The 140,740-nt window shown below is 51.1% G+C and overlaps 1 protein-coding gene and 6 long non-coding RNA genes across 38 annotated transcripts; 2 read left to right on the forward strand and 5 right to left on the reverse strand.

The window, feature by feature from the left end:
• Positions 1–12,792: 12,792 nt before the first annotated feature.
• Positions 12,793–24,916, reverse strand: Tbx3 (T-box transcription factor 3). 2 transcript variants are annotated; one of them, XM_005329639.5, is made up of 8 exons: positions 24,528–24,916; positions 22,668–22,935; positions 21,687–21,746; positions 21,299–21,445; positions 19,342–19,418; positions 18,068–18,225; positions 15,968–16,641; positions 12,793–14,259 (listed from the first exon to the last, which is right to left on the reverse strand). In XM_005329639.5, exons 1-8 carry the CDS (start codon positions 24,914–24,916, stop codon positions 13,798–13,800), a joined length of 2,235 nt encoding a protein of 744 aa, XP_005329696.2. In that variant the 3' UTR covers positions 12,793–13,797. The 2 variants fall into 2 exon arrangements, with proteins under 2 accessions (XP_005329696.2, XP_005329697.2); XM_005329640.5 differs by lacking the exon at positions 21,687–21,746.
• Positions 24,917–25,561: 645 nt separating this feature from the next.
• Positions 25,562–120,950, forward strand: LOC120891715 (uncharacterized). 30 transcript variants are annotated; one of them, XR_013434728.1, is made up of 8 exons: positions 25,582–25,699; positions 33,521–33,631; positions 33,729–33,971; positions 38,219–38,625; positions 45,900–45,965; positions 58,033–58,163; positions 109,849–118,273; positions 118,487–120,950. It is a non-coding gene; the product is annotated as an uncharacterized LOC120891715 (long non-coding RNA). The 30 variants fall into 30 exon arrangements; XR_013434721.1 differs by lacking the exon at positions 25,582–25,699 and adding an exon at positions 26,231–26,633; XR_013434719.1 differs by lacking the exons at positions 25,582–25,699; positions 33,521–33,631; positions 33,729–33,971 and adding exons at positions 26,231–26,633; positions 82,391–82,515; positions 85,460–85,770 and having other exon boundaries at positions 58,033–58,222.
• Positions 31,689–34,201, reverse strand: LOC144375210 (uncharacterized). Its single transcript, XR_013434738.1, has 2 exons — positions 33,718–34,201; positions 31,689–32,122 (listed from the first exon to the last, which is right to left on the reverse strand). It is a non-coding gene; the product is annotated as an uncharacterized LOC144375210 (long non-coding RNA).
• LOC144375212 (uncharacterized) lies at positions 45,975–50,659 on the forward strand. The gene is made up of 2 exons (XR_013434740.1): positions 45,975–46,817; positions 47,450–50,659. It is a non-coding gene; the product is annotated as an uncharacterized LOC144375212 (long non-coding RNA).
• LOC120891592 (uncharacterized) lies at positions 52,388–54,193 on the reverse strand. Its single transcript, XR_013434741.1, has 2 exons — positions 53,730–54,193; positions 52,388–53,234 (listed from the first exon to the last, which is right to left on the reverse strand). It is a non-coding gene; the product is annotated as an uncharacterized LOC120891592 (long non-coding RNA).
• Positions 73,217–78,525, reverse strand: LOC144375211 (uncharacterized). Its single transcript, XR_013434739.1, has 2 exons — positions 75,865–78,525; positions 73,217–74,832 (listed from the first exon to the last, which is right to left on the reverse strand). It is a non-coding gene; the product is annotated as an uncharacterized LOC144375211 (long non-coding RNA).
• On the reverse strand, positions 90,940–94,299 carry LOC144375209 (uncharacterized). 2 transcript variants are annotated; one of them, XR_013434737.1, is made up of 3 exons: positions 93,997–94,299; positions 92,297–92,476; positions 90,940–91,125 (listed from the first exon to the last, which is right to left on the reverse strand). It is a non-coding gene; the product is annotated as an uncharacterized LOC144375209 (long non-coding RNA). The 2 variants fall into 2 exon arrangements; XR_013434736.1 differs by having other exon boundaries at positions 90,940–92,476.
• Positions 120,951–140,740: the final 19,790 nt, after the last annotated feature.

Here is a 140,740-nt window from a genome sequence, read left to right on the forward strand (position 1 = left end):
TGGCACGAAGGCGGGATTCTGCAGATACTCACTGGATGGATGGATGTCAGTCAATAATGGAAGAATGCAGAAGGGCAGCATTCAGCTTGGAAATTCAGCTTGGAAAGGAAAGACAGATTCAAGCTGATTGGGCAGCCCTCTGTGTCTGTGGGCTCCCGGGCGGGGATTCGACCAAGCTCGAATCGAAAACCTTTGAAAAAGAAATCACATCTATACTGAACACATAAGGATATTTTTAGAGAATAACAACTAGACAACACAGTGTAACAAATGTTTGCTTAGGGTTGGCAGTGTCGTCGGTACTCTAAGCAACCTAGAGATGATTTAAGTATGCAGAAGGGTGTGTAGGTTGTATGCAAATACTATGCCATTTTTGGTGGGGAGATACCAGGGATTGAACTCAAGGGTGCTTAACCACTGAGCCACATCCTCAGCCCTTTTTTTCTATTTATTTAGAGACAGGGTCTCACTGAGTTGCTTAGGGCCTCTACAAGTTGCTGAGGCTGTCTTCAAACTTGCAATCCTCCTGCCTCGGCCTCCCAAGCCTCTGGGATTATAGGCGTGTGCCACCACACCTAGCCCTATGCCATTTTATATAAGAGACTTCAGTGTCTGCAGATTTAGGTTTCTGAGGGGGGGGGTCCCTGAACCGGTCCATGATGGCTATCATGGACTAAACTGGCGTTGAGGGTATTGAAAGGACACAGGTGTAGAGATACCTACATGGTTCTGGAGGTCAAGAGAAAGATCTGCCCAGATATGGACCTTTAGAAATGACCGGCATGGTGATGTTTCTTTCAGGAGCCCTGGGAACAAGGAGAGCATGAATACTGAAAAGACAGGGGGACGAGTCTCGGCTAACCCTCTGCCCCTCCACGCCTTATCTCTGCTCACGAGTAGGGAGTAGGCCGCCAGCTCCGGCTGCCCCGACTCGTGGGTGCAGTCATAAATAAACAAGAACAGAGACAAGAAGTTGATGCCCTTTGGGGCTCCTGGTTCTACTTGATGTCATTGGACACCAGTTTGCTTTTCTTTAGAGCCTGTTTCTTTTGAACTGGCCGCTGCAGTCTATAAAATTTTAATGCATGGATTTCCCATTGTTGGAGTGTCCGTGGGGCACCAGGCTTCCTGTTTCCCCGTGGCATGCCTGCGCCAGCCAGGAAAGGAGCTGGCTGGGAGGTCTGGGGGTGGCTGCTCTGTTTTTGGATATGCAGATGGAATCTCAATCCCCATAAATAATAGCAATGACAGGCGTGCGTCAAACTTACTGTGTACCCGGGGCTGTGCGCCTGATCTGTATTATCTTCCAACAACCCTATAAAGCAAGGATCATTATCGGTCCTATCTGAGGGAGGGACAGGGTGCTGGGGATAGAACCCAGGACCTTGTATGTGCTACCATTGAGCTATAACCCAGCCCCCTGGTACTGTTTTAAAAGGAAGGTAAAAAGTTCTGGAAGGGTCCTACAGCTGGTAAGCAAACTGCAGGTGGGGATGGGGGACACAAATATTGGACTCCAAAATTCCCTCTCTTTTTTTAAGAGATGATAGAAGACTTTTTTTTTTTCAGTTTCTAAAAATTCTGCATCTGTGCTGGGCATGGCGATGCATACCTGTAATCCAGGAGGCTGAGGCAGGAGGACAGCAAGTTCAAGGTCAGCCTGGGCAACTTAAACCGAGTTGCTGGATATGTCTCATTGTTACTTTGAGATTTGGGAGTGTTTTCATGATGCAGAAAGGCTAGGGGCTGGGGGTGCCTCCTGAGTAGGGTTTTGTGGAGTTACAAAGGTTATTGACCTCCAACTGCAAATTGGCTTGGCCCTCTGGGGTCCGGCCCCTCCCTCCCTGGGGTTTTGTTCTTGTCCTTTCTCCTTAGCTACCCGGGGGCCTTGTTCCACAGGGACAAAACAAACAGGGGCTGTCAGGGCAGAATTGGCCTCTTCAACTGCACAATGATAAGTAGGGGTGGAAACAATGACCCCAATAATTCAGACGTGGATGTTAAAACACTCAGGACACAACCCTGAGGTTTACCTAAATTATCTGGGTAATTGCCTCCATTTTCAGCTTGGATTTGGGTTCTGAAAATCCTAGGCATTCAAAATGAAAAAAAAAAAAAAAAAGAAAAAGAAAAAGAAAGAAGAAATAATGAGATTCTCATTTAGGCCAAAGTCATTAGAGAAGGACAGGCCCCTGGGCTTTGTGATGAAGCCCCAGGGATCCATGGGTAACTCTCCAAGCCTCAGTTTCCCCTGCCTGACCCTCCAGGCTGTAATCTGGAACAGGGAGGGAGGGAATCTGGGAAGGAAAGAAGGAAGGAAAGGAGGGAGGGAGAGAGGAAAGAGAGAGAGAAAGAGGAGAGAAGAAAATTATTGCAGCCTCTTTTGTGCTCAGTGAATTGCTGGGAGAATTAGTGACCTTATGTCTCCTCTATTCAGCCTAAAGAAAAGCAAGCCACAGAAAAAGCCATTCAAAAGGGCACGTTGGCCTTTGTCACCCAGCTTTAGGCCTCCTGGGTTTTGCTGGGGGGAGGGGTGGAGTGGAGTCTAAAACAAACAAATCTCGCTTCACCTGGAGTCTCTGCCCTCCCCTTCCTTCCACTCTGCCACCCTGAATGTGGGCTGAGCTGCTGTAAACCGAGGCCACCTCCACCCTGTGCCCAGCAGAGCCTTTCCTCAGGACCCTGTCTCCCTGCCAGGCACAGTGACACATGCCCATCATCCCAGCGGTTTGGGAGGCTGAGGCAGGAGGATTGCAAGTTGAAAGCCAGCCTCAGCAACAGGGAGGCGCTAAGCAACTCAGTGAGACCCTGTCTCTAAATAAAATACAAAACAGGGCTGGGGATGGGGCTCAGTATCAGAGATAAATGCTGCTAAGAGACTTAGACCAACAGTGGGCAAACATTTTCTGCAAGAGGATGAAAACTAAATATTTCCTGTTTGGGGTATAAACGGCCTCTTGTTTGAACAAGACAATATGTAAATGAGTGGGCGTGGCCGGATTCCAAATAAAATTTTGTTTATGAATCCTGAAATTTGCAAAGCAGGCCGTTTTCGATGTCATTAGGTATTGTTCTTCTTTTGATTGTTTTTCCCATCATAGCCTTTTAAAATAACGGAAACTGCTGGGGTTGAGGCTCTGTGGTACACAGCACTTGCCTAGTGTATGTACAGTCCTGGATTTGATCCCCCACCCTCAGATAAAAATAAAATAAAGTGAAATAGTAAAAACCTTTTCTTATCTCATAGGCTGCATGAAAACCGGTGGGCGGGATAGGTCTGCAGGCTGCTGATTGATGCCACCTATGTCTGTTTGTGCCCCTTGAGTCCTTTGAGAACTGCAGAATGGGCTGCAAACAGGCAGCCTTGGAGGTTAGGGAAACCTTCATGGAGTGACATGGACATCCAAGTTGGAGTTAACCAACGAGGACGAGGGTAAAGGGAAGCTGGGGATGGAGCTCAGTGGTAGAGGACTTGCTTAGCGAGGGTGAAGTCCTAGGTTCCATCCCCAGCACTGAAAATATATGAAAATTAAAAAGGTAGAGCTGGGGACATAGCTCAGTTGGTAGAGTGCTTGCCTCACATGCACAGGCCCTGGGCTCAATCCCCAGCACCACAAAATAAATAGATAGATAGATAGACAGACAGACAGATAATTTAAAAGATGGTTTGGGGATTCGGGCTAAGGCAGTGGTTCTCAACCAGGGCTGATTTATTTTAACTCTCCTCCTCTTCCCCCAGCTGGACTCCTGACAATGTCTAGAGGCATTTTTTTTTTAATTGTTTGCCATTGAAAAAGAGGATGGCACTGACATCTGACAGGTCGGAATCAGGGATAAATGCTACTAAGCGACTTGCAATCCCAAGTCAGCACTCTGCACAGAGAATTATCCAGTTCAGAATGTCAACAGTAGCCAGGAGTGGTGGCATGCACTTGTCATCCCAGTGGCTCTGGAGGCTGAGACAGGAGGATCACAGGTTGAAGCCAGCCTCAGCAATTTAGGGAAGCTGTGAGCAACCTAGTGAGACCCTGTCTCAAAATGTAAAATAAATAAATAGATAGATAGATGATAGATAGATAGATAGATAGATAGATACAATAAAATAAAAATGGGGTGGGGATGTGGCTCCAAGGTTAAGCACCCCCTGAGTTCAATCCTTGGTGTAAATAAACAATTTAAAAAATAAATAATTAATTTAAAAAAATGTCAACAGAGTCCCAATCAAAAAACCCCAGTCTAAAGGAACAGTATGAAGAAAGATCTTGAGTTGGGGAGGAGGAAAATGTTGACTTGGAGTTGATGGTGTGAACCCAAATAATTGGGCAAAATGTGATTGGACAGAATGAAGCAGAGGCCAGATCAGACAAGCCTTAGGACCAGGGAGAGCGAGTCACTGAAACTGGAGGCTAAAGAGGCCCTGAGATCAGTCTTGCTGTGGGGTGACCAGCAGATCTCAGGGGAGGACAGCAGAAGGCCCATCAGACCAGAATGGCCAGTGGTGAGCAGAAGCTGGAGCCGGCCAGATCACTTGAGACCCCCTCAGGAAGTGTGTGACCAGGAGAAGGGCTCCTAGGAGGACAGGCAGCTGGAATGCCAACTTCCTCTTGTGCATCTGGGAGTGTTAATCCATATCCTAAATCCCTGTCCAGTTGGTTGAATTAAATTGCTGGGGCCGGCTTAGGCAGGAGGATCATGAGTTCAAAGCCAGAGCCTCAGCAACTTAGCAAGGGGCTAAGCAACTCAGCCAGACCCTCTTTCTAATAAAATATAAAAAAGGAATGGGGATGTGGCTCATGGTTAAGTGCCTCTGGGGTCAATCCCTAGTACAAAAAAAAATTAAAAATTAAAAATAAAATTGCCAGGGATTGGTGAATGAGAAAGCAACTCTCCAGGACCCTCAGGAGGAAGCTACCTAAGCAAACTCTGCCCTTATTGGAATTTAGTCTCAAAAGTCCAAAAGGGGAAGGAACAGGAACTATTGTTGCCCTTCACAGCGTATCTGCTTTCAGGTTTGTAGATTTCATTGTTTCTATTTTTATTTTATGAGGAATTGAGACCCAAAGCAAGCCAAGTGCTGCACCACGGCTATGTCCTCAGCCCCTGTATCTTACCTTTATTATAATTATCAACATCATCTTCATCACCACTATTATTATTATTATTATAATTATTATTATTATTATTATTATGAGGTGCTAAGGATTAAATCCAGGGGCTAAGGCATGCTAGGCAAATGCTCTTCCGTCTTACACCCCCAGATAGCTTGCTTTCAGAGAATGGCCTTAATTTTTGCTTTACTGGAATGCAAAATCCATGAGAAGAAAAATCATTTCTCAATAACTGTTGAAGGAAGAAAGGATCATAAATCAATGCGACAGATTCCCTGGGTTGGAAAAGTCCCATGCACTTCCCCCAAACCACCAGCAGGTGACACCAGAGGAAAGGCCTAGCCGAGGTGCGCCAGGCTGGCTGGCAGTCCTTGCCATTTCTATACCGCTCCTGCCCTGAGCCCTGCAGAACAGGTAGCTGATACACTGCAGTCCCCCCTTCCTGTTTGACTTCTCTACCCCAACTCGCAGAGAAGAAGGTTTCAAGAAACCAGGGAAATAACACCAGGAGGACTTTAGTGTCAACCCAAACCATCACAGAAGTGGCATGTGACAATTAGAGGAAAGGCACCAGGTCCCCTACTCCCAGCAGGGCAGACAGTCACATTTTCTTTGTGATCTCCTTTCAAGACATGGGGGGGGGGGGCAAGTTAAGAGTAAAATAGAGTCTGGTGGTAAATTTGTTTTGGGGGGCTAGGATCAGGATCGGTGGGAGGTTGATTTAGAGATAAGTAGGTAGCTTAGCTTACATCAGCTGTTCCCAATCAACCTGGCCTTGACCCCAGGGAAAAACAATGCATCCCTAAGTGGCCAAGCAGGACCCAGAGGGGTGTATTAAGACAGGCTTTAGGGTTCCTATTTTTATCAGAGGGGAGAAAAGAGGAATGAGCCCTACTTCTGGAACATTCTACAATGTGTGAGATGTTTCTTTTCGTGTTGTGAATGTTCGTGTGCTGTTCATATGTTTTGCTGAATAAAAAGTGAAGGAGTCATAAGTCAAGAGAACGATAGAAAATTCACCCACTGTCTGTCACCTCTGCTTTCCAATTAAAGGGGCCACCTTCCAATCAGAGTGGTGGCTAGGCATGTTAGGTGTGATAGGCTTTGTTGGGTGATAGAAATACAAGGAATTATCTGCATTGAAAAAGGTACCATTCTTCACCGTGTTATTTTTTTTTTTTTTTTTGCCCTGGGGAAAAAGAAAGACTCAAGTGACCCTCAGACCCCAAATTCTCCCCTTCACACACACACACACACACACACACACACACACACACACCTACCTTCCAAAATTCAAACCCCCAGTTACACCAGGGGGCTTCTTTAGTCAAAGAACTAAGATCCAAAAATGATCCCAAAGAGGAAAAGTGCCCACATTAAAACCACACTGTTATGATGTATGTAGAGGCCAAGGAAGCCCCAACCTTGGCCCCTGTCATCCTCTCCCCACGAGGGGGGCCTCCCCCCACAGCTCCTTTTACCCTTGATCTTGAAGTAGGAGGCATCTAGTAAAAAGTAATTTTGTTTTATGAAAAGTGGTTCCCTTTTATTACCTGTGATATGGAGGGAGGGTGACCCCAGTAACAGGAAATTAACACAGAACGCAGTGGGGGCGATAATGACTGTGCATAATCATCTGGTTGATAAGTTAATATCATTAGTTAATCAAGCAATTATATAGTGCCTGAGGGCCCTGGGGTCTGTGAACTTAGCTTCCAAATGTGTATTGGGGGGGGGGGGGAAGGGGCTAAAGTTAAATTCTACCTAGAGAGGACCATCCCAAATGTTCCCCCTCCATCATTTCTTATTGTCCCCTGAGAGTAGAGTGGTTCTTAATTTGGTTAAGAATGTGGGAGAAATTATAAGGTCCCCTCAAAAATGCACGTATGCACAATAACCACCTTTGCGTTTTCGGGGGGGATTCAACTGAGCAACCCCACCCTGGAAGCCGTCCATGAATTCCTTGCTGCGGGCCTTCGGGACAGGGGGTCCTGGGGGAGGAGGGTGTGCTATTTGGCCTCCGCACTGTCAGCGCTGGCTCTCCCAACCAGCTCGCACCTCGGCTCTCCGCCAGGGGTAGGAGGGTTGACAGTACAAGAGTGAGGGGCATAAAAACAGATAATAAGCTACATCCAAGATGCCGGCTCTGAGGACCGGGGTGGAAGACATCGTGCTAAAAGGGCAGGAAGGAAGTTCGCTTCCAAGGGTCACTTTGGTGCCGGTAGTGTCCTGGACGCTTGGGGGGAGCTTAGAGAAGCCAGGGACGCTGTTTCCTGGACCCGCTGTGCGGGCGGGAAGAGCACCCGGGCGAGGGTTGGTTGAGGCGCCCGGGGAGGCAGCTCCGCAACCCGAAACCACAGTCCAGGTCCTTAGTGGGAAACCCAAGGGGCACGGGGATCGCATTTCAAAAGCTCCAATAGACTGGCTCACTGGGGTCTTGGGACCGGGATGGCTGAGGGTAGGGGGAGTGGAAAGCCCGACACTTGGGTGGTACCCGGTCAGGTTCTGACGACCCTCTCCAACCCCTACTTTTGCCCCCCATTCCAGGGACTGCATCAAAATGGCGAGATCCGGGGTGCAAGGGCCAGATATCATCCCAGCCTCTGGGCACAAAGAGCCGTGCGTTCGGGATTTAGGCGCTATTTCCTACCCAGGCAATTAGTTTTCACCCCTATCCAGTGGGCACTCAGACCCGGCCTGGGCTCTCCAGGTGTGTGGGGCCCCGGCTGCTGCAATGCGTGCTGAGCACCCCTTCTGCACTTTCCTGGGAGAATCCATCTCTCCACTAGTTGAGTCCTTGACTTCCAGTTGGAAGTAAGGAGTTGGAATTAATAGCTCAGGAAAAACTATTTGCTTAGGTTCCTAGAAGCAGGTTAGGGTCGAACCAGAAGGAAAAAAAAAAAAAAGCAAATAATCCTCGTGCCTGGAGAGTCCCCACCTGCAGGCCACATATAGTGCTCGGCCTTCCCACCTGGTTAGATAGAGCGCAGCAAATGCTGGGGACTTAGGGTAGGATATGAAGCGGATAGAGGAAAGCCCGCGACATCCGCAGCCAAGTCTTGCTCCCCGACCTTGTAGGAGAAAGAAACCGTGTATTAGCATGGTCACCTCGCTGTCCCTGGCGGGCGCCGGCGCTATTCTCATTCCCTCTGGCTCGCAGCTTCCCTCCGGCTCAGATCCAGCTGCAGGCATTTTAAAAGGGGGTTTTCCGGACACGTCTCACCTCTGTCTTAATCTACCTGGGATCAAAGGCCCCAAACCCCAAGATCTTCACCTACATAGGTGTTTCAGGACGCAGAGGAGAGTGGGACGCCGAAATAAAAGATGTACTTCCACACTGCTCGACAGATTCACGAAGAAATTAAAGTGTTCTTTTAGAGAGACAGAGACACAGTCTCCAAAATCCAGAACACACCCATATACTTCTCTGCATCCGGGACATACAGCGGGTAAGTGTTTCATCTGAATTAGGAATTGTGATTAGAGAGAATTCTAGTTCCATAATCCCCCCCAACCCACCGGTGTGATCTTGGGTAAAGTGACTGAACTCTTCTGAGACTCAGTTTCCTCCCTTGTAAAATGGGGATAAAAAATCATACGCAATTTATAGGGTTAATAGTGAGGACCACAGGAGATCACTTTTGCTGGGTGCTTAACCGAGTGCCTGGCGCGTGCACGTGGCCCTTGTATGCCAACTATTTTTATTATCGTTGTTCTGTGTACTTTGAACGCCGACATCTGCAACATATACTTCTTGATTATACGCATCTTGATTATAAAACAACCAAATGCATCTACATCCGGAACTGTCTTGCGCATGAACTTCTAAATCCAAATTGGAAGAGACGGCGACAGATGGAGCGCTCACAAGTACACGCAAACACACACGTATCCTTTCTAACACCTGCAGTTCCTGGCCTCAGAACGAGAACACCCCAGGAGCTACCCAAAGGTACCTCCAACTAAGGCTACGTACATAAAGCCCAGGTCGCCGCTTGGGCTCAAAGCTACACACTCTAACAGTCACTCTCTTGGCTGGGTGCCGTGAGGTCAAATTTGGAAACCAGCGAGGCAGAAAGTGCGCGGACGCGAAGCGTTTCAAGCGTCTTGCAGCGCCCGAAGGCGGCTGCCTGTCTGCTAGCTTAGGGGAAAGGTCTGAACCCGGGTTTTCCTTCTTGGATGGAATTTTTTTTTAGGGCCTACTCGTCGGGAACTTTCCTCACACACAGAAAGGGCGGGTCCCAAGGCAGCGTAGATCCAGAGACAGGCCCTACGCACGCACACACAGTCGCCGACTTGCACACACCCCTCGCTCCTTGGGGCTGCGGGGACCCGGGGGGGGGGAGGGAGCGCAGGGTCGTGACCCCTGCCTCTGCCCGAGCGCGCTCTTCGGCCCCAGCAATTAGCGCCGGGAGGTCAGCAGGAACCCGGACGCCTTTGCCCGCGGCTCAAAGCACAGCCAAAGGCGACCCTACCCCTCCCCTCCGCGGGTCTCAGACGCCAGGGCGCTGCCCGGCTTGGAGCCGACCTTTCCAACGGGCGGGGACCCGAGGGCTCTGGCCGGCACCCGCATTTGTCACCTTAAATCTACACATCACGGAGTCGCTCGGCCCTGCAGGCTTCGATTGCTGACCACCGCCGGGGGCTATTCGAACTGCTGCTCCCTCGAGCCGTGGCCTTTGTCCCTGTAGACGCTACCAGGTTAAAGAACGAGATTTTGCTGTGGTTAAAGTAAGAAAGCCGAAGGAAGTTGGACCCAGGGTAGAGTTCCAGGTGTGAATATCGGGGAGAGGCTGTCCTTTCTCTATCTGCTCATCCCGAGTTCAGGTTATTCCCTGCCGGGGTAGGTTTCCACTTGGCGAGAGAATTATGAGCGACGGTCCCCTCGCTGAATTTCCAAACATTCTTTGGAAACCCAAAGGACAGGGCTGTTTTTCTCATCTGAGGCCCAAACAGGAATGAAAGTGATATCCAGGAAAGAGACGACGGCCGCTTCTTCCGAGGGGAGTGGGGTCGGTGTGGGGGTGGGGTTGCGGGCTGGAGGCGGCGGGGACGAAAAGGGGCAAAGGTGAAGCGCCCAAGTTCCGGAACCCGGGAGGCGCTGGGGCGCCTAGCCAGAGGCGGCTACCAGGGCGCATTTGTGGGCCAGACAGATAGGTGGCACTCGAAGCCCGGAAAAAAAGACGAAGGCGCCTGCCCCGAGTGGCCTCGGCGGCCGCCGCCGCCACCATAAAGCCCGCGGCGAGATTGCGACCGGCGCCAGGTGAGTAATAGGCAACGAAATCCAGAGAGATTGCAAGCCGTTCACCCCAGTCCATCAGCGCCAGGAGAGTTACTTATTAACATCGCTATATACAAATAAGATACTCAGGAGATTAAAAAACAGTAAGGAGGAAGGAAAGCCCGCAGGAGAGGCCGGACACATGTTTGAGCACTGTCCCTAAATTTGGGGGGCGGAGGGGGGTAGGGAGGAGGCAAGCGATCTGGGCTGGAAAAGGAACGCATTTTCCTCTCTTGGAGGCCGAGTTATTTTCTCCCCAATTTGGAAGCGCACAGCTGGGCGCGACCAGCCCACTACCATCTTGTCAGGCGCGTGGGCACCGAGCATTTTCGCTGCGCCGAGAACCAGCCCCCTTGGGCACCAGCCACCGTGTATCCGGCTGCACACCCTGGGGAATCCCTGGCCCGAAGGGGTTGCTTTAACCCCAAAGGTCTTCAGGCCCTCTAAGCCCCCTCCCCCCCTCCACTCTGGTTGTCTTCCTGCTCACACCCTGAGACAGCTCTGGAGAGGCCGTGGGGGTCCCCACGTGCCTGACCCGGGATGGAAGGGGTTTTGCCCCCCTCTCCAAAAGGTCTCGACCTCAATCCTCTTCCAAGTACGGGACCGAGAGGAGCGGGGCGGGGGATGTCCTCTTCGCCGGCCGTTCAAGAGGCCTGAAGGTGATAGGGACGTGGGGCCGGGCAGGCGGGCTCCGGAGGGGGGGAGCGAGTCAGCCGCCAGCCAGGCTCCAGTTGGGTCCTCGCGTCATGGGCCCCAGGGCAAGAAAAGGCCTAAGGACTAACCCTCGAGAAAATTCCCTTACCTCCCCCCACCCCCAAGACCCAAGACATAGAGACAACTCCGAGGTGAGCCCGGGGGGTGGGGAGATTAAAATTGACTGCCCCCCCCCCGGCATTTTTTTTAATTGAATGTTTTAAAGATAAATTGAACTTCAAAAGGCAACTTCCTAAACTCTTGGAGACGGGTGAGAAGTAAGGATCGCCCTCGGGGGCGACTTTTACCTAGGAGGAGGTGAAATAGGCGCCTTTCAAATGCAAGGAAGACTTCCCTCCTCCCTCTCGAGACTCAGCTTAGTGTGCGCAGAACTGTCGGCGCCCTGCACGCACAGCCAGAGGATGGATGGGGCCTCGTAGAGGCGCCCAGGGTCAGCCTGGTGGGGTCTAAGACACCCGGTGGGTGGGGGCGAGAAGCCTTCCTCTTGATCCATTTCTCCTACAACCTGGAGGAGTCACCGGCTGGCCAGCGGCTCTGGTCGCCTGGGGATTCTGCTAGTCTTTTTTTCCCCCCGCGCCCAACACATTGTGCAGGAGATATTTTTGACTTGGAGTTCCCAGATCTATGTCAAAAGGGAGAGCGAACTTAAACCGAAGGGAAGGAAAAAAAAAAAAAAAAAACGTTCCTTGAGCTCAGACTTATTTTTGGTCGAATTCCTGTGGGAAAAGCTGACTTCAGGACAGGACGGGTCTTTTTCTATTAAAACTTAAGTATCTGAAATTACTATTCTTTCGAATTCAAATCAGGCTCCTTTTTCTCTGCCGTTTTGCTCCCTAATTTAAAAGAAAAGTATTTTCAGATTGAAGCGGCTCCCTCGACTGTAGTACGCTGTAGTAGGGGACTTTTGTTCTTAGCTTTGTAACATGAGTGACATCTCATTTTGGTTGGCTGGGGGCGGTCTTAAAATTATTTAAAGGCAAGGGAAAGGTGGGGGGAGGCCAAAGAAGAGACAGAATCCTCTCCGGTTCTCTACCTTCAGGGAAAGTTGTGAGAAAGCATTTAACACAAGGCCCAAAAACATTTCAATAAAAATTTATTGAAATTTCAGTGATGTTTTAAAGAGGAAAAAAATACAGAAAACCAAAGAACTCGCCAACTATAACACAAAATATACCTTCATGGATTTTTGTCTTTAAACCATCCCTCAGCACCTGACTTTTGAACTGAGACTCTCTCTATAGGCACCAATTCAAAACGCCATCAAGATTGACAACAGTAGTTAAATTCCACTTCATTTGGAGGAAATCAGAGACTAGCAGATACAAATATGAAAGGAAAGTTGGGAAGTCAAACCACAGTCTCTGCACTCCCCCCAGCCCACACCAATCCCAGGACCACTCTCAGGGTGTTATATTTTCAGGAATTTCAAGTGGAGCTGGAAAGTGCTAACTCCTCCCCAATTTTGTCTAAAATAGGAAACAGCATTCCCCCACACACACAACCCCAACTCTTGACATTAAAAAAGAAAAATAAATTTTGCAGACAACTCTTTTGAAAGTGTGTAGATGTCGGTGCAGAAAGTCTGTTTTCTAGTGTGAACAGCAATTCTGTGACCTAGAAATAAAATCGACTAAAAGAAAAACAAGAACAAAAACCTGACAATTGCAATCATATTTACACAGAGCTATGTACAATGTCAATAAATTAAAGTTTAATTTTCCAAGCATTTTCATATTCCACCTATTTACATGAGTTATCAAATAATTACATAAATACTTTGTCTAATAGTCTCGCTTCTTCTTTATTTTTTTTTAAAACCTTGTTATTGCATATACAGGAAAGAACAAACTGACGAAGAGGGATGTCAATCCAGCTACAGAGCTCAGATAAAATAAATTCAGTTTTTATTTCTCCCACCCTTCTCTGTGTCCCCCCCACCCCCCACTTCCTTGGGGTTGCAGACTTGAGAGCACAGGTTGAGAGGGGATGGGGTTGTGTTTTCTCTAAAAGCAAGCGTTCAAAATAAAAACCACAAATATACTACTGTGGAACATGCAAGAAGAGACCTATAGCGGCTCTTAAAACATCACAAGAATATTAAAAAGACACAGATTTCCTTAATATAGACTAAACAAGAATGGCAGGGACCTCCCTCCCCAAACAAGGCTGCTCAGTAATTTATTGAGAACCAATATGCAAGTCACTATGAAGTTTTTCACTCTTCACAAACAATCATGTTTAATGTATGCATTTACCCCCGATTTTTAAAAATTTTATTTGTTTCCACTTGACAGGGTGAAAGGAAAAAAAATAGATCATATAAATCCACATTGAGGGAAATGCCTTTCAACACCTCTCCCCCCTGGAGGGCTCAGCTACCTCTTCCTGGGGCCACAGCTTCCAGACCAGCCTGGATAGCAGTCTCAGGACACAGATGCGATGCTTCCACCGGGTGGCTCGATGCAACAGTGGTTTCTGAGCCCCCCGAATCTGAGCCAGATCCGAGATCTATAAACCATGCCAAGACGACAGGGTCTGTCTCTCGGACATGCTCTCAAGGGAGTCCGGTGCCCCTTCCCAGACACCACTGCAAAAGGAAGGGGGTAACCCCACGGCCTGTGGTTTAGTTTACATCCAACAAAGTGCGCTGCAGATTTGACTGAACTGGAATGAAGAGACTTTTCTGGAGGGGGTCTAGGGGGACGCGCTGCGGGACCTGTCAGGCTTGGCTTCCAAGCCACTAACCAATCGCTGGATACTCTGAAGTTCGCTGGTGGCCGCCTCCTTCTCGGAGCAGAGTTTGGGCGACAAGGACACAGAGCTGGAAGAGAGCGTGGAGGAACGGCTGTTCAGTTCCGAGCCTGAGTCCACGGCCACCGAGGCGGGGCTGGAGGCCAGGGCAGCGGCCTTGCCGTCCAGGGGCCCCGCGGCCGGCGCCATGGAAGGCAGCGCGGTGGCCAGCAGGCTGCTGCTGTCGGGGACCGGCACCGGAATGGAGTAGGGGCTGTAGCGCAGCCGCGGGCGCATGCTGTTCAGGCTGAGGAACGGGTGGCGGTGCACGGAGCTGGAGGCCGCAGCCGAGGAGGCGGCAGCTGCTGCGGCCATGTACGTGTAGGGGTAAGGGAAGAGGCTTCCGAAAGGCGACATGGCCAGGCCCTGGGGAAGGAAGAGAAACCACACTGAGATCAGGGACTGTGGGGCGGGGAGGAGCCAGTCTCCTCCAAATCCTCCCCACCAACCGGGCAAAGCCTTTCCTTTGGGGGCACTGGAATGATATGACATGTCTAGATTCCAGTCTTAGCTATGTCCCCCTAGGCAGAGGAACGGAACCACTGTGTCTCAGCCTCCTGATATGAACAATCAGGGAACAGCAAAGCATCATATACTGATTGAGGACTGGTGTTTGGAAATAAGGTAATGGCCACAACTGTCACACATACTACCTGGCCCATAGCACCTAGTGCCCCCCCACACACACACACACAAAACTTGCTGCACCTGTTAAGTGGGCTATGGATTCAGTTGAACCCACAGAGATGGATGAAGGAAAACCAGGGGACATGTTATGAGACTTTTTTTGGGGGTGGGGAGGCATTCTTATCCTCTCCAATTTTCAATTCCAATTGCAAATTTCCCAGATGAGACCCCCAAATAAGTATGGAATATGTGAAGCAAAGCAAACTGAGTGGGGTGGCATTTGGCTATCCAAGACAAAGAAATCACCTGGCCTAATTGTTGAGTGTCACAGGTGGGAAACTGAGGCAAGCTTCAGGGGCCCAGGGATTTATTCAGCTAATAAGTGGCAGAAAGAGACTTTAAAATGTAGGGAGCCTGGGTCTGCCCCATGCCTAGAGTGTTCGAATGCCCAGGCTGGTGCACATGCACCTATTACTGCCGCCTGTGACCCAGTCTCCAGGAGAATCCTTCAGGGGACAGGGGAGGAACTGAGAGAGGCCACAAGCCAGCCCTTTTTCTGGGCCCCCTCCTCCCCAAGAGGGGAGGCCAGTCCTGCCTTGTGGCTTTGGCAAGGGACACAAAGTGCTCAGACCAAACAAGGGCTTGCAGAAAATCCCAGAGAACCTTTTCAGCAGGTTCAGAGCATTCTGATCGGCCTGAGCCTGCTCCCCAGCACAGCTGTCTGACCATACAGAGGCCTGCCACAGCCCCTGCCCGTCCCTCTCCTCCGACATTTCCCAAGTGTGCTCAAACTGTTAACCCTATGGGGGACAGGCTGGCCTACTTGGGGCGGGGGTAGGGAGCAGAGACTGAATGAATCCTCAACCCAGAAGTCACTCCCCACCCCCCAGGCCTCAGTCACCCTCTGGTCCCTAGAGTCCTGGGGAACGGTTGGCTCTCTGACACTAGAGATTTTAGCTCCAAAGCTAAAATCCAAAAACCCTGAAAAAGGCCCTAGAGTCAGATAGCCTGGGACAGAGTCTCAACTCCACCAAGTACTAGCTGTGTGACCTCAGACAAGTTACTCAACATCTGCAGGCCTCTTGCTCTCCAACTGAGAAGTGGAGGTGTCAAAAGTCCCACTGAAGGTTTAGATCAAATGAGTCAGAAGAGATGAAGGGCCTAGGAGACAGCCTGCTGCTCAGTGAGCACTAGGTCCCGCTGTTATCTCTAGCACTATCTACTCTGCAGGAAACAGCCCTGGGGAAGCCTTTTTTGGAGGGGGGGGTTGAAGTCATGATGACTCAGTGAGTTAAGTCTTGCACCTAGTAATGGGTCGATTAAAAATAATAGTTTGTAATGACTGTTATTATACATTATTATTCTAAGGCAAGGGGGCTGCTGCAAGGGTCTGGAATCAAAAAGTGGGAAAACCGCAGCTGCTGAGGCAGGAACAGGGGACGCCTACCTGAGAGGCCAGGACGTGCTGCTGGAGGTGGAAGGGCAGGGTGGCCGCAGATGCCCCAGAGAGTCCCTGCGCAGCGGCGGCAGAGGCCATGGCCGAGGATTCCAGGCCCGAGACGCCAGTAGAGGCCCCGGACACGGTGGCCAGCAGGGGCCCCATGCCCGCGGCCATGCTGGAGAAGGCGCCCCCCATGGCGAACTGGCCGGGATGCAGGAACAGTGGGTGCCCGTTGAAGAACTGCTGGCTGGCCAGGCCCGGCGCGAAGCCCAGGCCGGGCAGGGGGCCCTGGGCCAGGTGCGCGGCCGCGTCCGTCTGCACGGTGAGCGGCGCGAACGCCTCCTTGCCTGGCAGCGCGCGCGCCTCTTCGACCTTGGCCGTGGCCGCGCCCTCTCGGCCCGGGCTCCGGCGCTCGTCAGCGCCCAGACCGCGGGTGCTGGAGGAAATGGTGGCCGGACTGTGGCGCGAGTCCGGCGACGCCTTGTCCAGCCGCCCGCTGTCCCGGGGACGGCCGCCGGGCTCCGCCGCAAAGAGGTGAGCCTTGATGGCCGGGCTGCCCTTGTCGCGACACGGCTCCTCCGACGTGGTGGTGGTGATCTTGGCCGAGTCGCAGGCCTCGGGGCCGTGCTCTTCTTTGCTCTCGGCCTCCGCGTCGCTCTCAGCCTCGCTGGGACACAGATCTAGCCCAGAAAGAAAGAGGGGGAGACAAAAAGCGAAGCGGAAGGGCGTTAGCTTCGAAGTGCACCAGCGGGAGTCCAGTTCCCAATCTGAATCCCAATTGGCTGTGGAAGCCGGGCAGACCCCTTAGCCTCTGGCACCTCAGTCTTCTCATCTGCAAAACGGGGAGGGAGGATACCTAACACCTTAGCTTTTACATTCAATAAGCTAACAAGGAATTTAAAGTGTTTGGAAGGAGTTTAAACCACTTCCTGGAGATATTCCCCAAACCAGTAGCTCTTCTTATTCTAATAAATTGTCCTCCCCCCCTCCCCTCTCCCCCCACCAGAACCTAAACTAGCTTTCTCCATTCGATTGCAAATTAACTTTTTTAAAATAAAAACTAAGTTACTTTAAAAGCCACTGCTGAAGCACATTCCAATTATCACCAGTCTTTGTTGGGGGAGTGAGATGCAGAGCAGCACCTTCCACAAATTTGTGGATTACTTTGGAAGGATTTGTTTGGAAAGAATCCTGACATCTGAATTGGTAATGGCAGAAGCAAACACCCCTCCCCCAGCACACACTTAATGGAGCCTTCACGGTTTGCCCTGGTGCCTGCCACTAAATGGGTGATCGGCAGCCCCCCCCACCCCACTGCCCCAGGACAATCAGAGACTCCTTCCTTTTTCTTTCTCCACACCCTCTGTGGGTGTCCTACAAAAAAAAAAAAAAAAAGGAGGGGGATCCTATTTTATGTTTAAAGCTTAAATGGATTGAAGACATTAAGGATTTCACTTAGAAACAGGTTTCCTCCAGTTGAGAGGCTCTGTGTGTCTTTTCAAATAAATAGTGCTTGCTCTTTAAACACAGGAAACCAATTGGGGATTGGAACCATCTCATCCACCCCCAACCTCAGCGGCTGCAAGTCTCCAGGGCTCCACCCCCCCACCCCAGGTGAACTGTTGTTCTCCAGCTGAGTGTCTCTTAGCCACCTCCTGAGTTCCAGGGGCAGAGAATGCCTTCCCTCCTGCCAACCCAACACATTTTAAGGTAGAATTCAGGCCAAGGGTATGTCAGTAGTTGAAGACTGTCATGGTGGGAGGTTTGGGGGTCGGGGATTGGGAGGGTAGACCGAGAGGGAGAAAGTGCTTCAGGCACCCTTTCAACGGGGCCCCTGCCAAGAAGTAATATACAAACACACCACCCCACCTGAGCCAAATAAGGCTGTAGGAGAAGAGGCTCTGAGCTTTCCCTCTATGACCTCAGGGAGAGGGGACTCACCTGATACCCCCTTTTTGAACTTTGGCTCCTGTTTCCAGATGTCTGGAAGGGTCTGCAGCTTGCACTAGGTGAGTCTCCAGGTCTAGGCCTCCAGGCGTCCCCACCCCCAACACCTCCAGGCCCAATGACCAGGAGTCCAGGTCCTGCAGAGGTGGCCAGGCTTACCTTTGAGGTTCGATGTCCCTACAGTGGACACTGCTGGTGAGGAAGCCTGAGTGAAACAGGTGAAGGCCGCCTGTTCGCTAGAGGACTCATCCGAAGTTCCTGTCTCCTTCTTGTGTCTTTCATCAAACACCCGCATGGACTGCAGGGTGAGCTGCTTTCTGTGGCAGAAGCCCACACCCAGCGTTACAGAGCACAACACACACTTCCCCTGTTTCCCTCACTCCTGCCAAAGTGGCATATGCACACCTCACTGTCTGCCACACCCCCCCACACACACAACAGATTTCCTTCTCTAAAATCTGATGGCCCCAGGGCAGCCACGCAGCCCCAGCCCACTCTGACCCTTTAAGTGAGATACAGAGTGTGGCATAGGGTGGGGGGGGGCTTCAGGTGCAGATATTCGAGATCAGGGTTTCACTGGGAAAGGACATTTGCTTGAACGAGGAAACCTTGTTTAAAACCAGGAGGACAGAGGGCAGGAGGTGGCCAGGGACAGCCGAATGCCAGAGGGAGACAAGCGGGTGTCCAACCCTGAGAACACAATGCTGTCTGTCCCCAGCCTACCCAACTCCTGGATGGTTGCTAAGGTCGGGAGGAAGTGGTTATTTCATGGTGCACTCTACAGTAATTGGTTCACCAACACATTAATTGGAGTTAAAATTCATTTAGATGTTAGCAAAAAAATAAATAAATAAATAAAAATTCAATGCTCACTCTCCAGGGGCAGGATGGAAATTTGAGGCATTTTTCTGGATTTTAGAAAAAAATCTTTGAAAACGGGTTGGGGGAGGGAGAGCTGTTCTCATATATTCTCTGTCTGCTTAATGCAAAATGATACATGTCCCTATTAAAGGGTGGGGGGAACTAGATTTCTCAAGGGGCCTAGCTCTGTCTGATGGTATTTGGAAGGCAAGATTGCAAAAAAATTCCAAAGCATTTTGTGAATGGCCTGGTCCTTGTCTGGGATCTGCCCAAGACGAATTTAAATTAATTACAATTAATAGGCATCCCTATGTAATCTGTCATGCTCAATGCTTTTTTTCCAGAGACAACTATGGTATAGAATCATCTGTTTCTTTAAAGGCTACAAGTCATATGTAGAAAAGTTGCAATGTACATTCACAAAGTGTAGTGAGGGGGGAAGTCAATTAGCTTCTACCCACTCTTCTTAGAATAAATTCCTGAATCCCACTTCTAACATTTGAAAGTTTAGTTCTAGAAAAGTAATTTTTTCCCCTAAATTATCCGAGAAATGAATAATTGTCTCAACCCACCTTTTTTCTCTTCTGCCATTTCCAGTGTCCCGAAAACCTTTCGCAAATGGGTTGTTGTCTATTTTTAACTGAGTTATCTAGAGGAGGAGACACAAGCAAGACAGAGGCATGAGCTTCACTTTCTAGAATGTTCTGAGATGTTTCCCCCAGGTCAACAGCCTCCTAGAAGTCTGGGTGCCAAAAGAGGTCACATGGATGTGCCAGGTTAAAGAGGAGCCTGTTCTATAGGAGGCAGTTGACAGCTTGGGGTTAGAAATGCAGAAGTTTCTTGAAGTTGTCAAGAGGGACAACCTGTTGATCTTAAAATTGTGTCTTCATTTTGAATTTCTAAACAATGCGATTAATCATAATATATGTTAAGGCACACTCCTCTCTGCCTTTATACACAATCTCTCTCTCTCTCTCTCTCTCTCTCTCTCTCTCTCACACACACACACACACACACACACACACACACACACACACACGCACGCCAACCTTTTCCATGAATCTAATAAAATGATTTATGGGATTTCACTACCCTTGGGCTAAAGTTTGATTTTTTTTTTCCTCCTAGGGTGGGGGGTGATTTGAGGAATGACACTACTGACAATCACAGATTCTAAAAAGACTGAAAGATCTCTGGAAACATTTGTTTTCCTTTATATTCTTTGCCACCACAATGAGGTGGAGGAGACCCAGTGGCCTCTTTGTCTGATCAAAAATGCTCTATTTTATTATTACATGAACAACTTTTGTTTCATAGGATTCTGGGTCTAGAGGGGACCTGCCCTTTGCACGCTGAGGAAAATGCCATAGTTTGTCATCTTTCAAATCCCTTCCCTTTGGGGGGTGGGGGGGTGTCACATATACCAAGTTACCAGAGGTGGGAAAAGAGCCCTGGGTTGGCTTCTGGGTCTTGATGTCCCTGCCGATGCCTGACTTCAGGTTTTGCATTTGACAGGGGGAGAAGGTGATGATGTCCTCTTAGTCTCCAGCCTACGGAAATCTACCTGGAACACCTTGATCATCCCACAGGGACCCATGACAGTCAGAGTGAGTTCTAAATGCAGGATGGATGCTGACAGGTGAGCAGAGGGCTCAGCCGCTGAAGAGCAGGAGTCCCCAGCCCTTGCTCTCACCCCCATTCCTGCCTTCAAGTAGCCACGGTTGGCATTGGTCAAGCACTGCTTTCTCTCTGGACCTCTGTGCCCTTGACCTTCAGGCCATCAGAACAGTGCATTTCAGGTGTACTGTTGAGGGCCCTTCCAACACCCAACATCAGGTCCAAGGGAGAAAAAAAACTTTCAAACAAAGTGGTGACTTTGGCTACCTCAAGTAGAAAGCCACAGACAACTCCATTCACAGGACCCTGTGATCAGGATAGGTTCTTCCACACACACTCGCGCGCGCACACACACACACGCATGCTTGCGCACACACACACCATAAAAAAACACAGCAGCATAAAAGGTAATAAAAACCAGACCAGCTTCTCGGGATTTCTGGCTAGAGGAGAAAAGCTGGTCTCCACTAGAATTCTCCTCCCTGAATCCCAAAAGACTTTTTGCCTGAAATTTTTAGCTTCCTCTCCCCCCCCCCAACCTTATTTCTGGATCCTTCTTCCTAAAAGGGGAAGAGGACGAACATTGAAACCAACACAAAACAGCCCCAGGGCTCAGGGTTTAGAGTGTATCAGGGACCGTGGGTACAGGAGCTTCTTGCTGGCAAAAATCAAGGAGGCTTTTCTTGCTCAGCTTTGGGTCCCTAGTTGGTGGAGGCAGGTTTTGTTTCTTCCTCCTGGAAGGAAGGTGCTAGAGCCTCTTCCCACAACGGCTCCAGCCGAAGGTCAAATCACAGAAGAAAATCCGAGGCTCACATCCCAATTCCCTTTAAATGTTCCCACCCTGAACCAAAGCAGTTTTTTAAAGGGGAGGGGAAATATCACCATTAAAATAAGAAAAGCCCTTTCAGTTACCTTATCATTCTGGTATGCGGTCACAGCGATGAATTCAGTTTCGGGGAACAAGTACGTCCGAAATGTACTATAAGGGAGTTTCAAGATGTCATTGGCTCTTACAATGTGGAACCGGGGCTGGTATTTGTGCATGGAGTTCAATATAGTCTGCAGTGGCAGGGAAGAGGAGAGACACAATTTTTTTTTTTAAGGATTAGCAGGACAAATGGGATCTTAAGACATCTTCCCCCAGGGGCAGGGTCCCACACTTGGATGGGAGTACCTCTTGGGTACAGTTCACTCCACAGATGTAATCTTCTGGAGAATCCAAATTGCTCCTCAATTTCCAATAGGGACCCCCCCCACCCTCGCCATCTAAGGTTCATTTATGCCTTGAACCCTAGCCTACCTGCGTCCCAAAACTATAATTCCCCTGCCACGTTGCGTGATCACTTGGGAAGGCCAAAGTCTTAAAAGATAGAGAAAAACATGCATTTTAATTTAGAAAATGATTCAGTACTTTAAGCGCCCACTAATTGACGAGCCCGGTCCACTTAAAGCCCTGAAAGGCTGAACTCAGAGAGGAATATTTATGCCCTAATCAAATCAAGGGCTTTAAATGCAATTCCTGCCCTCGGAAGATATTTCCGCGCCCTTCACGTCTTCCTGGGCCTAATCTTTCTCCTTATTCCTCGCTTATCACTTTGTTTATTTTATTGAAATGTTGGGGAGGGGTGGAGGAAGGGGCAAAAGGTGCCTGGCCTGACTTTTACAAGCAATCCCAGTCTTCTGAAAGTTTCTAAGCACGGTTCTCACTGAATCCACATCCACATCTAGGCACTATTTTCACACCGAGAAAGACCTCACCCTCATTTCTTGTAAACCTGACTGTCACCTTGGCTCAATTCTTTTAGAGAAAGAAAACCACATTATCGCAACCATATTCACACCCTTGAACCAACACAATCAAACCCGGGAGACTTAAACTCTCCCAAGAAAGAGGACGGCTGGATTCCAAAGAGAAGAAGTTGCATGTTTGCAAACAGAACAAATCCTGAATGCAATGGATTTCCACTCTCAATTGTGGGGTTGAAGCTTCCCTGTCAGGAGGGCGAGAATCTACCAAGGACCTGGGCTGGCTTACAGAATATGAACGAGGGTGCTTTCTCGCTCCCATTTTCTTTAGAAGACCAAGGCCTTCATTATCCGGAGAGAAGCACCCCGATCCTCCCCCAGCTCTGCGGAAAACCGCACAAATTGGCCAGGCTTTACCTACAGCGATCAAGGGAGAACTCTGACCCGAAACGCAGGAGTTGAGAAGGAACTCGAAAGAACTACCTCTGAGAGAGGGGTAGAAAGCACATCTGCAGGAAGCAGCAAAGGAACTTACAAATCCGTGTTTGTCCGAAATGTTGTTGGTGAGTTTCAGTTTGTGGAAAGTGACAACTTTAGACATCCACTGTTCCCCGGTAGCCGGGCTGTCGGGGTGAATGTACATTCTCTTTGGCATCTCAGGGTCGGCCTTACCCGCCACCATCCACCGAGAATTGTGAAATTTATATCGACAGTCATCAGCAGCTATAATGTCCATCAGTAAAATATATTTGGCCTTTTTATCTAGCCCAGAACATCTCACTTTAAATGGAGGAAACATTCGCCTACAATAGGAAAAGAATGAAAGAGAAAGAAAAAAAAAGAAAGAAAAAGAAAAAAGATAAATTGCTCAGAATCTTGAGGTTGGCTTCCTGTTTATTCTTTTAAAATGTTTTATTGTGACAGAGGAGCTTATATTTTTCAGACTAGAGCAACATGGTACAAAATTATTCTCTTCCACATGGAAGTATGAAACATGCCCGATTTTCTATATTTAAATATCTCAAGATTCAAAACAAATGAAGGATGGCACTGCATTTCTCTACAGAGACTAACAATCTCTTTTTTTTTTTCCTATGTGCCTGTACAGATTGCCCTCTGTACAGAGAAATTCTTGCCCCTATCTTTTTTTTTTTTCCTTTGTGCATTTAGTTCTAAACAGCTCAGGGTAGGATTCCAGTGAAGTGCTACTCATGGCTAGAATTTTCCACCACCCATTGATGAGAAAATGCTAAACTTATCAAGGAAATAAAGGTCAAGTTGCCTGGGTCCCTTCGGTGCAAGAGCAATCCCGCTGCTGGCGAAAGTGCAGACGGGCTTCAGTTAAGTTCTCCAAATAAATTTTGCAGATTAGGGTGAACTCCCCCACGCCTGCTGCCAGCCCCAAACTCCAATGTTGTGCCACCAAATTGCTGTTTAATTTCACACAAGTGTTGGCATTCTGTACTTCTGACTTAAAAGGAAGCACTCTGCTGGGAACACTGACTAAATGTCTTGTGGGTTTAAGGAAGAGTGTATGCCAAACTTTGGCCTCATGTAGCTTGGAAGGAGACAGAAAGCTACAGACCTCAAGAGGGGGACTTTATTTTTATCCTGATAGAGTCCAACACTGTAGTTAAAAAAAAAAAAACTGAATGATTGTAAATGATAATCCTGGGGTCCTCTTTTCCAAACATGTTTCGTTCAGGCGAGGACCACTAAACATTATATAAAATATGGCTTATAATAATTCACATATACAAAAGCAATGTGCATGTCCTCATGGACTCCTTAGGTCTACAAACATAATCTTAATTATCCAAAATTGCCTGCTGAACTTTTCCTCGGGTTACAGACATGTGAAGTGGTATGGGCAAACAAACCCATTTGCCCTTCCATTTCTTTCTGACCCTGGCAGGCTCAGGCCCCCTTCAGACCCGGCTAGGTGGAGGGGCAGAAGACCAGGGGGACAGTGTCAGCCTCCCCCTACCATTCAAAAGAAAGGAGCTTTAAGTTTTTCTCCTGAGAACAAAATAAAACTGATCAAAACACATCAGTAATGAAAGAGGGGGCTACAAAAAAAGACTTGGAGAGTAAATTTCCTGCAATGGGGTGGTTTTCTTGCTTCCTAAAGGGATGTCTGTACTCCCCTGGAATATTTGGTCTATTCTGTAGAGACCTGAGATCTGTATTCCACCTATGCAGACGCCCAGGTACACTGAAAACTGCTGTCACCCGGAGCAGGGCTGTGGAAATCTCTGCACACATTTTTAGGAGAACTAATTTTTCGTCCCAGCCGTAACAACTGGCAAAGAGACTTTTGGGAGAGGAGAGAGATAAAGGGAGGGGGGGAGACCTCGGAGAGCTTGGGGGGAGAGGGTGGCCACCGCTGGCTTACCTTCCCGACTTGGTAATGACCATCTCGGTGCCCCTCTTGTGGAACTGATCCCAAAGTTCTTTAGCCTCCAGGTGCACCTTCGGATCATCCTCCACCTCTTCTTCGGGCTCAATGGTCTTCAGAGGCCTCAGATGCGCCTGGGGCCCCAGGGACGAGAAAGGGATGCCGGTTTCTGCCGCCCCCACCAATTGATCCATGATCGGCTTGGCCAGGGCTCCGGGCAGCGAGAGCGCCGCGGCGCCGTTGGGAGGCAGCGTCAGCGCGGGGAAGAAGGGCGGCTGGTGACCCAGCACCGCGCTCATGGCGAAGTCCGGCGCCCGGTGAGGTAGGAACGGATGGTAGGCCATGCTTGTCCCAGGAATGACCGGATCTCTCATGGAGAGGCTCATCCACTCCAGGCGGGGACAAGTCCGCAGCTGCTGCCTTGCTTTTTTGTTTTGTTTTTGCCTTTTTTTTTTTTTTGGTTCAACAGCAGCACATAGTTTTTTAAAAACGCAAAAAGAAAAAAAACAGGAGGAAGAAATCACAAGTAAATCACTTCAAAGAGGGGAAATTGTCTTTTGGGGAGGGGAATGTCGTTTTTAAAGAGGACAAGGCGACAAATCAGAAGACATAGTCGCTGGGTGACAGTCCTTGTGCCTTGTGATTTTAAAAAGCCGCTCCTGGAAGTCGATTTCCGAAGCCAGACGAGCGAGCAGGGTCTCCACTAGCGCCGGAGCCCGGCCGCTGAGCTCGAAATAGACACTCCAGCCCTGCGTCCCCGGAATCGCTCCCCAGCCCCCAGGTCCTTTGTTGCAAATGCGAACGGTTCTCCTAGAAGACTCTCCCCCTTTTCCTCTTCGTCCCCCGCTTCCTAGCTTCCTCTCTCTTGCTGCAGCTAGACTCGGCTTTAGCAGGGAGCAAGAGTGCGGAAAAAGTCTCTTCTTAAAAACAGAAGAAGAAGAAAACCACACACACACACACACACACACACACACACACACACAGAGACACACACACACACGCACACACACTGATTTAAGCCTCTTCTACCAGCGCTATCAAAACTTGAACAGCAAACTGGCTTCCGTTCGCCCTCCTCCTCCTTCCTCTGCTCCGAGCTCCGGAGGGTGTCTCGGTTTCAATCCGAATCTGGCCGGTCTCTCCTGCTTCTCTTCCTTGTCCTTTAAAACGTGAGCGAAATCGCTTCCTAAATCTGTGTCCAGGCGCGCAGGGCAGGGAGGATTCGGAGGGGAAAAATGGAAAGGAGGGAGATAGAGAGAGAGGAGAGAGAGGAGAGAGAGACAGAGACAGAGTAGGCGAGGAGAGGGAGGGAGTGAGGGAGGGAGCGAGGGAAAGCTAGTGAGAGCTGCTCGCCACCCTCCTCCGCCTCTAGAATTCCCCGGGCGTCTGCTCGGCGGCTCTAGAAGGTCGGGCTGCGCTGTGGGCTGCGGGGAGCCGGAGGCCTCTTGATTGGCTCTTTGACGCTTTCGGACCAATTGTGTTGCTGCATAGGCGTGGTTTTCACAGGTCGAGTGCTGGGGGATAGAGCCGAGTTATAAAAAGAAGGTGTCGGAAACTGTAACGTCGCAGCGCCGCATCGGTACTACTGCCTGTCCTGTGAATATGTCAACATGATCAGAGGGAGGGCGGGAGCCACTGGGGAGTGCGCGCACAGAGTCGCCTCTAGGTGGCTTATCGAGAGATCGCCGCAGACCCAGAGCTCGCTTGCTCTCGCTCAGCCCACGTCTGAAATGCCTCAGTCATCTAGCCCGGGATCGAGGGAGGAGGCAGGGCCTGGGAGGAAGGGGAGGGAGAGAGGGAGGGAGCAAGCCGGCTAGCCTGCCGAGCCGGGCGGAGAGCGCGCCCGGGCGCCGGGCAGGGGCGCTCGCCTCTCGCGCGCTCGCCTCGCCTCGCCTCTCCAACAGCCGCGGCTCGTTCTCTCTCCGGCTCTCCCTCTTCCTCCGACTCCCGGCGAGCGAAGCGGGCGGCTGAACCTCCTGCGAGTTGGCGTTCGGCCTCTGGGCGCGACTAAAGCCGGCGGCAGCCGAGAGGTGCGCGCCTAGACTCCAGGCTGCGGCGCTCTTCAGCCCCACGTGGAGCGGAGCTCCGCCTGGCCGCCGCTAAGTAAGGGTCCCCAAGCTCGTGCATCTTGGTCCGGGTCTCCCCTACATCTGGGCTCGCGGAAACGCGAGCGCACGGTTGCGGCAGGATCTCAGCACATGAGTGCGTGGGCCCCTTTCCACAGTGCCCCACCCCGCAGCCGTATGCGGGGACCCAAGTACTCTCAGTGCATCTGTATTCTAATACGCGCCGAAAACCACGTACACTCAAACATGTACACAGCTTGAGCCCCCGGCCCTGTCTGCGCTCACTCTAGGAGATGGTCTCTGAATTTTATAAAAATGTATTTACCAACCCTTTCAGATCTCGGCTTCCATTTAGATGCGGGCTCCTGGTATTCTGCCTGGATGTGTGTGTTGGAGGGGCGGGGAGGTGTAGAGAAGGAAAACTCGGGTCAAAGTGAGTGCAGTGATGGACTAGGGTCTGGGCCTGTCCCTTTCAAGACGCTGCCTTCACCTCGGGGACCAGCTCCTTGTGGAACTGCTGGTAAGGGGTGGACGAGCTGGTTGGGGGAGGTGCGCCAGCCTCCTATCGTCTCCAGGCATCGCACTTATCTCTTGGTGTCTCAGTTCTTTCTCCACCCCAGGACTTATCTCACCAGAAGTCGGGGGCGAATTTGTAAAACAAACCGTGAAATGCCCCCACCCCAGAGGCGAGGGGATTTGTTCCAGTTCAGGTAGGGTGGGGGCCTCATTGAGGGCAGCTGGGAGGGAGGCAGTCAGACCTTACTGATCAGGCCTGTCCCCGAAATGGTTACTGCACGGTGACTCCTGTCCTGGTCAGAAGATTCTCCCAAACTCACAGTTCTCGCTTTTGGGGTGGGGTGGGGGTGATGAGGCCGTCCCTGATTAGATGAATGGAAATCTTGACGATGCTCTTTGACTCTTGCTAAGATAAGAGCCTACTTGGTTGGAAAGGGAATGGAGAACGGGCTGGTTTCCGGGCCTAGGGATTAAGAAACCCATGCCTTCGGACGCATGTCTGCGTAGACCTGCAGAATCCTCTGCTACATTTTGCTTTGTCCACCCCCCCCCCAACACCCCAGCTGCCGGGTCCGAAGTGGCAGCTACTGGAGGATAAAAAGGCAGTGCCATGTGGGCCAACCGCCTCGAGATAGGGGAGGGACTTTTGAGGAGACAAGCTTTTACAGCCGCGCATTTTTGACGCACATGGTTAAGAGCGCTTGGCGCCAGCGCTGAGAATTCCCTGAAGTCACCAGAGAGAATAGAGTCGTTCTGCGAACTTGGTCTGGCTCACCATCTCTCCCCTTTCTCCTCCTTTTGGTCTGTTCTATCTGTGTCTCTGCCCACGGTTAAGCAGAGAGGAAAAAAAGAGAGAGAGAAAAGAAAGAAGTGCGGCCCAGAGAAGTGGCTCTTAACACCCCCTTCCGTGTCTCCAGCGCAGGATCCTGAAGGGTGCAAGAGGCCAGGCCTTCCCCCTCCTTACACCCACCGCCGAGGTCACTTCAGGGTTTCAGGATTCTCTGGAGGCAAAAAACACCCCCTCCCCCATAGTGCTCTCGGCTGGGCCTGGGGCCGCTTGCAGCGCTATCAAGAGCGGCCCCAAATCCCCGAGATCTGGTTTTGTCTGCACTCGCCGGCCAATCTCTGCCCTGTCGCGTCCAGTAGAAGGAAAATAATGCTGCAACCTCCTTGTGACTGACCTCCTCCTCACCCTCCCGGTGCCCCGAAGGCCCACAGGCCTGGCAGGGAGAGGTTGATACCAGGTCCTCAGCATTATGGCCTCCCGATTGCTTTGAAAAGAGGAGGGGAGTTGCAGATTTTACTTATAAACATCTCGACCTCCTTTCGGCTCTCTCGTGGACCTAGAGCGATTTCTGACCCTCACCCCGTGTCCCCTCCCCTACACCCGCTCCCCAGTTGCCTGTGTTTGTCTGTAGCTCTAATTTAACCCTGGGGTCACCCCAGTTCGCCGCTTCTGGTCCCTGCCCCCACCCCAGCGCGTAAGCGAGGCGGGGTGAGAGGAAAGTTTGCGGGGTTCTCTTAATCGAAAATGTCGACTTCTTGCTAATGGTCTGCAAACTTCCGCCAATTATGACTGACCTCCCAGACTCGGCCCCAGGGGGCTCGTATTAGGCTGGGAGGCCGCTGTAATTCTGGGATCAAAAGCGCGAAGGTGCGAACTCCTCTTTGTCTCTGCGTGCCCGCCGCGCCCCCCTCCTGGTGGGTGATAAACCCACTCTGGCGCCGGCCGTGCGCTGGGTGATTAATTTGCGAACAAACAAAAGCGGCCTGGTGGCCACTGCTTTCGGGTTAAATATTGGCTAGCGCGTTGCGAAGCCCTGTGCCAGGCCTGGCCTCCGGGAGGACCCACAGGCCCGCGCGTCCCCAGTCCTGGCTTCAGAATCCAGCCGCTGGCTCTGCGCGGTCTTTTTCTTTCTTCCCTTCCTGCTTTAGAACCTGGATCTTCTCTCCCTCGGCCTCATGGTTCATGAAAGGCACTTGGGAAATGTTGAAGGAGCCCTTCCCTCAACAGAGTCCAACAAGAGGGCGTCGTAAGAGCTGGAGAAGGGAGAGAGAGACCCAAAATCCAGGTCTAAAAAAGACCCACCTACGAATCTTCCTGGTATCCCCGAAATACTCCTCCATCTTTTGAAAAAAAAAATTTTTTTTTACTCAATTGTGGGCCTGGAATTTTAGAACAATAAATAAGTTTTTTAAAACTCCCTCTATAATCTGTAATGCCTGCAGCGTTTAAATGGGAAAGAGTAGTGTGTGGACATAGGCGAGGATTCAGGATGGGGGACTCGAGGTGCCTCTGCGGAGGGGGTGGGGAACGAAACCAAACCAACTGCGCCTGGATCAGGGGTGCAAGCCTCGCCGGAGAGATGCCAGGATTCCTGTGCTGTATCCCACATTTTGCCCATGGTATCTCCTGCCTCAAACTATAATGGAATCCTTTCGTGATAGTGTTTATCTGCAGTTTGCAAAAAAAAAAAAAAAAAGATGAGAGTAAGGGGCCTGGAGAGTGGGTAGGCGGGGTCGTTTACTTTGGCGAGTTTGTTGTAAGTACTCTCCGCAGCATGTGTGAGGTCTGGCCAGGAACTATGACACTCCTGCGTATTCCCTTTTCAACTTTCACCCCGGTTTGCCATGAGCTCTTTTCAATCCAAGGTGTCATCTGTTGGGCCTTTCTGTAAATAGAAGGGTATCCATGTTTCTCTTGGGGTCTGAGGCCTAATTAAGAAGTTTCCTACTAGGAGGTGGCAGAGGGTGAGGGGGCGCTTCATGTGTAAACTTTTATCAGAGAGGAACTTGCTGCATTTGATCCTCTAATGCTGTCAAGCTTTGAAACCACTGTGGCACTTCCATCCTCTTTCAGGCTCCACTCCCAAATGGGGATGTGATTTTCTTATCACGGATTTCAGCGAAAGAAACTCCCTCCAGAGTACCTGGTTTACAGTTCATGGTTCCTCCTGTCTGTGGCTGCTGGCACCCCCACACAGCCGCCCTCGACCTGCATGCATTAGCACCCCTGTGCTACCCGGGCTCTGGCTCGCCCAAGGGCAGTTCAGCTTGGGGGTGGGGTTCAGGTTTCTGGGCAGAGCTGGAGGGCTTCCTTTTCATCCTGGAGTCTTGGAATCACCATCTCTCCCACCTCCTGCTCCCCAAAGTTTGCTCTGAGAACTTCCTTCCTCCCAGGAGTCTGGTGTTTGGTCCCTTTGAGAAAGCAATCAACTTGCCCACCTTTCCTCTATTCAGGATAGGCACCAGCCTCAGGGCTGGACCAGACAGGGCAGGGCATCTCACCTTTTGTTTATCTGTTGCTTTCTTCCTCTCCCCCTCCTTTTCTTTTCGAATGTAGATGTGTGATCTTCTGTAATCTTTTACTTCTCCCTGATTCTAGCTCTTGCTTGGTTTCAATTTCTCCTTTTCTGCCTCCCTCTCTCAGCCTTAATGTCTTTCCCTTTCTCTCTCTCTCTCCCCTCCCCCTCCTGACTTCTCTATTCTTTCTTTCCCTTTATTTTTCTCTGTTTTTTTTCCTTCTGTCTGTCTTGGTTCTTTTTGAATTTACTATCATCTTTCTTACTCAGTATTTCTCTTCTCTCCCTCCCTCATCTTTTCCAGTGACTTTGACAGACTGGAAATACTCTTCCTGGGGCCCAAGGAAACATCTTTCCCTCCCTTCCTTGGCTAGGAAGATACAAAGTGTCTTAAGAGATAGAAAAGTGGTTTGGTTCATCTGTCTCATTAGAAGTTTTACCTTCTCTTCTTGGCTTTTCCAGAGTCACCTTTTCCTGGAGTTGGCCCCCATCCCCATACTCTCTGCCTGTCTGAGAGCTCTAGCGCTCTTCCTCACCCCAACCCCTTTCTGGGGCCAGAGCCCAGGGTGAGGGGCTGCATTCCAAGCTCCTGCCTTGCTCCAGCAGCACGGAGCTTTCCTGTAACACATATTTCTCTGTCCTCTGACATCCTTCTAAATTATTGATCAGGGCGATTCAGTGCAAGAGTCTGAAGTGTGTGTGTGTGTGTGTGTGTGTGTGTGTGTGTGAGAGAGAGAGAGAGAGAGAGAAGGGGGGGGGGATTGTCAAAGTTGTCTAGCTTGGGGAAGCAGTATTTTTAGTACAGAGACTCACTTTGGCGCCAGTTGGTTTATGCTGTTTCTAGAGCATCGTTCATTATACACTTAATCCGTGCTCCCCTACTTCCTTTATATGTATGTCTATTTTCGATAGAGGTGAAATGAAAAGATTATGCTCTCCATATTAATCTCATTAGCACCTACCTTTCATCAAAGTCCCTCATCCTTCCAAATGGCAAATTTGTACACAATGATTTAGATAAGTTAGAAGGGAAATGGAGAAGGTAAGGGAGTGTCTAGGAAGGACACTTTTATACATCTGGGAAGGGTTTTTCCTCTTTTTTCTCTCTCTCTCTCAGGAAAGTAACTAATTGTGGTTTCCTAATGTCAAGCCAATCTACATCTTCAATGTTGTCTCCGGGTGTGTGTTTTACCCAATTTCATAAAACTGAAAGAAGATGAAAAATATAGTGTAATGGACATTACTTAGTCGAACAGAAATGAATTCACAAGGAAGAGGCTGGAAATTTTCCTTTTTAATTTTTAATTTTTCTGATTCAGAATCAGCAAGATGCTGGCTAGAGCTAATTTTTGCCCCAGGTCTTTTGACCACCCCATAGCTTTCTTTCTTCAACATCATCTTCCTAGATTTTTAGCTAAGACAGGTAAGGATATAAATGGCCCAGCAGAGATTGGTGCCAGGATTTTGTCTGGTGGGTTTTGGGGGCTGGGGGACAAAATATTTTGAGAGAGAGGCAGAAGGAGAAGGAGAAATGACCACACTCTCCCAGCCTTACAGAGGGAGGGTGACATCCAGGCAGGGGAACATACTTCTGCAGCTCGCCGTTGTTAGATTCTTTCCATTGTGATTGGTGTTATGAGGTGCCAGGGTTGTGGGGGCATTGAGGTCTCACTCCCACGAGTAGATGGGGCAGAGGGGACAGGGAGGTCTGTAAGAGAGAGGGCATGGCAAATTCAATGACCACTACTGTCAGGAAGGTTGACAGGTCAAAGAAAGATTGTCTCTTCCAAATCTGCTGAACTAACTGTCCCCTTCTAGCCTTGGACACGTTTTCTCAATTTGAGCACAATATCCATTACTATTTCCCGTACTGGGTTTCAATTAAAGACGGTGAGAGCCAAAGGTTTGCTGGTGTGTGGGGATTCATCTGTCTCCAAGCAGGACCTATAAGTTTTACTTGTGTTTTTCCTCTCAGTGGTCCTTTCTGTTTCCTTCTGGTAGCTTCACCTCTGCTCTTGCCTAACCCACCTGTGCACCCACAGGTACTATGTGCGGCCAGGTTAAAGGACAGAGGAAAGGTGATCACATGGTCAGTCAGTGAGCTGTCATGCCCAGTGAAGCTCTTAGAGATAGATGTAGCTGACCTTGAGGGTGCCACAGCTTCAGAGAGAGATTTACCTTTTTTGAGTGGCACAGGAATTTGAGAGGTGCTTAGATGAAGAGTTCCAGGTTTCCCTGTCTCATTAAACACTGATAAAAATCCTTCCTGCCATGCACACCCTATTAAAAAAATCTAATCTTTTATGCAGTTATCTTTTTGCATTCCTAGGACCCAGGATGGTGGTCCTGCTTCTGTGGTGTGTGTGTGGCAGATGGGGTGGGAAGGGGAAATCTGCTGCTGAGACCAGGATATGGGTCTTAGAGTCAGGATCTGGAGTCCAGGCCAGGACTGCCACCAATCAGCTGTCTATAGTCAGAACTCTCTGGCCATACCAGCTTCTCATAAACTCCAAACTAAGCATTAGCTCTTCCACCTCCTCACCCTCCTCTGATCACAGACCCATCCTCCCAGGCAACCAAGCAAAGGTGTAGCTGCACCTTTGTGCCAGTGTTAGTTACTTAACCACACGGAAAACTTCCTCCCTGTGTTACCAAAAGGAACAGCAGCCTCCACAATGTAGCTTTATGTCCAGTCCTGGTATATCACCCCCCCCCAGCCCAACCATCCCTCCCTCCCAATAATACATAACAAATTCTGCATATTTTAAATGTGGTAAGCCCGGTAGTACATCTAGAGAGTAATTAGTGGTCATTGGAGAGTTGCTTCTCTCTCCAAGTCCCAGGCTGAGGTGCAGGTAGTGGCCTGAGAGATCCCAGAAGCCCTTGAAGTTCTCTTCCTTGTGGTTGGATACACTGGGGCTTAAGAAGTTTCTCTTTTCTTTCTTTTTAAAAAAATGTCGATTGTCTTTTAGGGAAGGGAAAGACCAGAAGGCAGGTAGCTTAGAGAGAGAGTGTTTGGAATTGCGAGGTTGCTTCTACTGAGAATTGCTTTTGCTGGCCTTCAAATCCCCATTCATTTCATCCTCAAGTCAAAATCCTCCGGCAGGCGGAGAGGAATGGCCTCCAGGACTGGGATCCTGCCCTCCCCTTCCCCAGAAGTGGGCTTTCTCCTTTCCCCTGCGAATGGCAGAAGCTGGGCACCAGGAAGGAGTTGGAAGTAAGGGACCGCCCGGGCGCCCGGTGAGGTTCTTTCGGTGACGGTTTCCACCCCGGGAGGGGGGATCACCTACCGTGCCCCCTTACCCTGGTTGCAGATAACAGAAGGTGGACGTGCCTCGGTGCAGATCCAGGCCTTGCCGAGAGCAAGGAACCCGAAAAGACGCTCCCGGCCTCGGATTGCACTCCCGAGGCAGCACACGGAAGAGGACAGGGCCCGGATCCTGCCCCAAACGCCACACTGTCCCGCAGGGGAGAATAGGGGTCTGGGACCCGCTGACCTTCCCTGGCCCTCGGTGGCTACGAGTTCCCGACGCGCCTGGAAGCCGGCGAACCAGCAGGTAACCAGCGCTGGTTACCTGCCTGCGCTCTCCAGCTACCGGGGCGGGGCGAGACGGGCTCCCGGGGGCACGATCGCAGAAACCCAGGATTGCAGGCACTCAGTGCAAAGCCGCTCACCTACCCGGGGCGTCCCAATATATTTTTTCCAGCATGATTCCTAGAACAAATCGGGGGTGGATGGTAAAGACCTGGGGCGGGGGGAGTCGTACCCAAAATGAAAGAGAAATATGGGGAATACAAAAAAATATCTCTGACTCCCAAAGTGTTGGGACAGCGATCCATGGCAAGGAACAGCCTCGGGAGAAAAACAGGACCAATCTGACTGGGAGTGCGGAGTGCGGGGCGGAGAGCGGGTGGAGGGAGCGTTCTTCTCTCCCACCGCTGGGGTGTGTTTTTACATGTTTTCTTAGCAGCCAGTTCCATAAACAGGTCAGCCCTACGCTGCAAGCCCAGGGAGTTTCAGCCGGGCTCCAGCTTCCAGAGGAGCCCCGCTCTTTCCCACTCCTCGCCCCCCCCCCCTGCAAGCCGAGGGCGCCGTAGGGTGGGGAGGAGGGGACACCGCCTCCCACTTCTGACTTGCAGGGTTTGCTTTTGAAATGGCTCCTCTTGTCTTCAGACGGTAAAATATGAGTTCCCCACATGTCACAATCTGGTCTTCTGGTACCTCAAGCATGATTTGGGGAGGGTGGGGGTGGCTGCTCTAATTACCTCTGAGCTGGGTGGGGGTGGGGCGGGGGGATTCTCTCTTTGCAGCCCTGCCCTACTGGGGTGCCGGGACGCATGCATTATTAAACCCAGACGCTGGGTCCAGGGGTTGGGGCCATGCGGAAAAGATTTACAATTAAGCCAACTGGGGCCGAATACAGTCATCTAACGTTTGCAGGTGTAAATAATGCCTAGTTTTTTTTCCCCCCCTCGTTCCAAGCGACTTCATCTCCCACCCCCACACCGCCCTTCCCACAACTGTAGACCTTTGGAGAAAGGGGGAGAGAAGAAGGGAGGGTGCGGCCGAATTAGAATTTTCTGTTAGACAAGTTCAAATATGACAGTGGCATTCACTTTTATGTTTATGTATCAATGCCGTGAGGAACCCGGATGGGCTTCTCTGTTCCATTTCTCCATTTAGAATTTGAGAATAGCTGGAGTCAATGGAAGGCCTTTCTTTCCACTCTAGTTATGGTTTTCTAAAGGGAGTTTTAAGATGTTGTAGTTGAATTGTGAAGCTTTTTAGTCGTGGACATTGGATGAGAGAGGGGTAAGAGACCCAGGAGATTCCCTTTGGTCGGGGGATCTGAGTATTGTCCCCAAACTAAACCTGGAGGAGACGTGGGCCTGGCTTGCTGGGGGAAAGCAGAGGCACGATTCGTTCTAAAGCTTCTATTTAGATCTTCCTAGTGTTTGGAGAGTTTACTGAGCCGTGCATGGGTCCAACTTCAAGCTTCTATTCCACGGCATTATTTAAATGTAAGAGAATGTTAGAAAAAAAATGTTCTTTGTGGGTACAAGTGTGTACATATGGACATTCCAAGTAGCCCAGAATATGAAATTAAATCTCAGATTTAAAAATGCATTGCAATCACACCCCACGGGCAGACTCCAATTTGATCAATATAGACAGAGTTAAATTTGTTTTGCAGCTACGCAGCTACTCCTTTTCTCTCGGAGCAATAAAGTCTGTCTGTTACAAATTACCAGGGAATTGGAGAGTATGCCCCCCCACCGTTGTTCGATGTTTTGAGTCTCCCACTAACCCGCTCAATAATATATGTAATATGTGTGTACACAGGCACTTTTCCAAAAAATTAGTGATAACATTCCGGGTGTATGAAGAGTGGCGTTTTCCCTCTCTTTGCATTTAGGATTCGTTGCAGGGCTCGGTTACCACTCTGGAGACGCAGCAGTGGTGGGATTGACACCCACCGGAGCCTCGGGGAGGAAGTTTTCCGCCCATGGAGCATGTAAGGGCAGGGCGTCAAGGCGCCTGACTCCAGCCAGGATAAGGTCATAGGTGTAGAATTAGGAAGGCAGGACTTAACATGTTCGAGGCGGAGGGAGATTGCAAGCGTCACCCAGCCTGGATTGAACACCCTCCCACCCCCCCTCCAGCCGCCACAGTGGTGGCGCACTTTTCTTCCTCCACCTTTTAAACAGTCCTTTTCCGAGGCACATGATGTGCATATATCAAGGGGAAGGGGCTCGATGACCCCCAAATCAGTCCTCACCAGAACGGAAGTGCCCAGCTAGGGAGAGGAATGGAAGAAGAACCAATGCCCCCTTGGGAACCAACAGGATTCGCTGTCTCGCCGCTGGATGGCGCTCCCTCGAGACGCGGCTGGCACCAGTCTGGGCGCTACTGCGCCTGGGCGAATCTCCGGGGACCCATGGGGTTGGGGGAGAGGCCCCAGTTTGGAGCCTCCGAGATGGTAGTTCCAGACACTTGGCGATGTCAAAGTTTTTCTTGGAGGCTGGGGCCAGACAGTTACCCAGAGCCTTCCGTATCTGGAGGGTGGAACAAGGGGACAGGGGCTGGTGAGAACCGGGATGTGGGGAGAGAGCCCTTGAGCGAACCAGCAACTCATAGCTAAGGCTCCACCTGCCCGGTAAACAGGCAAGCTGTGTGTGTGTGTGTGTGTGTGTGTGTGTGTGTGTGTGTATGTTGATGGTGGTGAAGAAAGCTGGAGAGGAGGCTAGCCAGACAGCTTGGAGATGCAAGAACAGAGTTCCGAAACTTGCCACACTGCTCCCCTTTGCTGAATCCCAACTGCTGGGGTGGAAATTGGAGTGGCTGTGCTTACCCTGGATCAATCTGAATTGTACCTGCAATTGGGAACCACAGGACTGGGATGCACCTCACCTTCATGACTTTGCAATGATAAGGGTGTAGGGCCCCTTGGAGATTGGGCATTACCCACTTCCAGGTGTCAGGGGTCATTAGAAAAGATCTCCACCAAGGTGAACTCACACTGGCTGTTTCTGGGGGAGCTGTAGGCTATATCATTGGGAAAAATAAATTCATTCATTTAACATGAATTGAGTGTGGGCTGCATAACACTACCTGCCAAATGCCAATGTCTCGGGTAATGGCTCTCAGCAACTACCAGGTTTTGCCTTTAGACTTCATGGTCTTGTCAAAAGTTACTTGAGAAGCTTGGGGAAAGAAAGCAATAACTGTAATTAAAAAAAAATGTGTGTCAAGGAGAGCTACAGGGTCTGGGTAGAAGAGCCGCATATTAGGACTTCAGGGGGGATGGCACTCATTTCTCCAAATGTGACCACAGTACTTGGATACTGTTAGATGCTCAGTATATTCATTAGCAGCAAGAATAAGAGTCAAGGAAAACAGGAAGACAAATAGAACACAGGGGACATCGTCCCTGCATTGGATAGAACACACGGCTGCTTTCAAAATTCATTAGAAGAAAACCAGCATCAAACTTATTAGCTGCTCCTCCAGTGGATTCCGATCCACCCAACAAGACAGGGAAAAGCAGACGTGGTCTAAACTAGGAAGTGATGTTTGGTATAAGAAGCAGAAAATCCCACTCCATCATGCCACAGATATTTATTAAGAGGATTCTGGGAGCCAGGTATCTTTGGAAGGGCTGGAAACTCAAGGTGAATACAAGCTCGATGCTTGCTGTTTTGAGTTTTGTTTACCATACTATTCCTCTTTTGAAGATGGGTTAGATTGAGGTCCATCCAGAAAGGGTGGGGAGCTGGGAGGTTGTTTCAAGGTCTTAGAGCAGAAAAGCAGAGCTAAATTGGCCAGCTCTCCACGGCTGTTTGTGGAGGTTGTGCTGAGTGGTTCCCACTCTCCAGAAGAGACAGCATTTGAGAGTTTTGAAAATCTTGAGGACATCCCTGACATGAAGGGCCGGGTCTACCCAGGCACCAGGAATGATCAAAGTCTAATCCCAACCATGGGTTTCTCAAAGGACTGTCTTGGATCTGCCTGTCTGGGTTCTGAGCTCAAAGGATCTAACCTCTTTGCCTACCAATAGGCAGTAATGCAGCTCTTCTTTCACTGAAAACTATGGGCTAGAGAGCTAAGGAGTGTCTCTCCAAGTCACATCTTTAAGAAATGACTACAAAAGAATTCGCCCCTCCCCCACAGGGTTTCTGCTGTACAGATCCCTCCCTCCATTAGTATCCCCAAAATTCAGCTCAGTCTCTGGGACGTGTTTTGTGATCATCAAATGTTTGCTGATTGAATAAACTAATTCTTGTTTAATTTCTTTTTGAATAGGACATAACTTTAAAAAAAAAAGATCAGAGACATAATGAGGCAGGATGGGAAGAGAAGCTCCATGCGATGCGCGGGGGTGAAACCTCTCCGATGCGCGGGGGTGAAACCTCTCCGATCACCCGCGGGTGCTCCCGGCGGGCTGGGCCACTTTCCACCAGCTTTGCAAAGACGCCTGCGATGATTTCCTTTCGCCTATATTTTGTCCCAGACTTCGTTCATGTGATCGATAAAGGAGACAAGCCAGCCCACCCCGAGGTCAATACAATCGATGCAGACCTTGACGGCCCCTCCAAGACGGGAGAAGTCTCTCCCGCTTCTGTGCGCTACAGAGTTCCACCCAAAAGATTTTGGGATTTTGGATTTCTCAAAGTTGTTCCTGAACTGGAGACAGGATGAGCTCCACCCAGGTGAGCCTCGGGATACCTGCCCAGGAGAGCGTACCCCATTTCCACACCGAGTGTAGGGGTGAATTTATCACCCAGTCATTGGGTCTTGGAAGCCTCCTTGCAGAATTCGTTCTTGAACCTCTGGGCCTTGGGATCAGACTGTCAAATCGTCGATCAGATATCCCACTCTCCTTAGTTCCTTTTCCCCACTAGAGAAATAGGTTTAGTTATAAAATGCAGTCTATTGGAGAGGAAAATCCTCACCAAGATGAACTGTCCTGAGAGTTTCCCCCTAGGACAGTTCAGCCAGGAGAGAAACCCCAGGGGGCAAGCACTTTCCCTGTGATGGCCATTCTGCAGGCGAGGAACACCCAGACAGACAAACACTGAGATCCAAAGACTTGTAGGAGGTCCCACTTCTTGTGTTTGGGGGAACTGGGCTTCCCCCTGGAGCCCAAGGTGTTGTTTGGCTTTCAGTAGGCAGCAAAGTCACTTCCACAGTAGGTCCACAGCAGCGATCTGTTCTCTTTGTCCTTCAGAGGAGAAGGTGCCATTGAACCCTTTCCCAGGGAGATCTGGAAACAGCCTTCTTCCTCTGATCCCTTCAGGAAGCAATTGGTGGGCAGAGGACGCTACACTTAAACCCTGGAAATGTAGATATTTTTAATGGAACAAGGAAAAGATGGGAGAGTGTGTGTGTGTGTGTGTGTGTGTGTGTGTGTGTGTGTGTGTGTGATCAATATGGCCCAGACAGCCCTTTACAAAGGGGCTCCAGGCGGGCGCCTCTGCTGCAAGCCTCCACCCACCGCCCGCGGCGAATTAATTGGGCCCTAAAAGAAGGGGCGATGGAGCTTCCCGTTAATTAGTCAAGAAATGAATCAAGCCCTAGCGGCCTGGCAAGGGCTCCTGGGGCTCGGGTTTTGTGCAAGCCGAATTGGTCGGTGGGGCGCTGCGCCTGGGCGGGGTGGGGCGCGGCGGGAAACCCAGCGTGGACGCCTGGGTCCTCCTGCGCCCTGCGCCCTGCGCTCTCCAGGGCTGTTTCCGCCTGTCTGTCCCCCGCCTTGCTTCTTTCTTCCCCTTTCGATCTTGGTCCCCGCCCTTCCTCCCCTTCCTGGTTCTCTCCTGCTCCCTGGAGTTTTCTACCCGCCCGCTGTCGTGGTCGTTGGTCTCGTTAAAGCTCCAGCCTCTGCCAGACGGTCGGTCTTGGGGCTGGGGGTTAGAGCCCTCGCCGGGGCTGTCGGGAATCCCTGACTCTGGAAGACTGGGTGGGAATGGACACCTGCCTAGGCGTCTGGTGTGTTCTTAATAGGAAGCTTGGCTCTGCTGTCGCCTTGGACCGGGGATGTTGATGGCATTTTGAAAGAACCCTCAGAGATTATGCAGGACTGTAAACCGGCGGCTTGGTAATCACCGTGTCCCCATAGCAGCAAGAATGGAGAAGTACGGCAGACCTGCCACACTGGAGTAATTATTGAGCATCTGCTGTGTTCCTACCTTCTATTCCCTGGCAAGCACCTCCTTCAACCTCTCCTGTTCACTAAGGCAGTGGAGAGCCAGTTTTTCTCTGTTGAAAAGAAGGGAGGATAGGCACAAATCATTGACCCTTTTGGCTCCAAGTGCTGGATGCTCTTCCCTGAACTAAAAGGACAGGACTTGATACTAAGAGAAATGGGGCCATTTTCCTGAAGTCACCCAGCAAAGGGGGGCAAGGTTGAAGGTTCCATCCTCCAGCTGAGTGTGCTGACTGGCACTGGCCTGGCCAAGGGACTTAAGGGGTCATGTGTCCTCCTGCCCTGGCCTGACACTAAACTCAACAGGAGGGGGTCTCTGCAATCGCCTTGCCCTTCAGCTTGGTGCTAGGATCCTAATTTCACATTCATCTCTTTGTCTCTCCCACAGCCTCTCTTCCCCCCCCCCTCCTCCTCCTCCTCCTCCTCCTCCTCCTCCTCCTCTTTCTCTTTCCAGCTGTTTTTCGACTATGCACAGAGAATCTGGGAAGGGAAGGTCAGATCCTCATCCTCTTTCTTCCAGTGGTTCGGGTAGCTGCCCAGGACTCCCGCTTGGAACTGAGTAGACATCCGTCTGCGGTCGGTCCCCAGGCTCTGAGAGGCGGAAGCAATCCCGCCCTGGTTCCGTGTCCTCTCTGCCCTGTCGACCCCCTCCCCCTGCTCAGTCTGCTTCCCTGGGTCCTTGCAGCCTCCCGCAGATGATTTTGGGAAGGCAGCTGCCCGGAACCGCCTTCTTCCTTTGCCCGCTTGACCGACTTTGGCCCCGAGGTGTCTTCCACGGCTCTCGGGAGGCCTGGCCGGCGCGCAAGGGCTGCACGAGCAAGCATCCCGCCATGTGCTTGAGGCCTCAGTTTCCCCGCATCCTTTCGGATAAGCGATGGGAGCAGGGAAGAAGGAGAATGGATTGGGAATTGTCAGGGCTGCGGCGCGCTTCAAAAATGGAACCACTGCTCTCCGCCTTCAGAGCCTGGCGCTTGCGGCGGGGATGGAGCCCGGCGGTAGAGCGCCTGCTTTGCATGCACGAGGCCCTGGATTCCATCTCCAGTGCCAAAACCCTAAAATAAATAAATAAACAAAGCCACAAGCTTCGTACCTCACTCTTCTCCGGAGGCTTTTATCCACCTCTGCGCTCAGGAGACCTGACTGGGAATTTCTCACTTTCACTGAGTAAGGAGCTCTCCAGCTTCTAGACCCTGGTTTTTTTCAGTGGGGCCCACAGCCCGGCGGGGCTCAGCAGGCAGCACCTGCGGACTGGGCTGCACACCTAGCCTAGGACCAGTCAGGCCCTCACCCGCAGGTACATCCTCCTGTGGGGCCAGGATGCTTCCTGTGTGCCTGTCAGGTCCTTTGTGATGCTGTTGGTGATGGCGCCTTTATAGACCAGGTCATAAAGGCTGGCACACCCCTGCTGAGCTTAAGGGATGGCACACTCAGCCCTGGAATTTGGGGTGAATCCATTAACCCCTCTAAACCTCAGTTACCTCCTCTGACAAGGGGAACTAACAGGCCCAGCCCGAGGAGTCAATTGGGTCACGTGTGGGACATGGCTGGGCCTGACCCCTAGCACATAGTAAGTGCTCATTCATCACGGGAGATTGGGCATGCTAAGTTACCAGAAGGGTTTTGGATCTTTTCATACTTTGGAATATTTGCACGTGCGTCATGAGATATCGTGGGCAGGAGACCCAAGTCTAAACATGAAATTCACTTATGTTTCGTACACATCCCATACACAGAACGAAGGGGATTTTATACAGTATTTTTCATGTTGCCTGTGTTTTGACTGTGACTCATCGCACGAGGTCAGGTGTGGGATTTTCGATTTCGATTTTGAAATTTTGCATTAGGGCTGCTCACTGTGTGTGTGTGTGTGTGTGTGTGTGTGTGTGTGTGTGTGTGGAGAGAGAGAGAATACTCTGTTCTTCAGTTTCTCTCTCTGAAGACTCCTGGCATATACTCAGCCCTCTATGGGCCCCTTTCCTGAATCCCAGGATCTCCAAAACCTTGAGACACCCGGAGATAAAGTGCTCCCTCCCTTCCTCACACTGCAGTGGGTGTCCTTGCTGGGCTTGGAGACCAGGTGTCCTGACTCCAGGTGCAATATGATGTCTTCTCTGTCTTTCTCATTCTGCCCAGGTCTCCCCAGGGGAGGGGAAAGCAATGATCAGCAAGGGAAAAGAGCTTTGGAGAAAGAAGGAACACTGGTGGGTGCTTGGAGTGTCCCTGGGTGGGATCCCCAGCAGCAGTGAACTCTGCATGATCAGGGGGGATTTCTGACTCCTAGGCAGGGCCCTGGGAGCCTCTGTGCATGGTTGATGTCCCCTCCCAGGGTCAGACTGCACCTGGCCAACTCCTAGTCACCTGCAGAAGCTCACTGTCCCCCTCCCCAGTCCTCTGGGTCCCTGCAGATCCACAGGGGCAAGAGACTGACCATTCCTCCTCCATGAGAGCCAGGGTGGGGGAGCTTCAGGATGGTGAGAAATGACCCAGGACAGTGACAGGGAGCAGGGGAGAGAAAGAGAGTAAGGCACTTAGATAGAAGAAGGAGAAAACAGGGAAGAAGACAGATGGACATGGAGGGATTAAAAGACAGAGCCTGGGAGGCGTGGTAGCAAGAAGAGGAGGGGGAAGAGACAGGGGCAGTTTATAGGCACAGCCCCGTCATGTCACACCATGACACCAAGGAGACAAAGGCAGAGAAAAGTACCTAAAGGCAGGGAGAAAGCTGAAAAATTTTTAAAAAATGAAAATATGAGGAAGGCTCGTGACCGGGTGTTCCCTAACATCCGCGGGCCATTATCTTGCCCCATAGAAATGCTTCCATTAAATCAAAACCGAGCTGCTAATTCCCTGAGCGGCCTAATTCCCTGAGCGGCCTCCATCCCTGGGGGAGTGTGGTTTTAAAAACTCTAGAAAGCATCCCGTCCTGGGATCTCAGGAGATGAGTTATCATTCATTAGGGGTTTCCAGGGGCCCTACAGGGCCTCTGGGGTAGAGGGTGGGGAGTGTGTGGCCAAGGGCTTGTGGGGAACGACTCTGCCACCTGAGTCACAATGAAGCACCCCCCTCCCCCTCAGATGGCACCTGGTGGGTGTGCCTGGAGGTGTCGGGGTGGGGAGGGGGTGCTTCATTGTGACTCAGGTGCCATCCAGTTGGCCCAGAGGAGGATGTGGGGTCTTCCCAGGGCCCTGGGATTCCCAGAGTGCACTTGGTCAGCTGGACAGCAGCCCTCCCAATCCCCCAGTGCCTCCCTGGAGAGTGATGGGTGGGGAGCAGCCACGGCCCTCCTGCCCCCAGCATCTTGTGACACTTGACAGGAGTCCCCCCCCCCCCCCCGCCCCCAGCTCATCACTGATCACTTCAAATAAACCACAGCTCCCCTGGCCTCCCTAACTTACCTCCCAAATGTGTCTGCCAGGAGCGGTATTTTAAAAGGGACATTTTAATGGTAGCAAATAAAAGGATCTCTTTTTTACTTTTCTCTTCCCTCTCTCTTTGTTGCGAGGCTCCTGTTTGCTTTGCTTTAACAAACAGCTGATGGGGTTTGTTTTAAAGGAGCACTAAGAGGAAAAAAAAAATGTACCCACAGGGCAGGCCCAGTGTTAACTGTGGACAAGCCCATGTGTGTGTGTGCTCGTGGGCATGGGCACGTGGGCGGGCCTCCTGAGTGTGCCTGCAGTAATAAATGAGACCTGCTTCAGGTGCAGAAAGCTGGGAGGGGGACAAGAGGAATGCAGGGGCAGATTTACACCTGTCCCTCCAGCTGCTATTGACAACACTTAGAGCCTCCAGAGATGACCCTTGGTGCCGGCTTGTCTGGAAGCCATCAGGGGTAGTTTTGAAGCAGGAATCTTCAAGTGGACCAGAGGGGGAGCTCTGCCCGGCCCTGCCTGCCTTCCAGGCAATGGTAGTGGTGGTGGTGGCCACAGCAATTGTCCTCAAGAGCTGCCCAGTGAGTGGCCTGGCCTCACTGCTTGTCACCCACCCCTGTCCTTCAGCCCATCCCTCCCCATTTCTTCCTTCACACAAATACCATCCCTGACTTGCTCCACCCCGTGGGGGCCTGGCAGGGCAGGGCAGGGCAGGGCAAGGGGTTAGCTGTCCCCTCCCTCCCCCAGGGCTGTGGGATTCCTCGCTCTGCCCTCCAGCCAGCTTCTGCCCCTGCCACCAGCCCCGCCACACCCCGCCCCACTGGCCAGACACTGGAGTGACTGATAACATCCAGATGCCTCTGGAATCTGGCTTCCAGGACTCTGCAGGAGCAGGCCGGTGGGCAGCAGCGCCGGCCCTGAGACTTGTTGCCACCTCTCAGAGGCTGATGAAAGCCCCACTCAGCCGGGCCCTTCAGGACAGGGACCCTGGAGCCAGGGCACTCAGAAGGGGTGTTTGACACTCACGCCAGGAACGCCGAGTCCCTGACTCTCCACCCCAGGCCCCACAGAGGTCTAGAGGGCTGAGAGGGGGCAGATGACAGGCCACCAGCCGCCAGGAAGGACAAAGCGGGAGGCCACCGCTTTGCCTGGGAATTAGCAGGGACCAGGCAAGCACAGGCTGTGGCAGCCTCACGGGTAAACCCAGGAGAGGGTGAAAGTGTGTGGCCTACCCGGTGACATTTTTCGGGGGAGTACCAGGATTGAACTCAGGGGCACTGGACCACTGAGCCCCATCTCCAGCTCTGTTTTGTATTTTCTTAGAGACAGGGTCTCACTGAGTTGCTTAGCGCCCTGCCAAGTTGCTGAGGCTGGCTCTGAGCTCCTGATCCTCCTGCCTCAGCCTCCCAAACCGCTAGGATGACAGGCAGGTGCCCCTGCGCACGGCCCCCTGGACATTTTAATTCTTTAACATAGGTTTCACTAATCATCTCACTTTTTCAAAAATGACTTATTAGAAATGAAAACTTCATAGAGTTATTTGTGGGATTCATGGGGAGTTGGTCTCAAGAGCCCCGTAGATACCTAAATCTGTGGGTGCTCAAACCCCTTATTTCAAAGGTCCTAGCATTTGCACTTACAGATGCAAGACCCTGAGGATATTGAGGGCCAGGGCACAGGTGCTAGAAGCGGACAGCTTGTCTTTAGCTTCTCAGACGCAGCAGGAAGCCATACAATGCTAAGTGACGTGAAAAAGCAGCACTGTGGGTTCTGAGCCTGACGTCCACTCTCTGATTCGAGGGAGGTTAGCCCCTGGGAGGAAGGTGTGGGCCAGGTTAGCAACGCACTGGACAGGGAAGGGGGATTGTTTTCATCCACTGGGGTTCAGTGCCCTGGACACCGTGCTAGCTCCTGTCCTCACACTGCTTTGACACTGGGCCACTCTTGCCCAGTAGTAACCTGGAGTCTTACGTGCTTTAGTGGATTATGGATCCTGGGTGGAGATTTCTGTTTTTGCTATTTTGGGGAACTTTGGCTGCCGTTTCTCCACAATCCAGAAAGCATCTCCTATTTTTCTGTGCCCATAAAGGTGGCAAAGACTTGTGGTTCCTGTGGGTACCTCCTCAGATTTTTTTTTTTGGGGGGGTACTGGGCATTGAACTGAGCTCCATCCCCAATTCCTTTTTATTTTCTATTTTTGAGAAAGGGTTCTCCCTAAGATCTCAGGGCTTTACTATGTTTCAGAGGCTGGCCTCAAACTTATAATCCTCTTATCTCAGCCTCCCGAGTTTCTGGTATTTCAGACATGTGCCACTGAATTTGGCTGAATAATCCTTTAGAGACATAGGATTATAATTTTATTTTATTTGAGAGAGAGAGAGAGAGAGAGAGAGAATTTTTAATATTTATTTTTTAGTTTTTGGCAGATACAACATCTTTGTATGTGGTGCTGAGGATCGAACCCGGGCTGCACGCATGCCAGGTGAGCGCACAACTGCTTGAGCCACATCCCCAGCCCCAAGGATTATAATTTTAAATAAGAACAACATCAAAATCTAAAAGAATACCCAGCACAGCAGTGTGTGTGTGTGTGCGTGTGTGTGTGTGTGTGTGTGTGTGTGTGTGTAACCCAGATTCTAGGTATAGTGGCCCAAGCACTCTGTAGGAGTATATTCAATAACCGATTGAAGCCGTGGTTCTAATTTGTGGTTCTAATATTTTTGAAGCTGAGATGAGCAAAGCAACATTTTGGGGTCTCAGTTGTTTCTGAAATGCAACCTGAAAATACCTGTGGTTTCTCTTTGTGACGAAAGTCACATCCACGGGTGAGAATTCCCTGCCTTTGATGGCCTCTTTTCCTAATGGAAGGAAATGCTAATATGACCGAGATTCGTAAAATGAAAGTGAGGTCTTCTTTCCCCATCAAGTTCAAGATATGGGAATTCCTGGTAAGAATTCCTGGTTAAGAACCCAGGAATTGTACAGGGTTTCTACAGGGACAGAGGAGATTCTCATGAGAAATAGGCACAGCTCTCCTTGAAGATGGCCAGTCTTCTGATGTGGCCACCCAGGGCAGGCAGAGAGAGGGGGTGTTTAACTAGGAAGGCCATTCTCTCTCTCTCTCTCTCTCTCTCTCTCTCTCTCTCTCTCTCTCTCCCTCTCTTGGCACCAGGGATTGAACTCAGGAACATTCGGCCACTGAGTCCCATCTCCCTATTCTGTATTTCATTTAGAGACAGGGTCTCACTGAGTTGCTTAGCGCCTCGCCATTGCCAAGGCTGGCTCTGAACTCGCGATCCTCCTGTCTCAGCCTCTGGAGCCGCTGGGATGACAGGTGTGCACCCCGACACCCGGCTAGGAAGGCCAATCTCTAAGTGACATTTCAATGAATATTTCCCAAAGGGCCCAGGAGGGACCGAGGCCTGGCTGAAGCCCATCTGGGCTCACGGAGGGGGTCTGGGCTGTACCCCTCACACCCCACCTCTGGAATGAGCTCTGGTCAGGTTGGCTCCTCTAGAACCTCAGCTTTCCCACTTAAAAAAAGGGGTTTCCCCCTGCCCCCTCTCCCAGCCTCACCCCGTAAATGCCCTTGCGGTGCTTTTGCTCCTAAAGTCCTGCAGGAGCCCTGCCCCAGCACCGGGTATCCCCCTCAGCAGACGCAGGCCTGCGCTGCAGCCTTCAGGGACTCGGAGCCCCTGAGACGGGCATTTGGAGGCTGGTTTAAGGGATCGCTGGGAGCAGTCAGAACACCCACCGGCAAGCGGAGGTCAAGTTCAAGGTCAATGGAATCCCCTCAGTGGGTCTGGGGGGTCCAAGCAGCAGGAGAACCACAGCAGTAAGCCACAGCAGCCAGCCACGCCCTGGGTGCCACTCCCTCGGGTGCCATGCCCCCAGATGCCACTCGCGGTCTTTCCTTGCTTTATCTAAAGGCACTGATTTCAGGTCTGATATTCATTCATCCAACAGAATCTGCCAGAAGGTGACTATGTGTCTGGGGCCAAGAGTGGAGCCAGGACCTCAGTGGAAGAATATTATTGCCTCCAAGGACATTCTAGAAGTTAGGGGGGGGGGGCTGGTGGATCTTGCTGAGAAGATGTGAGGAAGGTGGCTGGTGAGCCCAGTGAGTGGCAGGGGACAATGCAATGAGAGGGCCGTGGGAGAAACCTGCCTTTCCCTGCTTTACACAATGAGAGGGAGGTGCTCTGGTTATCTCTTCATCACTCGGAGGTTCTAACAGGAAATCCTTCCTTCCTTCTCTTTTCTCCTTGGGGAAGGTGAATAATCAGGGAGGTCTAGTGACTTGCCCAAGGTCACTCAGCACAAAACAGAACTAGAATTAGAACCTCGGGCACAATTTCCTTTTGTTCCACCTCAGGCAGCTTTTAAGATCCAGCTGCTCAGCCACACCTTCTCTGGCCACCTTTTAAATGAAGCCCCACCCTCCCCCACTCCCCAGCTGCCTGCTCTGTGTCGTTCAGGGCCATCAAACAGATCTTTTCCCTTTAATTTGCTTATCTTCATTCTCTCTGCTGGGAGAATTTGTCCTTGGAGACATTCCTGAGAAGAGGGAAGAAAGGGAGGGAAAAAGAAGGTAATGAGGTGTGACCACGGTGATTCTCCAAGGTCACAGAGGGGAAAAAAGAAATCCCGATGGCTGGTGCCCTGGCTCGGGGTGGCCCCGCTCTCCCTGGAACCTCTCTGCTCTTGGCAGATGGCTGGCTCTCGGGGGACCTCTGTTTGCTGATCCATGGAGTAGGGCTGAGGGAATCCTGTTCCACACTCGCTCAGCAGGGTCCAGGAGGGAGAAGCTGCAGAGTCAGCCCTGGACATAGATGGTTTCCTCATTCCTCCTCCCAGGGCAGCATTTGGTGTGGAATAGGGGCTGAGTGGCTGCTGACTTGGGGGTGGGGTGTTATGCTGGTGGTCTCTCAACTTTCAGGGGTGTTACCATAGGGATTAAACCCAGAGGTGCTCTACCACTGAGCTACCCACCAGGGACTCACTACATTGTTCTGGAAGCTGGCCTCAAACTTGCCATCCTCCAGCCTCAGCCTCCTGGGTTGCTGGGATGACAGGTGTATACCACCGTGCCCTGCATAAACTTTCATATAGATATATGAAAGTTTATGTGTGTGTGTGTGTGTGTGTGTGTGTATTTAGTTGGGCACAATACTTTTATTTTATTTAAAATGTGGTGCTGAGGACGGAACCCAGTGCCTTGCATGAGCTAGAAGAGTGCTCTACCACTGAGCCACAACCCCAGCCCCCAAACTTTTTTTTTTTCAAATGCAATTTTCCCAACATTAAAAAATGCAGAGACTGGCAGGAGGAACTACTTTCTCCCCACAGCCCAACTTTGCTAATTATTAACTCCTGGCCAATCTTGTTTCACTTACACCCCCCAGAGGACTATTTTAATGTAAATCTAGATACCGTGTCATTTCATCTCTAAACATTCCACATATTCATCTCCAGATATTATTTATTTCAGTGTGTATCTTCAAATGAGGCGAATGACTTTTAAACATAACCACATATTGTTATCACATGCACCCCAAGACAGTACCTGCACGATTCGACATTCCCTCCTCGGTGTCTCCATTATCAGATTTGTTCCAGTCGAGATGCAGACAGGGTGTCTACGTCCTGTGGGATTATAAATCTCTTATATCCACCTCCCCCCTCCCACCTTGAAACCAAGTTTCAAATTGAATAAAATAATAGGACAGTAAATAATCATTCCAACAGCCAAATTCATATTGGCTCTTGCCATTGGCATCTCTGCATTGTCATTGATTACGTTTCTGTGTCCCCAGTATCTGTTAGAAACTTGGGTTAGAAAGATGCCCGTTGAGCCAGGTGTGGTGGTGCATGCCGGCCATCCCAGCCACTGGGGAGGCTGAGGCAGGAGGACTGCAGGTCTGAGGCCAACCTCTGCCATTTAGCGGGGCCCCAAGCAACTTAGCGCTGGGGATGTGGCTCAGTGGTGACATGGCCCTGGGTTCAGTCCCTAGTATGCCTGGTGCTTTGCACCAAACCTGTGACAGACAGGGGTGATATTTCCACCAGGAAATTCTCGGTATCACTTCTCTTTCTTCTTGGTTTGTTGGTAGCCACGATGATTGGTTTTTTTTTTTTTTTTTTGGAGGGGTGGGATGGGGTATCTCCCTCATTGCTTTCCTTTCTGCCTGTATCGGGTGGAGTACTCCCGCATCCCTAAGAGGGTAAGACACCATTCAAAGTTAAGGTGTGAGTAGACATTGTCCAATATCTGTGCACTTGTGAGTCATGCACCTTTCTGCTGAGTTAACATTGTGTGTGTGTGTGTGTGTGTGTGTGTGTGAAAACATTAAAAATAAACATGCATCTCCAGTACTAAAAAGAAAACTGCATAGATATTCTTGGGGCAGCCAGGGTCCTGCCAGGATGCCATGAGGGGGGGGGTTGGTGGGGTCAACCTTATCGGGGATCCTTAAGCCCACAGCACATCTGGGACCCCACCCCTACCCCACCCCCGCTGCCTTGCAGTTTGTGGAACTCCTGTGCGGGATCCCCCTCCCCACTGTCCAGGACTCCGGGAGAGTCAGGAAGACGCTCTGCCCAAGCCTGCGTCCCTTTGGGGGGTCCTATGTGATGACATTTATAAATGGGCATCTGCCTTAGGGAGCGGCACACATGTCTCTCATGTTTATCTGGCAGTGCTCGCTCTCAGGAGCAGAGGGAGGCAGGGCCATTGCTCAGGTGGAGGCTTTAAACAAACCTCCCTGCGCAGCTCTGCTGCCCGAAGCGAAGCGGGGTCTGGTCCTCAGCCTGCCCCAGGAGAGCTCACAGCAGGGCCTTGCTTTCCGTGGGGAGGGGGTCTGTGCCTCTTTCTGACCGTGAGTCACCTGTTCAGAGAGGGGAAAGAGCACACATAGTCACACAGCAGAAAGAGGACAGCAGGACTGACCCCCCCGCCTGGGGTCCCTCCAAGCTGATGGCCCCACCTCCCCATTCTCTGGGACGGGCTCAGCTTGCCTTTGTCCCGGGTGGGATCAGACCTATAGGAGCAGGAGGACAACCCCAGGATGGGCAGGGGATTGAACCTAGGCCTTGTGCCTGTTAGTCAGTTGCTCTACTGAACCCTGCCCCATCCCACTTTTTTATAAATTGAAATACATATTTCATGTCAAAGACTGTATTTTTGAAGGATTTCCTTTCTTTCCTTTCTTTGTGGGGACTGAACCCAGGGGCACTGTACCACTGAGCGACATCTCCAGCCATTGCTATTATTATTATTATTATTATTATTATTATTATTTTAAATTTTGCAACATGGTCTCCCTAAGTGGCTGAGGCTGGCCTCCGACTTGTGAGCCTCCTGCCTCAGCCTCCCAAGGTACAAGAGTGTGCCACGGCTCTTCAAAGGGTTGGTTTCTTATGAATCTGTTTACAGGACATGGCTCTTCCCAGTACCTATGGGATCCTACAATTAAGGAATCGTCCTTATGAGAAACTGCCACACAGATGGGAACTCCACAGGCCAGGGCAGCACAGGGCCACCGTGGCTAAATTTCAAGTACCCGCTCCATAAGCTGTCAACAGGCTGGGCCAGGTGTTTTCTGGGCCCAAACGATTCTTTGCTGGGCCATTATCAATAATAAATGCAGTACCCCATCCACCAGACCTCGAGACTTTTGCCTACAGTGCAAGTGGGTAGATCTTGCTAGATGGGCAGAAACGGTCAGGCTGAGCACATCCTGCGGAAAACACTGACATCTTGAAACCCTCCGCCACTTGGCCCCGGTGTTTCATAGCCTTGGCTTCTCCCTCCTCTCTGCCCCCGCCCATTGCATCCACGATGTTGGGTGGGTCTTAAAAATGAGCCTCCAAAGATCCTCCGTAGCCGAAGCCTCCCACCCTCTGAGGCCTCAAATCCTTTGGTTTCTTGGTGACGGGGACAAGGACGGCCACACTGTCTTCCTGGCTCCTTTGGCTGATGGCTGTTCAAACCCCCCAGCTCCTCTCTTGCCGGGTCTTTTGTGAAAGATGGCTTAGATTCCGCTGGCAAACAGGTTTTTCGGGGTGATTCGGTTGGAGATGAATGTTTCCCTTGACTGAAGGAAGCCAGGCCCTGTCAGGAATGTCTGCGGGCCAGGGGTGCTCAGGGAGTCGGGGACAGAGGTGCGAGGGCCGGAGCCTCTTACCTGAGTCACCACCCTACCTGGTCAGCGCTGATGGAAGGAGGCCCCGGGTGGAGGTCTCCAGCAAATTTCCCCATCAAAACAGACAGGCCTGTTGGCCAGAGTAAAAACAGCAAGAAAAACAAAGGAGCTGGGGGTTTTGAGTGAAAAGCACTGACTTCAGACTCTGCTCTTCCTGATCCTGTGAACAAAGTCAGCCAGACGACCTCCCTAATCCTCAGTCCCCATCCATGGGGCCAGGGCTCCCCGCTCACCCTCCTGGGGGCCCTCCCGATAAATTCCTTGGCAAACTTGAACATGCAGAATGTTTGGAAGCTGTTATTGTTCGTATGGTAATTACGACAAGAAGAGAAAACACCTCTTGGGAGTGAAGTTAATTGACATTTGTAAAACATATGGACATTCTCCGGCTCTCCACGCTGCAAAAAAAGGCGAATCCCGGGGAGTTTGTGAGATGATGGAACAGAACTGTTATTGTTCCAGTCGATGTACAGATAAGCTGCTCCTCAGATGTGATGAGAGAGAAATCCTAGGTGCCATATTCTCCAGAGAAGAGCTGGGTGAGTAAATGTAGGGGCACAGACACGCACACACACTCACACACACTCAAGCACGTACAGAACCCCGAAAGCCATTGGGTGTGTGGAAGTTTTGTCCTTTCTCGCCGATCTGTTCCCCAACAGCAGCCAAAAGTTCATTTAAAAATCCAAGAGGTGCTGGGTGGGGTGGCAGATTGCTTATAATCCCAGCTACTAGGGAGGCTGAGGCAGGAGGATCGCAGGTTTGAGGCCAGCCTCAGCAATTTACCAAGGCTCTCAAAATAAAAGGGGCTGGTAATGTAGCTCAGCAGTAAAGCACCCTGGGTTCTATCCCCGGATCCTTAAAACAAAAGCAAACAACTCGAAAAACAAAAACGAAAGCCGGACTGAGTTGAATCATTAGCTACCACCATGCTGCATCTCTTCAATCTCTCCCCATTTGCTATTCGTAGAAAAATCAAAAAAGTTTTAATGGAAGTCCCTGCAGGCTGCAGCTCCCTCTCTGTTCTCCAATTCAATTTGGTGTCAAGTTATCCGTCCTTTTTTTTCTGCTTTCACCTGGTGGCAAATCAAACTACTGACTCTAAAAAAATCATGCCCCTCCGACCACACCCTTTTCCTGGCGATTCTCGGCAATTACTGTGACTCCCCTGACTTTTGACTTAAAGCTTGGTCAGGTGACCTGCTTTGACCAATCAGAACTCGGTAGAAAATGACAGCCGGACAGTTCTGACCCTGTTGGTCCTTTGGCACCTCTGCTTCTGCTGAGCGAAGAGCTTTGTCGGAGTAGCCGTGGCTCCTTGGCCTGGAGTCTCATCTAGAACGAGCACACCGGGTGCAGACTGCGGCCCGGCCTACATCTGGGTGCTCACCCCTGATGGGTGGGCAGCCGGTGGCCGAGCAGCCTGGCTGAGCCCAGCCAAGATCAGCCGACCCCGGGGACCCGTGAGAAAGCGATGCTTCTGGTTCCTCAAGCACGGAGGTTTGGTGGGTGTTTGTTTCACAGCAGTAGCTGACGGATGCAACAGGCTGAGGAACAGAGAATAGAAAAGAAAATAGACGGGCATCCATCACGTGTCCGCTGCACCCAGGTCCTGAGGCTGTGCTCCTGTGCTAGGGAAACTTCTAGAACTGGCTGAGCCTTGGCGATTCTGACACGAAGCTGTGAAAGGGGCTGTCCCTGGCTATAGCTGCAGTGATGGCTGCTAAGTGCTATGGGCACCGGGGAGCTTCATAGAGAAGGGGACTTTGGAGGTGGGCCTTAGGAACAAGTGAGTTCACCAGCCTGGGCTGGAGGAGGGGGACCGCTGAAGACAGAAGAAGGAGCCTACAGAGAGACGGATGGGTGCACAGTGTCCCCAGGATGGTGGCAAAGTCGGGGGGGGGCTGGTTGGTGAATGGGTTGGCACATAACGGAGCTTACTCTTTGTCACCCTTGTGGGACTCTCAGCCTGGCCGGACCCCCTTCTACCACCCAGGAAGTGGGCATTACCTCATTTTACCTCAGGATGTCGAATCCCTTACCCAACAGGACAGATCCAACAAGTGGCAGTGTGACCTCGGGGACTCAGCCAGCCTGGGTCTGGACCCTGGGTCCCGGCCAGGAGACAACACGGCCAGGAGTCTACGCACGCACGCACGCACGGCTGAGCTTAGCCCTCAGGATGTCATTCTTGAGAGGTGACATATTGCAGAAGATTTTTGCATGAGAGAGACAAGGGGCCGGTGGTGGACGCCGCGGGAGCTGGGTTTGGGACACTCTTTTTTTGTGTGTGTGGCACGCGTGGGCTCAACTGGAACAGAAGAAAGGGCTTCCCAGGGTGAGGAGTCCGCAGAGCACGAGGCCAGTTCTGCGGGCCACCAAGGACTTCATGGACGTTCTCAGCAGCAGGAGAGATTGGCCGATGGTGGGGGACATGGGAGAAGCCTCTCGATGCCCAGGAAGAGATAAGAAGGATCTAAGTAAATATTTCAATGGGCATGGAGTGGGGGGGGTGGCGGGGGGGGGATGACTTTTATGCCCAGACTTCGGAGCAGGAGCTAATGGGAGAGCTCCTCACCCCGGGGTGACGGTGGGTAAGTGGGGGAAGTCAGATGGAAAAGATAGAGGCATCCAAAGCCGAGGCTAATGGAAGGACCAGGACATTAAAAGGCAATAAATCTGCAGCGTGGCTGGTATTTACCCAGGAATTCTGCCGAGGATGGTTAACCCTTGAGGTCCTGCTCACCTGGGGCCAAGGGCTGGGTCTGAGGCCCGGACGGGGCACCACCCTGGCATCCTGCAGGGGGTTTGCACCCCTTCTGAGAAGAATCCACTCCTACAGAGAAGGTGCTCCCAGGCCGGGGGCAGCCCAGGGAGGGCCTGGGAGAGAAAAGGGAGCCCCAGATCCTGGGCTGGGCTGGCCACGACGCTCATGGCCCCCGTCTCTGGAGAACGTTCTCTGGAAGAGTTAACCAGCCCACGGGGAAAGGAGAACCGCACGATATCATTTATTTACCTTCCCTCTGACAAAATCCTTCCCAGAAGGCCGCGGAGGGTAATTCTCTGTAATTATGTCTCACGCAGCAGCGAGGTTCTGCAGACTCGGGGGCAGGTTAACCCCTCGGTGCTCACCGCACACCTGGGACAGAGGTGGGGGCGGGGATGCTCGGCTTCACCAGCCAGGTGGTGGGGGGGATCCCATGCAAGGTGCAATCAGAACTGTGGGGTCCCCAATAGGAAGGGCTTAAAGAGAAGGGAGAAGACTGGGCACAGGGCTGGACCCCGGGAACCACAGCCTTGAGGCTCAAAGCCCCTCCAAGGAGAGGGTAGGAAAGAGAGGGCGTGGCCTCTCAATCCCCTGACCTCCGGCCTTCCTCCTGGGCCTCCTCCTTGGCCAAGGGCTGCTGATGCATCTGCAGGGGTGGCTTCCCTGGGGGACAGCGGGGGACGAGCAGAGAAGGGAGAGCTCGGATCTCTGTGAGTCGGGTCAGAGACCCAGCAAGCCCAGGCGTCGCCTGAGAGCTGGCCTCCCGCCCTGGGCCTCTTCAGCCTCCGATTAGGAACACGGCCAATGACCTTGGGATTGTTTTCCTCAAAGAAAGACTCTGGGCTCTTGGGTGCGTCTAGTAGCTGCCCTGGGAATTTCCTGGAACCAAGGCACGCTCCCCGGGCCTGTGCCAGACACTCTCTCCCCACTGTCAGCGCCCAGATACGGGCTCAAGAGAGTCTCTGTGGCACTCGGGGAGGAATTCGGGGCGTGTGTCTCCCGGCTGCTCTCCAAGTTGTTCTTATTTAATTTTTTTTTTTCTTTTCTTGAGAGTTGCAATTTAAAAGTCGAATTGTGGAGTTCACAATTCGTGGGATGATTTCCACTTGTCCCGCTCTGGGGTGGCCCTGGGTGTCTACAGGTCCTAGCCCAGGGCCACCCACTTAGGGAACCAAAGCCCAGGTCTGGGCAGGCCAGGGGTTACCCCCTCTCTGCAGGGCCAGAGCTGGGCGGATGCAGGAATGACGGACAGGTGGGGGTGCGCAAAGACGACACACCTTGGCCTGAACCTGCCTGTCGCCCCACAGTCACCAAGGCCAAGGCACACTCTGTGTATCTCCCATGCGTCTCTGATGTCCTCTCTGCTCTTCGGGATGGGCCAATGCGTCACATCACTGCTGTGACGGGAGGAGGTGAGAGGAACCATAGTACCCAGGAGCAGCGCCCCAGGAGCCTGGACGGAGGGTCTTGCCTGGAGTTCTGGGAAGAGGAAACGGGGATTTGGATTGCTCTCTGGACCTGTGGCCTTCTTTTTAGAATAATTTACTTTAAAAACAAACATTGGCCAGGCATGGGGATCCACGCCCGTCATCCCAGCTACTTGGGAGGCTGAGGCAGGAGGATCACAAGTCAGAAGGCAGCCTCAACCCCTGAGGGAGACCCTGTATCAAAGTAAATAAGTAAATAATAAAACAAAACCCAGGAAGGGCTGGGGACGTGGCTCAGCAGTAAAGTGCTCCTGGGTCCCATCATTGGTCCTTTCCCAAGCCCCAAACACTGCACTAGTTTCTGAGAGTTCCGTAACAAAGTCCTGCAGACATGGGGTCTACAACTGCAGAGGCTATTTTCTCAAGTTCCGGAGGCTGGGAGTCCTAGATGGAGGTGGAGATGGTGGAGCTGTGTTTTGGGAGACCCCTGTCCTCTGGCTGCCTTTTTTTTTGTGGTTGCTGATCTTTTTAGTCATGCTTGACAGGAGAATGCATTTTGACATCTCATACATACATGGAGTATAACTTCCCATTCTTGTGGTTGTACATGATGTGGGGTTTCACTGGTCATGTGTTCATATTGAGCACAGCAAAGTTCCGTCCAATTCATTTTACCCTCTTTCCTATTCCCCTCCCCCTCCCCCTCCCTTCCTTTCATTCCCCCCTTCGTTGAATCCAATGAACATCTATATTTTCCCTCCCTATCCTCCCTTCCTGTGGGTTAGCATCCACACTTCAGAGAGAACGTTCGACCTCTAGTTTTTTTGGAGGACTGATTTATTTCACTTAGCATGATCGTCTCCAGTTCCATCCATCGGCTGGTAAATGCCATCATTCTTTCATTCTTTTTTATGGCCGAGTAATATTCCACTCGTGTATGATACCACATTTTCTTTATCCACTCATCTGTTGAAGGGCACCTAGGTTGGTTCCATGGCTTAGCTCTTGGGAATTGAGCGGCTATAAACATTGATGTGGCCGTGTCACTATAGTAGGATGATTTTAAGTCCTTTGGTTATAAACCAAGGAGTGGGATAGCTGGGTCAAATGGTGGTTCCAGTCCAAGTTTTCTTTTCTTTTTTCTTTTCTTTTTTTTTTAAAGAGAGAGTGAGAAGGAGAGAGAGAGAGAGAGAATTTTTAATATTTTATTTTTTAGTTATCGGCGGACACAACATCTTTGTTGGTATGTGGTGCTGAGGATCGAACCTGGGCCGCACGCATGCCAGGCGAGCGCGCTACCGCTTGAGCCACATCCCCAGCCCCAGTCCAAGTTTTCTAAGGAATTGCCACACTGCTTTCCAGAAGGGTTACACCAATTTGCAGTCCCACCAGCCATGTCTGAGTGAAACTTTTCCCCGACGCCTTGCCAACTCTTGTTGTTACTTGTATTCTTGATAATTGCCCCTCTGCCTGGAGTGAGGTGGAATCTCTAGTTTTAATTTGCAGTTCTCTAATTGCTTCTGGCTGCCTCTTCACAAGGATGTTCCTCTGTACCCAGGACCTGCTGTCTCTCCATGTGTCCCCTTCTCTTTTTATAGGGACACCTGTTGGTTTGGAATAGGGTCTACCCTAAAGAGCTCATTTACCTTAATGACACACTTAAGTCCTGTCTCTTAATGCAGCCACAATAGGAGATACCAGGGGCCAGGGCTTCCAATTAGGAACATCAAATGTCAACCTAAACAAGTGTCTTTGGAATTGCTTTTACACACACACACACACACACACACACACACACACTCACTCACTCACTCACACACTCATACACTCACACACACGTAAGGCTTCAAATTCATACGAGGTCAAACCTCATGACATTGCTAATATTCAACCATTTTCATTTTATACACATGGTGATTTCATTCGAAGTCAGGGTTCCAGGGTTCCCTTTGGACACTGTGACATTCTCCACCCTGTTTGTTACAGTATCTCATTGACCAGTGAGTTGTTCCGTCTATGTGAACCCCAGGGATAAATCTGCAGGGAAACAGCAGGCAGGAAAGAAAGACAACCGGGTCTCTCTTGTGCTTTTTTTTCCTTCCTTTTTTTAGACTGCTGATCCACCCTCCTGTTCTTCCCTCTCACACACAGTTGCTGAGGCTGGCCTCAAACGTGCGATCCTCCTTCCTCAGCCTCCCGAGCACAAGGATTACAGGTGTGCGCCACGGCACCCAGCTACGTGCCCCGCAGTTCTCCAACGTGAAATGTGCCCCCACGCCCAGGTGAGGCTGCGCTGCTAACCACTGTGCTGCACGACCTTTTGCAAGGTCGATGAGTCCAGGTGAGGACGTGACGAGCTCCAGTTTGACATGTCACTGGGGACAGACAGCGTCAGGGTCCTCTCCTCCCAGCATCCACACAAGGGACCGAGCTCTGTGTCTTAGGCCGGGGTGTCCTCCAGTTCTTGCAGTCTCTTGGGCGATCTGCCTATCTCTGACCTCTTCTAGGGGACGGAGGTGACAGCTGAGACCTGACGTCATCGAGAGCACGGGCTGTGAGGTTGGCGAGGTGATAGTCATGACTGTCCTGGTCGCGTGACAGGGAGGATGAATGAAGGGAGAGCTCCTGGCGCGGTGCCGGGCACCTGGTGTGGCCGTTGTGGTTGGCCTTGTGGGTTCTTCTGAAGTCTGTTAATTCCTGGGACTTGAGTACTAATTGTACGGCTTTGGGGTACCTGATGGAACTTGCTTTGGCAGGAGGGGTAGAAAGGAGGTTTGGGGAAGTGGTAATTACCAGCCTTTACGGAGGCCAGGCGCCCTGGGAGGCTCTTGACATAGCTCACCATCTTTGTGGACTCTAGGGATAGGGACACCCATTTCACAGATGAGGAGCCTGAGGTTCAGAGATGAACTTGCTCAAGGTCACTTAGCTAGTAAAGTGATGGAGGTGACCTTTCCATCACAGTTGTCTTTGGCAAATCTCCTGCTCATCTTTCCTTTGGTGCATGACTAATTTCCCCCTCTCGACCACGTCATTCTCTGAGCGTGCAAACCTATTCTAATAGCTCCTGAGCTTTATTTAATTGGGTATCATACATGTGCATTGAAATTCAACCTTTGAAAGTATAGAGTTCTATAGGTTTTGATGAAGGCATGCAAGTGTATCTAGAAGATCTAGAAGCTTCCAGCAGCCTAAAAACTTTCCTCAAGTCCCTCTGGAGTCAGCCCCTCTGTACCTTCCCCAGCCCCTGCCAGCTCCAGATAGCTCCTGATGCGTATTCTGTTCCCAGAGTTTTGAATTTTTTTTTTTCAGAATGTCTTAAAATAAACAAAAACATACAGCATATAGCTTTTTGAGTACGGTTTCTTCCATGCAGCAGGATGAATTTGAAAATTTATAGTTTGAAAGCAAATAAAACAATACAAAACAGGATAAGAATCATTCCACTTTGGCCAGGCACCGTGGCGCACACCTGTCATCCCAGCGGCTCAGGAGGCTGAGGCAGGAGGATCGGAATTCAAAGCCAGCTTCAATAAGTTAGGAAGGCCCTAAAACAACAAAATTTTGTCTCTAAATAAAATATAAAAAATGGCAGGGGATGTGGCTCAGTGGTTAAGTGCCCCTGAGTTCAATCCCCAGTCCAAAAAAAAAAAAAAAAAAAGAAAAATTATTCCACTCTTCCACACATTTCCTTCTAGCAAGTACCCACCGTTCGCTTTTCCTGAGGGTCATATTTTAATTTAAAAAATTTTTGGCTTTGGGGATTGAATCCAGGGGCACTTTACCACCAAACTATACCCCAGTTCTTTTTGTTTGTTTGTTTAATTTTGAGATGGGGATCACTAAGTTGCTGAGGCTGGCCTTGAACTTGCAATCCTGCTTCTTTGGCCTCCAGAGTCACTGGGATATAGGTGTGGCTATTGCACCCTGATGGGTAGTTTTTTAAATGGAGTGATCTGGACAGGCTGACTCTGCTTCTCAGCCGAATCCTGTGGCCTGCAAGGTATCCCATGGTTTGCTTCTAATCTCCTGCTTCTCTTCCCAGCAAATCTAAGATTTTATGCAGTGTATCTTTCTTTCTTTCTTTTAAAATACTTTTTAGTTGTAGATGGACACAATACCTTTATTTATTTTTATGTAGTGCTGAGGATCAAATCTAGTGCCTCATGCATGCCAGGCAAGCACCTCAAGCCCACCACTGAGCTACAGCCCCCAGCCCCAGCCCTCATGCAATGTATCTTGATCTTTTTTGTTTGTTTCTTTTCCTCCTTGACTTTGGGTATTTGCACATTGTATTAGTTAGCTACAGCTACATAACAAATAATCCCAAACTCAGGGCTTAAAGTAACAATGTACTTTTATTATCTTACACAATTCCTTAGGCCAGGGATCTGGGAGTAGCTGAGCTAGACAGGTCTGGGTCCTGGTCTCATGGGGCTAAAGTCCTGCTTTTCCTGCATGCTAAGCATGTGCTCTACCTCTGAGCTGCACCCCAGCTCCTGGAGTTGAAGTCTTGAATATTGGCTGGACTGTAGTCATCTGAAGGCTTGACCTGGACTGGAGGATCCCAAGCCACTCATTTCCCTTATTACAAGGCCTCTGTTTTATTGTATTTTCCATATTTCTTTTTAAATGCAAGCTGTGTGAGCATGTTTTGGTCCTTCATTTTCTTTTTTTGACATGTTTTTATTGGTGCCTGGTGATCGCACATGAAAGTGGGTTCTTTGATACCTTTTGTACACGCACATGACATGGCAATGCAATTGGGCCAATTCTGTGAGTAATTATTGTAGGATTTCAAAATAGTCCTGAAATAGGCGAACAAATCGACTTCTTTCTCTAAATTGGGCGCGTTTTCTATCCAGTGCCATGATTTTCTGAACTCCACTTCTGGTGTCTGTAGAACGGGGGTAGGAGGGGGTGAATAAGAAGCTGTCAATCAACGTTTTTGTTTTCTCTTGGAAAAACAAACGCTGTAAAAGATGTCACAGCACCGTGTAAGCAAAGTGTTCTACTGATAACCAGGAGGGTCCTTGCTGATGGGATTCGTTCCCTGGTCCCAGGATGAGCACCTGGCCCCCTGGTCTTCTGTTGGTGCCATGTAGTGGCTCCTAGCTGGGTTCTCCCTATGCCCCCAAGGCTGTGTGACTGCCTCTTCATGTAATTGCACTGTCATTGGTTTGGAAAAGGCAAAGAATGGGGGAGGAGTTTTTTGCTAAATTGTATCATTTTGGATAACTGTTCATCTCCTGCTCAGTGGATTTCCTTCCCTTTGTTCTCTGGGAATGGATTTTCTTGTTGGAATAGAGCAGGAGGCTAGTGGTGGAGGTGCAAGGGGCTTTCTTGGGGGCGATCTGGGGGAAGGGCTGGTCTGAGTTTTGTTTTTTTTTTTGGGGGGGGGAGTAGCAGGAAGGACTGGGTGACCGGATGTTGGGAATCTCAGAAGTCCAGTCTGCACGCCGACATGGTGATTTATCCCCAAGTCATACCAGGACAAAGTAGACCCTCAAACCAAAAAGGTCCTTGAATGGCAAGGAAAATGAGCAGTAAGGTATGGAGGGGAGGCTTCACAGTATTTGCTGGAAAAGATCTATGAATGCAGGATGCTATTATTTTGGAAGCCTCTGGCTTTTCCAGCCAGAATGCCACAGGGTGGGCCTAGTTCCTCCCCCTGTTATCAAACAAGAGCAAAGGATGTGCATTGGAGGCTGGCTGTGGGCCGGGCAGGGCTGCAAACACCCCCATCTGTTAACTCATTCAGTGGCCACAGCCTAGGAGATGGGGACAATTATTATCCTCCCTTCTTTTTGGAAGTAGGGATTTGAACCCAGGTCACTTTGTCATTGAGTTCTATTCCCAATCTTTTTCATCATTAATTTTATTTTAAAAATGTATCATTTATTTAGTTATGGGTACTGGGGATGGAACCCAGGGGCACTTTACTACTAAGCCTCATCTCCAGTTCTATTAATTTATTTATTTTGGTACCAGGGACTGAACCCAGGGGTGCTTAATGACTGAGCCACACCCCAGCCTGTATTTTTTTTTTCTTTTTTCTTGCTAAATTGCTGAGGCTGGCTTTGAGCTCGAGATCCTCTTGCCTCAGCCTCCAGAGTTGCTGGGATGACAGGCGTGTGCCACCATTTCTGATTTAAGTGGGGTTTTTTTTTGGTTTGTTTTGTTTTTTTTGGTTTTTTTTTGAGTAGGAGCCCTCTAAGTTGTGGAGGCCTGTCTGGAACTTGCGATCCTCCTGCCTCAGCTTCCTGGGCAGCCGGGATCACAGGTGTGAGCCATGGCACCTGGTGTGTTTCTACTTCGCACCTGAGAAAACTGAAACCTAGAAGAGTAAAAATAGCTTGATGAGTGATAAATGTGGGTCAAGCCAGTCTGTCTTGCACCCCTTGTCTGAAAGCACCGTGCTACACATCTCTCATGTGGGCATGAGGTCACAAGGAATCGGGAAAATTAACAAGCAGGTCCTTTTGAGCAGAGGGAAAGGGAATCTGGTGTGGCCAAGTGTAAGTAGTGACTGAGCTCAGAGAGGGTCAGCGGTAGACCCCAGTCCCACAGCGCCATGTGAGGAACACGCATCTACACTGACGTTCTGTGACTGGTCTTCGGATGCGCTTAGCCTGCTGACCTTACCCCCACTGCACCCACCTTCTATAAAATGTGTGACCCTGCCACGAACAAGGTACCTATCTGCTGGGGAAGAAGGGTGCAGAACAGATGGGACTGGGGACTGAGTGGCTGCTGGCAAGCCCCGGAAGGCGAGGACAGGGTGCATGCACTGGCACTGATTGGAGTCTGTAAACCCCATGGCAGCACCTGGCCACCTGCTTGCAGTTGTCTGGCCCATAGATGGGGACTGAGAGGTTCTAGCAAGGGCAAGCCGGTCTGAACTCCTCCCGAGGCAAATCCAGATGGCCCCAGGGAGAGAGGAGGAGGATGAAGATGACGACATCTTCCTCCAGCACTAATTGCTGAAAGCAGAGCAGCTGGCCAATGGGCAGTGTCCTCACATGGGCAGTCCCCGGCTGGGGGCATCCCTCCCTAGCCCCTGTTGGCCGAGTGGGCCACACACAGACACAGACAAACAGGGGCTTTCTGAAATGGATGTTAATTGTCTCCAGGCCAAGGAGACCTGCAGAATTAGGGCTTTCCGGACTGGACCAGGGGACATGGGAGGCAGAGACCCTGCCCCCTCCCCCCTGGCCACTCTCATTTCCTTGCCGGCTCTCCAGAAATCCAGGTCGCTTTCAAAGCCTGGGGCTGCAGTCGACTGGAGCATGGGGTCGCTTCCGGGGTCACTGGCTGGACAAGTAGGTCAATTTTAGCAGGAAACCAACGTTTAAGTGGCACTGGCCGAGCCAGGACTCTGAAAGGCGGCCGTGACCTTTGCAGAGATCTGGTCTTTATATTACATCTGGGGAGGCTGAGTGCTCAAAAGCCGAGCTTTATTAAACACGCACACTCTAAAAATAAACAAATAAATAACTACCAGGCATGGCTGGAGGCACTTTGAAATCACTGTCATTTGAAATCCTCACAACGGGAAGAAAGGAGGTTTTTTTTTTTTTTTTTTTTTTTTTAAACCCAAATTCCCATTTAGTAGATGAGAAGAGTGAGTCTTGGAGGGGTTTACTAGCTGGGACACCGAGTGGGGCCAGAACTCTTCAGTAGCCCCCAAGTCCAGCCCTCTTGGTTTTAACCTTGAACCTTTGACCTCTAGAGCAGCAGCAGGATAGTCCCGAGGCACAAAAGGAAGACAGCAGGGTGCGGGGGTCCCCTCCCAGCAGGGTGTGGGGGGTCCCCTCCCTCACCTGACTTCCTGGTCTGGAGAGGAGGAGGCCCTGGCCTCCCTCCGACCCACCCAGCCACCCACCCGAGGTGCCATTAAAGTTAATTGTTTTTACTGCCAGTTTAACATAGTCTTGTAAATCTTTTTACGACGTGGCCCGGGAACCCGCACTGTGAGCTGAACTCAAGGGCTAGGAGACTGGGCGACCGAGTACAGGACGCTCTGGCCCCACAACTACCTGGAGGGTGTGCGATGGGGGCGCCTGGACTCTCCAGGGTCACCCTCTCCGTTCAACCTGGAACATCAGGCCCACGATCCTCACGTGGGTGTCAGTTTTCTCCCACGGGAGGCTCTGACCACCTGGAAGGCCCAGATCGCCTGTGCCCACCCCCACTGTTTGGATAGGTTTCCCTCTTGACCCTAAATTGTGGAATCCTCCAGAATCTGAGATGCCCTGAAGCACTGGCGTAGGTTCTGGGACCTTTGCAAAGGTTGGGGACGACTGCAGAAAGCCCGGCCCAGGGAGCGCTGGGTCTGTCCCAGCTGGGGGCACGCATATCCATTGAGCAAAACACTGCGTTCTGTGAAGGTGTATGTGTTGTGGGGGGTGGTATATTCCTCCGCGCAGGGACCCTGGGGGCGCAGGTCACCAGCTAGCTGAAATCCCGCCCCTTTTCCTCCTTAACCTTCCACAAAAGGCGCGTTTGTTCCTCTCCCGGTCCCTGTTATCCCCTGAGCCAAGGGGTTCTTAACTTCCCATGTTGTCGTTCGCATTAAGGGAACTGCTGGTTCTGATTCCAGAAAAGCGCCAGGTACACCCTTAACATCTGCAAACCGCAGGAACATTGCTTTAGCCTTCACGATTAAACGCAGATCGTCAGTAAGCACCGATGGTGTGCAAGCCTTGAACTAGGCGCTGGGGGTCTACAGAGAAGGCTTGTGCGCTCACCTTTAAGGGGCTTGCATGTCTGCTACTAGGTACGATATGTAGGAGCCCAGGGGACGTCAGCCCAACAGAACAGTCGTTTCCAGCATGTATTCGAAGACCAGTAGCATCAGCGTCTCTAGGGAGCTTGAGATGAAAATAAGCCCTGGTTGTGGTTCTGGAATTGAACTCTCGGGCCTCTCCGCAGGCTGGGCCAGCGCTCTGCCATCGAGTCCCACAAAGTCTCTAGACCATTGTGACGCTTGCTAAGACCATCTTAGCCACTGCATGAGAAGGTGTAGGTTCGAATCCCCTTGCAACTCTATGGTGAAGCTTTGACTAGGAGACTGTAGGAAACTCAATTCGGAGGAAGGGGGTGGGGAGAGAAGGCAGGATGGGGGAGGGGTTGGCTTTAACCCGGTGAGGACCGGGAGGGGACGGGAGCAGGGGAGCTATCTTCAACTCGGTGAGGACAAAAGGCGCCAACATGGCCTTCTATCCACCCTGGGTCCGAGGTGGGTCGAACCAGGGGGCTCAGCTGAATTCGAGGAGGTCAGCAAGGCTTCTCAAGCCCCGTCCTGATTCTAACCCTGCAAACCCCAGGTTTACGCAAGCTCCAGGTCTTCCAGGTAGCCTGCCTTTGGGGGCACTCTGGCCTTCAAAGCCTCAATGTCCCCCATCACTGCTACTCCACGGGGGTTAGAAGCTATGGAAGCGCATTCGAAGCCAGGATCCTGCATCAGGACCAATTTCCGGCTGGGTCCAGTCGGTGGTTTATAGAGCATTTCTCCCGCCTGCATCCCGGAGCCGGGGTGAGGCCGGTCGAGGCTGGCGCTCCGCCTGGCGCTCCGCGCCGGGGGCTGCCGGGACTGGGGCCGGCGCGGTTGCTTTTCCGAGAACACTCCACTTGTGGTGACAAGGGCCAGGGCACGGGCCGTGAGGTTAATGTCCTGGCTTTTCTCTAAAGTGTCCGGGAATTATCCGGCGAATAAAACGGGTGTTCGTGGGGCTAATGAATTGCACCAAGGAGGCCGAGGGTGGGGACTGGCACCCGGGCAGCCCGAGCTGGGTCGCGTGGACGCTTCCCCGGGCGCCCAGCGACCCGGAGTGGGGTTTTCGGGGTGAGGCGCCCCCCGTGGGGCGGAGAGCGAACCTCACCTCCGCGCAAGTGGAAGCCGGAGGCGAGGGAAGGAGAGGTGGGGGGAGGGTCTGGATCTCGTTCTGGAAGGTTCCATGGGATCCTGCAATTCGGCTGCCTAAAATGCTCACGTTTCCCAAGTGTTCTTTCAATAAAACCCCAACAACTGCACGACCGCCCAAGAATGGCCGATCTGGCCTCTGCCTTCTGTGGGGACGAACCCCCACCCTCCCTGAGCCTATCAGGACCGTCCTCCTGGCGACCCCGAGGGTCCCGTCCAGGTTCAGCCCCAGCGCCATCGCAGGAGGGGCGAGGGGCGCAGGGGCCCCGGGTTGGAGGGCGCGCAGGCGGGGCCCATCCCAGCGGACCCCCGAAGCGGACACCCTCTGCGCTCCCCACCAGGCTTGGAAGAGCGCCTTTGACGAACTTTTCCATTTTCCTTCTGGAGGCGTGGTTTGCTCTTCTCAATCATCTCAGGTTTTTATTTTTTTTTTATTTTATTAAAAAATTTTTTTTATGAGCTTCAGAGCTGATGTACACGTCCTTCTCTCCGAGTAATTTCAACTTGAACTGTCCCCAGCGGCCTTCCCCCTCTTGTTGCCTGCCAAGTCGTTTGAAGGCTGAGCAAATATTCTTCCTCCCTGCGGGTCTCGGTCTACACCCGCGAGGGCAGGTGGAGGTGGTTCCCTGGGGGTCCGGGGATTGGAGCCTGGTGACAGGCACTTTCAGACTCTAAGCCTGGACGAAATGGGAAAGGGGAGGGAAACACCCGAATAATTGCCCCATACCCGCCCTCTCAGGGGTTATTGGGGAGTGTATGTCTGCAAACACTCCCTAACTCACATTAGAGGCTTTGGGAACCAAGATGGAGGAGACGCACAAGGAGGAGAGTCCAGCCTATGCGAACTTGTACTGTTCCTGAGCCTGGAGTACTGCTCTCTCCCCAGATCCCCTTGCTCAATTTTCTGCCAGTTTCTTGGCTAAGAGGAGTTCTCTCCATTTTACAGATGGGGGAAACTGAGGCTGAGCCAGAGTTCCATTTCTCAGTCATGCTGTTGGGATTCAAATCTACATTTTTTTAAAAATATTTATTGTTTAGTTTTTGGCGGACACAACATCTTTGTTGGTATGTGGTGCTGAGGATCGAACCCGGGCCGCATGCATGGCAGGCGAGCGCGCTACCACTTGAGCCACATCCCCAGCCCTCAAATCTACTTTTAAGTGAATGCTTTATTTTTATTTTCTTTTTAGGAGGGGTACTAGGGAATCAAACCCAGGGATGCTCTGACACTAGCTAGTCCCCTGCCCTTTTTATTTATTTATTTTTAAATTTTGAGACAGGGTCTCACTAAGTTGCCTGGGATGGTCTGGAACTTGTCATCCTCTGGCCTCAGCCTCCCCAGTTGCTGGGATGACAGGCACATACCGCCATGCCTGGCGACTGAATGCTCTTAATAATAATTATTATTATTTATGGCTTAATGTATAAATACAGTCCAACTGCTCTTTTTAAAGTATCCACGGTGTGCGACTGTGTTCTAAACTGTCGCTCATTTCTCACAATGTCTTTATGCGTTACGTACTTTCTACATGGTACATGGAAAACTGAGACCCAGAGGTTGAGTAACCTGCCCTCGGTCACCCAGCTGGGAAGAGCAGGTTGCAGGATTAAAACTCTCTTAACAGGAGTCTCCATCCTTCTGCTGTCCCAGCTTGTGACTTATCCTAAGTCACATGAAAGAAACCTCAGGCTTACTGGCCCAGGGCCTCGGTTTTCCTCCCCAAGGTCGCTGTAGGGACACATTGGAAGATGAGAGGGAACAGGGGGTTACATAAGGCAGTGACTTCAAAGGTGGCCTCCACTGGGGTGCATAGCCTTGGCTTTGGGCATCTAGCCAGAGGCACCGATAGACAATCTGACGACTGTCCACTCTCCATTACGTACCCCATTTCCTCTTGGTCCAAGGGCAGTGGAGGAGACTGATGTCAGGACTAGCATGGGAGATCTCAAAATTGAAGGGGGGCTGGGTGAGGTGGCACATGCCTGTAATCTCAGAGACTTGAGAGGCTGAGGCAGGAGGATCACAAATTGGAGGCCAGCCTCAGCAACTTAGTGAAACCCTGTCTCAAAAGATAAAATGAGCTGGAGAGGAGACTCTGTGGTTAAGCAGCCCCGGTTTCAACCCTCCATTTAAATAAGTAAGGAAGGAAACGAGAATCAAGTGGTAGTAACAAGAATAAAAATAAGAGCAGCCCACAATTATTGAGGACTTACTATATGCTAAATACTTTTTTTTTCTCGTGATGCCACATTCTTTTCTTATATTAACTACCCTTGAGGAAGCCCAGAAAGGTTAAGCTATTTATTCAGAGTCAGAGTCAGTAAGTTGGTGGGTTCAGAGCTCCAGCCAGCTGGCCTGCCCTGAGAGGGAGGAGGCTCACAGTTGGAGCAAACTTCCTGTGAATTTGACACATTCTCACGGAAGCGGGTTCATCTTTTCTAATATAAACTGCAAAACAGAATGAGCAGATCTTGGCATGGTAGGTCCACCTACCTTTCAGATGGGGAAACTGAGACCTGGTGGGGTGGAGTAGGGCTCAAGGTTCTATGCCAAATCAGAGGAGGAAACAGAGGAGTGGAGACTCAGTGTTTTTAGGATTACCACTCACTCCTCTCTGGGGCCAGGGGGCTTTAAGGAGCTATGGGACAGGAAGCAAGGGAGTGGCCTGGGAGAACCTCAGACAGACAGATCCTGGTTTTCCACTGTGTGACTTTGTGCAAATCTATCAGTCTCTGGGCCTCCGTTTCTCCAGCAGCAACATCACAGAGGCTTAGGGAATGAAGTGATCTACTTGCAAGGTCACTGTGTGGGCACAATGCCCTGAGAAGCCCACAAGGCCACAGCCAAGAACCAGAGTCAGGGCCAAGCACCACTGGTCACCTGGCCCAAGGTTTTGTGAGGGTGGTGGGGGCGGGGCTTGCCCGGTCTTTGAAGCTTGCTGGGTGCCCCTGCTTTGGCAGGCGCCACCAGGCCTCTGGGCCCAGATAACAGATGAGTCGCTGACGGGAACATCTACACTGAACATGGGTTGTAACCCCTCACTGGGACTTGGATGGGGCCCCCTGTTCTCAGGGCCCCAAAGGTCAAGGTTGGGCTTGGCTGGGGGTCTCCGAGACCCAAAGCGCATTGGGAATGCCTGTGGCTACCCAGCCAGAGCAGCTCAGGCGCCTGCGCAGGGACTGCAGGCCCACCAGGGCAGGCCAATGGCACCCCCTCAGAGGGTCTTCCTCGGTAGCACCAGTATTGCTGCTGTCCCTTAAGGGCCGGCCAGCCCTGCTGCAATTTATAGCATGACATCTGGGATTCAGACAGGTGAAGACACCCCTGAGAGGTGCACAGGCCCAGAGTGGCCCAGAGTGAGTCACAGGATGGATAAACATGATACCAGAGAGAAGGAGAGGGGGCTAGGGAGGATGGGCAGAGAGAGCGCCCGTGCCTCACCCTAAATCAGCCGTGAAGCTGGACCATCCTTGACAGGGCGGCAGATGCCCAGAGCCAGAGTCCAGGAAGCGGCTTCTTCCTGCCGTGATTGGTATCATTTATTCTGGGAATAATATCACCAGAAATGTGCTGGTGTAGGCTTTGGGGTTGGCTGATCCTGATATTTCCTTTCCTGGTGTCTCAGTGGGGGAGCTGACCTTTCCACTAGGGAAAAGCAGCAACAGGGCCCCCCAGGGCACGGCAGTGCTGACCTCAGGGGATAACTATTGTGGGTCACAGTAGCTCAACCACTCTCGCCCTGGGCATGCGGCTCAGTGGTAGAGCCCTTGCCTACCCTGTGAGAGGCTCCAGGTCCCCAGCACCCCTCTCCAAAAGGTTAAAAAAAAAAAAAAAACCCTCCCCAGGCAGGGCTGGGCACCTACTGGGCGCTGGGATGCAGGGCCTGTATCTTGTGGTCATTAACCATAGTTAGCCTCACAGTCAGGAAAAGGAGTCAGATGAGACCAGGGCCAAACCCCTCTGACCATTCCCATCTCAGAAGCCAGGCAGGGCTAGCCGGGTGCAGGGCTGCCCTCCTCTAATCCCAGCCACTTGGGAGGCTGAGGTAGGAGGACCCCAAGTTCAAAGGCAGCCTCAGCAATTTAGGGAGGCCCTCAGCAACTAATGGAGACCCTGTCTCACAATAAACAAACAAACAAATAAATAAATACATAGGACTGGGGATGTGGCTCAGTGGTTCAGTGCCCCGGGGTTCAATCCCTGGAACCTGCTCTCCGCCAACCCAGGGTAGCTGGGCAGGAGGAGGGGAGCCTGGATTGTTGGATGGGAGGAGGTGACCAGGCCCTGGGCATTGCTTTAGAGGTCCTGATGGCCATCAACTTTAGCGCCTGCAGTTAGAAGTCTATGAGGCAGGCCCTGCAGTTGGGATGAAGCCCTGGGCTTCCTTTCACGGCGCCAGGTGACCAGGGACCTGGCCAAGACCCTGGGGAGTGGGAAGAGGTGTGGCCTCCAACCTGGGCACCCAGTCTGCTGCTAGGAGGGGTCCCGGGGTGGGGGGCTGGAGGTGGGGTGTCTCGGGGAGGGCACCAGGAGTCCCGCGGGGCTGGCCCAGCTCTGATCCTTGTCCCCCGCCTCTCCCAGGCCCGGGGAGGGCAGCGGCCACCGCGGATGTCTGGGCCTTCCCCGCGGGGAGCCGGCTGGCCGGGAGCCTGGGAAGGAGGAAGGGCGAGCGGCCCGGGCCAGGCGTGCTGGCGGGGAGCTGCGAACAAAGGGGCCCGAGCTGGATCTGGCAGGGCCGCTGAGTGACGATCCGCAGGCCAGCGCGGGGCGGGGCGGGGCCGCCTGCGGGACGCGCGGGGCGGGGCCTGGAGGGAGGTCACCGCAGAGACCCGGGAGGGGGCGGCGGCCGGCTCCCTCCCTCCCTCTCTCCCCTGCTCGCTCTAATTGAGGCCGGGGGTGGAGGGGCCTGATCGCAGGGGTGGAGGGGACAAGAGGCCCCATCATTGTGACTCAGGCCCAGCGCAGGGGCATCTGCCCATCAGCCACAGCAGACGGGGTCTTCAGCCACCGTTCGTAATGGGATTAGTTTTCTTTTCAGATAAAGTGGCTTTTCTGATTTTTTTTTTTTTTAACAACCTCCTTACAGTCCTGATCTTCCCAATTTTCAAAGCTGATCCTCCTGAGTCTGGAGCAGGCTTGCGAGGTCGCCCTGTCCAGGGTAGGGGAGGCCTTAAATGGGTGCGCATCGGGTACTCAGAATCCAAGTCCCGCCGTGGGGACAGGAGCCGGCGCACACAGGGGTTAGCACAGTGATGTGCCACCTCCCCCAGACACATGAACCTCCTCACTGTGGGTGTGCGCACACAGAGGTCCAGCACACACGCACGCACGTGCAAGCTGCCACCACCATGGCCACTGTCTGTGGTGGGGCAGAAGTCCAGCTTCCCCCTACAGGGAAATGTGGGAGCTCGAGGCAAACTTGGGAGCTCCCAGATCCAGACTGTCCTTCCTTCACCCCCAAATTCCTTCACTGAGATAAGAACTCAGAGCTGCCGGGTCTTATCCTTCCATCAAGTCTCAGAACTGCTCCCGCATCTGTTTTTTGGGGAACTCAGCCATAGAAGTCAGCTTGTCACGTACCAAAAGCGGGGGACTCCATTCTTACCCCAAGAAGATCCTATAAGATTGGAGAAAGATACTCAATTTCTTTTCCATGCCAGGAGGAGGTGGATTTCTTCCTAGCTGGGGTGCTCTGGTGCCAAGCAGATCTTTCTAGAGGTTTATTTCAAGCATCCTAGGGATTGTAGTAGCAGCTACCATTTAGGAGTGCTCACTCATAGTGCTGAGCTAAGCTCTTGGGAGACACTGCCTCCTGAAAGGCTCAGAACAGCTCTGTAACATGGGAGTAAGGAGCATACATCCCATTTTATTGATGCAAAAACCGAGGCCCAGAGAGATGAACATGTTTGCTGAAGGTCATAAGGCAGGAATTCATAGCCAGGCCCAGCTCAGTGGTGGATCACAAATTCCGGGCCAGGCTGAGCGCAACTTGGCAAGACCATGCCTCAAAATAAACAAAGACCTGCTGGGCACAATGGTGCATGCTTGTAATCCCAGCGGCTCAGGAGGCTGAGGCAGGAGGATCTCGAGTTCAAAGCCAGCCTCAGCAATGATGAGGCGCTAAACAACTCAGTGAGACCCTGTCTCTAAATAAAATACAAAATAGGGCTGGGGATGTGGCTCAGTGGTTGAGTGCCCCCCGAGTTCAATTCCTGGTACCAAATAAATAAATAAAGAGTGTTTCAATGGTAAAGTGCCCTGGTAGCAAAAAAAAAAAGAAGAAGAATTCTTTGGCAGATTGAGTCAAAAAGTCAAAAGTCAAGCTTTTAACTTTTAACATGCCCTTGTGACAAATAGCTCTGTTCTGTCTCTGTAACCTTCAGAATTGGGGCAAGATGTGGTGGTGGAACGTGGGTGGGTGGGTGTGCGTGCGTCCCTGCACATGCGTGCATAGGCATGGGTGGTGGGGGTGGGTGTGGATTCGGGGGGTCAGCCAGAAGCTAGGCTAGGATTCAATCAGCAAAGGCCCAAACCAGAACTTTCCAGAAGAGCAGTTGTCCCCTCTAATGGCGAGGGGGCCTCGCCCAAGCCCACCGGTTCATTTACCTCTGTTTTGCACAGGCCTGCAGAGCTGCCAGCTCCAGGCCTGGCCTGCCTGAGTGTAACAGGATAGTTTATATGATGCCGCCAAGAAGAAATAAAACTACCGGGCCCAGCATCGCCAACAGATGCCGGGGCCGAGCCCAGGCTGCACAGCCAGATGCTCTTGTGAGCACCCTGGGAGGGGGAACACTGGAAGCCTGGTCCCTTCAGAATGCGGAGAAGGAGGGTAGAAGAACTGGGACTGGAGGTTTGGGGGCCACTAAGGGCTTTTGCAGAAACAGAGGGAGGAAGAAATAACAGAAGGAAGGAAGGGGGCATAACGTTTTCCCCCCTCGTGCATTACACTTTCCCCGCACACATTTCAGCCTTGGGACTTGCCAGTTTCTTGATTTTAATGGCCTTGCTTCCTTGGAGAGGTGAAACCTAGGAAGGCTTTTGCTATATATTTTTTTTTTTTTTTTGCTGTACGAGGGATTGAACCCAGGGGCTTGTGCGTACTCTGCAAGCACTCTACTCTCGAGCTGCATCTGCAGCCCAAAGGGTTGGGTTAACCTCCCAGAAACCCCTGTCTGTTTTTCTAACCCCCCCCCCCCAGTAAACATGTGCTAAGTCCCCTAAACAATTCTTCTCAGAAGATCTGCCTTCTAGGCTCACAGAAGTTTCTGGAACTTATATCCTTTAGTGGTCTCCTAGCTCATCTCTCCTACCTATGTCTGGGTCCTCCACTTGATCATTTTCTGGGCGGTGGGGGGAGCGTAACCTTCTTCAAACATTTACTGACAAAGTCAAGCTCTTGTTCTCAGAGCTTCCGCGGCTGCCTCCTGTCTGCAGGAGGTTTTTAATACAGTTGTCTGAGGAGCATGCACGTGAGCACCCCGAGATGCTTGATGAAATGCAGATGCTGGAGCCACAACCCCGAGCCCTTGCATTAAACTCTTTGGAACCTGGAAAAATGCATTGTAGGTCATCTGGAAGTTTTTCTGGAAGGAAGCGAGTTGTACTTTTTTTTTTAGCTGGTGGTGCTGGGGATCAAACTCAGAACCTTGCCGATGCTCTCACTAGGACACATTTGCACACACTCCCAGCCACCTCCCGCCCCCTTTAATGGCACAGATCATCAGGGTAGTGTCAGACTGCAGGTTTGCGCACTCTTCCTTCAGATACTCACAGATGTTTACAGACACGGCGTGGAAAAGGTTGATCAGGCTCTGGCGATCCTGGTGTGGATTTCTGGGGACCCAGGGGTAGAAGAACTCGGGGATAGCTGGGTGGTGCCCGATGGCATCCTGAGAGGCATCTCAGGGCAGGCCTCCATGGGAAGGAGCTTATCCACAGGGCGAGGCCGTCTGCTCTGGGTGAGGCTGTAGAGCCTGGAGGCCAGAGTCTCAGAGTAGATTATGGCTCTTTCCCTCAGCTGGTGGCTGAGCTGGAAGTAGATGAGAAAAAAAGGGCACAGGGGCTTCCTGGCCATCTCCTGTTGCTTCTTTCCTAGAAATCAGCACAGAGATTTTATCTTCTTCCTGGAAGAGCCCGGGGAGGTACCTCCAGCCCTCTGGAAATGTTTGTTGAATGAATGAAAGAAGGATGGAGAGAAGACATTGGAAAGGGGGGAGGCAACAGTGCATGTGTGTGTGTGTGTGTGTGTGTGTGTGTGTGTGTGTGTAACTTGCAGACTTTCAAAGCAATCAAAATAACTCTGATTAACACTCTCCCACCCTCTCTCCCCCAAACCCATTTCCTGCCAGCCCAGGCCTGGGGCAGACATGTCTGACCGTAACCTTAAGAAGCAGGCCAGACCCTCAAGATGCCGCGTGCTCAGGGCCCGGCAGGGACTTCAGGAGTTGGCCAAGGCCCTCACACCCGGTCCCTGCCTCCCCACCCCCATACGGTCTGGTCTCTATCTCTTGGCTGCCTGTGACAGTTGGGCCAGGCCAGGCACCCCCAGAGACCACCCCCCCTCCTCAGCCGGGGGCCTGTCCCCTCTGAAACTGATCCCCTGCCTTTGGATCTAATTTGTTTCTCTGTCTGCCGGGTTTGGGGGGGGTCTTGCCTGGAGACACGGTGGTCACAGGTGACATTAATCACGTCTGCATCTTCCGAGGGATGGAGGATAGGATATCAGAGAGGTGACCGAGCATTGGCCACATGATTCGAATCATCTCAGCATTGATGAATTGAGTTCATCCCGAGTTTCCGAATCATAACAACTGTTTTTCCCCTTCACCGACCGTCAACAGGCCCTTAAAGGGGACGGATCCGTCTGCCCCGGGCATGGGGGGGGGGGTGCGTTACTGCCATCAGCTCCGATTAATGCTAAACGCTGGATCTGCTCAAGATTCTTTTCAAAGGTTGTGCGGTGATTAGACCTCTCTGTCCCCAGCTGGCCTCTTCCTCTGGGCTTCCCTGTGCTGTGTTTGGGCCTCTGAAGGATGGGAAGAGGGAAGGGGTGGATTGATAGAGACGGTCTTTGAGGGGGGGCACGTGGTAAGGAAAGAGCCCCCACAGGCTGTTTAAAAGAGATACAGTTTCTGAAAAGTTTAATAAGGCAGAAAACAATCCCGGATGCCAAATTTGCCTTCCAAAAAAAAAAAAAAAAAAAAGCTACATATCCCAAATGCCTCTTGTTCCTAAATAGAGAAAACAGTGTTTCCAAAGTCAGAAAAGCAGTTTCCTACAGAGAAATCCTGTCTCTGCATTGGGGTGGGTCCCGGAGGCTGAGTGGCAGGGCAGCCATTGGCCCCTGGGAACAAAACCCAGTTGTCATGCAAACCAGTGTGAAGCTGGTCACAGGCTGCAATGCCCAGATATGGTTCCTTTCCCAAACTAACAGGTGGATGACCCATAAGCACCCATCATATTGCCTATGTGACCTTGGAAAGGTCTGTCCTTCATCTGAACCTCACCGTTCCAGTTTCTGATAATAACAGCATTAATAATATTCATAGGTCTATTGAGAAGTTGAAAAGAATTTTAATGAAGTGGCCCAGCCAATGTTGAGTTCTTGGTAGACACTCAACATGTGTGTGTGTGTGTGTGTGTTGTGCAATCGCCAAGAAGCCCTGGCCCTCCACCTGGATTCATCTGGCTTGAGGAATTTAACTCAATGAACACTTTTTGGCTGTGCTAACGGATGGGACAGATGAAAAATGAGAGTCAATTTGTCAGGATGAGCCTGGACACCCCCCAGTGACATGGCGAGGTTGCAATGGAAATTGATTTGCATGTCCAGAAGGTTCTCAGGGGAAACCGAGGCTGTTGACACCCCTCCCCCCACCCACCCCCCACCTCCCATGTAGCAAACCTTGGGACAGTTCCCACCAGCAGTATTTTCTTGAATTGACCTTGGTCCTCTGTGAGTCAGGACTTGTTCTTGGGGATGGGAATGGTGACCAAGGTGTTGGCCAGCCCTGCGTGCCCTGGGTGGGCTCTGGGTTGGGTGTGGGGGCAATCTCACCTCTGGGTGTAGTGTTTCTGTTGGCTGCTGCTTCTAAGTCGTTCTGAGGAATGACTGGGCTTCTCTGGTGCCCGGGGGGACAGACGTTGGAAGGGAAAGACAGAACCCGTGGTGGGAAACAGAGGCAGAGAGAGGGGAGGCAGCTGTCGGGAGAGGCCGAGGCTAGTTAGAGGGAGACCAAGACAAAGGGAGGGGGCGGGCAGGGAAGAGAGACAAATGCAAGGTATAGAAGGGACAGTAGGAGAGAAAGAGGGACAGTGCCAACGGGAAGGCCAACACCAGCAAAGAAACAGACCCACTAAGACACCCCGGGAAAGAAATGGAGAGCCGGTGGGTGGGCAGCCAGAGGTCCTGGACCCCATGCCCTCTTCCTGCTACCCGCCTTTCTCCCCCTCAGGATGCGGGATCCCTATCAGCATGGCCAGGCCCCAGAGGCCCTCTGCCAGCCTGGCGCCCTTGGGGACACTGTGGGGATATCACAAATTAGACATCAGGGCTGCAAGACAGGATTACATCAAGGAGGGATGGACTGTGGAGAAGATCAAAGGATTCGCTGGCAGGACTCCCAGGGGGCCCCCAGGCCTGGATTCCTGGCTGAACCCCCAGGAAGCATTCTGATGTGCAGATAGAAAGATTTCAACTCCATGCTGGCCACCGACTCCCTCTCCCCTCCTCCTCCTCCTCCTCCTCCTCCTCCATGGTCACAGGCCTCAAAAGATAGCAGAGGCTGCTCCTCTTGGGTCTCAGTTTCTTTGTGTGTGGAAAGAACATTCTAGAAATGGCAAGGGTCCGCTTATGGAGTGGTGACGCCCCGTGGGGCCATGTTCCAGGTCTGGAGTGAGATGCCCTTGGGATGGAAGCCAGTCACCTTTGTCCCCCATACCTTAGTCCCTGGGCTGGGAAAGGGCGTCTTACACATAAATACCTCTGTGGCTGCGCGGCCGGCCCGAGGCGCCTGAAGTGTGATCCTAGAGTTGAAAGCTGAGCCCAAGCGCCTGGCACCTAGTAAGCAACTGGGCCTATGGCGGCTCCGAGGGCTTAGAAGACACAAGCCAGATTGCCAGCCCGGGACAGGGAGTAATATATGGCATCGAGCTCCGGCCGAGAATTGAATTCAAGCTCAGCTGGAGAATTAGAGCATTGTGATTAGAGACCAGAAGAGAGAAGGGACAAAACAACCTGTCTTCAAGTGCGCGATGACAGAGCGCAGACTCTCCTGGCAGCCCGAGGGGTTGGGGAAGGACAGGGCAGATCATATTAATAACAATAAATTATATCTGCACCGTGATTTATGGGTCCTGATGTGCTTCTCATTACGTTATCTTACAGGACCGCGGGAAGGGCGGATGAGCCTCCTGACTGTGTGTCCTGGTCCTTTAAAACGCTACGACGTTATTTCTCCCAGTCTCCAAACTGGGGATACTGAGGCTCCCAGAGAACTAGAGACTTGCCCAGGGAAGTGGTCGGTGCTCCAGGTTGGCCAACCCAGGGTTCTGTGGTCCTGGAAGCCATGCGGGTGGCTCCCTGGAACTTCTCTGGGGACAATCCCTTCCTTCACCCTGCCACCTTGGGACCAGCTTGGGGACCTCGTGGGTTGCAGAGTCTGAGGTTTTTTCTCTCCCATGATGCATCGCTCCAGTTTCATCTTCTGGTCAGTTGAGGGTGAAGGGACTCAAGGATCCTTCGTGTCTGACCTGAGGTCATCCATCTGCTTAGAGGGCTGTCCGTCCCCAGGCTCTCTTTCCACCCATGGGAGACCCAAGGGGGCAGAGGATCCCGGCTGCTGCGGGTGAGCAGGCGGGTGACACAGACGTGGATCCCCCCATTGTCTGGCCTTGCTTCTCGCCTCGGAGCCAGCAGCAGCTTGGCTGGCCTTGCCCAGTCTGCTCTCGGTCTCTCTGACTTCTCACTCCTCTGGGAACCCAAGGCCCACTCAGGACTGAGCTGGTTCGGGGACCAGGTTCGTGCAGCCTGTGCAGAATGAGCTATTTGAAGAATGTGCACGTTCAGCCGTGGAAATGGCCAGGAAGGAGACTGGCTGGGCCTCTGGGCAGGAGAACAAATGAGCCCCTGGACCCCCGCCCCCTTCCCCATCCCGCGATTTCCTTTGTCTCCATCCCAAATCCCCCCGTACATGATCCTGGAGGCTTCCTAATAAAACAGAACTGTAACTTTATCTAAGACGAGTGCAGCTCATGTCGAATGGATAAGGTGTAATTAATAACAGAAAATAATGTTTCCCCTCCTGACCTTTCCCCCTCGTATAAGTGTCTTAAGTTTTATGATAGCTAAGCACAAAATTAGTGTGTGCAGGCGTGCGTGTGAGTGTGTGTGTGTGTGTGCACGTGCGTGCTCCGGTGTGTGCGTTGGAGCTGAACCTACGTGGGGCTGGGACGTCTGTCTGGTGAGTATTCACCTTGCCCTGGCTGGAACTCGTTTAGGTTTCTGGGGAGACTGGCCTCTCACTGAACCCAGGCCCTGCCTGAAACTGATCTGAGTTCTGGAAGTGAGGTTTCTGTTCAGTTCTCAAACAACCCTGCTCGTGTCTCTTCCCGTGCACCCGGGCAGTGAAGAAGCTGATTACACACACCCATGTGCACACACGATCTTTTGGATTGCCTATGACATTTCAGGCTCCCAGCGAACACTGGGGAGGGTGCATTGATAGTATTTGTGTCCCTTGCTGTGGGCAGGAAATCAAAGATGAGCATGTCACTGGTTTCGATGCCAGGAATCCGCTGCAAGAATCTCCTGGTAAAAATTGCTCTTGCAAGCTGACCCAGAGGCCCTGCCCCTCAGTTGTAAGAATGAATGAAGGAGATCCTGGTGGCCCAGCGGGGCCGGGCTGCAGGAACCAGGGAGAGGGGAGCTGGACGGCAGGTCTCTGTGGAGTCAAAGGGCGCTCCGACCGCCACTGGGTATCTTAACGGGCCTGCAGCTACGTTCTTTTCAAGTAATATTATCTTGCCTTAAAGGTCACTGGGTTGGCCCTGGCTCTTGGATTCTCGTGATTCATGACGTTGGGGATGCTCGACTTTTTGCGAAGTCCTCAGTACCAACCTCTGGGTTAATGGAAGCCACACCAGCCACGGAGCCGACGGGGGAGGCCTGGGCAGGGTGGACGGGCAGCTTCCTTTTGATCAGCAGAGTTGAAGTGAGGCAGAGGTCACGCCTGCTTGGGGCCTGTGTGTCAGCTCTACCCGACAGCAGCAACTGGGCCCTTGACATCCCCTCCCGCCCCAGGAGTCCTGTTTCTGTGGTCGCCCTTCTGTGGCCTGACTTCTTCAGGACCTCAGGGCACCAGGGGGACTGTGTTTTTTTTTTTTTTTTTTGGAAGATCCGGAGCCCTAAATCACTGGAGAAGACCTCTCTGCTCAACTCCCGGCCTTCCTCTTCCCATCTTGATTCCATCAGACGGGGATAAACCAATTCCTGCTCCCCCCAGGGGAATTCCTGCTCCCCGATGTCAGGTGACAGCTGGATTTGGAGGGAGATCTCTGTCTCCCAGGGGAGTCTTCGGGTGGTGGAGCGCTTTTATGGACATGCCTGAACTCTGGAGGGCCCCAGACCGACAGCCACCTCTGTTTGCCGAATGGGCTCGTATATTTTTCTGTCATTAGGTCACACCGTCAACTTTTGCAAATGCGTCTGCTCTGCCTGTTTTTATGGTTCTTCTTCCAAGAGGGGCTTCAGGCAGGGTGGGTGGGGGTGATTTATCTGGAAGGACAGGGAAGGAGAGTTTCTTATCGTGGCTATCGAGGGTGGATTTCCCACTTCCCACCCTCTTTGGCTGGGGGGTTTCAAGGCAATACCCCAGCTTGGATGAAGTGGTTGCGGGGAGCTCTCTAGGCTGCCGGCTACTACAGTTGATAGTTGCCAGAAAAAGGGCACTTGGCTATCTTCTCGTGTCACATCGTCTAGAGACTTAAAGTCACAGAAGAGCGGTCCTGGGGTCTGTTCCAGGATGAGCAGATCTTGATTGGATTAACATATTTCCCACCGGATGCTTGGAGCAGCTCTCAACCACACTTGAGAAATTCAACCAGTGATATATACTCACCATAGAGCAAGCACAACAGGCAGATCAGCAGACAGGAGAAAATAATGAGCCCCGCCTGGAATCCCGCCACTCAAGGCCAAGCATTCCCGGTTACCCACCGCTCTCCCTGTGCACCGGGGTCGCGTGCATTTCCCCCGCTTCTACAGAGCTGGATGTGAGCCCAGGCCTGGCACATCGAGGCAAGCAGGCTGCCGCTGAGCTACGCCCCAGCCCAGTCGATGCATTTGTAATAAAAATAAGATTATATGCAGATGCTGTTAACAAGAGTTTTTATTAGGTAAAATTATGCATTAATATATGTTGTAGGCTGGGGGTGTAGCTCAGTAGTAGAGTGCTTGCCTTAGCATGTGTGGCCCTGGGTTTGATACCCAGAACTGGAAAAAAATATATATATAATATTCTAATATAAAATATATATTGCTGTGTATTTTAATAATGAAAGAAAATGGCAACAGAACTTACAACTAGACCTTCCATTTACTTTCACGTGAACACCTATCTAGATGCCTCTTTACATATTACTTAATACGCTGTTTTGAAACATTTAAAAAAATATAGAATGACAATAAATCTGTCTCTACACCATCACAACTTAGGGCCTGAGTTGTGCTTATTGGAAGAATGAACCATGGGAGCTGGGCAATGTGGTATGTACGTGCCTGTCATCCCAGCGGCTTGGGAGGCTGAGGCAGGAGGATCATGAGTTTGAGGCCAGTCTCAGCAGTTCAGTGAGGCCCTAAGCATCTTACTGAAAGCTTGTCTCAAAAAGAAGGAGGAGGAGGAGGAGGAGGAGGAAGAGGAGGAGGAGGAGGAGGAGGAGGAGGAGGGAAAGGAGAAGAATAATAAAAGGGCTGATGGCCTCTCTTCCTGGCTTAGTTGATGTGTTGCCAAAGCATTATTAGATAAGATCGGTGTAGCACCCACAGCCATCAAACAAAGGTGCTCCAACTCTGCCCCTGGATCTGCTTGTTAGCAAAACAGAAATTCAACTCCCCTCAGAAAGCCTGCAGTAGCAGAAAGTCCAAAGGACAGCGCTTTAAGCCCAGAGGTCGCTGTCTTGCACACCGCGTGGTCAGAGCGGGCCACCGCTGGCGCTGACGCAGCGACCCTGAGAGGACACGGGTCTCAGCTCTCTCTTATCCCTCCACCACCCTTGGCCTTTTCTCATTCTCGAGCCTGTCCTCGGGAGACCTGGGCCAACCGTCTAGCCATCCTCTTGTTCAAACACGGCGGCACCATCTCCGGGCGTCGCTTCTGTCCTGAAGGTAGAAAGAGAAAGGAGTGGCATCAAAATCCTTTCTTTTTTTATGAAGACTCTTTTCCCTCTGCCCAACTCTTAAATTTAATTTAGATTTTTTTTTTTTTTTTGTGTGTGTGTGTGTGTGTCTTACTGTAGATTGAACCCAGGGGTGCTCAACCATTGAGCCACATGCCTAGACTTTATTTTTTATTTTGAGACAGGGTCTCATTAAATGGCTTGGGCCTCCTAAGCTGCTGAGGCTGGCCTTGAACCTGTGATTTTACCACTTCAGCGTCTGGAGTCACTGGGATTACAGGTGTGGGCTAACACACCTGGTCCCCCTTTTCTGTCCTGAGGATTGAACCCAGGTGGGTTCTATCACTGAGCTCCTTTCTGAGCCCTTTTGATTGATTGATTGATGATTGATTGATTGATTGAGACAGACTCTTGCTAAGTTGCCGAAGTTGGCCTTGAAATTTGTGATCTTCCTGCCTCAGCCTCCTGAGTCACTGGGATTACAGGTGTATTTTGAATTCTTATAAAGGAATTTATTCTCATACCCTTTCAAAAGACTTCAACAAGGCCAGCGTGTGTCTGGGAAGAGGCCAGGGAAGTGAACCTTTCGTTTTTTAGACCAGGTGGTGGGAGGCAGGAAGGGAGGAGGCCGTGGGGATGGTGGTTGGGTCAGCACCCTGTGGTTGAGCCGTGGTAGCAAAAACGGTTTCACCCACCGCCAGCCCCGGGGCTTGGCCTCCCCCTCCCTCCCCACACCAGTTCGCTCTGGCTTCCTGTGATTCGCTGCCTCTTGGACTTGCTAACCCCCATTCCCAGTTCTTATTTGAGTCTAGCCTGATGACTTGGGAGGCAGGCAGACTTCTTGGGGGTAGACTTGACTTCTTGCTCAGCTCTTGCCTCCGGCCGGTAAGATGTCTCCTCCTGTGGGTGAGGCTCTGGGTTTGCTCCTGTGACACGTATTCGTCGCTGGGCTGCACAGCACGGTGGCCTGGACTCCTTCCCTGAATTCCCAGGCTGCAGTGGAGAGCCAGGTGCAGCTCATATCCATAAACCCAAATAAAGAGAGGGCGATGAGACAGCTTTTTAAATCCTCGTTATTCCTGGTCTTTTGCAGAGCTACCCACCCACCCACCCCCACCAAAAAAAAAAAAAGCCTGACTCAGATTCTTCCTCAATGGCCTGTGGCTAAGTCTTGGTTCTGGAAACTCTAGGTAACGGCAGAGTCCTGCATGGCTGAGAGCTCTGCTTTGTGACCAGAGGACCCCGGTGCCTTTGAGTTGGACCGTGCTCCTTGTTTCCTTGGGAGGGTGCTCCGCCCTGCAGCCCCAGAGACCAGGTGAGAGGTCAAAGCTGCGGGGAGAGAGCCTGGCCAGGTTTGTCATGACTCTCCGGCGAGAGCCAGGTCTAGAGTCACTAGGATCAGCTTCAGGTTTTATTTAACTGGCCAGGTGCTGGGTGGCGCAGGCCTATAATTTCAGCAGCTCGGGAGGCTGAGGCAGGAGGATCGCCGGTTCAAAGCCAGCCTCAGCAACTTAGTGAGGCCCAAAGCAACTCAGCTGGATCCCCTTTGCTAAATAAAATACAAAAAAAGGGCCGAGGATGTGGCTCAATGGCGAAGTGCCTCTGGGTTCAATCCCTGGTGCCTCAGGGCTCTGTTGGGAACACTGGGGTGGGCTGGTGGCTGGGGCCATCGGAAGGCTTCCTCCAGGGGAGTTAGGCTTGTCACGTGGCAGCTCCACGTCGCACTTGGTGACCCATCGTGCAAGCATGCAGTCATTTCTCCCATCATCTCTTGGTTTAAACAGTCGCAAGCTCTGTCACCCCTTAAGCAAAGGGGGACAGGAAGACAACGTGTCCCTCGTGCCCCATCCCTTTCCATCCCCCAAAACCTTGCCAAGTTAAGGGAACCGGGGGAGCAGGCCTGGGTGGGAGAGTCCAAGACCCTGGCTTTGTCCTGTGTGCCCTGGGACCAGGGCAGGCTGGGGTTCTCTGGGCAAAGCCACTTTCCTGCTTGTCCCCAGGGACGGCCGCTCCTTGGACGCTGGTCAGACAAGCAAACCCAGCAAGCTGAGGCCCATGAGGTCACTGCTTCTGCGGCCTGAGGCCTAAAGACCCTCTCAGTGGGGACTGGGGTGGCACCGAGGACACTGTGGAGAGGATGTGTGTCACTCACTCAGCTGGCCACCCCCGGACAGAACACCACAGGAGAGAGGAGGCGCTGCCTGGTGGAGCACCTCGAGGGACAGAGGTGGCAACAGCTCATCACCACTGCTGCTCCCAGAGCAGCTTCTGGTCTCTTGTGACTTTACCCGACAAGCCACATGCCCCTGGTGCTGTTTCCGGCACTTTCTTTGGTCCGTCTGTCAATTTCTTCACTGTCCCGGCATAACTGGGATGTGGACGAGACCCAGGCTCACCCAGATCCATAGACGGACCCTCCCCCAAGATTTTTTTGACCCTTGTCATAGAGAACCCCGTCCTGCCCTGGTCCCAGTGCGCACAGGACAAAGCCAGGGTCCTTGTCACATTGCCAGGGGCAGATACACTCAGCCCTACTTAATCGACAAAATGTCGGGTGGAAAGGGTTCATGATCTGTCCAAGATCACACACAGAGTGTGAGGTGGAGGCAGGATTCGAACCTAGATCCATGGAATAAAGCAACAAATCTGCAATTTAAATTATGACATGAAAGATGGGCCACCTGTAATCCTAGTGGCTCAGGAGGCTGAGGCAGAAGGATGGCAAGTTCAAAGCCAGCCTCAGCAAAAGCAAGGCTCTAAGCAACTCAGTGAGACCCTGTCTCTAAATAAAATATAAAATAGGGGAGGTGGCTCAGGGGTCGAGTGCCCCTGAATTCAATCCCTGGTACCCCCTCCAAAAAAAAAAAAAAGAAGAAGAAGAAGAAGAAGAAGAAATGAGCTGGGTGTGGTGAAGCTTACCTGTAAACCCAGGAGGCCAAGACAGGAGGATCCCAGGTTTGAGACCACCCTGGGCAATTAACTGAGAATATCCCCCCACCCTTTTTTATATTGGGGATTGAACCCTGGGGTTCTTAACTACTGAGCCACATCCTCAGCTCTTTTTTAAATTTTTAAAATTTGGGACAGGATCTTGCTAGGTTGCTTAGGGCCTTGCTAAGCTGCTGAGGCTGGCTTTGACTTGTAGTCTTCTTGCCTCAGCCTCCTGAGCTGCTGGGAGTACAGACTGTCACTGTGCCCTGTGAGACACTATCTAAAATTAAAAAAAATTATAAAGGGCTGAGAATATAACTGAATGATAAAGTACCCCTGGGTTATATTCCCATAAAACGTTAATGCATCAAGAAAATGTCATCTATACATACCGTGGAATATTAGTCAGTCTTGAAAAGGAAGACTGTGGAACACATGGCTGAACTTGGGGGACGTTTTGTTAAGTGAAGTAAGCCAGGCACAGAAAGACAGCTCGTGCATGAGCTAACCCACTTGTATGAAAGCTCTCTAATCATCAAACTTATCTACGTAGAGCATTAAAAAAAAAAAAAAGTGGTCTTCAGGGGCCGGAGGTGGAGGAAATGGAGAGGTTTTGTTGGTTGAGTCTAAAGTTCCGGTAACAGGATGAGTAATTTCTAGAGTGTGCTGTACCACATGGCACCTAGAGTTAAGATGGTGTTTGACACTTCAAAATTATGTTCTCTTACTTTAAAACAAAGAAACAAAAGGGAAAAACAAAAGGTCACGAGGCACCTTAGGAGAAGGGTTGGCTACGTCTATTACCCTGACCGTGGTGACGTGTCACTGGGCGGGTGTGTCTGTCCGACTGCCCAGCTGTGCCCCTGGAGTGTGGACAGTTCTTTGTGTGTCAGTTCCACCAGGATAAAACTGTCAGGAACATCATGTAACAGACGAGGAAACCGAGGTTGAGAAACTCATCCTCACTTTAAGGGGCAAAGCACAGATGGGCGGTGAGCCACTGTGGCTGCCCCTTTGACCCTCAGAACAGGGGTCCTCACTTACAGAAGCGTGTCCCTGCCGGGTCCCCCTGACTGGCTGAGCCTGTCCCCAAGACATGCCTGTGCTGGAGCACAGTGGTTAGAACACCAACCTCTGGCCTAGGTCCTGCCCCCGGGGAACTATCGACATTTGGGGGAACAGTGCTATGCAGAGGGATGGCCCCAGCCCCAACCTGCTGGATTGTAAGGCCTGGCTCTGCCACTTGGGGCTGAGACGGGGCTGGGGTGTGGCTCGGTGGTGGAGCACGCACAGGAGACCTGAACTGCTATCGTCTTTCTCTTGCTAAGAAATAGGCCTTCTAGTCTCACCCTCGGTGCCTGGCACACACTGACATTTAAAGGCTGTTGGCCGAGTGAATATACGACCGTCCGGGGCTGGAGAAGGAGCGCATCCTCGCACAGACACCGGAGCCTGCAGCTAAGCCCGCCCGCCCACAGAACCACCTGTCATCAGGTCACGTAAAGAAAGCTCCAGGTCCTGTGTGGCTCACGCATGGGACATTCTGTTGATGTATTTTCTGGATTTACCAAATTTCCCATCCCTCCCTGCCTGCCCTGGCTGCCGAGTGACAGACACACGGGGGGCAGAGGAGGCAGAGGTGAGAGCAATTCCGACTGCATCGGCAAATTCAGCTGGCGTCGGGGGGAGTACAGAGTTCCAAATATGATGAAAATCCAATCAGGGTCCGGAAAGCCCATTACTGTCCCTCAATCAAATGACCCAGCACAGGTGGCAAACACCTCTCTCTGTGGGCCACTTGTTCTAGGGCCGTCATGGATGGCAGTGGTTCTCCACCACCTGTGGCAGAGCCCTGCCCAGGTCTGAGCCTCAGACACAGGGAACCCTGGTAGAGAAAGCCCAGGGACCACCCCACTTTTATTCTCAGGGGCCTGTGGATTGCAGGAAAGAATGGGAGTGGGTCACTCGTTCAATCAACAAACAATTTCATTTGGGGCCTGCTAGCACTGAGCCAGGCCGTTGATTCTTAGCTGGGAGTGTTGCCCCTAGGGGACATTGGACAATACCTAGAGGCAAGTTTAACTGTCACAACTTGGGGTGCATCTAATGTGTACAGGCTCAAAATGCTGGTAACTGAGTCGGGCACCGTGGTGCACATCTGTAATCCCAGTGACCCTGGAGGCTGAGGCAGGAGGATCCTAAGTTCAAGGCCAGCCTCAACAATTAGCAAGACCCTGTCTCAAAAATAAAAATAAATAAATAAATAAAAAGGGCCGGGGAGGTGGCTCAGTGGTAAAGCACCCCTGGTTCAATCCCCTGGGTACCAGAAAATAAACCCCCAGAAACTGTTGCTAAGTCTCTCGCGCTGCATGGGACAGCCTGTACAGCAAATGACACAGTTGTCATCCTAATAATGCCACATCTGAGAAACCCTGGCCCAGAGAATAGGCCTGGCTGGGTTTCCTAGAACTTGGCCATCTCGACTCTTTCTGCAAGTAGCTGGGCTTGGAGAGGGGTCCCTTTAAGGACGGCGTGGGTCTTGCTCTTTGTCTGTCCCGGCTTGTGTCCCCCGGGACTGCTCGGTGCACGTGTGTTGGCTGGTGATGGTGAGCGTGCGTGCGTGCGTGTGTCTGTGTGTGTCGGGGCCGTGGGGGGCCCAGGTCTGGACGTGCGTGGTTGTCTGTTTATGTCTGAGGACGTCGGTGGCTCTGTTCCTGAGAACTTTGCTGTCATTTCCTTCCTTTGTGCCGAAGGAAGGAGCGCATGGGGCGGGCCGAGGACTTCCAAGGTGGACTTCATCTGCCAGATGAGATGAAGAAACCATTAGGGGTGTCCCTCTGGGCCTGCTTCCGTCTTCGGGGCCTCGGCTGATTCTCCCTGCCGCCGCCCTGCCCTCACCTTGGCCATAAAACTCTGAGGTCAATAAACTGGTCTCCTCGGTGGGGCTTTGAACTTGACGTTTAGTTCAGGGTCACTTGGCTGGGTCTGCGTGAGCGTCTCAGGAATGAAAGCCAGACCCACAGTCAGACCCACAGCCAGGGATCTGGGTGTGGATTCCCAGCCTCGGCACTGTGGACCCTGGAGGCTGGAGGATTCTTTGCTCTGGGGGAACGGCCCTGTGTGTTTGGGCTGCAGTGCATCCTCCCTGGCCCGGATCCAATAGAGTCCGCCCTGGTTATGATGACCCAAACTGTCTCTTGACATTGTCCTAAGTCCCCTGGATCAGGACACACAGTCACCCCCGCTGAAAAACCAGAGATCTGTGGGGCCTGGTGGCACATGACTGTCATCCCAGCGACTCAGGAGGCTGAGGCAGGAGGATCGCGAGTTCAAAGTCAGTCTCGGCAATTTAGCATGGTCCTCAGCAGCTTATCGAGATCCTGTCTCAGAATAAAAAATAAAGAGGGTTGGGGATGTCGCTGGGTGGTGAAGTGCCCCTGGGCCCAATTTGCAATACTAAAAAAAAAAATAGGAAATCATTGATCTGTAAACACACAGACATGGGTGATTCTCATTTTCTTTTTTTTTTTTATAATTTTTTTTTTTAGAGAGAGTGAGAGAGGAGAGAGAATTTTTAATATTTATTTTTTAGTTTTCGGCGGACACAACATCTTTGTTTGTATGTGGTGCTGAGGATCGAACCCGGGCTGCACGCATGCCAGGCAAGCGAGCTACCGCTTGAGCCACATCCCCAGCCCCCATGGGTGATTCTCATGCACTCAATTTTGGACAAAAGAAGTCAGACACTATAGTGTGATACTGTTTGGTTCCACTCACATAAAGTGCAAAAACGGGCAGAGCTACTCTGTTGCATTATACGTCAGGATAGAGGCCGCTTTGTGCGGGGAGAAGAGAACAGTGGCTAGAGAGAGGTGCTGTGGACTTCTGGGGACGTCTGTTTCTTCATCGCATGCGGTGTGTCTACTCACATGCCCTTTTTCTGTATAGGTCTCTCTTGAATCCAAAAGTGATCTATGTGCTGAGAGTGGACACTCATCTTAAAGGAATACATTTAGAGAATCCAAGAGGACCATTAAAAAAAAAACAAAAACAAAACCAAACAATACAGATTTCACCTCCTTCCCAAACCCTGTAGTAGACTGTTTTCCAGCAGCTTTATTCGAAGGCTTGTTCTAGAATCCCTCCAGCTGTTTGTAAAGTTGCAGGAACAATAAATCTACTACAGTGTGATCTGGTGGAAGAGAACACACTGTCAGCTCCTGTGCAAACACACACACACACACACACACACACACACACACACGCACTCCCCATAGAGATGTCACGGGGCCTGCGCTGCACTGAATTTCCTGTCTTTGTGCTCCCCAGCAGCCCTCGAGAGAAAACTGCACACTGACTCTTGAAACGAACCAGCACCCTGAGTTGAGGCTTCCAAAAACAAATGGCCCTTTGAATCTTCCAAAGAGGAAAAAAGTAATCTCCGAGTTCTAACCTCAGGGTTGGCTCTTGGTGCCCACTTACAGGGAAAGCTTCACCTCGCCCCTCTCCCAGGCCCCTGCCTCTCCTGCCAGGCCCCATCTCAGTTCAGAAGACCCTGGATCACCGTCCTCTTATTTGGGGTCTTTGTGAACACTATGCAGCCATGTGGGTGTCCCCAGCAGAGACCTTAGACTATATTTTTTTAAATAATTTTTTTTGATGTGGGGGGGAAATCCAAGGAAGTTTCTGGAAGCAAGTGAGTTATACAATGTGTGGGAAAGACACCCAGGCTTCACCCTGGAGGCCTCCTTAGCCATCCGCATTTGGGAAACGCTCTGCAATGCTTGCCACAGCCTCCCCAGCTGGTCAGCATTTAGAAAGTGGGGCACATCTGTTCTCGACTGTCGGCATGGAAAAGCGGGGCCGTGGGAGACACGGAAAACCCCAAATGCTAGGATGGATCCCACCTTGCACCCAGAGAGAACTTCTCCTAAATCAGTCATGAGAAGTTGCTTCACAAAGGAACAGAGATACTTTAGCCCCAAATCCTTCTTCTTGGGGCCCTGTGATACCTGATTGTTATCCCAGCCACTTCAGAGGCTGAGATGGGAGGATGGAAAGTTGGAGGCTGGCCTCAGCAACTTAGCTAGACTCTGTCTCCAAGTAAACAAAAAGACAAAAACAAAACCAGCAAAAACAAGGGTCAGGGGTGCACAGCTCAGTGGTACAGCTCCTGGGTTCAATTCTTAATAACAAAAATTAAAAATTAAAAAAAAAAGGAAAAAAAAAAGAAAAAGAAAAAGGAAAGAAGCCCCCGCCTCTACTCCCTTTTCCTCTTCCTCTCTGAGACTCCCGGGTTCTGCCCGTGTCTCTAGGTTGAGGATGTTTCACTCGATGAACACTCTGAGATCCTAGTGGGGTGATGAAGAGCCCAGATCCCTATGGATCGTCTGTTGGTTGGGAAAATTCAGTGACCACAGTGTACCTCCCAGTGTTCTGCCTGCACCGACACCAGGTTCTAAATGCCCCTGCGCGTGCTGCGAGCACCTAGCAGCCTCTAAAAATCGACTGCAACCAGCTGCGGGCCGCCCCAGCCCTGCGCCCTCGCGCACTTGCCTGCAGAGCGCGCGCAGGAGACGCGCCAGGCGCGGAAGCGAGCCCCGCGCACCAGGCTGCAGGGAGCCCCAGAGCAGCGCAGGCGCCTCAAGTCCGCTGCCCACGTGAGACCTGGGCTGGGGGCACCGCGCCCTCCCCAGCACTGGGATGCAAAGCGCTGGAAGGACCCTGCTGACTTCTCAGTTGGGTTTTCCTTGCGTGACAAACGCTTGAAGAGGTGCGTGTGTGGGTGGGGCGCACAAACCCGCACTCGGTTCTGCTTTCTCCCTGAGCCCGCCAGGCCCACGACAAAGCAGAAGCCCCCAGAAAGGGAACAGCCCGGGGCCTGGCCCCCTGAATGGCTTGGATGTTGCTGGTTCTGCCTTTGGAGAGATGGCAGTGAACTTCCTGGGCCTGTTCCCAGAGAGGCCAGCGGAAAGCGAACGTCTGGACAGATAACCCACGGCCCCCGCGACGGCAAAGGCCCTTGACAGCCAGGTTGCGGGATTCCAGGGGGGGGCTCTTGGAGAGAAAAAAAAAAAAATCAAATCAAATCAAAGCTGGCCCCAGCCATCCTCCACCCGTGGCTCTGAGATCTAATTACAGATGTCTTGACATTCCTTCCGCAGAGAGTTTCCTTACAAGATTTGCCAAGAAGAGACATTTGGAAATTGTGTTTTAGGTATAATCCCGTCTGGGAGACACTCTTGCTTGCTTTGTCGTTAGATGACAAAACACTTAATTACAGCCAACGCAATGTAGACCACATTTGGAAAACTGGATTCTTGACCCGCATAATGTACCCCATACCGTCAGCCGCCTTCTGGCAAAAACTTAGGTCTCTGATCTCACATTAATTACTACACAAATATACTTATTGTGGGCACCGAGTTTATAGGATGAAGTCCTCTTGACACATGTTCACAATAAAAACACATTTTTCTCCCCTTCCCCTGACCCTAAGGGGGGGAAAAAAGATGAACATTTTTCAAGATGCTGTCTAATGACATGAGCGCTGTCTGCTGAGGGCTCTTTTGTTCTTGTTCTTCGCTCCTTTTATTAAAAAGCTTTTTAAACCCAGCATTCTCCTCACCCCACCCCCTTCCTAGTTCCTTTCTTCACTTTTGCTTTTAGGCCCAGGGAGAGACAGATTAAAGACCTGGGGACACCTCGTGGAGTACACCCACCGAGAGGCAATTTGGTCCGTAGAGTCCATTGCATGTGTGTGTGTGTCCTGTTTGTGGCCTACTGTGGCCTCTTCGCAAATAGAAGGTTCTGGTCTTAGGAATGCATTTATTTCCCTAGTCTTCCACCCCCCCCACCCCCTTTCAGAAGTTTGCAGTCTTTGCTGGTGGCCTGACTTTCAGGGGGTTGGTGGCATTCTGGTGAGGGTGGGGAGAAAATCTTCCTTTTTAGCCTCCCGGAATTCCCAAAGCTTTTTCCAAAAGGAGTAGCAAAACTGGAGGAAAAAAAAAAAAAAAAAAGACAGTAGATTTCCAAGGGCTTCTCGCCCTGCACCCGCTGCCCAGGATGGAAGGTGGGTCTGATGACGTCATAGACCATAGACGTAACCAAGGCAACCCTCGGGGTGACATCATAACCCCCCCCCACTGACTGACCTTGGCCTGGAATTCAAAGGAAAAGCAGCTCATAAACTTCTAAAGCAACCAGGAGATAAATATCCTTTAGTCATAAAAGAACAAACGAAGTTTGGGCTGGGGGGAGGGGGCCTGGGCCAAAAGCAAAAAAAAAAAAAAGCAGGACTATGATTATTATTATTTTTAAATACAGTAAAAGGCATTGCCAAATTCTCCAGGAAGTACCCGTGGCCATTTGATGATGTGAGCTAGATCTTAAAACAAGAAGAGGAAAACGCACGTGGCCAAGAAGCATTGCTCATGATAGGAGAGGGAGTTAGGTGAATCTCTCCCCAAAACCATCATCTTTAAAATGGGGCCAGGGGACCCGGTGGGGGCGGTGCACACCTGCCAATCCAGCTCCCTCCTGAGGGAGGCTGAGCAGGAGGATCACAAGTTCAAGGTCAGACTGGGGAACTTAGCAAGCCCCTGTCTTAAAAATAAATCAATAAATGAAATGGGCTGGGGATCTAGCTCAGGGGTAGAGCACCCCTGGGTTCAGTCCCCGGTTCTAAAAAAAAAAAAAAAAAAGAAATCCCACACTGTCACCACCACGAGCAACAAAAATAAATGGGGACGGGGAAATGAATCAGAGCAGAGCCACAGCACGTCCATCTGCTCCTAGGGCTGGGATTGGCTGCCAGGTGGAAAGGGAAAGGCAGTGATGGCGTGGCTCAGAAAGGGAAAGTACCCCGTGCAAGGCTGTCCCCTGGCTGTCCCCTGGAAAGAAAAAAAAATGGGTGAAATCTGCATCCGTCCTGGAGTTGAGCTCAGGACAGAGCACCAATGCCGGTATCTTAGTTGTGACTCATGAGCCACCGTGGTCATGGGCAAGGTGGTGACAGCGAGCTGGTGGCTGGCTGCACCCATAGGGAAGAGCTGAGACCCAGAGTTGCCTTCAAATCAGGGCAACTTCAAGTCAGGAAAGCAAAGAAAGCAACCCTGGACCATCCTGAGAAGGGGACTTTGTCCTTAGAGGGTTCCAAGAGCCACCTGGCCTCAGGAATGCTTCTTTCCCTAGATGTCCTGGGGGTAGGCTGGCCACCCAGCAGGAGTGGCTGGGCTCAGGGGCCAGCAGGGGAGCCCAGGGACAGCAGACCCGTCGTTGCTTTCACTCAAACTTGCACGTGACACTGGTAAAGCCAGAGCTTCCCCAAGCGCCATTTTCCTTGCCTGCAAAACAGGACAATGACAACATATCTCACCAGTGAACGGGACAAGTGAGGACCCACTTGTGGAGACTGGCTGGAGCCCTGTGCTGAGCCTGGCATCAGCAAGAAGGAGGGTGGAGGGCCCCCCCTCGCAGAACATCTGCCTCGGGGAGGTGGGAGGGAGGTGGAGGCTGCCGGTGCTGTTCCAGGCCTCTGCATAACTGCGGGATAGGAGGAGGCCCCACTTCCACCCCAGGAGCAAGCAAGGCAGACAGCCTGGAGGAAGAGGCCTCTGAGTGGGATTCTGAAGGACCCACAGCTGTTATCTCTGGGAAGGGAGCAGGGCCAGGTTAGGATGGAGTCTGGTTGCTCCACTCTGCTTATTCTTGTTGTGCAATTTGATCTTTTATTTCCTGAGGGTCATAGGGAGCTACCGAAGAAGGTAGACAAGGGAGCTTCACCACCCCCGGCCCCCACCCCCACCCCCCCATAGTAAATCATTTTGGCTTCAGATTTAAGGTGAGGGAAAGATTGGAGGTTAGTGACTTTTAGAATCCAAGACAGACGTGAGGGTGTCTTGCATGAGAAAATGGAGCAGAGAGGCGCCGAGAGATGTTTGGGTGATTGATGAGAGGTAGGGGGTGCCTCTAGAACCCTGGTTTCCTCATTTCTGTGAAGTCACGGGCCCCTGCTATCTTCCTGGGGTTTAAATGAGATAGGATGCGTCCAATGCTCACCTCGGTTCCTGGGATACTGTAGGTGCTCACTAAATGCTAACCAGATCCATAACTTCCCAAGAATAGGGTGACCCGGCCAGGGATTGACAGATCCGCTTAACAAACGGGGAAACTGAGGCCTGGGTCGACCAGCTGCAGAACCAGGGAAGGAGCCTAGGTCTCCACACACCTAGGCCCGTGTTCTTCCCTTCCGGCCTCTTCCCCAGCCAGCTCCTCCCCTTTCAAACCCAATGATTTGATGTCAGAGGAACATGGGCTTCATGCAATGACTAGTGTCCCTCTCTCTCTCAATCTTTTGTACCAGGGATTGAACTTGGGGGGCTCTCCCATGGAGCCACATCCCCAGCCCCTTTTGTTTTACATTTTGACATGCGGTCTGGTTCACCACCCTCCTGCCTCAGCCTCCCAAGTGGCTGGCATTCCAGGTGGGCAGCACCTCACCTGACTACCAGACTCCTTTTAAAACAGAAAAGCCAGGTGCACACCTGCAAATCCAGCAACTCTGGAGGCTAAGGCAGGAGGCCAGCCTGCCTTGGGGGAAAGGACAGGTTCTCCCCCAAGCTGCTAGAGCACAGCCAGTCCTGCTCGCGCCTTGATTTCTGACTTCCCACCAAGAACACAGTTCCGCTGTCGAAGTCGCCTGGCTTGTGGCACTGGGCCCTGACATCCCTGGGGAGCCCACACGGTCCCCTAAGAAGGGTGTCTGGCTCCCAGATATCATCGGCCGCGGGGGCTGCATGGAGCCCAAGCTCTAGGATAGGACTTGGAGAGGAGGGGAGGGGGCAGCACAGGGGTTCTCCGTCACCTTGGCCCGTGTCGCGGCTTCCTGCGTGTGTGCGTCAGCTCTTGGAGATGCCCAGGCGGAAGACAAAGCCTTTGTTCTCTTGATAACCTTCAGAGATGACTCAGCAGAGCAGAGTGGCGGCTGCCTGGGGGAGGGTGACTCTTCGTCCCTTCAGAGCCTGTCCCTGGCTGGTGGTGACCTGCAGCCAGACGGCAGCAGTAGGGGCACAGAAATGTCCTAGCGCCAAGGACACAACCCATTGCCGCCTCCTCCAGGAAGCCACCAACATCCCGGCCTGCATGATCCAGTGGCTGAACCTCCTCTCCGTCCCTACCCTGGGGCTAATTCTTCACCATAATCTGTTTGGCTGACCTTTTATTTTATTTATTTATTTTTAAAGTCCGCCTTATTGAGTTGTGATTTACACTATAATGAAACATGCCCATTTCAACACAGATGGATTGAACCCAGGCGTGCTCTACCACTGAGCCACATCCCCAGCGCTTTGCATTTTTAAATTTGGAGACAAGGTCTCACTACGTTGCCCAGGCTGGCCTTGAACTTGCCATCTTCCTGCCTCAACCTCCTGAGTCGCTGGGATGACAGGCACAGGCCACTGCTCCTGGTTCAGATCAACAAGTATTTGGTACCAATACAACTCTGGGGACTCGACCCCACTGAGCCACGTCCCCATCTCTATTTTGTATCTTAGTTAGAGACAGCACCTTGTAAGTTGCTGAGGCTGGCTTTGAACTCTAGGTCCGCCTGCCTCAGCCTCTCCAGCTGCTGGGATGACAAGCGTGCGCCACCAAGTTTTGATAAATGTATGCATCTGTATGACACAGCACAATCAAGCTATGTAACTAACTAACTTCCTAACTTCCTTCCGTCCAAATTTCCTTCCTGGGCTAGGAACTGAACCCAGGGAGGCCCCTGAATGCCGAGCATGGGCTTTACCGCTGACCTATCATCTCCCTGGCCAGAACCTTCTCCTACGCGACCCAAGGTTCCCTTCCACACATCCACTCCGGCCCCGGGTGACCACTGATCTACTTTCTGTCATTGTAGATGAACTTGATTATTTCAAGACTTTGTGAACAAAATCATCCCCCGGGACCCCCTTCCATTGGCTTCTACTCAGCATCATGCTTTTGAGGTCCTTTTCCCCACGGCAGGGGTGGATGGCTGGCTCCTTTGTCTTGAATGTATTTTCTGGGAGGAGATGCTACCGTAGTTCCACGCTCCCGCTCGTGGCCACGGCGGGTGGTTCCCAGGATTTGCTGACTATGAATAATGCTGTTGTAAACATTCAAGTGCTACCTATTTCTGTGGACATGTAATTTTCTTCCTGGGTCCATACCCAAGAGGAGAACTGTTCAAATGTATGGCAACTGCACATTTTAACCCAATGTCAATCACTTAAGATACAGCTAAATGCTGAGAGCGATCACAGTATAATGTCTCTCAGAAAACACTCGAGACTATCTTGGTGATGCTGGGCACCATGGCGTATACCTGTCATTCCGGTAGCTCAGGAGGCTGAGGAAGGAGGATCATGAGTTCCAAGCCAGCCTCAGCAACTTAGTGAGGCCCTAAGCAACTCAGTGGGACCCTGTCTCTAAACAAAATATAAAAAAAGGGCTGAGGATGTGGCTCAGTGGTTAAGTGCCCCTGAGTTCAATCCCCGGTACCAAAAACCCAAACCAAAACCGAACAAAAACCAAAGTAACTGGGGATGTGGCTCTGTGATTAAACGTGCCTGGTTCCATCCAAAGCAATCCCCCCAAAGAATATCTGTGATCTTGATCTAGAAAAGAATGCCTTAGACACAAAAAGCATAAACCATCAAATAAAAATAAATGACTTTTATCAAGATTTAATACTTTTAGCTAGGCATGCGTAAGGACCTGGGTTCAATCCCCAGTACTGGAGGGAAAAAAAAAAAAAAAACCCAAAACGGAATACTTTTGTTCTTCGAAGGGACCCTGTTAAGTAAATGAAAAGGCAGGTCATAGTCTGAAAAAAACTATTTATAAATCATTTATCTGACAAAAGGCCTGTCTCCAGAATATTAAAAAGACTCCCATAATTCAGTCATCAGAAGACAGATCACCCAATTAAAAAATGGGCAAGAGGTTTTTAACAGACGCTTCACAGAAGATACGTGAATAATCAAAGAGAACAGAAAAAAAGCGCTCGACCTCATCAGTCACTGGAAAAATAAAACGAAAACCACGAAGGGATCCCACCAGCAGCCTACGGTGGGTCCGTGACCGACCGTCTCACGCACTGACCACCCCACGCGCTGACCAAGACCAGCAGCGATTTGAATGCGCACGCACAGTGGGCAGGCCCAAGGATGGCCACACTGAATGCGCTTGGCTCTGCTTTTTCTTTTCTTCACTCTGGTACAAGGGGTTGAACCGGGGTGCTCTACTACCAAACCACAGCCCCAGTCCTTTTGTATTTTGAGACAGGGTCTCATTAAGTCACTGAGGCTGGCCTTGAAGTTGAAATCCTCCTGCCTCAGCCTCCGGAGTCTCAGGTATGACAGGTGTGTGTGCCACTGCATCTGGCCAGGATTTTATTTAAAGCGGTGAAAAGCTGTTGGAAGATTTTAAAAACTGTTTACTTCCCTGCACTGCCCGGGCCCCCTACTCCCCCCCCCACTGCTGCACTAGGTACTGGGGTACTGGAAATTGAACCCCAGGCTTCACACATGCGAGGGAAATGCTTTCCTACTGAGCAACATCCCCAGGCCTTGGTTGGTTGTTTCTTAAAGTAGTTTGCTTTTGTTTAAAAAAAAAATAATAAATAAAAAATGAAGCAAGGGCTGGGGATGTGGCTCAAGCGGTAGCGCGCTCGCCTGGCATGCGTGCGGCCCGGGTTCGATCCTCAGCACCACATACCAACAAAGATGTTGTGTCCGCCGAGAACTAAAAAATAAATATTAAAAATTCTCTCTCTCTCTCTCTCTCTCTCCCTCCCCTCTGTCACTCTCTCTTTAAAAAAAAAAAAAAATGAAGCAAATACTTGTAATCCCAGAGACTCAGGAGGCTGAGGCAGGAGGATTGCAGGATTTGAGGCCAGCCTTACCAACTTAGGGAGAGATACCTTGTCTCCAAATAAAATAATTTTTTGAAAAAGTTGAATCTGTGTCTCCCATTAGAACAAGAAAAAAATGCAGGTACTTGCTGGCAGACCTGGGATCAGAATCCAGCTTTCTCTCTCTCACTCTGAAGACACAGTTCTGAAACACTGTGTTGTATACAAGGATATACAGGTTTTATTTGTCAATTAAAAATAAATAATAAGTGAAAGTTAAAAGAAAAGTTAAGATTCGGTCAGGTTTTGCCAATAAATAAATTGTGGAAATAACTGTGATGAGTCTGAGGACCTTTTTTTTTTTGGTACTGGGAATTCAACTCAGGGCCACTCAAAGGCTGAGTCACATCCCCAGCCCTATTTTGCATTTTATTTACAGATGAAGTTTCACTGAGTCGTCTTGTGCCTTGTGTTGCTGAGGCTGGGTTTGAACTCACCATCCTCCTGCCTCAGCCTCCCAAGCCACTGGGTGGCATGCACCATCACGCCAGGCCTGAGGACTCATTTTTAATTTTTCTTTTGAAAAAAAAAAGCCTTATAAGTAAGAAATCTGGCTTGTTTTTCTTTTTCTGTGAGGCTGGGAATCAAACCCAGGGGTTTATGCAGGCCAGGCAAATACTCTACCACTGAGCCACATTCTCAGCCAAGAATTTGCCATTTGACAATGATAAAATTGGGTCTGGACCAGTGGTGGCACACAATTGTAACCACAAGGACTTGGGAGGCTGAGGCAGGAGGCTCAGAAGTTCAAAGCCAGCCTCAGCAGCTTAGGAAGGTCCCAAGTGACTTAGGGAGGCTGGCGATGTGGCTCAGTGGTTAAGCACCCCTGGGTTCAACACCTGGTACAAACGAACAAACAAACAAAAACCAAACCAAACAAAACTCAGTCATGTTAAAAAGAAAAAGTCCGGCCAGAGCCATCCTATCCAGGTATCCAGTTCCATCAGGGTCTCGCTAAGTTGCCCAGGCAACTTGCCATCGGACGGTCTTGCAGGTTTGACTTTGCCTGGGACTTGAAGGGAGGACTCTTTCCTGACTGAGCCTCAGTTTCTTCACCTGTGCATTGGGGAGGATGATACTGGCCACTTCGTAGGGTTCTTAAGTTGGTTAAATGAGAAAATAAATGTTGCTTTAGTTCAGAGCCTCGCATCTCGCAGGTGCTGGGTAAGTCGAGATGGTCAGGACTGTGACTGTGCCTTCCAGAGCTGCACCGAGGGTGGCAGGCGCCTGGGAGTTGGAAGAGCGCAAGGGTGAAGGGCGAGGCCCTGGGAGTCTCCAGAACTGCAAATCCAGCATGCAGAGGGGCTCAGGCCCCCATTGGAGCTGAGCAGTCCCAGGGTGCCTCCCTGGGTTTCCGGAAATGTGACTGGCAGGGAGGAGGGACAGGGACCTAAGGACCATCAAGACAACAGGAGTAAAGAGCCGCGTGTTGGGAGAGTTCTGTCTAGCCTGATACCAGGCAGGGCACCTCATCCTCAGCTGATCTCCAAGAAAACAGGATCCAACTCCCTCCCTCAGGAAACGCAGGAGGCTGCGGAAGCCTCAGGTGCGCAACCTGAGCTCAGGGCGGAGAGCCAGCGCAGGCAGGAGCATCCACTGCGCATGCGCTGCTGGTGCGCTTGTCCACTTGGCTTGGGAAGAGAGGCTCCCAGGCGACGGGAGCGCTCTGGGCATGCCCAGGCTTGCAAGTGCTGCTGGGAACCCGAGGGTCCAGGGACACACGTCTGTGCAACTTGTAACTTTATCTAGACCAATGCAGTCTTCTTCCCTGGCCAGGGAGAGGAACAGGAATCCTTGGCTTGTGAGCCTCACACGCCCCCTTTTTCCCCCTTTTAATCTCATCGGCTTGTCACAATGGTCTGGGAGATAGGCCAGGGTGATGTTCATGTCCCCAAGATCCTGAGGAGGGATCAGCTGCTCACTTCAAAGAAACTGCATCTGATGGGGAGGGATCATAGCAACCCTGCCCAAGGGGTTGGGTCTTCGTGTTCATTCCGACAAGCCAGCAAGCACAGGGGCCGCCGGACTCTTGGGGCTTCAGGCCTGGTTCCCCAGATGCCAGGAAAGGGGCTTGGCTCGGTGGAAGAGCCCTTGTCTGTCATGAGGGAGGCCCTGGCTTCTGGCTCCAGCATGCATTCTAGGAGACAGACAACAGGATGCTAAGGGACATACGGAAAAGAGGACTTCATCAAAGAGAATTGGGAAGGGAGAAGGAAGTTAACATTTATTAAGCTTCAACTATTTACCCCATGAAAGGCCAAGGCTCGTTGTCGTCGGAGATCAGAACGCACACACAGATAGCAGTGACAAAGATGAAGCACTTTACTGCAAGCTGGTGCTAGCTTATGTAGAAAGTGAGAGTTATCTTCTACCAGGAAGCTCCCGGGGCCAATCATAGTAAAGGTCAGGTCATCACCTGTGGTGCACCCACATCTGCCCTGCATAAAATTCATGGGGGGCACAAACTGTCCACAAGTATGGAAGATGGGAGGACCAATTAGTGAATTTTGAAAACAACTTGTTATCCGCCCACTGGCAATTTGCCCGCCGCCATATTGCATTAGGGGCTTCTTATCTGAAAGGCCCGGGGAGTTCTCAGGGAGACTCCCAACATTCCCCCTTTTTTGTTATTATATGGAAAGGGACGTGGATTCGCTCTGGCTACTTCCTGCTGAGTGGGGGCGTTGCCAGGGAAGGGGTCTGAAGGAGGGAAGTTAGGAGTCCCCACAAGAGAGCTGCAAAGATTGGTATAAGATCAGATGTGACATCACAAAATGTTTCCTGTAGCCAAAGGTCCATTATCACTTCAGTCCAGTCGGTATAAGTCTCCACGGGGTACAAGCCAGGCATCATTAGGTATGGCTGTCAAGAAGGCATCCCAGGAACCTTTGAGGGTTTTTCCGCATTGTGAGGGGTGTTCTCTGGAGAAGGCGGTTGATTCTCTGTGGCCAGAAGCTGATAATTTCTAAGTAGAAGCAGGTTAAAGTTTGGTTAGAGATTTTACCTCCTTGAGTTTGAATGAACTTTATAATACATGGTAAAAATAGACACATTAAAAAGTTACGCATAGTGGTCCAAGGATGGGCCATACCCATGCCAGAAGGGGAGTGGACATTAAGGAAGAGAAAAGGTTTTGACTTGTTGGGGTCTTTAAGGTGGCTGCCAGGTCAGTGAGCTTAACAACATTGTCTTCTTCAAGACCCGATTTATTGATATAATAACAGCATTCTTCCCTAAGGAAAAGACAGGTTCCGCCCTTTTTGGGCGGTGAGTAAATCTAGGGCCCTGCGATTCTGAAGGGTGACCTGTGCCAATGAGGTGACCTGTTTTTGTAAGGATGTTAAGAGATGCTGCTGCGGAAGTAAGTGCTCCTTCAAGTTTTGAACTAATGTCCTGGACAGCCCATAAGGAATGACCCAAGGCTTCCCCCCCATAACCCTGCGCTTGCCGCTGAGGCCGTTCATGAAATGCCTATCATTAACGGAAGGAATGCAGCCTGTTTTCCACGTTTTAGAGGGTTAAGGATGGATTTTACTTTGGAGCTGCTATAGAGAGTGAGCTGTGGAACTATGGTGACTAATAAACATGGGCTAGGCATGTTGGAGAGTATCATGGCGCTGAGAGTGCCATTGCACCAGAAGAAGAGACCTGGTGGGGGATAAGTGGTGTGGTTGATGGTTAGGTTACGGTGGCAAAAACCTGCCAGAAGGGAATTGGGAATTGCAGATCCCAGAAGGCAACCCGGGGAATCATGGTGTGGTTATTTTCCTCGGGTTCCCATAAAGGAATATTCTGCAGGGGTTTAATAGGATCCTTTTTTTTGTAGAATGACTTGGGCAAGCTGAAAACATCCGTGCTGGAAACTTTTATTGGAACTGTGGCAAGTAAGGGCCGCGCTAGGGAAGCACACGGAAAGCAATTTGCTGGACTTGCAGTGGGGAAATTTGGTTTAGGTAGGACAGTGTGGATGATGATGATGATGATGATCTGTAACCAGGTATAGATGGGTGAAGCCTGAGAGTCAGAAGTGCGCTGGCTTTCTAGGGATTCGAGCAGCCGCTGTTCTGAGTGTTTTATGTTGGTTGAGACAAGAGAGACTGGGGACCCTATAGAAACATATTCCCAGGCAATGGATAAGGAACCACAGGGAGTGGAGGCATACCCACCGCAATAAAAGGAAGCTTTTACTCCTGCTGCCCAGTGTGGGTTCTCAGGGTCTGGAATGGTCAGCTGGTATTGGTGGGAGGCAGACTCAAGTTTAAATCTTCCCATATTTAATTGCCCTGAATATGCATCATGAATTCTGCATGACCAATAGGGGCAGCCTCCGTAGGTTTCCGGCCACTCTTTGCAGTAATCCTTATTTTGGTCATATAAAAAACATAAGTAAGGGCGGCTGGTTGCTTAATGAGCTCAGAGGAAGAGAGTACCATATAGATGGCTGAGGAGCACCCTGTTAGGGGACAGTCAGAAGTGGTAGCCCACCAGGTGGTCCAGGTGTTTTTTGTGTGTATGTTTCTCTCACCTTGAATCTCCAGCCATACGATGGTGAAGGTATTACCCTCGGGGTGAGGATGAGGAGGAGGATCAGAAAGTTAAGGTACATTTTTGGATATGTTCTCAGCTGTGGGTGTAAGGGCAGAAACACGAGAGAGACGAATTTTTAAAGGGCCAGTAGGGTGGGGAGAGCAAGAGTGTGTAGGTGTGGATTCTTGCGAGTCCTCTGGTCCGATGTTGCCAGAATCAGTTTCCCGGATGCATGGTTTGAGCCTGGAAATGTGAATCCATGGAGTTAATTGATTATTTGTGAGTCTGAGTTTTGCTGCCGAGGGAGTGCACATGATGACCGAGGCGGGGCCCTCCCATTTGGGGTGCAGTTGGGGCCTTTCACCTGGGGGGCAGTAATATACCTGTTGGCCAGGTGTTAGGGTGAGGGGGTTTTGAGTAATGGTTGGGTCAGGTGAAAGCCAGTCCTGGTATTTCCAAAGTTTAGAGCATAGATGGAAAAGGAGAGGTGGAGCGTAGGAGTCAGGTACAGGTAATTGTTCAGTCTGTATTCCGGGGGGTAAGAATGAACGGCCGTACATAACCTCAAATGGGGAAGGGTTGGATGGTTTCTTTGGTTAAAGCCCTGAGACGCAACAGGGCCAAGGGGAGGACCTTAGTCCAGTCTAAGCTTAATTCCATGGTGAACTTGGTGAGGGTTTCTTTGAGAGACTGATTAGTTCTTTCAATTTTCCCGGAAGCTTCGGGATGGTAAGGGCAATGGAAATACCAAGGGAGTGATTGTGCGCTTGCTAGCCCCTGTGTTATCTGCGAGGTGAATCCTGGGCCATTATCCGATTGGATGGAAGTGGGCATCCCGAAAAGAGGAATTATGTCAGACATCAACCATCCACAACTGTGGATGCCCTCTTATTGGATGTGGGAAATGCCTCTATCCACCCTGAGAATGTGTCCACCAGTACTAAGAGATATTTGATGGTTTTACCCTGGGCATGTTTGTGAAATCAATTTGCCCATCAGCTCCCGGGGTGTGACCACGGGCCTGATGAGAAGGATAGGGTCTGGGCTTTAAGGGGGTGTTGGTATTGGTCCTCTGGCAGATCTGGCATGTGGATGGAACCTGTTGCAGGAAGGTCCGATCGTCAGAGAAAAGCGGGAAAAAAGATTGAAGGAAAGTCGATAAGCTCTGGGGGCTAGAATGGAACAGTGAATGGAGAAATCTAATGAGCTGGTGAGGGTCAGGAGGTCGCTCCTCAGAGGAAAGATGGAGTGATGAGGAAGAGGATGGGGGCTGTAGGTCAGCCGACCCGGTCAGCTCTAGAGTTGCCCACTGTGGCAGGGGAAGAGTCGGTCTGATGGGCTTCACTGTGGACTATTCCCAGCTGTAAGGGCAGCGTGGAAGGCCGTAGCAGATCGGAAATAAGGCTGGCATTTATAATAGCGGGTCCTTTAGTCGTTAGGAGTCCCCTCTCTTTCCAGATAGCCGCGTGAGAAACCAGTGTAGGAAAGACATATTTGGAATCAATGTATAGAGAAAGCTTTCTCCCTCTTGCTAGTTCACATGCTCTTTCTTGTAGCAGCTGTCAGTTCTGCTTGTGGGTTGGTGGTGTTGGGCGGCAGAGGATCAGCCTCTGACGGAAGAGAGGGAGACGACAGCGGCGCCTGCTACCTTAACATCCCCGTGAGAGAAGGAGCTGCCGTCGGGAAAACCAGATGACATCAGACGAGGGAAGGGGCCCTTCAGAAGTAGTGGCTGGAGGGGGCAGGGGGGCCTCTCGTCCTTCATACCGTTTATGGGTAGGAGGCTCTAGAGGGGCACATGGAAGGAGGGCAGGAGGGTGGAGTGGGGAACAGGGTTGGAAAGAGACAGTGGGGTTTGTAGAAAGGAGACCAGAAGAGATCGAGTCCTCGACGGGGGAAGAGCCTGCCATCCCGTGTATGTCAGAAATCCTTTAAATGATGTGGGGAGAGAATACTGATGGTGGTGCGGAGCCTGGAAAGCACATCCCGACCCAACAGAGGAGCAGGGCCCTGGGGCATGACCAGGAAGGACTGGGAGGATGGGAAGCCATCTGTGGAGCAGAGCAATCAGGGGGTTTGGTGTCCGGAGCGAGGGACAACCAGTGAAGATGAGCCAGGAGGCATTTGAGAGGAGAAGTCAACCAAAGAGACTCGGGAGAGCCGGGGCCGGGAGGGCAAAGGAGTGGTCACCCAAGAGCCCAACCAGCGAGACCTTCTGAAGGCCGGGAGTCCCAGGCCACCTGACGTCAGGGCTTTTGCCAGGAGAGGAGAAGGAAAAGTTAAAGAAGAGTCAGTGCGTGCCTATTCTTCTGTCCCTTATAGCCCATCTCCCCAACCGGGTCTCGGCACCCGTGAAAGGCCAAGGCTCGTCGTCGGAGATCAGAAGGCACACACAGACAGCAGCGACAAAGATGAAGCACCTGACTGCAAGCTGGTGCCAGCCTATATAGAAAGTGAGGGTCAGTTATCTTCCACCAGGAAGCTGCCGGGGCCCATCCTAGTAAAGGTCAGGTCGTCACCTACGGTGCATAGGATTCATGGGGATCACTGAGCTGCTCACGAACAATTGAAAATTTTCAAAACAACTTGTTACCCGCCCACTGGCAACTTGCAGGCCGCCATGTTGCATTAGGGGCTCCTTATCTGAAAGGCCCCGGGAGTTCTCAGGGAGACTCCCAACACCCCAGGCCCCTGGAGATAGGCCTAATGGTGCCGTTTGACCGATAAGGAAATGTGGGTTACAGCAGCAGCACATCCTGCCCGAGGGCTGCCCCATGTTAAGATAAGACATCAAGGCCTGGCTGTCCTGCCCCACAAAGCCTCCCTCCTGCCACTGGTGTTTAAGCTGACTGACATCTGGGGCCTGTTAGGTGCTTCTCCTGGGTGCTCCTGACCTCTCTGACCCCATCCATTGGCGGCTCTAGCTACTCTTGCCCTTGCTGTCTGGTTTCAGCCGCCCCATTTTCCTCCCCTTTGAACAAACCAGTCCCTCTCATCTCCTCCATGGTGTCTACATCCAGAAGACTCTTTGGCTACCTAGTTTCTGCTAATCTTTCAGCTTTGCTCATCCAAGGAACCTCCCTTTCCCTCCCAAAGAGATCCAGCTTCCTGCCCCTACTGCATTCCATGCCTGGACTACTGCTATGAACGACTACTTCTTCTCCTTCTCCTCCTCCTCCTCCTCCTCCTCCTCCTCCTCCTCCTCCTTCTTTTTCTACCTGTGACTGAACCCAGAAGCATTTACCACGGAGACACATTCCCCAGCCCTTTTGGTTCTGACTTTGATTCAGTCTCCCGCTAAGTTGCTGAGGCCGGCCTCGAACTTGTGATCCTCCTGCCTCAGCCTCCGGAGTTGCTGGGATGACAGGTGTGCACCACCACCACCACCACCACCATGCCCAGCCACATGCCCTGTGCTCCATCAGGCCTTGGCTCCCCTCTTGGAAAACAGCTGAGAAGTTCTTTGACCCAGGTCCATTCACGGCACTAGATTTACCTTCCCCTGAGGGCAGAGGGCTCATTTGTGTGGGTCCCTGGCTGTGTCTGTGGAAGGACAGGGAAGGTCCTCAGGAGACCCCAGCCAGTGGGAAGGATTAGCACAGATGTAAACACACACACACACACACACACACACACGCTCAAGGAGGAAGAGAGCCCTGAGATGCGCCGCGGGTAGCCTCCCGAGTACCCTAGGAAAGAACCCTTGTCATGTCTCCTGCCCCAGCCGCTGGGATTCCAGGCCAAGGTGAAGGGCAGATACTGTGCAGGCTCCCACTCCCAAGCCAATATGTATTTTGAATGCCATGTGTTCATGCTTTTTCCCTTTGAAGACGGCCTGGGAAAGGCTAACCGACGTGGAAGTAACAAACACATTGTCTTCTCTTCTCTTGCCAAAAGCCATCTTTAATCACCCTAGCAAGTAATGGCTCAGAATAGCATAATGGAAACAAAGTACTTAAAATACTTTCTTGGGTGGATAAACACAGCACAGGAAAAAAAAATAAAAAAAGCCCTTCCACGCCCAGCTCTCTCCTTTTTGCCGTGTATACAGCTAGGAGAGGTGGAAGGAAGAGAAGAAGCCCTTTCCTAAAAAACAAGGGCTGCTGAGCCATCGGCACACGGACGTGGATGGCAGCATGAAGGTCATCCATCCTGAGGATGTCCTTGTGTTTTCCCGGCTCCCCCCAACTTTTTTTTTTTTTTTTTTAAATCTTGCTTCCAAGTGACAGAAAGTAGGTCTGACCTGACCAACCGGTGGAACAGAATTCTCAGAGTCTTTGGGCAGAGTCTTGCTTTCTCCATATGTTTAAACACGGAGACACAGGATGGGGGTCCGTGGAGACCCTGATGAATCTGAATGCTCAGAAGAGAGACATATTTTTTTGGTTCAAGACAGAGCTAGAAAGAGAAGAGAAAACTTTGGGGTTGTAAAATTCACCGTGGAGCCTCTGAAAGAAATGTCAAGCTCAGTATTCAGCAGATGGGCAAGCCAGGGCCGTGCTCTTGGAGTTGCTATCTCCTCCAAGAAGGCCTCCTGGATTTCCTCAGATGGAATCCTTGTCTCTCCCATGAGAAGGGTTGAGACAAGAACCAGAGTTTCCTTCAGCTCAGAGCCCCGTTGTCTTGCTCAAGTGACTTATTTTGTCTGGATTTTATGTTGTTTGGTCCTGGGGATTGAACCCAGGGGTTGCTCTACCACTGAGCTACGTCCTTTTTAAGAATTTTCTTTTGAGACCAGATCGGGCTCGGTTGCCCAGGCTGGCCTTGAACCTGCCAGTCTTCCTGCTTCAGTTTTCCAAGTTGCGCAGTGGGCCACGGTGCCTGGCGTGAACTGCAGCTTCCCCATCTGTAGGTACAGAGGAAAGACACCTCCTTTGTGAGTGTCACGGGGCACAGAGGCACAAGGCTTGTGGTCAGACCCTTAGTCAGCATTAAAAGGTGCATTTTTTTAAAACACATTTTTTCTGTTTTCTCATAAAAATAGCATTTTAGAAGAGGTATAATTATCTATCCTTTTCACATGGGACAACGGAAATTCAGAGTGTTTAAGTAACTTGGTCCTGTTCACCAGGCAGGGCCTCAACTCTGCCCGGGTAGAGGCCACAGCACATTCCCCAGTGCCTGGTACCAGGCCTGGCATGGGGAAGGGGCTCAGGGTGGGTGGGTTCCAGCTAGAGGCCCCTCCCTTCTCAAACCCCATTCGCTGATCATCTGTAAGAAATTGCAAATAGTGTTCAGGCGGTTTTTCAGATCCTGAGTCTGACAGTCAGACAGGAACTGGCTAATGATGGAGCACCCTGGCATTTGGGCACTTCTATCAACACTCCCCCCCTGGGCATTCATATTCTTAGATGAAAAGGGCGAGTGGTACATTTCAGAAAGTACTCTCTCAGTCTGGGTGCAGTGGCCCTCCCCTCTAACCCTGGTGACTTGGGAGGCTGAGGCCGGAGGATTGCAAGTTCAAAGTCGAGCTCAGCAACTTGGACCCTGTCTCAAAAAAAAAAAAAAAAAAACACAACAATAAAAACAAAGGGCTGGGGAGGTAGCTCAGTGGTGAACTGCCCCTGGGTTCAATCCCCAGAACAACAAACAAACAAATCTGATCACGTTTGGGAGCCCAGGAGTGCGGGTCGAGGGCCAGAAGATACCGAGTGTCGTTGACGTTCACTGACTGACAATCTGATGCACCCAAAGCTCCTGCACCTGAGTCTTCATGTCCAGTCAGGACTCGTTGGTGACCTGCAGACACATTCATATCCTTCTTGACCCTCTTTGTCCTGCAGCAGGGTGGAAAGATTCTGGAATCCAGGGTTGGACTTGCGCAGCCCTGATCCGTGTCTTGGGACAAATCTCTTCGTCTCTCTGAATCATAGAATTCTTCTCAGTCTTTTTCAGTTGTAAAAATAGCAATGAACTGGGTTCAGGGGCGCATGCCCTGTCATCTTGGTGATTCTGGAGGCTGAGGCAGGAGGATGGTAGGTTCAAGTCCAGCCTCAGCAATTTAGTGACTCTCTGTCTCAAAATAAAGCAGAAAACCAAAAAGGGCTGGGGTTGTAGCTCCGTGATCGAGACCTCTGGGTTCAATCCCAGAGCCACAAGAGGGAAAAATGAAAAGGAGTAGCAGCAAATCTGTTGTGAGGATTCAATGAGATCATGGAGGTCAGTGGCTTAGCAGGGACCAGGCGCTTACCGAGGGCTCAGCTGAGACCAGCTTTTCCTGTGGTCGTCCCGTTCATTCACGTGGTATTGTCTTCCAGATGCCATCCGAGGTGCTGGCATGCCACCTGGAACTGAGCAGAGCCCCTCCCTACATTGGTGAGGGGAGGCACGATAATAAGTAAAAGAATGTTGTGCTAGTGAGTGACACAAAACCTGACTGATATTTCAGGCAAATGGAAGAGAGTGACCAGAGGAAGACCAACTATTGAATGTAATTATTAAAGATGTGACTTTGGAGGCTAGACCTGGAGACATCAGGGAATGAAGCTCATGAAGCTTGAGGTGGGGGGGCAGTGTTCTAGGCAGAAGAGAGAGACCACATGTGCAAAGGCCCTGTGGCCAGGAGATGCCAGTCATGTTCGAAGAACGAGGAGGCTCTGTGGCTGAAGGTAAAACGGTGAGAGGGCTCAGTCACTTTTGAAAAGGGCCACATTTGAATGATTAGAAGATGAGCCCAGAGATTTGGAGCAGGGGTCCGGATCACGCAGAAGGTGTGCACTGTTTTAGGAGCTTGGGGTTTTAGTTAAACAAGACGTGATATGTCGCCCTTAACACCCACCCTCCCAAAGATTTCATTATTAAAACAAAACAGAAAAAAAGTAGAGTGTATAAAAGCTGAAAAAACATTTTGTTATGTTGCTTTATCACGCATCTGTCCATCTATCCACCTATCCATCTTATTGTTCTGTTGTCTTTCAAGGTTACAAGTCTCCCGTTATCTCAGTCCGAACACTGCGGCATGCATATCGCTCAGGGGAGTTCCACATTTTTCTGTTAAGAGAAAATTTACACACTGTGAAGTGCCCAAACGTGAAGTCTATCATTCTCTAAATACTGACAAGCGCACACACCTCCAAGCCCACCCCCCTTATCAAGAGAGATAACACCTGGGGCGAGGTGGTGCACGCCTGTAATCCGCCTGTAGTCCTAGTGACTTGGAGGCTGAGGCAGGAGGATGGTAGGTTCAAGGTCAGCCCAGGCAATTTAGTAAGAAAACCCTGTCTCAAAAATTAAAAAAAAAAAAAAATAAGGACTGGGGGTGAGGCTCAGTGATAGATCATCCCTGGGCTCCACCCCAGTACTGGGAAAACCAGCAGGAAATGTTATTGGCACCCCTCTTCTTGCCCCAGGGGGCCACTGTGGATTTTTTCCTATTTCTTATTTTGCCTATTATTGTTATTGTTATTATTATTATTATTGTACTGGGGATTGAACCCAGGGGTGCTTAACCACTGAGCCACACCCCCAGCCCTTTTTATTTTTTATTTTGAGATGGGGTCTCGTTGAGTTGCTTAGGGCCTCCCTAAGTTGCTGAGGCTGGCTTTGACCTCGCGATCCTCCTGCCTCAGCCTCCAGAGCTGCTGGGATGGCAGGCGTGCGCCATCCTGCCGGGCTCTATTTAAAATCCGTTTAGAAGTGGAATCATGCAGGAAGTGGTCTGGTGGGAGGCTTCTTGCGAGGGTACCTGGTAGAATTCTCCTCTGACATTTTTAAACGCCCCCCCCCCCACCACCCTGGGCTTCAGGGTGGAGACCCTTGGACTTGTCCAGATGCACCAGCTAGGCTAGGCGGCTGCTGCAATTGTTTCCGCCAGAGATAACGTGGAGCTGGCGTTGTTTTGGCTCGAAGCTCTGGCCACACGTTATCTCAGCCATCTCCAGGACTTAGAGAACTCCCTTCCCTGGGAGATAGCCCATCCCTGTCTTAAGGAAAAAACACAATGGTTTGGCTTTTCTTTCAAATTCCATGTGTCCCTCATTTTTTCCCAATCTCCAAGGCAAAGAGGCACCTTGAACCTGAACTCTGTCGGCTTCCGGAATGCTCTGGGGAGACGGGCAGAAAGTGCTCCCGATGGGAAATGCCAATTGAGAGGTGAAAAGTAGCCTGTCCAAGGCCGAAGGTCAGGGCAGGGCTTGGTGGAAAGTTCTAATAACAACAGCTCACGGTTTGGAGTGTGGACAATCCAGATTTAAGACGGTTTAACTAATGGATGTCTTTGTTTGTTTGTTTTTGACTTTACAGTGGTGCCTACTGATACACATTCAGTAGAAATGGCTCAGATTTTTGAATTTGGATCTTGTCCTGGGCCGGCCCTCTGTGGTCTCATCCTCTCAGCCGACTGATTTGGATCAGATGAAGCACGACGCTCAAAGATGGTGACGTAGAGAAATGACAAGGTGTAGCTAAAAAAGTTCCCCGTGCTAGATAAACTCACCGTCGGGAAGAGTTTGAACTAGTTCCCTGTACAGTTGGGACTTTTTAGAAGTTCATCCGTTGTGGCTGGGTGCACTGGCGCATGCCCATAATCCCAGAGACTTGGGAGGCTGAGGCAGGAGGATCTCAAGTTTGAGGTCTGCCTCAGTGACTTAGTGAGGCCCTTTTGAGGCAGGTCTCATAGATTCTGTTTTTTGTTTGTTACTGGGGATTGAACCCAGAGGCACTTTACCACTAAGCTACATCCCAGCCCTTTTTATTTTCCATTTTCAGACAGGGTACAGGTGTGCCCCACCATGCCTGGCTGTTTTATCTGGATTTCTACAGCTTCCCAAGTGGACAGTGGACTCCACTCTTGGCCCCACCACCTTGCAGCCTAAGTGATCACCTGAGATGCAAATCGAATCTCCCCTCTGCGTTGGAAGCCCTTCCGTGGCTCCCACGGTGTACCCGGTGGACACGGTAGACACGGGATCCTCTGCCCTCTTCCCAGATCTGGCCTCATCCCCTTCTCCAACCTCAACTCCTGCCTCTGCCTTAGAAAGTGTTTCCGAGGGCCCTTTGGCTCTCTCTTCTTGGAGAATAATCCATCCACATGCCTCCGACTTGCTCCCAGGTTTTCCATCCTGAACGCACACACATTGCCCTGGACCCTGCCAAGTCTTCAGTCCGGTCCAGGAGTGGGATTTAGGTGTGTCAATCACATCCCTGGACTCTTCCCTCTCCTGTCTCCTGGAGGACAGAGCCTCAGCCTCCCCTGGGAGGCAGCAAGGAGAGCCACAAGCTTAAGTCCATGGGAAGCTGAACTAGGCACAAACGTGGACGAGTTCCCTGGGTAAACCCAGCTGAGCAACCCCAGGAGGCTCATCTGCCATGGCCGGCCTCCTCCTGACGCCCGTGGAAGCAGCTCACTGCTAAAACTCAGCATGGGCTGGACTTCCAAGCCACGGTCTTGAGGCCCAAGAAAGAGCCTGAGTATATTCCAGAAATATCCGTGCCACCCTCTTGCTCCCTGGCCATAGATTTCCTGTTCTTTGCCAACCACGGGCCAATGTCCATTGGACCACCTCCCTCCTACCCCGGGATGTCAAGTGACGGCCTTCCTCTGCCTAGTCAGACTCGGCCTCCAGCCTCGGCCACTTGGAAAGGGAGTAGAAATGGGCTCTGCAGGGTAAGCCACCATCCAGGATGGAAACCCAGGTTGGGACCTGATCCGTTGACTCTAAGCTGCACCTTGGGGCCTGTGCAGGGTCCGGGTGGGAGGGGAGACTGGGAGGCTGGGAGGCTGGGGGGGAGGCTGGGAGGCTGGGCAGGGAGGCTGGGAGGCTGGGAGGGTCCCTGCAAGATTTACACTGGACACATGCAGATTGAGGCATGATTCATAATTTACAAAAGGAGGAAGAATAAAGAGGGAAAATTGGGGCAAATCCCACAAAGACAGCTCTGGGAACAAAATGCCTTAGAGGAAAGAGAGAGAGAGAACGAGACAGAGAGAGAGAGAGAGAGCACGCAATTGGAGCCAAGCTGACAGCCGCCCAGCCCACACTGTCACCGAGCAGAAACTCAATTTATTTGGTTTGGGCTTGGAGATGTGGCAGTTTTTGACAGATGTGCGATGCATCTCATCATTAGGGCTGAAGGAGATGTCTCCGCATGATTGGGAAAATTACAATTCTAATAATTTTGTTTTTCCCCTTCAAGCCTCGCCGTGTCTATTTTCCAGGACGCTGACTGGCTTCCGGGTGCTCGCAGTTAAATACCCAGGCGTCCACAGGCCTGTTTTACCAGAGCCACTATTATTGGGGCTGGACTGTGTGCTTGTGTGTGTGTGTGTTTACTTCATCTCTGCAAGAGAAAAGGAAAAAAGAAGAAGAAGCCACAAATACCCGAGGAAGAGGGAGGACAGAGAAAGAGGAGGAAGCCGCCCTGAGAGGGAGGAATTGGTTTTATTGCATTGGGAGCTACAATGTTTCAGAGCCACAGCAGCCATTGGGTGCCTCCCCCACCTGTCTTGAGTGGCTGGGGGCTGCTGTTTGCCCATCGGTGAACCCACACCTAGTTTTGCGTCCACTTTGCAGACAAGGGAGCTTGACCCAGTGGGTGCCATTTGCCCAAGATCTGGAAGGCGGTGGGCCCAGATGGATGGATGCACCTAGCTCCACGGGGCAGCCTCACGAATCAGCAGACGTGGAGAGGTCCGGAGGACGATGTGCTTTCCCAGCACCACACCGGGAGGTTGTGAGCCCAAGAGGGAATTAATGCAGAGGAAGTAAAAACCACAGAGCCTTCTCTCCACCCTCGCCTGGGCCGCAACTTGCTTTTAATCTGTGAGCGATGTGACCCTATGGGTCTGTATGAGCTCTTTCTTTCTCCAACTCAGAAATTTTGATGAAACCAGGTTATTGTAATTATTATTATTTTGTACTAGGGATTGAACCCAGGAGTGCTTTACCCCTGAGCCCTAGCCCCATCACTTTTTTGTATTTTATTTAGAGACAGGGTCTCCCTGAGTTGCTTGGCGCCTCGCCATTGCTGAGGCTGGCCTTAAACTCACGATCCTCCTGCCTCAGCCTCCCAAGCCGTTGGGATGACAGGCGTATGCCACCGTGCTCGGCTGATGAACCAGGTCTGAAGAAGTTTGGGAGAGAACGATCCCTGGCACCCCCACCTTCCCCCCTCCCCCAAAGTCAAACAAACAAACTCAAAGCACGTCTTGCTACACACTTAGGAGGGGGATCCACACAGCACACAGCAGGGGCACAATAAGGGCTCTGGGTGATGACAAGGCTCCTCGTCCTGCCCCCCCAGTCACCCCTGCTAGTCCAGGTGTTTGGCCTACATTCCCAGGCGCACAGGTGCGGGAGGCCGTGAGCAGCAGGCGCCTCCACCCCCAGGCCCCTCCTAGCTGTGCTGGGCATCTGCAGCTTCCACCAGCTGTAGATGGAAAATATTTGGGAAAAGAACTATTGTCTCTGTGCCGAACACACACAGGCGGTTTTCCTTGTCATTATTCCCCAAAGAATACAACGGTGCAGCTATTTACATAGCAATGTCCGCGTACAGAGGGTTCCAAGTGCAAGGGAGGTGCACAAAGACTACGCCATGGTCCGTGAGGGGCTTGGCGCCCACTGATGTGGTATCCTTGAGGGGCCCTGGAACCGGTTCCCCGCAGGATAATGAAGGACAGCTACGTGCTGACCCTCTCGGTTCCAGGGGCTGATCTGGACAGACGGTGAGGAGATCCCGTGTGGGTTCCAAAGCAGAGAGGGAAATTCAAAATTTTTGGTGTAGGGAAGTTTCTGGAATCTCTCTGAAACCGGCCAGCTGTGACTGCCCCGCTGACAAAGAGGGGCAGTTGGAGAGGAGCAGATGAAGGGGTCAGCACCTGGTTGGCATCGGCTGGTGGACGTGGTCCCAGAATTCATAATAACTAAAAGGAGTTTTTATTGTTTTGGTTGGCAGGTATCTCGGGGTTTTTTTTTTTTTTTGCCTTCTTTTTCTTGGTACTAGGGATTGAACCCAGCGGTGCTTTATCACTGAGCCACATCCCCAGCTCTTTTTATTTTATTTTGAGACAGGGTATCGCTTAGTTGCTGAGGATCTTGCTAAATTGCTGAGGCTGGCCTCCAACTTGTGATCCTCCTGCCTCAGCCTCCCAAGTAGCTCGGGTTATAGGTACGCAAACCACCACACTAAACTTCTGGATTCTTTTTCTCAGGATTCCTGTGTGTGTGTGTGTGTGTGTGTGTGTGTGTGTGTTGTGTGCACACACACACACACATGCATGAGAAAACTGTGTATGACTCTGAGAGCAGGGGACACTAGGAGAAGAGACAGCTAGGTGGCCAGGGGAGTGACCAGGGCAGTCCTCATCTCTGGGGCACGCGTTGGGCCTGTGAAAGAGAGGGAAATTGGGAGGGGAAGGAGAAACTCTCTCCAGGGCAGGTGTGCGCTCATGGAAATGCAAATGGAAAATTATGAACCCAAGATCAGGAAACACCCACAAATGCAAGGTGGGCTTCCGAGGGGCCACCCCGGGGTGCAGAGGGCCTGCCGGAGCCTGAGGCAGCCCACAGCCAGCCCTCCACAGGCAGCTCCCTCCTGCCCTTCCAGAAATAGCTTCCGGGAACCGGGAACCGGTGCTTTCCCGCTGCCGCTGGGCTCTCTGGCCAGCGGGGAGATAAAGGGCTGCTTTGCTTGTCTTGGCGGCCTCTCAGCTGACACTGCAGACGGAGCCTTTGATCTCGGCTATCAGGGCCTGACCTGCACCCTGGGGCCTGCCCGCCAGCTCCCGCCCACCGCTCACCTCTGCAGAAAGGGCAATCCAGAAGGTCACTGCTGGGAGGGGCAGTGCCGCAGGCGGCTGGCCTTGGAGCCCCAGAGCTGGAGGCCACCGGGCTTCCGCTTTTCCCTCTGGGCCGAGGGGACCAGGGGACCCAGCTGGGGGAGATAAGCATTTGAAGTGTAGCCACACTAAATGCCACCGAGGATCATCCCTGGAACGCTGTGTGTCGGTGTCCCTGTGAGGCCTGCACCTTCACCCTGGATGGTGGGTGGTGACCACAAAGGAAACAGAAGGGGCAAGAGGACTCTCCTGGCTCGGGAGGCTGAGGCAGGAGGATCAAAACCAGCCTCAGCTAGTGAGGCCCTGAGCCCTTCAGGGAGACCCTGACTCTAATGAAAACACACAAAAAGCATTGGGGATCTGGCTCAGAGGTTAAGTGTCCCGGGGTTCAATCTCCAGTACCAAAAAAAAAAAAAGAAAGAAAACTTGCTTTCTTGTCCTCAAACTGCCACTGAGTCATTGGGTGACTCTGGGCACATCCTCTTTTGTGTCCCTTGTGTTTTTCCGTAAGTGGGGAAGCCCCTTCTCCAGCAAGACCACACTGTGGAAATCCAGGGGGGAATCGGGGGAACGTGAGGGGCTACGGAGGAGGGAAGCCCTGGTCCCCTGCTCTCAGCCTCATCTGTGACCCCGTCCTGGCTGGAGGGCCGTGTCCTGGGGCTGCCGAGGCCGGGCATGGTGGACGCTGCAAACAGTAGAAACGGATTATGGAACAGTTCGGGAGACCCCGGTGCACAACCCAGGCACTGGTGGGGACACCTGGAGGGAGGTGGGGAGCCTCCTCTGCTCTCCAGTCCCCAGGGGTCCGTCTGTGACATCCAGAGTCTGTGGGCACAGCTCCCCAGTCCCCCACCTTCATGGGACATTGCCGGTGTGTCCCCCCGTGGCCCACCTTACGTCTGCATGGCCCACGGCACGTCTCTTTCTGTATCCAGATTTTTTTCTTTTTTCCTCCTTTTTTTTTTGTAAAGAATCCTTCAGTGCTGGGAATTAACCCTAGGGCTTCTTCTCCAGGGAGTTGCGATCCCAGCCTTTTCCATTTTATTTTGAGACAGAGTCTCACCAACTTGCCGGGGCTGGCCTCCAATTTGTGATCTTCCTGCCTCGGGCTCCTCAGTGGCTGGGACTGTAGCACAGGCTTCCAGAGCTTGCTGTCCGGATTTCCCCCCAAGGACATGAGTCCTACAGAACTGCCCCCCTCTCCCAAACTCCTCATTTTAACTTGAGAACCTCTACACAGACCCTATCGCCAGATCAAGTCACATTCTGCCATAATAGAGGCTAGAACATCATTTAAATGTGCACACGCACACATGTGTGCATGTGCATATAGATGTGAGTATATCTAATATAGATTACCATTTCTATTTGTGTTCTGGTGAACATCATTCACCATGTAACGTCCGCCCTGCCCTCTTGCTGAATTTCTGAGGCCAGGAACAGTGGTGCGTGCCTAGAATCCCAGCAGTTTGGGAGGCCGAGGCAGGAGGATTGCAAGTCCAAAGCCAACCTCAGCAAATTAGCGAGACCCTGTCTCAGAATAAAAAAAAAAAAAAAAAAGAAAAGAAAAGCGCTGGGGATGTGGCTCTGTGACTCAATCCCTGATATGAAATTAATAAAGAGATACATAAGTTCTGGACTCACCGAATTGGTGTCTATGCAACAGTCATTGTGGAGTGTGTGAGGGGGGGGGTCGTTGGGTGGTGGAGCACACGGGTTCGATTCCAAGCACATGCAAGGCCCTGGGTTCGATTCCAAGCACCCAAATAAATAAATAGACAAAGTAAAATAAACGAACTAAAAATAAAATGGTTGTTTGGAGGTGATTTGTAACTACCACTAGGGGTTAGACTGAACGCATCTGCTTGCTGGAATCGGATCTAACTGGATTCATCCAGCACAGTGGCACGTGCCTGTCACCCAGCTACTTGGGATCCGAGGCAGAAGATTTGCAAAACAGCAGCAGCAACAACGATCTAATGGGCTTCAAGTTCAAGTTCTCCACGTCTGGGTCGCCGTCTGCTTCTCGGGGCTCAGTTTCCTCCTCAGTAGGAAAGCAGAGCTTGATTGAGTGGACATCTCTAAAGTCCCTGGCGTCCTAGATCTTTGAGAAAAGTTGTTTCTCTCCATTCTTCTCTCTTCCTCCATTCCTCCCGGCCACAATGCCGCTGAGATTTTTCTCTGAAGTAGGTGTGTTTCTGAATTTTGGGGGAAGCCCCAGGTCCCAGGAATCAGACCCTTATCTCATGCCTCCTTGAAGGAAGGAACGTGTTCTGTGGGTGAGTTCTGGGTTGGGACCTCCTTCTCTGCAGAGGGTTTTTTTTTTTCCTAAGACAATCAGTCTGAGCCAACCTTGGTCTCTCGTTACCCAAGTGAACCGGGGATCGGGAAGCCTTTTTGCAAAATAGCTCCGACATCAAACGCAGCTTCCCCACTGCATCCTGAGAAGCCGAGGGTAAATAAATCAAAACCATGCCCTCTCCCCGTCCCTGGGAGCACACACACATGTAATTGCATTACGGTGGAATGAAGTGCTGCAGGGAACTGTGCTTGGGCCTTGGCTGAACCCAGAGTGCCCTTGGAAGAGCTTGAGTCCTGGGCCAAGGCAGGCAGGAGGGGGCTCTCTGCTCCTTCCTCTTCTGCTCTGGTTTAAATATCTGTGCCCTCTCCCCGCCCCGCCACTCCACAACTTCATATGTTTCATATGTTGAAACTCAATCCCTAATGGGAAGGTTCTACGAGGTGGGGTCTTGGGGGACAATGAGGATGGAGCCCTTGTAAAACGGATTAGTGCCCTTTTAAAAGAGGAGACTTTTTTTTTTTTTTTTTTTTTTAAATTTTTGTCCCATCTGTCACGTGTGGACACAAAGAGCAGCCTGCAGATTGGAAGAGAGCCCTTCCTAGTAGCAACCTGATTTTGGAAGTCCCGGGCTGCAGAACCGTGAGAAAGAAATTCCTGTGGTTTATGAACCACATGATTTAGTACATTTTGTTATAACAGCCTGAATGGACTGATACATCCCTTTTTTTTTTTCTGCATATGATTGAGCTGTGGGCATGGGACTGGCATGAGGATACTGGGTATTGGAAGCTCTGGGGAGCACAGATGTATTTTTTTTTCTACTTGTTTTTAAAATGGAAAAAGCTTTTTATTTTATTTTATTTTATTTTCAGTACTGGAGATGGAACCCAGGGCTTCATACATGTGTGGCAAGCACTAACCATGGAGCTACACCCCGAGTCCTTTATTTCTCCATCACAGATTGATGGAGGCTCTGCTCCATGCGGTCACTCAGGGATTGGGCCTGATGGAAGTGCTGCATTTTGTCCACTTGCTCTGTGAAGCCCTTGGCCTCCTCTGTCACCAGGACAGCAGGAGAGAGAGGCGGGAGGATCTGCCAGGGAACTGACACATCACTTCTGAAGTTCATAGACTACAACGTCTCACGTGGTCTCCACTGACTGCCAGGAACTGAGGGATGTGGAGCAGGGTGTGGGGATCTGGGGACCTTTCCCGTGGCTGTCACAACGGGTTGGCCGTGAGGTTGCGTTTTGGGCCAGGCAGGGATTCTCAGTTGGGGAATGATTTTTGTCCCCTGGATAACATTTGGTAAGACGCAGTGACATTTTTGATCATCACAACTGGAAGGACTGCGGACATTGAGTGGGTAGAGGCCAGGGGAGGCCCCTGGGCACCCTGCAGAGCACGGGGCAGGAACGCTGCAGCCCCCAGATGCTCCCGATGGCTGCAGCTGAGAAAATGTGGGAAGTGAAGGAGGAGCAAGGGGAGCCGGGAGCGGTGGCACACGCCTGCAGCCCCAGCGGCTCAGGAGGCAAATTCCCACCACATTATTTTTTTTTCCATCCTGATTTTATTTTTTTAAGAAGGTGGTCTTTTTTTTTTTTTTTTTTTTTTTTTTTTAAAGAGAGAGTGAGAGAGGGGGACAGAGAGAGAGAATTTTAACATTTATTTATTTTTTCTTAGTTCTCGGCAGACACAACATCTTTGTTGGTATGTGGTGGTGCTGAGGATCGAACCCGGGCCGCACGCATGCTAGGTGAGCGCGCTACCGCTTGAGCCACATCCCCAGCCCCAAGAAGGTGGTCTTTAATTTTACTTTTATTCTTTAGTTTTACTTGTAGATGGACACATGCCTTTGTTTCTTTATTTTACAGGCTGCTGAGGATCGGACCCAGGGCCCCGCACGTGCCAGGCAGGTGCCCCGGCCCCCACCCCCCACCTCATTTCCTTTGTAGTATTTTCCAGGCACCAACCCTGAAGTGGGGGGCGTGGAATAAGTTTGGTGGGAATTTGGGAGCAGAGAAGAACCCTGTTACTCCTCTGGGGAGACTTCATTTCCCTCCTGGGATAGGAATGGCCCCATCGGAGGTACGTGGCCCTGACCCACCGCAGAGACGGGCTTTCTTGCTAGGTCACTGGGCAGAGAAGGAATCGAGGACAGACAGGTCACCAGGTCCTGGTCCCCCTCACCCCTGTTCCTTCCCTTGCCTGTTCATGGTGCTCTGCTCAGAAGCCTCCAGGATTCCTCAGCAAAGTGGGTTTCTTAATCCCAGAACCTGCCTGGTTCTTTAGATGGTGAAAGGGACCTTTCAGATGTGACTCAATGAGGAATTGCAAAGTGGGGACATCATCCTGGATTATCCAGGTGGACCTGGCATCTTTGCAGGGGTCTCCCATGAGTCCAGGCAGGAAGATCAGGGTTGGAAACAAGGGCTATGAGGATGGAAATAGGGGCCCGAGGGATGTGGGGCCACGGCCAAGAAATGCGGCAGCCTCCAGACAGTGGGAGAGGCCAAAAATCCAAATGTCCCCAAAAGCCTCTTGAAGAAACAGCTTGATCAACCCCATTTAAAACTTTTCAGCCTCCAAAACTGGAAGACAATACATTTGTGTTGTTTCAGGCCACTGTGTTGGCGGTAATGTGTTAAAGCAGCGGTGGGAAACTAATGCAGACCTGAATGCAGTGGACACCCCGAGAGTTATTGGGGAAGAACATTTCAGGTGGGAGCAATGGTAAGTGCAAAGGCCCTGAGGCACAAAGTCAAGATAGCGTAGAAAGGGCTGTAATGGGCAACACACAGGGTGCTCTGGGAACCCACGGGCCCACCTGTGCATCTGAGACTGGGTCACCATGGAGGACCTCACAGAGGAGACAATGCTTTGCACTGAGGCTTCAAGGACTGTCTCGTAAGTGCAAGTCACCTGGGTTCAGATCCTAGCTCTGCTCTCCCAGCTCTAGAGAGGGCTGACCATAGTCCCCAACGGCACTGATGTGAGTTAACCCGTGCAAAACCCTGGGAGTCTGTGTCACGTGGAAGGCTTTGTACCTGTGCCAGGTGTGATGAGGAGGGGATGCTGATTCCCACCCAGGAGTTCATCACGTAGAGGAGACCGGGAAAGGCGTTTGGGGTTCAGGGAGCAAGGGACGAGGTCAGGGGTGTGACTGTCCATTCTGATGCATCCTCTAATCCATGATCGAAAGTAGCTCACTCCTCCCTTACTCTCCCTTCTCTCCCAGGGTCCAGGACTGTCCTGTCACCCCTGTCCTGGAGGACAGGTTTCCAGCCAGGCGGTGGCTGAGAGCAGCCCTTGGTCACCCGTGCTGCTTGGGACGGGCTCCTCAGGCTCCGTGGGATGCAGCCCCACCGGCGAGGGGAGGCCCAGGGACTAGGAGGGCGTCTGCTGGACATTCCATGTCCAGAGGCAAGCCGTGACGGTGGCCCTGCTCCCTGGAGGCCGGCTTGGCCTCGTGGTCACCTGTCCACCCTGTGCAGACACATTTGCCTGAGCATCACTGTCGGCCCTGGGGCGGTGTCAGGTTTCTCTAGGTAAATGCCGAGCTTCTGCCCTCGGGGGTTCTTGACAGGGTATGGAAATAGGGACAGAGGAATGAGGCCTGGTTGGTGGGAGTCCCAGGTCTTGGTGACCAAGAATAAAAGCGGGCCTGCCAACAGCCATGTCAGAAGCTGGTTGCATCCAGGTAGAGAGCAGCTTGGTGGCGGGGGGCGGGGTGGGGGTGGACAACCTGGGACCTCAAAGTGTGGTCCTCGGGTGAGGAATGCAGAGTCTTGGGTCCCACCCTGCACCTCCCTCAGCTCACTTTTCCAGGGACCACACTTTGAGAATCACCGGATTCCAGGAGCATCTGGAAATGGGGCCTTCGGGAGACCCAGGCCCCGTGGGTCCGTGGGAGCGGCGGGGAAGGTGGTGTTGGCGAGGATGTGGGGGGAGGTGGACCAGGAGGAGGCACCGGCCATCCCGGACTTCCTGCTCCTTTCTGATTCCTTTCTGCACGTCGAAGCCGTGAGGAAGTCGAGCTCCGATTCCTAAGGCCAGGGGGGAGTGAATGAGCCAGGCTGAGCGTGCATCTGGGCCTTCAGGGGCCATCAGAGCTTGGGAAGCCCCCAGAGGTCATCCCGAGGGGCTGGGGACCGCCCAGAGCCACATCCAGAACGCCCTGTGTTTGGATTCCCTCGGGCCCTGGCTCTCAGGCTCTGACACGCACCAGCTCAGGAAGGGAGAAGATCAGGTAGAAACTAGAAAGGAAGCTTCTAGAACCCAGGGGTAGGCCAACCCTGTAACCCCTGAGACATTCCAGGAGCGGGGGTGGGGGGGAAATGGGAGGGACTTTGGGGGTGGGGGTGGTAGAAGATAAGAAATTCCCGATTCCAATCTCCTTCTTTCCCCCTGGCCTCCTGAGACCCGGGCTGTGTACCAACTGTATGCAAATGTGTTTACTTTATATTTTACTTCAATCAGAGTCACTCAGCCGTCAGGAGCTACATCAACATGTCAGTCGGCTTGAACAAACAAGCGTTTTGAGTGGAAATATTTCAGATAAACAGACACAATGTTATGACAGACTCAGAGTCCCCCAAACATGGAGGGGGGTGGGGGTGGTGGGGGAGAGGGGGAGGGTGGGAAGCCACAGAAAGCAGATCCATCTGCCCTGGCGCGGGGCTGGCTGGGGTCCGCTGAAGGCCAGAGGCTTGTTATTACTGGTGGTGGCAAGTCACCCTCCTCTCTGCCTCTCCCTTGGGCCCCCTACCAACCGCCATTAGAGAAGGTACAAGAAAATGCGTGTGGTCAGGGGAGAGAACTGAGGTTGGCATTAGTTTATTCTCCTCCACGACATGTATTCTAAACGTGATTTTTATTTTATTTTTGGCATGGGGGATCGAACTGATGGGCACTTTACCACAAGGCTACATCCTCTAGCCCTTCTTATTTTTATTTATCTTGAGTCTTGAGAAATTGCTGAGGCTGGCCTCCAACTTGCCATCCTCCTGCCTCAGCCTCCTGAGACACTGGGATTACCGGCGTGTGCCACTGTGCCTGGCTTAAAGGTAATTTTAGAGCAAAGTCACAATGTTATCGGGTTCAGTAATCAAAAGGATACAAATGTGTTCGGAAAACTTCTTTCTTCTCTTTCCTACTCCCTTCATTTTCCTATCCCTTGCCCCACCAAATACACCCCCTCCCACACACACACACTATATTTTATTGGGCTATCTCTTAGTTTCCAAGCTATTGTTCCATGGGCTATGTCCAAGAGGGAATTCACATTTTCTTTAAAAGAAGTCTCCGGCCGTGCATGATGGTACATGCCTGTAATCTCAGCGACTCAGGAGGCTGAGGTAGGAGGATTACAACTTGAAGGACAGCCTCAAGCAAATTTACAAGGCTGTTAAGCAATTTAGTGAGAACCTGTCTCAAAGTTAAAAATAAAAAGGGTTACAGATGTAGCTCAGTGGTAAAGTGCCCCTGCCGTCAATCCCCATTACAAAACAAAAACAAAAACAAACAAAAAAACAAAGTCACAGCTTATCTAGCACCCATCAGCATGAATCATGAGTGTTCCCAACCAGAACCCTGCTAGATGGCCGGTAGGGTTGGAGTTACTCATTCCAGCTTGAAGGTAAGGAGCCTGAGGCCCAGAGAGGTGAAGAAGCTCACCCGGGGCCACACAGCTGGTAAACAACAGGCCGGCCTGGGCTCTGGGTTCCCAAACCTGCCTTTATTCTGCTAACATCGGGCTCCTGGCCGAACTTGGAGGATTGTATCGTAAGGGACCTCAGCAGGCTCCGAGAACTGGTGGCCAGCACTCGTCCACCCCGGACATGAATTTACCCAGAAAGGGAACCACGTGCTTCTCCAAATGTGGGACTCAGCAGCTGCCTTGGGGGTGTGCTCGCTCCCAAGATGTTGGCAAGTTCCCCGCCGCCCAAAAATGTCCCCCCACCACCTGTCACAAGGCCTCAAATTCCACCATGGGAGAGGTATGGCCCCTGGGTTTCAATTAAGGACTGTTTCCGGGCAAGGTTTCAATGTAGATGACACCTACATCCTTTCGAAGTCCCTTCTCAGCAAAGACCTGGCTGGGCCCTGGAGGGGGGGGTATCACAGTGTCCTGGGAGGTGAGGAGGAAGCAGGCGGCTGGAGGGGGGGTTTGGTGACAAGGCAGTGACAGAGCCCAGGGTGGTCTCCGTGTTTCCTGGGATGGCCCTTGGCCAGCGCCCCCTGCCTGGCTGCCGGTTGCCCACGGTGTGTTTTAGGCTGAGACATTCAATAGCCTCGCGAGGAGCAGGGGAAGCCCAGAGCGCGTCACAGGATCGCAGAATGTCACAGTTGCCACTCAGCCAGTCCTGAACTTCAGCCGGTCACGTTCCTTCCTAACTCCTGTTTCCATGATCCCACCACCTGGCGGATTACTCGGCTTGATATTTTCCTCTAAATGGACTCACTTAAGAAAAAAAGGAACTTCTATTTTAAGGAGTGCATGCGTGAGATTTCCTCGCCAAGGAAAGATACAGACAAATCCCTCCGGCTTTTGTGTGGCCAATGCAAGAATTATGGGGGCTTGGGGGGAGCAAGCATTAATAATAAAAAAATTTTTAAAACGACGGCAGTTATGTTCACACACTGTGATCTTTATTTTGCTCACTGCATTTTTTTTCCTAGTGCGTTTTAAGATAGAATAGCTATTAGAATAACAATGAAGGCTCATCCAGTATTATCCCAAATCATAGGATAGGGATCGCTTCTTGCTGGGGCCTCTAATTTTGTCTGTGGGGACATAGGTTCAGAAGGAGGGAGATGTGCAGGGGACATGTCTGGCTGGAAGTAGGACACAGCCTGAGAAATGTCATGGAGAGGGGTCAAAAGAACAAAGGAGCTGGACGTAGTGGTGCACACCTGTAATTCCAGCGACTCAGGAGGCTGAGGCAGGAGGATCTCATGTCTGAGGTGAGGCTGGTCTGGGAAACTTAGATCCTGTCTCAAAGTAAAAAGGGCTGGGGAGTGCAGCTCAGTGGCAGAGCATGTGCCTGGCCTGCGTGAGACCCTGAGTTTAATCCCCAGCAGTGCAAACAAACAAACAAACAAACAAACAAACAAACAAACAAATCATCCCTACAGGAAGCCCAGGGAGACTGCAGACCCTGGCTCTACCTCCATATCTGTGAGTGGAGGTTTTTTTCTGTTTCTTCTCTGGGTCTCCGTTTCCCTAAGCTGTGACTTTGGTGCTTTATTGGAGGGTCTAGGAAGATTGAGGGAGAGAGATTTAGGCAGGTGAGATTCCTTTAACATAAAATTAAACATTTTAAAGCACAAAGTCTAGAGGCATTGAATACATTTACCTGTTGGGAGGATGTGGCCCGGGGGAGTACCATAAATTTGTGTCCACATTTCAGTGTGGACTGTGTGTGTGTGTGTGTGTGTGTGTGTGTGTGCATGTGTGTGTGGTGCATGTGTGTGAACCCGGAGCCTCACACATGCCAGGCAAGCTTTCTGCCACTGAACTAGGTCCCCAGCCCCTGGACGTGTGTTCATTTCTCTGGGTGGTCACCCAGGAGGGAGCAGCGAGGTCTCACACTAGCTCTGTGCTGAGCTCATTGAGGGCTGTGTGTACAGTTAGGAAGTCCCCAGATTATTATCAGGTGCCCCAGCAGGGAGCAGCAGCGCAGACCATGATGACACCGGGGTGCCCTCTGAGGTCTCTCCTGGGTTGTGGGTCCTTGGATTTTCCCAGCTCGGCTGTCCCACAGGGAGAAGGCCTTGTCTCGCCTCCCATCTCCTTGAGTTTCCTTCGCGGAGCCCAGGCTGTGCCAAGAAGCGAGCTGGGCACGGAGGAGACGATGGGAAGGGCTTCTGTCTCCCACGTAGGGGCGGAGGTGGGAGAGCTGGGGTCAGCCGAGGATCCCGGCTGGAAGAGACACTGGCTGGATCTCGAGGTTGCTGCAAGTGGGTGGGCCGGATGTTCCTGGGCGAGGACACGGCGCTCCTGGGTCCCCTTGGCAGGGACGGAGCTGGCTGGGGCTGCCTTTCCTTCCTCTGGCTTTGCAGCGGCCCTGGAAGCACGCGTGGCTGGAACCCTGGTCCCTGGACGCGCCCACTCATCAGCGCAGCAGATGCGGGTCATTACTCTGATGGCTGCTGAAAACGGTGGCCGGGGCCCAGGGCACGTCTGCGGATCACTTAGGGCCCTTGCAGAGCCGGTCAGCCCCCACGCACCCAGGGGCAGGTGCTGTGCAGGCTTCCCACACAGCCCTGCCAAGATTGTCCCCGGGCCCTGCAGCGAGCACGCAGCCGGGCTCACCCCTCCCTGGCCCCGCTCCGGGAGCAGCTGGCAGGGGCCCAGGGGCATCGGCGGGTGGCCAACGGAAGGGGGCCCGGCTCGGGCTGTCCTGCAGCCTCGGTCTCCACGCTTCTCCCACCGTGTGGATGTGCCGGGCACCTCCCCGGCTGAGGACAGGCAGGATCTAGTTTCATGGCGCATTCAAAGGCGCAGAGCGCGGCAGAGCCGGCCACATTCCTGGGCCAGGGAACAGCCATGTCGTTAACGTGTTATTTATGGCGCCCTCCTGACTCTGGTCTCCTATTAGGGCCTCTGGGTGGGGCACTGTGCCCTCGCCAATCAATCAGCCAACCGACCCGTGTCAGCCAGCCAGGATCACGCTTTGCTGGGAGCCGCTTTGTTCCACAAGTTGTGGCAAATGGGCTGTTCCACACCCTCCCGGGCAGCCTGTGCGTGCGCAGTAACGTGTGTGCGTGAGAGTTTATGATGAACTTGAGAGAAAAGGTGCAGTAGTCCTTTCTGATATGATGACCCAAACGACGACAGTCGAACATTAAAAGCCCCAGGGTGCATGGGAACAATAAGGCAGGGACAACACTTCAAACCTTCATCAGTGACACGTGGAAAATAGGAAGGTCCTCCAAACGGAAGCACGAGATGGTTAAGAGCTCTGCAGAGACTTTGATCAATATGGGGCACACCTTTGATCCACTGGGGAGGCGGAGGTGGGAGGATTCGCAAGTTCGAGGCCAGCCTCAGCAAGTTAGCGAGGCCCTAAGCAACTTAGCAAGACTCTGTCTCTAAATCAAATCAAATCAAATCAATCAATCAATCAATAAAAAAGGGCTGGGCATGTGGCTCAGTGGTGAAGCACCCTTGAGTTCAACCCCCAGGACTAAAAACAAATACAAATAAACCAACAACTACAACAATCAAAATAAACCATGCATGTTTTTTAGGAAGTCCTGGGTTTGCTCGTGGAGGTGGTGCGGATGGGTTCTTGGGGACGGTGGTTGCAATCAGAACGTGGTGGCACCAGATGTGGAGGAGGGTGGCTCACGGGAGGCGTGGCCCTGGGTGGCACCTGGTAGACGCAGAGGTGTTTGCTTGGCCTCCATCTGTGTGGCGCGGGTGAGCCGGGTGCAGTGTACTGCCCTCGCTGCCCCTTGTGGGTAGCATCAGGCATAAGCAAACACTGCATCTGGTCATGCTCAAGTGGGTCCCTAATAGATCAATCACAATGGAACAAATTTATGTTTTCAAAACAAGCACCGGAGCAGAACTGACTGTGCGCATGCGCAGACACACCCCGCACAGAAAAAGGTCCCGTGTGTTAGTGGTTTTTTTTGCACAAGTCGATCCATATTGTATATTCAAGGCCGCAACCCATTGATTTTTTTTTTTTTTTTTTTTTTTTTTTTTTTTTTGCTTACCCATCTTCCTGACATATTTCCATAGTGATCACAGAGCTCTATGGAGTTCTCCTTGCTGTCTAGCCTTCTATCAAATGAACACCCCTCATTTATTGGCTCTTCCCCAATGGAGTTTCCCACTCGTTATTGCTGTGGTTAAGCTCCCTGTCCTGTCTCCCTGGGGACACAGGTGGCACTTTCTCTGGAAAGACATCTAAAAGAAGACATGCTGGGTCCCAAGGAAATAAATGCTCACTTTTCCCTTGAGAAGGCTCTCTTAATGAATTGCACCCTTTATTTGGCTTCATTTTCTATAGGAGTTTTAGGCTCACAGCAAAAGCTGTATTAACCACCTTGACGGGCAGGTCGGTCCGTCCTGCAGAAGTCCCCACCATCCAGCTCCAAAACATTATTATTTTTTCCATCCTGGGGATGGATCCCAGGGGCCCTCCACCCTGAGCCACATCCTCAGCCTTTTAAATTTTTTTTTCTTTCAGGACAGCGTCTCGCTAAGTCGCCCAGGCTGGCCTCGAGAACGTGTGATCCTCCTGCTCACCCTCCCAGGTAGCTGGGGCGATGGGCGTGCACCACTGCACCTGGCTCGGCTCACGGGAGTCCTTAACAACAGCTGTCAGTCCGTGGTCCTGACCCAGGAGGCTCCGCTTTGGTTTATCGGGCATCCGGTGGCTGTGAATGGGGCTGTGACACAGAACGGGAAGGGGGCGCCCTGCTGGGATCCTGAGCTGAGGAGTGGCGGAGATTCTGGAAGCTTCTTAGAGGATGACTTTCACTAGTACAGCTCCTATTCGAGATGGTTCCCAGGCCCCTCTCTGCTGCCCCACTCCCTACTCCAGGGCTCAGGCCAGGCCTTGGGGCTCAGGAGAGTGACCCATTTTCAGCCGTGGTCGGTGCCAGCCTGCCCCCTGGGGCTGCCAGTTTCCATGTGCATGGGAGCAAATGGATTGAGGTCACGGAGCAGATGGCAGTAACTTTCAGTTGAGATCTGCCAGGCTGCACTGGACCCAGTGACCCGTAGGTAAAGCATGTGCGTTGTCCCGTCCTCCCATTTGGCCTGCAACTCTGGGATCTCGGCCCTTTCCAAGGCCCGTGCAGGCTTCGGCCCCCCGGGGTGGGGGCGGTTAGCCTGTCCTTTGCTACTTCTGGGTCCCTGCGAGCGAGAAGGCCCATGTTCTTCAGGAAGCCAGCAGGTGCGGCTCCACCCTTTTGAAGAGATCTCAAAGTACCTCTGTCTCTTCAGCTCATTAAACCCGACTCTGTCCTTGGGGACTATCATTAATCCTATTTTATAGATGGAGAAAAGACATAGGAAGAGGCGACCCAGGGACTCCTGACACTTGTGGGTCAGGAGGAAACGATATGGCCTTGTTTAAACACACATGTGACGGGGTGGGGACACAGACACTATGACCGGGAGGAAATCGAGGAAAAAATTGCCATTCTTTCTAATAGCGGGGAGATGGAGGATGGGGTGTGGAGGTACCAGGTATTGAACCAAGAGGAGCTTTACCACCGAGCTACATTTGCAGCCTTTTTCCCTTTTATTTTAAAACAGGGTCTCACTAAGCTGCTTAGAGGCTTTCTAAGTGGCTGAGGCTGGCCTCAGCCATGCCATCCTCCTGTCTCAGTCTCCCAAGCCCCTGGAAGGGGAGGGTCATCCACAAAAATGCTCCTCTTACAACCGGCTGCAAGATACAGAAATGTCTGTCCATCTTGTTATGTCCCAGCACTGCGGCTCTTTAATTTTGGGTCACAGAACTCTTGGTGAATCTGAAAGAGGCTCAGGTTCTTTTGCACAGAGGTCTGACCCTTGACTGCTCTCCAGAGTCGGATGCACCTCTGGGCACGTTGCAGGTGCTCAATGAACATTTACTGAATGAATCAATGAACTGCACAAACCCTGGCTGAGGCCTGACTTGCCACAACCCTGGAAAGCAGTATGGTGATTCCTGTAAACACTAGGAATGGAACCACCATTTGACCCAGTTATCCCACTCCTCGGTTCATACCCAGAGGACTTCAGCATAAGACAATGGCACGGCCATATCAGTGTTCATAGCAGCACAATTCATAATAGCTAAGCTATGGAGCCAACCTAGGTGCCCCTCAACAGATGAATGGATAAAGAAAACGTGGTGTATATACACAATGGATTATTACTCAGCCATAAAGAAGAATGACTTTATGACTTATGCAGGTAAATGGATGGAACTGGAGACTATCACGCTAAGTGAAATAAGCCAATCCCCCAAAAGTCAAAGGTTGAATGTTTTCTCTAATATGTGAAAGTTAATCCATAATAAGGGAGGAGATTTAAAAAGAAGAATAGAAGGCAAGTCAGTGGCGTAGGCAAAGGGGGATGAAGGGAAGGCAGAAGGGATGGAATTCATCTGATCTAACTTTCTGATGCCCACTGCAGTGAATCTCACCATCATGTATACTCACAAGATAATAATAATAAAAGACATAAGTAAATAGAAAAATCAGTAGAGGGAAGGGAATGGGTAGGAAAGATAGGGGAGGAAGGGGAAGTACTGGGGACTGACTTAGAACAAATTACATTCCATGCTTTTATAATCATGTCAAAATCAATCCTATCGTCATGTCTAACTAAAAAGAACCCATTATAAAAAAGAAATTAAAAGAGAAGGAGATGCCGCAGTCTGGCTGGGCACAAAATCACGAGCCACTCACAGCCTTGTAGATTCAAACAGCAATTCTTTATTCCCGAACTTATACCGGCCCTCTACACACGTTCTGGGGAAATTCACGCTCTGGGGAAAATCCACACTTCCACTCGGCTCTGTATCCCAAAAATACTCTCAACAGGAACTCAAGGAGCGGGCATGCCTGAGGCAGCAGGATACGCCTTATTCCCAGCAGGGTACACCTTAAACCTGGAACTGACCTAATCCAGTAGGATCCTCCCTAAACCCGGATCCACCCTGGTCCTTGAGCAGGGTCACCTTTCTCTAACATACATGCAATGTCACTGCAAATGTCCAAGGCAAGTCCATTTCCATGAGTCCTTCCTCTAAGCAACATGGGGTACCCTGGCAAGGAAATTGTCATACCTACTTGGCTAATGGCTCTCAGCAAGGAGAGTTGATTTCTCATGCTCTTCATCATAAGGGAGTTGGTTGTCCCCTTCTACAGTTGGGGACGCCAAGGCAGGATTCTTAAGATCTGGGAGATTGTACTTGAAATCCCAGGTAGGCATGACTCTTATTGTGGAACATCCCCAATGTCCTTGGCCACCTCGGGGCAAGTGACCCATGGGTCTGTAGTTGGGGAGCTTTAAAGATGGAAGAAAACCCACAGTGTTTCCTGAATCTCTGCAAAGACTCAGCTTTCTTTGTATCCCTCAAACATTCTTCCAATGCTGTCCCTCTGAGTGTTGGTAAAATCCCACCATGCACATGGGGATCTCGAGAACGATGCCCGTCTCTGCAGATGACATAATCCAGAAGGTTCTTGTAGCAACAAAGGAGGTGGTGATCCCCTTCGTGGGAGGAAGGATGAGATGAGGGCCAGATTCTTGAGAGATGATTTTTCTTTGTTGACCTCAGTGGCTGCCCAATAATCTGGGTTATATTCTTCACTGGAACATTCAGCGTGTGCTGGGGAACACTAGTCAGGGGCACTGGGAGCTCTGGGATTGAATCCTGCCTCTGTAGAAGCAGTAGCCATCCATTTTCCATTCTGGGCCTCGGCTTCTTGACTTGAGAAGTGGGGCAGTTAGCTCTGAGCGACAGCGGTATATTGCACCCCACACGGGGGACATGTGTGGCTCACGGCAGGTGCTGAATTGCTGCTGCGGAGGACTTTGGCAAACAGGAGCTGGGGCCATTTGCATTTGGAGTTCACCCTGGGATATTTTTGGGGTGCAGTGCAGGGTGCTTTTATGAGCCATGTTCTAGTGGAGGCCTGGCGAGCTGGTAATTGGAAGGCTAATGACAGTGCTGATGAGTCACGGCTTGCCTTCGCCACGGCACTTTCATGTAGAGGGATCCTCAGGCCTTCTCCAGCCACTGGCTACGCCTCTGCCCTAATGGCTCTAATCCCTTCCTAAATGACCTTTCATCCTGGCAACAGGCAGAATTTACTAATTACAGTCTCTGGCCCTCGCTCCACCCAGCCTGCGGTTGATTTATCGGGCCACATTATTAACCTTGATATTTTCTGCCCTAGAGGAAGAACTGTGGCATCAAAGGAGCAAGGGACCTGCCCCAGGCTCTGCCACAAGCCAAACTCAGAGTCTGGTGCCCAAGTCAGATCTTCTGAGGCCCAGCCGCTCTGTTCTGCAGGCCCCCCCAGGAGTCTCTGGGGACATGTTTAGATCGCTGGATTGTGTTTGCATGATTGCTGAGGTTTTTGGTTTTTGGAAACTGAGGGATCCTGTTTCGCTGCTCACCCACGGATTGGACTTCTTCTCTCCAGAAGGTTTTGATTCTATGAGATTTGGAACCTGTGGCCTCTGTTGACCTCAGTGTCATCTGGAATAGCCACCGGTACACAGCCCGTGTTTGATGAGTTCCCAGATTCATAAATGAATAAGCATAATGTAGATTCTGCTAAGAGCTGACCCATCCACCATGGGAAAGCTTAAAGGAGGAGACGGCATGTAAGAGAGACACTGAGCCACGCGGAGATCTCCAGGTGAAGACCTCAGTGTGCGTCCTGGGCAGAGCTGGAGCCTCAGCCACAGGCTGAGTGACATCCAGGAGATGGAGATGGTAGACGGGGAGAGGCTCCCGGTGCTGGGCAGAGGGTGCCTGTGAGGGGAGACGTGCCGGAGACCTGTCAGGCCCTATTTTCCAGTACATTCCTTCCTTCAGTCTGGTGGTAACATGGGATGGCAGAGTCCCACTTGAACTTGAACAAGGCCCTTTGGGCAAGGACTAATGTCAATGACTTGGGCCCTGTGCAGGGGTGCAGGGGAGAGAGGTCAAATCTCTGAGCTAATGGCAATGACATTGGGAATGAGATTGATGGCAGGGGATGGGGATGGGCTTCTCAAATGACTTGACCAAGTTTCAAGAAACCATTCATTCCATCCAAGAGAAGGGCCGCGCTTAGGCCAACAGCTCAGCCATGTCTATATTGTATTAAAAAAATGGCTGGAAATTTCCCCAAATTTCATTGTTTTAAAAAAGTGACTTCTCAGGCACTTCATCCATAACACCTAATGATAATTAAAAGCTTTTTTTTTTTTTTTATTTAACCTTTCATTTTTTGGAGCTGAGCTCCAAAGTCATTTAACAATGGCCTCCTTACTATGCAGCATGTTGGAAAGAGATGGAATTCCTGATTTTTGTCCCTGTCTCTGTTTGATGTATGAACTTAGGTAGGTTCTCTGTTCTCTCTCTTGGTTTCAGTTTCTCCATCTGTAAAATGGGTGAATCATCATTAGTTTTCTGAAGCGCATGCTAAGGAATTCTTATTGTGACAGACACTCCGTTTCAAAAGTGAGAAGTGAGGTTGGTCTAATGCTTTGGGGATTTAGGGCATCATCTATGTTCTTATTGAAGATTGACTAAAATCATCTGGGTCTTAAAGGCTCTGAAGAAGTCTTGTAGTCAAGAACCTGTGTTTGATTTTTGTTAAGTGGCTCTTTGTCCAAAGTGGGTCGGATAGAACTCAGTGTTGACAGAGCTCCGAAATTGAACAGGACGCTGGGTTGTTTGTTTGTTTTTTTCCTTCCATCTTTGGGGTGGAACTCAGGTGGGCTTTACCAGTGAGCTACATCTCCAGCCGTTCTAATTTCTTTTATTTATTTATTTTTTTTATCAAAAAAAAAGTTGCTGAGGCTGGCCTTAAATTTGGGATTATCCTGCCCCAGCCTCCTGAGTCATGGGATTACAAGCAGTTGCCAGCATGTCTGGCTGGTTTTATTTGAACTTTAATGCCTATTTCTTGTGTTTTCCTCATGCATTCATAAGAAAGCTTGCCAAGAGAAGAGTCTTAGAATACTGTCGTATCCTCCTCAAAGGGCTATTTGTTCCCAAAGCTGCTTAATAAGCTGACCTTTGGTGGGCTACCATGTGGCCTAGTATTTCTTTTCTGGTGTGTGTGTGTGTGTGTGTGTGTGTGTGTGTGTGTGTGTGTGTGTGTGTTTCTATTTGACATCTAAATCTTTCTTATGTGAGGAAAATGGCAAAAGAGGAGAGAGGTCCTCATCTCTTATAAGCCAGGAAGCGGGTACGTGTTCTCTTTCCAATTGCTGGAAGCTGGGGTAGGTCAAGGGATTACTGATGGGACAATTATATGCTCTTGACCCAGAGAAGACTGATCACTGTAGAGGGTCATTGAAACCACTAAGCATTTATTCCAGGGGCAGTGGGCCGTGGTGGTGATGGGGACAAGGGCACTGGACCCAGGCCAGGGCCGTATTCCTGCACTTGTGTTACCTGGCTGGCTTCCCTCGTTTCTTGCCTGCTATCCTTCTTGACAATTCTGTGAGCCACCAGGTACCCGGACATTTATTTTTTGCTTTGATTGGGGTTAGTTGGTTGCAACCAAGGATCCTGCCTGCTCTATCAAAACCAACCAATCATCCATCCACCGATGCATGCCTGCATCCATTCATCCTTCCATCCATCCATGCACCCACCCACCCATTCATTAATCCATCATACATCCATCCATTCATCCATCTGTCCATCTACCCATCCATCCACCCGTCTGTCTGTCCATCCACCCACCCAACCTGTGGGGACCTGGCAAGGGTGGGCTAAATACTTTGTCATCACGCTCTGCCCTGTCTCTGATTTCCTATCAGAGCAAGAAAAAAACATTGAACCAGGTCATCCAGGTCACCCTCCCGGGAAAGGAATGGGCAGAGAAGGATGGAAAATAGATCTGGAGGGTCAGGTGAAAGACACCTACACAGCAATGTCAGTGACGCTAGGTCATGTCTCCACTCGAAGATCTCTTGTAGAGTCCACGAGCTACTCAGTGTCCCAAACATTAATTTTTGTCCTCCATTAGAGTCAGTTGGTTGCTTCTAAGAATATTGAATGTTCTGAGAAAATATTGATCCAGGGACTGGGGATGTGGCTCAAGTGGTAGTGTGCTCACCTGGCATGTGTGCAGCCCTGAGTTCGATCCTCAGAACCACATACAAATAAAGATGTTGTGTCCGCCAAAAACTAAAAAATAAATATTAAAAAAATTCTCTCTCTAAAAAAAAATTGATCCATCTACCCATACAACCATCCATCCATCCATCTGTCCATCCATCCATCTCTCCATCTCTCTATCCATCCATCCTTCCATCTATCTCTCCATCCCTCCATCCACCCATGCATGCATGCATGCATCCATCCATCTATCTCTCCATCTCTCCATCCATTCATCTCTCCACCCAGTTATCCATCCACCCATCCATCCACTCATCCAAACATCTACTCACTTATCCATCCACCTGTCCACCCACCCACTCACCCACCTCCAGTAGGTTTATGAGACAATCAAATGAAAGCCAAATTATTAATGGTTTCCTGTGACTTGTAAACTCCCTTTCTCACCATTCCCCATCCCCTTCATCTCCCTTACTCTCCTCCTCATTTCCTCTCCTTTGGGCACACCGACCTCCACGCTCCTCTCTCGGTCAGAGGCTGCCTCAGTGCCTTCACACATGCACTTTCTTCTCCCTGGACAACTCTGCTCCTCCTTCCTTCCAAGTTTTTACTCCAAGGCTGCCCTGTCTGATCGCCATCCATCCACTGGGACTCCTCCCACCACCCCCAGCCTTTGTCTGCCTTCCTGATTATTGTCCTTTGTAGAACCTTTGATCATGCTCTTGAGCATGGAAAATGCGTGTCCTTCCTCACCTCCCACTGGAACAGGAATTCTGTAACGAAGGGATTTTTTTTGCCATTGCGATTATTGCTGTTCCCCTAGTGCCCCAAGGATCCGCTGGCCCCTGGAAGGTGCTGGATCACTCCTGGCTGGATTCATGAATGAAGACACGCAAACAGCTCTGTGAACGCTTCCATCCCACCATCGGAGGGAATGCAGCCCAGACTGTTCGGTGAGACTTTCTGCAAACTCACTTTCTTCCTCGGGCGGCCCAGGCTGAAACTCAAGTAAGAGTTAATATGCTCCTCGTGCCCTCAGGAAAAGTCCTGAACTTTCCATGCGAGCTGTGGACTTGGCTCCTACGGACTTCTTGTCCTGCTTAGAGGAAACCTGAAGGCTAGGAAGGGGAAAAAGTGAGCACTTCACACATCCATCTTCAAAGCACTTAATAAACGTTCAAGTAATTAATTCTCCTGGCTCCGGGGAAGTGGATTTTATTGTTTCTGCTTTGACAACAGGGAATGAGTGTGCTCAGGAGTTCCATGGTTTTCCCAGGACCCTGGAGCCAGCTGGGTGATGCTAGGATGTCATTGGCACTCCCCGAGCTTCTGGCCGGGCCACCTCCAAGTTGGTGGCAGAGGGACAGAAGGTGCCGGGAGGTGGTTTGGACAGCCTTGGAGCAAAGCTGTTTCTCTTTTTCAGAGGATTCTGGGAGCTGGGCGCTCCAGAGGCTGCAAAGAGATGGGAACAGAACACGCCCGGAGTTTCGGGTTTACGTCGAGGCTTAAGTATCAACTTTACGTGGGAAATGACGAGCTCTTTCCTAATGCAGAGCAGGACAAAATAGGCAAAGTGACTTCTGCTGCCCCTTGGAGGATCAGGGTCTATCGATGGCTCTAACTTCACCATTCCAGCCGTTTCCCTTATTTACTTTTCAGAAAAATGTACTTATCTGATATTATATTCTGCTCATGGCCCGCTTTCTGAGAGAAAGGACATCAGTAGGTCTGGCTGTTTTTAACTAGGAATGTTGATGGACAGCTGGGTACAGTGGTGTACACCTGTCATCCCAGAGGCATGGGAGGCTGAGGCAGGAGGATGGTGAGTTCAAAGCCAGCCTCAGCCAAAGCGAGGCCCTAAGCAACTCAGTGAGACCCTGTCTCTAAATAAAATACAGAATAGGGCTGGGGATGGGGCTCAGTATTCGAGTGCCCCTAGTTCAATGCCTGGTACCATGACCTACCCCCCAACAAAAGTAAAACAGACAGAATTAGACAAGCCCAGAGAAGCTTGGAATCAGTTCCTGTCATTGAGGTTGTAAGTTTGGCATCTACCTGCCCTCAAGGCCCTCAGCCTGTCCCTCAGAAGTCGTTCATACCTGCCTTTCACCATTCAACCAAAAACTATGAGGCTCAATAGAAAAGAACCCATTGACAGAAAACCCACAGGAACACACGCGTTGCACACATGTGGTTAAAATAGTGAAGTTTTTAGGGGACCTGGGGCTGGGGCTCAGAGGCAGAGCGCTTGCCTGGCAGGCATTAGGCACTGGGTTCGATCCTCAGCACCACATACAAATAAAATAAAGGGATTGTGTCCACCTGCAACTAAAAAAAACAATATTAAAAGAATAGTGAAGTTTTCAGTTGGGAAAACAAATCCATATCATCCAAATGGGGAGGGTTATCTGACGGGGACTTTAATGGTTAATATGTTTTTAAAATTATTAAGAAGATGTAGAACATCCAAAGAGAACTGAAACCTATTTAAAAAAAAAAGAATCAAAGGGAAATTCTGGACTTGAAATATGTAATTGGAATATATGATTTTATAGAGGATGATAATAGCGGGTTAGACTCGGGAGAGGATTAATGGATGAAGAGAGAGAGGAGTGGAAGGTGAATAGGGATTGAACCTGGGGTGCTTCACCACTGAGCCACATACCCAGCCCTTTTTAGTTTTTATTTCGAGACAGGATCTCCTAAGTTGCTTAGAGCCTCATTAAATTTCTGAGCCTGGCTTTGAGCTCGTGATCCTCCTGCCTCAGCCTCCCAGGCTGCTGGGATTACCGTTGTGTGCCACTGTGCCCGACTGACACACCCCTTTCAAAGAACCTTCTGTGAGGCTGATGCCTGATTTTTCAAGAATGCAAAATCTAAGTCTGATCAAATGTTAGCAGAGGCCCTGATGGATCTAGTGCAAAAGATTCGAGGCTCAGACTGACCTGGGCTGAAAGCTGGATGCTAGTGGAGCCACTCGGGCCACATGCATGAAAACAGGGAGTGGCAACACCGAGGCCATCTATTTCCTTTCTTTGGAGTTGATATCTGTCAAGATTTCTCTCCTCTGGGCCATCACAGGGTGCATACCCAGTGCGAACCAGTTTTCTGGGTACAGGCAATTTCAATAAAATCCCAACCACCCCAATGTAAACCGAAATGGCAGAGGCTTGATCTGCAGACATCTCTGAGTTCAAGTTCTACCAAATTCCACCTTCTAGTGGTTCTGTGACCTTGGGCATGGTCCCTTCATCCACCAAGGGAGGCATCAGCATAGATTCGACAGTGGTACCTGCTTCCCAGTGTTATTGCCTTGAATGAAGAAACGTGTGCCAAGCACCTTGTATTTTAAAGCACTGCAGACCTTCACAACTGGGAGGAGTCCTGGTCATCGCTATTGTTATTCTGCAGGAGAGCTCCCCGCACCTGCTGGCTGCTAAGTTCTATGCTATGGTAACTCATCTTTCACGGACTCCACCCTCTCTCAGCCGCCCTCTCTTGTAGGAAATCTGGAGGGCGGGGGAAATGCATGGATCTGACCACCTCATGGATCAGAGAGCAATAGATGCATCTGGAGAACCATTTCCTTTGACTCTTCATGGGTCCATCCACAGGGGGACATCCCAGGGACCTCACCCTCCTCCAGTGAATTTCAGGTGGCTTTTCCTCTGGAGACGTATTGGGTCAGGCTAGTTGGAGACATGCATCCCAAGCTTCTTCTACCTGGGACACGTAAGTGGCTCTCATAGGATCCACAAGGGCATTGTTCATATCCCCAAGCCCTTTGAGGTGTCACCTGAGACAGTTCCTCCCTGCCTGGTAGAGACCATACCTATTCCAATTGTTGTACCTCAGTCACTCTCCCTCTAGGAAAAAAAAAAAAAATTGTCCACTTAATCCCCAGTTCACCCTCCGCCGCTTGAGGTGAGACACCAAAAAGACACACCCCAAACGGAAGCGGGCCTCCATTTCCCCAGGGCCCTTACAAGTTCATGGGCAAACGGTTGGCTGGTGTTCTCAGGGAGGGCTGAGTTAATTCCCACGACGCCTGGTTACTCAGAGGAAGAGACGCAGTATAGAGAAGCAAGATGTGGCTTTGAAATAAGGTGGCCCAGGCTCAAATGTTGGCCCAGCCAATGGCCAAGTGACCTTAGGGAAGTCCATCTATCAGGCTGGGTGAGTTTTTCCACTCTAGGATGTTGGTTTTTAATGATCTATCGTCACGGTGAGAAATATTCAAGATGCCCACCGACGGCTGGATACCCCGGAGGACCAGGTTAGTGATATTTTTGCTCTTATTATTTCCACGGTTCATGTTCAAAGACCTGGAAATCTCCTCATCTGGAAGAACTCCCCCTGTTTGCTCTTAGCAAAACATAAATTCATGCCCAGCCTTGCGGGACTTAAAGCCCGCCCATTTTCCTGTGAATCAATAATGCTAATAAAATAGGTTGGGTTCCAAGAACTGGTTCTGTCCAGAGTAGTAAAATCATGGTTAAGCCCCTAGAGTTGTTGGGGAGAATTGGAAGGTCTCGGGGTCAACAGGATATGGGGAGGCTGACCTTAGCCTGTCATGGGAAAGCAATGTGGCAATTAGTGGCATCTAGGCGAATCTGGGTGGGCTCAGCCCTGAGGTCTCAAGGAGGGATCCCTCAGGAAGTCAAGGACAGGTTGTCCCTCTGTCTTCCTGGGCTGAGGTCCACATCCATGCAGCCCATGCAAGATAAGCCTGGGTGTGGGAGAGATGGCCGGGTGCTCAACGGTGTGTGACCTTTCACCATTTCCATACTGGAGAGTTGTCCCTCAGAGGGGATTGCACAGTCAGGGACAGTGTTTCCTGGCCTTATAGCCGGCTCTTACTCATGCAATAGGAGCAGATGTGCCTGGGCCAGAGCCTGAAAAAAGGCTTCTTCCAGCTCTCCTCCCCTGGGCAGTGTTCAGCTGCAGATGATTGGGAGGTCATGCCAGGGTGGTAGGTCCACAGGATGTAGCACACCTGAATTTTTGAATCATCATCTGTAGGAATACCCACCCTGGACCTTTGTGTGAGCATACAAAATAAATCCATGTTGTGTTAAGTCACTAAAATACTTTGGCTTTTTTTGTTATAGCAGCTCGTGTTGCTCTAATACACTGGGCTCAGAATCCTAAATTCCCAAAGCCTTAAGTCCCCTGTTCACTGTCACCTCTGAGATGGTGGCTCTATTACTCCTCATCTTCATCAGCTGTACCTTGATGCTTATTTTTTTTTTAGTTGTTAGGCTTTTATTTTTTTATTTATATGCAGTGCTGAGAATCGAACCCAGTGCTTCACACATGCCAGGCAAGTGTGCTACCCCTGAGCCCCAGCCCCAGCCCCGATGCTTTAAAATTGCTTCACACCAAGCTTCACACCAAGCATTGAGGAGGTAAAGGAACTGAACTCCCTCAGGTGTAAGGAAGGGAGAACAAAATGGTGCCATCCCTTGGTAAAAACAGGTCGACAGTCTCTTGAAAGTCTCTACAGTGAGTCTGCTAGAAAGAGAGTCTAGAAGAAGAAGGAGGAGGAGGAGGAGGAGGAAGAAGAGGACGAGAAGAAGAAACAGAAGAAGAAGATGACAACAGAGACTTCATAAAGAAATAATCCCAGAAATGACGTCCCCTCCTGTTCCCTTGTTCCATTGGTGAGAAACGAGTCCCACGTCCCTTCCTGCATTCAAGTGGAGGGAGCTACACAATGCTGGAGACCCAAGGGGCCAGAATCATGCAGGGAGCGTCTCCGAGTCTACTTGTCACCACTGTATCCTGTATGGATTCATTTTTCGGTGTATCACCTGTGTTGAGGAACACAGATAAGCTGCAAGCCCACAGGAACTTGACTGTCCTGTGCATGGGTAATAACCCCAGAACCTGGAAAATATTAGGTGCTCAAAATATATTTTATTGAGTAAAATGTTGAGCTAGCTTTGTTCTTTTCAACAAACCAAAAATACCAGGTTGAAATATTTTTCTGAGGTTTAAATGCAATGGTGTTGATAAATGTGCTTTGTAAACTGGAAACAATTTTGTAAGCATGAGAAAGTATTCTTATTACAGTCTTACTTTCTTGGAAAATCTTGATATTTTAAAATGTTTTTTTGTAAGATTAGCAATGTTCACTCAAAACTTCCCATTTCCCCTCTTTCCCAGTTCTTGAAAGTGCCGGTGTGGTTGACATGGGCTGTGAAAGGTGAGTGGGATGTGACTTATTCCTGAATGAAAACTTGAAGAGCTGTACATTTGATGGTACTCTCTATTCTCCTTTGCTATAGTGACCCACCACATTCCCAATACTGACTTCTCATTCTCAGCCCATGTCTCTGAATGAAGACAGTGCCAAGCAGAATCCAGAGCTAGTTCCAAAACAGAATGCGTGGAAAGGAAGACATAAAAATTTGTTAATTTAATCTACAATTGTGTTGGGATTGTTTGTTACTGTAGCAAACCCTGGCCCATCCTGACTAATATAACAAGCTTTCTTTAAATAACTACTTGCTGTGCTTCACCCAAACATGCCAAATATTTACAGGAGAAGTTTGATTTAAAAAAAAAAATCCATGATTATTTGTGGCTATGATTTTGCTTTATTCATGATATGTAGACGTGTCTGGTTACATGGCATCTCCATACATTACATTGTCTGTTTGTTTGTTTATTTATTTATTTATTTATTTATTTATTGTGAAACTGGGACAGTTTACAACTAAGCAACATCCCCAGCCTTTTAATTTATCTTTTTAAATTTTAAGACAGGGTCTTGCTAAATTGCTGAGGCTAGCCTTAAACTTGCAATCCTCCTGCCTCAGCCTCCTGAGTCTCTGGGTTTGTAAGAGTGTGCCACCATGCATGGCTCAATCATCTTTATTACACTGAAGAACAATTGCCTATCTCTATAAGGTCTTACCTGCTTGCTTCTTCCACAATCCCGGAGTGAATTTCAGGTATTTTCACGGTGGTCATACTTAGTTCCACCCCAGAGCATGCTGTTGGAGAATTGAACATTCCAAGTAACTCCACTGAATTTCAGTTCATTTTTTTGTTGTTGTTTTTGTTTTTGGTACCAGGGAGTTGAATGCAGGGGCACTTAACCACTGAGCCACATCCCCAGTCCTTTTTAAAATATTTTATTTTGAGACAGCATCTTAACAAGTTGCTTAGGGCCTTGTTAAGTGGCTGAGGCTGGCCTTGAATTTGCAATCCTCCAGCCTCAGCCTCCTGAGAGGTTGA

This window comes from Ictidomys tridecemlineatus, chromosome 2 (assembly GCF_052094955.1).
Source record: "Ictidomys tridecemlineatus isolate mIctTri1 chromosome 2, mIctTri1.hap1, whole genome shotgun sequence".
NCBI classification, from domain to species: domain Eukaryota; kingdom Metazoa; phylum Chordata; class Mammalia; order Rodentia; family Sciuridae; genus Ictidomys; species Ictidomys tridecemlineatus.

What these genes read in the sequence shown, in the direction of transcription:
- Tbx3 (XM_005329639.5), bottom strand. Translation starts at nt 24,916, where the DNA reads ATGAGCCTCTCCATGAGAGATCCGGTCATTCCTGGGACAAGCATGGCC. An exon ending in GTCATTACCAAGTCGGGAAG is followed by an intron (nt 22,936 to 24,527) that starts GTAAGCCAGCGG and finishes TTCCTATTGTAG; the next exon opens with GCGAATGTTTCCTCCATTTA. An exon ending in ATTATAGTTTTGGGACGCAG is followed by an intron (nt 21,446 to 21,686) that starts GTAGGCTAGGGT and finishes CTGCCACTGCAG; the next exon opens with ACTATATTGAACTCCATGCA.